Source organism: Cottoperca gobio, chromosome 3, assembly GCF_900634415.1.
Source record: "Cottoperca gobio chromosome 3, fCotGob3.1, whole genome shotgun sequence".
NCBI lineage: Eukaryota > Metazoa > Chordata > Actinopteri > Perciformes > Bovichtidae > Cottoperca > Cottoperca gobio.
In genome coordinates, this window is record NC_041357.1 from 11,648,399 (window position 1) to 11,792,577 (window position 144,179).

Sequence of the window (144,179 nt, forward strand, 5' to 3'; positions counted from 1 at the left end):
ATGTTGTATTGTTTGCCACTTTCATGTTATGCAGCTGCTTATGCCCTTTGGTTGACTTTTACCCAGTGATGGAAGAACTACTCAGATATTTTATTATATTAAGGCTCTTAATCTACAAAGTAACTAAAAACTAAAGCTTTAAAGTAGATATAGTAAAAAGTATACCGTGAAGCCTTTTTGACATTATCCTGAATTCATCCATACTTTCTTTTTTGATCACAACATAATGTCAAATGTTGTATTTGTACTATGTTGTCTGTCCGTCCTGGGAGAGGGATCCCTCCTCAGTTGCTCTCCCTGAGGTTTCTTCCATTTTTCTTTCAGGAAGTTTTTCCTTGTGCGGTGCGAGGGTCTAAGGACAGAGGGTGTCGTATGCTGTACGCAGTCTGTAAAGCACACTGAGACAAATGTATAATTTGTGATATTGGGCTATATAAATAAACTTGATTTGATTTATACATTTTTACAAGTGTAGTGGAGTGAAGTATAAAGTACCATAAAAGGGAAATACTTAAGTAAAGTACACATGTAAAAATGTACTTAAGCACACTACTTGAGGAAATGTACTGAGTTGCCATGTATCTCTGTAAAGTAGTTTCTGTCTCTTGCTTGCTCTATAAATAAACATTTATATTTGACTAACCAATCTGCCAGCTGATACATGTTTAGATAGCACACATGACCTAAAAAACATAGTAGATGAGGGTAATAACAATACAAAAGGGCTGCATTACACTTAAAGCTATTTAAAACATCTTGAGTATCTTGTCTTCTTCATTAGGACACTGTAGCACAGAGACTACATTTCGGTTGGATTTGTTATAACTCTTCACAAAATTAAATTTAGAAACTGGTAGAGAAACTGATGTTTTACTGATCCCCTTTAAGGTTTTACACCTTGTTACATTACATTTCATGATTATACCCCTTTTAGCTGTTGCACATGCCTCTTAACTGCTTATGTTTATTTATGACTGTGATATCCAAAGGTGATGAAACAAATGAAGATTGCAAAATGTGAATGAAAACAAAATGAGGAAATGGTCTTCTCTCTTTAGGCTACACACGAGGTAAGCAGTAGCTGTTTTATCAGGAGCAGTTTAATATAGGTTTATAATTGCAAAGCCAAGTTCTGTTTATACCACAGGGTAAAAAATGCCCCCCAATCATAGATATTTTCTGTGACGATAAGAATGCACAAGACATGACCTGCTCCTCCTCTTCTAAATTTAAGAGTTAAATTACTTTCCAGGACAGAAGCAGCACCTGAAGGTTGAACAACATGTAGAAAAACATCCTGTATTACCAGGAAGAAGCTTAAACTTAGGTCTAATTTCATTTCTTTGAAGGAGAAGACACTTCATCCTCTTCCTTAAGGTGAGCCCATTTAATTTTGACTGAACCGTGGCCTCTCTGGGGACCATTACAGGATAATGGTAAATGCTGAAATGTAGTGTAGTACGAGAGTCACAAGTCAGCATGTAAACATGTTCTACTGTAGTAGAAACCCAAAATACAAGTATGAACCTGAAAATGAGCGTGATAACTCCCATTAAGTGTTTTGATGTGTCTTTTTTACGGAAGACATTTTGACATGTCACAGTAGGAGGGCAAAGGTATAAATAATAAAATGATGGCCGAGTTAAATTTAGCTGCTTCAATTTCAGGGTCCTGGTATTGTGCAGGCTGCTCACTGTCATGACTAACTGGGAATGAAACGGAGCAGTCTTTAATGTTATTAGTAACACCTGTGCTTTTCCATAATGTGAAAAAGGCTAATATTTTATCTACAGTACTCTGACATTGCTGCAAAATGTCAATATGGGAAAAAAAACATACACATTCTCAATAATAAAGACAAAAGACATATTGATTTTATGTTTTTTCTTGGTTGCTATTAAGCAAACACTTTAGAGACAGGGGGTAGGGATGGGTTTGGGAGTGGAGGGGTAACAATAAGTTTCAAGAATAGAATGGCATTTGTCCTCTATACTGTACAAATGAACTGTACAATTATAATTGTTGTATGGCTGTTAAGCAGTGAATGAAGGGATTTTATACACATCCGACATTCTTTACAGAGCTGGGATCCCCTTTGGCTGGAATACGCACCAGCTAATTGGTCCCTTTGATGGCGGTATTTCCCTTGCAAGGGGAATAAAAAGCAGCACAAACTCAGAACACATGAAGTGGTTTACACACACACACACACACACACACACACACACACACACACACACACACACACACACACACACACACACACACACACACACACACACACACACACACACACACACACACACACACACACACACACACACACACACACACACACCTCTGCCCTCAATCCTTTCAAGATACTCTAAAAAAGATATTAGAAAAAAAAGGATAAATATTTGACTTCAACTACCCAGCAGAGGCTGGTGTTCCGGCTTTGTACAGTATTTATACCTGTATATTATATGCTATAAAGAATTTCTGTGACATAAAAATTTATTAAATAAGGAAAAATAAATTTGTAGTAACAGAGGAACCACTGCTTACATTGATTGTTATGAACCATACACTCATAAAGCAGCTAATAATTGTGAGCTTTAAGTTCACTGTAACATCTGTGACGCGTGATGTTGCCCGATTTCTTCTCATTTACTTTTAATATCAGCTTTCCAGCTCCGTAACATTCCCTGATGCCGAGTGGTCTTCCGCATATTCCAACATTCCCTTTTCTCTGTCCTCCTGCTCAGTGCATCTCCTCTCGGCGCCCGTAATGAGTAACCGAGGCACTGTGAGAGCATGGGTGGCAGTTTAGTCCACAGAAGAGGAGCCTTTTCACTAGTTCCTGTCCCTCTGCCAAATGTGAAAACACTGTACACAGCACTTGGGGACACTTTTTCGCAGACTTCAAGAAAGGCTACACAAGAGTGCTTTGAGGAGTAGATATCAGTCACCATTGCGTTACCTCCCACTGAGAACATATACGCCTGTCAGGGAGTTGGATAGGGAGTGCTTTGGTGTCCCAGTGTCCTTCATACCATGAACTCATTACTGCCATACAACACCAGCTGCTGTGGTATATCTGGAGGGTCCCTGCCATGACTACTGCCGCCTTCTCTGGAGTTCCTCAGGGTTGAAGGTTTGGCCCCTCTAAGTTTTTGTTTGCCTTTCTCTGGATTGAAGGTGCCTCGGCTGGTAAACTGGGGCCTTTCGTCATGTCCTTCCTGATCTCCTGTTGGGCTACTGTCTATGCAGTCGGATCGGGAGGCTTGAGATGCATTCAGAGCCAGAGCCTGAGCCTGTGCCTGGGCTGGACCTGAGCCTATAGGGGGAGACTTGGAGTGGAAACGAAAGTGCCGGCTGGTTGCAGAGGAGGAGGAGGACGATGGGTGGTAGTGTGATGAGGAAGTGTAGGAGGAAACACTGGAGTCCACAGAGTCCAGGGAGTCGGGCTGCCGGCGAAGAGCACGACGTCGGGGGCTCGTCATGTCAGATCTCCGAGGCCAGGGAGAAGTCAACACTGGACCCCTCTCTGCAACGAAAGGCAAAGACAAGGTGAGGTTAAAAACATATTTTTATAACATAAAAAAATTGAATTACCACCTCACTGTTGTATGCCTTCCCCAACCAGGCAAGTTGGAGTTTACTTCCATGTCTGTCCAAAATGTCATCACTTTATAGTTTTATCCTATTTAGACATTTGTGTTAAATTGTCATACAGTAATTAGAATATGAATTCTTGAGTTATGGCCAAAATGTGTACCTTTGTCTACCAAATTCTAAACAATTCATTCTTGAGTCCAAGTGGATGTTTGTGCCATATTTGAATAAATACCCTCTTCAGCTATTCCTGAGATATCACATTCACAACAATGGGACACGCGGGCGGACGGACAACCCGAAAACATAATGCCTCCAGACATAGCTGTCCCCGGCGTTGAGGCATTAAAACATAGCAAACAGAAAGATGAGTTCCAGCACAGTGACATACCAGAGAAGTCAGAGATGGTTCCCTCTGAGTCCACATTGAGGTTTTCAGAGCTGTCAGCTGTACCGATAGAAGCCTCTGACTCCAGGGTCTCATCATCTGATGCTCGTGGCTCCAGAGACAGCATCTCAAAAGTCAACTCCTCTCTGCAGAGGCAAACATTATCCAGATTAACAAATAAACTGAACACACATGAGACACATTTCTAACACGTGCAGATTGGAAATATTATCTTTGTAAATGTACAGTCCTTGTTCTGATACACTGTTGTGTGGTCTTCTAATTTAGAGTTAATTACAGATGATGTTACTCTTTCAGAACATTTTGAGTGCAGTGACGGTGTTTACTTCTCTTTCTGCAGGCTTTCAATTTGCTCTGTCAACACTCTCTCTTCCTGCTGCATGGCTGCCTGCTGATGCTCTGAGATTTCGCCAATCGAGTCCTCTCCCTCCTCACCTCCACTCTCCTCTATCACGGGGTCAACCACAGATGGCAGCCGCGGACTAACTGGAGGCGAGGGCGTGTGGTAGCTTAGTCGCTGTACATGGCCTTTTCCCTGAGAAACAAATCAAGGGCAGATGTTGTTTTCTCACTGATGTGAATATTACATTTGTGTTTCATAAACAAGTAAATGAAAACAGTCATGTAGTGACAGACAGTGCATTACACCACTCACTAGCACAGGCAGTGACTGCAGTTTAAAACAGCAGCACTGAAAGACTGATCAAACACAAAAGGTAGATACAGCACAAAGATGCACAAACTTTACCTTTTTAGCTGCATGTGTCTGCTTAGAGCAAAAGTGAGAAGCAAACAAAGAGGAATCAGTAACGCCAGGTTCATAAAGGTCAGTTTTAATGTGCAGTCTGATTTGCTGCCTTTCTAGCTGAGAGGCAGATGATGTGTACATCTCAGTAGGAATCCTTTCTCAGTTCTTAAAAGTGAAGCTAATAGTAACAATATCAGTTACGTGATAGGGGATATGATATTTGCTCTGGAAATGTACCATTAGATCCCTGCAACATTTACTGAGAACTTAATTCTGTCCACAATGTACACAGAGAAAGTAATGACACAAATAAAATCACATTTAGCAATTTCTTATGAAGAGGGATTATAAAAAAAGAGTTTTTAAGTCATAGAATATGTCCCATACTGCGCATTGCATAATGTAAATCTAATTAGAAGCGTTTGCATGATTGCATTATCTGCTGACTTTCATCCACAGTCACAGAATACAGAAGCAGAGACTAAGTGTAGTGATGAGTCATGCTTTAGGGATGAGAAGAGAGATGTTAATATTCAAAGAGATGGAACTATGCACCACAACAACATCATCACAGGATGATCATTTGGGGATGTAATCCATGGTGTGTGTATACATACCATAGTGTGCGCTATGATCATAAATCTAACAGCTATTAGTACGGGTTTCTGGGTAAAGGAAAGGACAGGTTAGGGAGGAGAAGATACTTTACAGAGGAGGAATCAGGGAAGGTACAGCACTGAAGGATGGCTCAGCCAGGTAGAGTTACTGCAGACACGGGATTCAACTGATAATAGTGTGATTATATTATATTATAATATTCGACATATTATCCGATCTTACCATCGACCGTCGAATGAGGGTCAGTCTGCACTTGGCCTTATTCTCAGCAAACTCCAGGCTGTTGATGTCCTTTAGTCGAACTTTGTACTTATTCATCTGTTCACAAATGATAAGTTCTACACACCTGTGGAGTGAAACAAAACCACGTCAGAAGGACTAGAAATACTACTTATATTAAGTTAAATCAAAAAGCAATCCCTTTTCTACACACTTATTGGTACAGTACATCATTGGCCTCGTATATTCCCTCAGGCCAGTGGTTCTCAAATTGTTGGAAACAATTCAGTTTATTAGGTTGTCGAGTTTTTAGACACGAACAACACAAGGCTGATCTGCTACAATGGCAGTAAACCTCACAATAACTTTAGTTTACTTTAGATTTGACTGACATGTTTGCTTGTCAATCAACACCGTCTACATTTATCAAATATCTGTTTAAATTGTACTTTCTCTGTCGGTATACATATTGCTAAATTGGATGTTGGTAGCCTTGAATAGAGTTTTGTTAATTTCTGGCACATGAAACCGATTCATTAAGATCCTCTCCCGTTCCAAACGTTGTGAACCACTGCCTCAGGCAAGGGCAGAGCATTTACTTGATAAACGTGTCATGAAGTATATTCTTACGCTGTCGTCTTGCCGATGTCCTGGACACTCTGCAGTGGATCAATGGTGTCAGGACAGCGCAGGATACAGGGAGCAAAAACTATAGCCAAGGCGTTAGCCGACATACGATTTGTATCCTCTTGCAAGGCAACCCTAAAAGCATGAATTTAGTATTAGAACAGTCTATCAGGGAGGAAATAAAGCAGGTTCATGTATAAATCCTACTCTAGGATTACCATAAGAACAGTCTTTACCTGACAAGATGAAATATGAGGCGCTCCAGAGAGTTTAGGTGAGTTCTGCTTAGCTGGTCAATAACTGAATACACTCCTCTGATCGTTTCCTTTTTATCCTGCAAAGCTGGAGAGGCATTTCCACAAGACAAATTACAATTTACTGTTACAGCAAAGAAATATATCTTCTGCTGTTTATAATAACACATTGTTATTGTGGACAGATGTTCCAGTGTGATGCATTTGAAAACACAATGGAGTTGGACACCTGATGTTGGTCACTTACCCATGCCACGTACAAACTCCTCATACAGCTCAAACGACATCAGAGGATTAGGCAGGTCTCTCAGCCACTGCTTGAAAACACTAGCGATAACGTGGATGTTGTAGTCGTCCAGATTCATGCTGTCCACATCTGCGTGGTCACAGGGAGAATGCACACAAACCAAATCAACACTTAGTAATCACATTTATTTATCCCACCCGCGTTTCTCAGCTTTAAGGCGAGACGCTTATTCATGCACTGGTCAATTTTAAACGTTTGGGCTATTTTGCTTCCAACCTATAACAAGCTCTCGGACTATTGGAAAGACATTCCAATATAATGTACACATTCAGTTGTTTATTTTCACAACATGCGCCTGTAGACTTTCTGTTGAATGCACAGAAGGTTAGCACGAGAAAATGCCTCATTTGCATCATAACATTTCAGAAACTCTTAAATCAACGGAGGAGGTTTTATGGTGTATTAGTTTTAGTAGTTTAGTACCCTACTCACTTGTGGTGTCTGGATTTTTATGGAATTTGACGATTCATATCTTTAAAGGCCATTTTCTCATAATGACTTTTTTCTCATACTCTGAGCCAGAAATCTCCACTTCAGCAGCGCTTACACAAACCGAACAGTTTCATTCATATATATTCTGAAGGTTTGGTTGAGGTGGTTGTATATCATTCATAGCCTGATTTAAGAAACATATTATTCCTATTACATTTTAATTTTCTGATTTGAAGAGATTTCCAAAGTCCCCTCTGTAAAAACCTTTGTGTTTAAATTGCTTTATCCAATGGTGTTTGATCTTTATTTAATAAGATAATGTGTCATTTCTGCACTTTTGAACATACCGTAACATTTTAGAAAACTAGTCACACAAAAGAAAATGCCTTAATGTAATCCACTGTGGAAGTTTCATGGTGATTTCTATTAGTTAGTTAAAGAGTTTAGTGTCTCTCCTTTAAGGCCAGTATTATTCACCTGTGTCGAGTCCCTGCTTGAGTTCCTTAATTTTGTTGGTGGAGCCAGATTTTCTGTATATTCCTTCAGTGTAGAGGCCATGCATCTCAATGTAGTTGATAAGTTTCTCCACTACCAGGGGCACCGTCCTCTCGTCATTCATCAGACGAGAAACCTCCACTCCGAACTGTCTGGAGGAAAGCTCTGGATCAAACTGTTCCACACACAAACACAATATGCTCTGTTAGACACATAGCTATGTGTATATACATGCAGACAGCAACAAAGACCAATATTTTTCAAATGTTTACAAGAATTGGTAACGTTTGAAAAGAACTATCACTGCCAGTGTATTAGATTGCAGAAATAACACTAGCTGCTGTACATAAACCCACAGTAAAACGATTAGCGTCATGGGACATTGTTGTGCGGCTGCACAATATGGCCGACTCACCTTCTTGCTGCATTTGGTGGTCGTCTTCTGGCAGCACTTTCTGTGGCAGGCGTACCGGCACACTGGATAAACACAGCCAGAGAAATCAAACAGGTCATTTCCATTATCCACAGAAAGGCAGTGCCTCCTCATTATTCAGCAAAAGTAGTTGGGACAAAAGAAAAAATAATTTATCGCTTGAGAGACCAAAGCAGCATTGGCTGGCGTGAGGAAAACATCCTGTGTGAATAAAGGACAAACTGTGTGGGGAAATCTCAGGAGAGACGGCGCCGCAGACCCCATGAGTCCAGTTGAAAACAATCTGATTATGGTGAAGGAGAGAGGGTGGTGCTCGCTTTTGAGGCCAGAGCAACAGACGTGGTGTGTGTGTGTGTGTGTGTGTGTGTGTGTGTGTGTGTGTGTGTGTGTGTGTGTGTGTGTCATGGTTCCAGCACTCACTGACATCTATTTTAAGGACATTTTGATTATTTGGACTTTTCACCACCAAGATCTGGTTTTGTAAAATTAAAAGACTAAAACTGTGTGTTTAGAAGTCAGAGATTAGTTTTACTCATGTTCTTGTCAAGTAGAGAAATCGTAATATAATATAATATAATATAATTCTCAGGGTTTCACCTCCGTATATGAGCTGTTGATGTTGGGAATATTTCTTTGATAAATGACAAACAAAACAGTTACTTTATTAAAATTGCTGATGATTAATTTTCTCTTTAATTATTGATTTATTATTTCAGCACTAACATATTAAAATAACATAGAAAACATACCTCTACAGCCACATATGGTCCTCAAAACAGTTCATTTAAAAAAAGGGTTCATAACTTTGCCACGTTTTTCTCAGATCTACTGTGTAACATTTAGGGGTTCTCAAGGTGTCCTGAATCCCTGATGTGATATTTTGCGTGTACACTCACATTTGCACACACAGGCACGGTCCATCATCCAGATGAGTGATGAGCAGTATTCACAGTATGTGGGGATGCTGTACTGGGTGGACTTGAAGATGTGGCCGTTATGCTCCTCCACCTGGAGAGAACAGCAGAGCACAGGTTCACTTGGAGTTCACGTGCACATTTACCTTCACATTTACACTGTGTGTGTGTTTTTCATTTTTCTATAGCTAATGTATTTATATCTTATTATTCCAAAAGAGTAAATGGGGGGTTAAAGGAGTGGCTGCTGGAGCAACGTTTTTCTTATGGTTTAATAAGATCATGCACTTAGTAATGATGAGAATGAAGAGAGACTTACAATGTCTGTGTCCTTTTTCCTCCGTTTTTTGCGTTCAGGTTTAGGTACCTGCTGTAGTAAAAATAAAACAGAAACAGAACAACATATACATTTTAGTATTTATGAAGTTATGTCATGTAAGCTTTTGTAAGACATATTAACATGTGTAAACCATAGATACAATCTCTAAAAAACTAACAACCCAGAGTACATAACATTTAACTGCTTGTAAAGATACTTTCCTTACACATAAAAAAATGTTACACATTCAAATTAGATCCACACAAACGAATGTATTTCTTTCATTTTACCCCAAACAGAATAAATTCAAAACAGTTTAGACATCTTTTCCAGGAGGCTGTTGCGTGTCTTTACCCTGACGAGTGAGCTGTCCATAGGTTTGTACTCAGTCATGAACTCATCCAGGAAAACTTTAAAGGTGTTGACCCACACTGTGACAGGAGACTCTCTCCAGTCCCTCTGTTCCTGTCGCATGGTCTTCTCCAAGATGTGCTCGAACAGAGCGTAGAGGTCTTTGTAGCGGATACTCTTACCATCGTCCATCTGGGGAGGAAGACGGCGGGAAGAGCACAGAATTGAACTACTTTGCAAAAGAAGTTCCAGTAAAAAAGCTCCAGTCCTTTATGTGCCATCATTTGTTTTGCTCATAATAACTTTGTTAGAGGAAGTATATCACCAATGACATTGATACAGGGTGGCTATCATTTTAAAGAATATGTTTTCAATGATTGAAATGATCACGTAAACAGTGTTGACAGCACTTACAGCAAGCGCTGTGGAGTAAGAGTTAAAGATGTTCAGACGGAATTCCTTCAAAGCCTTTTTAAACACCACGTCTACCATGGTGTCCTTCTTACTGTCCTCCGTGTCCAAGTCGTTGATCTAAAATATGACACCACAATCATCTCAGCATGAATACGGACTGCCTGTGAGTGCAGTGTTGAAACATGAATGAAGTTCAAAACTGCATTGTGTTCTTCGAGAGTTCCTCTCCGTGTGAGGCCTTTTAGATGTTGATATGCACGTGCACCATATCATATAATCATCTTCACTCGTCTGTATGGACAGCATGTTTGTCTGTACCTTCTTCATAAGGAAGTCGTTCATGCTCCTGTAGTCGTTGGTGCAGGTGAGGATCTGCAGCGCGTCGTTCTGCCACTGAGCAGGTTCCAGAGCCGCGCTGCTGATCTTAACGCTGCGCCGTCGCTTCACCTTGGGAGACGGCTCCTTGTTCTCCTTCAAGTCTCTGAACCCTTGATCTAATGTGATATCAGGACTGCAGGGGGGCGACATGTTCTCCTGACCTGCTGTGTGCAAGAAAGTCAAATGAACTTCAGGTGCATTCAAAGACAGTGTTTTAGCTCACGATGTGAAAGTCCTTGAAATATATGCAATTGCTTTTGGATAACGCACCCTCTCCCAGCAATGGCCCAGTGTCTCCATAGTCTCCATCCAGAGAATCAGAGCCACAGATCAGCTTTTCTCTGGACGTCTTCTTATCCCCATACTTTGTCTTGCCCCAGAAACGCATCTTACGAACCCTGTTCAAAATTAAAACAGAATTGATAAACATTCTGCAATGCAATGCTAAATTCTGCTATGCAATGCTAAGTTGAGAAACAAACCTTCCATCTTGCGAGTTCTTGCGCAGCGAGTCCACTTTGCCCAAATCTCCTGACGACATGGCTTTGTGTATCTTCTTTTGCTCCTCAGAGCTTGCAGGCTGGAACAACATCAGGTTGGAGAATAAGTTAAAGACGTGCCAAAACCCAAGAAAAGCCTCTTTTTGTGTATTTACATGCAGCCCATGAGTGTATTATGAGCTGAGAACAAGTTGAAGCCAGTAGATGGCAGCATCACATCACTGGAGCTGCACCAGCTACATTTACCAGAGCTCTAACTTCTTAAAAGTATCTGTAAAAGTGCAAATGTTATTTATAGTATTCATGATATTACAAAGCAAAAACACAACAAATAATACCTTTGAAATATATACAATAACACAATAGAAATACATCAAACTAAAACATACGACACAAGGAACAATTCAGCTTTCCCAGTAAAAGAGCCGTTTAAAAACAGTAGGAGTTTAAGTGATGAAGAAAGTCAAGAGTGAGTGATGACCTTTTTCAAGGATTCCCAAGGTCTGAGTTGTGACTAGTGCTACTTCTTAAGATAGGAAATATAACCAAGTGGCATGCAAACATTGTTAATAAACAAGAAATAATAAAATCAAGGGAACAAGTCAGTGTTACAGCTGTGAGAGAAAGAGAAGCCAAAGCACGTTAGAAAAGCAACTATGTTAAAAGGGAGAACACATTTCATAAATGTATACAAATCAGCATTCACTGTAGATAATGGTTTCTGGAGGAGTTTTAAAACCAACAAGTATTGAATTTATGGTTGTTTCAACGCCTTAGTTCAATGTCTTTAAAAAGACATTTGTATTAAAAGAAGTCCTTATTACACAGATATTTCAAAATGTCTTTGAAACATCTGTCTTGAAATACATTTGAAATGTCTTCCACTTCTTATTGAAAGTTAGTGTACAGTTTTCGGAAACAGAAGTTTGTTGAAGCTCAGTTTGAGTCAGTCTACGCTCTTTCTGCTGAGGGGGTTAGAAATGTCAAAGAGAAGTCACGCTTTAAGAACGCAGAGAGGGCCACTAATGGCTTGGATGGCGCCCGTTACCATGTCTGAGTCACTGAAACAGGACTCTCTTAAGCCCGCCTCCGTGGAGCTCGGTTTGGAGAGGGGTAGAGAGTAATGACGAGAGGAGTCGCCATCATAGTCATCCTCGTCTGAATCGCCCCCAACTGAGAGGATGGGGGCGCGGGTGAGGAAGTCGGAGCGAGTCCGTGCCATTCTGGCTTTCTTTTTTTGACCCGCTCTGCCAACCTGGAGTTTTATCAGAGGTGATAACAGCAGGTTTTAAAAAGGAGCCTTTGATAACCTGCAGAAGAGCTTCAGGTCATATTGTTCTTCATGTAGGTCAGCTGTGGCGTTTTTAGTGTCAGAGTAAGAGCTGCCAAGATTCATTAATTCATTCACAACACAAAAGGCAATCCTGCAAACACATGCTATTTGTTTATATATATTTTTCTTTTAATAAAAAAAGGAGAGATTGCTTACATCCCGCACTTTAGCTCCTTTAGAGGGCTTGGAGACTGGCGACGGTCCTTCTATGGGAATGGCTGCAGGTGTTTCTTTAGTGACAGCATCCCTGTCAAACCTGGCAGACAAAAAGAAGAAAACATAAATACAAGATGTTATTGATGGAAAGAAATGTGGCCACCAAGAATGTAAATGAAAATGTCACTAAATACACACTTAAACATCTTCACATAGTGTCTTTATGTTGTTAGAGCAGCTATTTAATTAGTCTGATGGTATCATTTTCAGAACAGTCTTCTTAGTAATGCATTGTTATTACTCCTACAAGGATTTGTATCATGTCAAAAAAGTTCATTAGATATATTTTCCATACTTTTTACACATTTTTTAATACTTTTGAATACTGCAGTACCTGTTTCATATTTTTATTTTCTCTTACTAAGTGCATATTGTTATGCACTAAAAATACAAGGCAAATTCCTTGTATGTTAAAACCTATTAAGGAATAAATTCTGATTTCAAAATCAAAAACATATATAGCACAAGCAAAGAAACTACAATGTATTACTTGATGACTCACTTTGTAAATGTCACTTTGTCCTTCGGAGAGAAGAAGATGTTTGGCTTGTCCGTCATACTAACTGCGGGGCCTTGACTACTTGGAGACTTCTTGGCTGCTGTTCTTGCTCTGGTTCCTCCATCTTTAGACTCCAGCGTGAGTTTTGGTGCCCAGCCCTCAGCAACGGGCCTGCTCTCCCTGCGTCTTTCTCTGGGAACAGAAGCAGGTGGAGGGGGCAGCTGGGGGTGACGGTCCACAACCGGGGGTGTGGGCACTGATGGGGCAGTGGAGACTGACTGTGCTCTGGCATGAGGAGCTAACGCTGCTGTTCTGTCAATCAGCAGGGAGCTGGGTCTAATGAGCTTTACGGAGGTTGCAGCTCCACCAACATCTTGTCCTCCCAGTCGACTCTGCTGTATCCTGTGCAGAGCTTCTCCTCTGTGCTTCTCAAACTTGTCTCTCTCATACTGAGCGAAGAAAAGACGCTGGCGCTCCAGCACTTCTTTCTGCTGTCTAATCTGCTCCATCATCTCCTTTTCATTCTGCTGCCGCTGATTACGCTGCCTCACCTCTTTCTCCTCATTCAGTCGCACCAGTTTCTCTATGATGGCCTGGTTGACCGGAGGGATAGCGTTAGGAAGCGGGACGGGGTCGAGTTTCTCCCCCGTCTGGGATGCAGAATCTCGTACCTCTATGGGGAGACGTACAATATCACTCAGCTCTTGGGTTATCGGAGTTTCTTTCTGCATGCTGATGACCACCACAACTGGTCGACGTGATGACTCCCGCCTTTCTTTGAGAGGCTTGGTAACAGTGGTGGTGGTGGTGGAGACGGCTGCCTCTTTGTTTTGTTTGGGCTCTTCAGCAGGACGATGATAGGTGACAATGCTGCCCTCACTAGCAGGGACGTAAAAGGTTGGGAGGTAGTTCTCGATTTTGGGCGGATGTGTGGGTGCAGAGGGGGCGTCCAAATCCATTTTGGTCTGGCTGCCTGGGTGTGCAACAGCATCAGAAACCCTGGTCCTATGTGGTTCAACTGGCTTCGGGCTTGTTGAAACAATGTCCACAATAAGCTCAGGTTCTGGAGCTACTGGAGGAACAGGGGAGCAGAGGTCCTCGCTGTCTGTAATCTCTTCTGTAGCCTTGGGTGGCTCGTCGTCCATGCTGAGAAGCTCAAAGCTGCCCTTGGAGCTCTGGCTGTCGGGCGTGCCCTGCGGTGAACGAAGAGGCGGGGTTGCAGGAGGCACCAGCTCCACAGACCAGCGGCGTTCCTCAGAGGGGGACGAGGCTCCACCGCTAGTCGCCCGGACCTTGAGGAGCTCCAGGCTGAACTTGGCCTGCTCTAACTCTCTCATCCGCCGGCTCTCCCTCTTGGCCCGAGTGGTTTTCTGGCTGGGCTCATCTATAGTTCTGGACCTCTCTCGCACCACCACAGTGGATGTCTGCATCGAATCCGATGCTTCAGTTTGAGCTTTAGAGGGGCTCTCACTTGTCCTAGCTTGTTCTCGTCCTTCTTCCTCCTTAACTTCGCCCTCGTGGCTGCTGAGGACTTGCAGGCTCCTTTCTCGCTGCTCGTAAGAGCGATCCTCCCACGTGCTGAGGTCCAACCCCATGATCCTCTCAGGCGGCTCCTCCTCTTCCTCTGGTGAGTGACTCACCTGGCCATTCTGTAGTTGAAGCAGCTTCTCCTGCTGCTCCTTCTCCCTCAGTCTCTGTTCTCTCAGTTTTTTGAAGCTGTCGATCAAGAGGGCATGGTTACATGGATGGTTGGGCATGGTTAGTTTAACTGATGTCAAACTACCTCCTACTCCTATTATAGATACATCTTAAACAGTTGAAGTTATTCATAACAAATTATAAGTACCTCACCAAACAAAAGAGTCTGATATGATAAGTCTTGCTCTCAGCCGCTCAGCTGGTTGTAGAGCTGCTTTGGGTTGCTTGCATAATGGCATGCTTTTACCAAGCAAGTACACTGAACAATGACCAAACACACTGCAGGAGCTGTGTGCAAAGAGTAATCTGGCTTTTCACTAGCTTCAGAAAAGATCATGTAGTCACCTACCCTTAGAAGCTATTCTCAGAGTATTGAGCCTTTATAAAAGGGCTAAAAAGTTGGGAACGTTTTACAGTATGGCTTACCTCTGTCTGGCGAGGAAGCCTCTGCTTAGTGCCTGTAGCTGAACCACTGCAGCATACAGACGCAGGTAGGATTCTTGGGCTTGATGACAGCGCCAGGCCGTCTGGATAACCAGAGCTGCTGTGCAGCGCCGGTAAAGCCATAACCTCCATGCCCTCTGCAGCACCAGAGCAGCCTCCTTCCACAGCCTGAACCTCTGACGCTCCCTGTAACCTCGCCACTGTGTCTGCAGACACAAAGCTGCCCCCTCCTGGACGTTAGGGTCATAATCCTCCTCTTCTATAGACCGGTACATACGCCACCATTTCTGTGAAGAGATGATGATACTGGTTTATTATTTTTATGATACTGTGTTTTTTTCCCCTTATTGGGACTTAAAAGCAAATAAAATCCTAACTAGACTGGACATGTGTGTGTGTGTGTGTGACAAGTTGATATGGACTGAATTTGAGTTGGACTTTCACAAGAATCTCACATTAAAGTTAAAATTATTTCCAGTTTATAAAAAATAAAACAACAACCTTTCATTTCATATTTATAGCTGCACTGAGCTAGGTCTGGGCAGTATACGTGAAGTCAATCCCATAATACCAATATCCTTTCTGATAATGATTAATATCATAATATTGCAAATGTATACAAATTAATATATAATATGATGACTGATGCAATGAACTATGTCCCATAGTTATGCATTACATCATACAAACCTTTTCACCTCAGCAAAACAAAAACTTAAATAACAATTTTTGTTAAAAATAGCTTGGATTCTTTCATTTCTACAAAATCATTTTGTAAAACTATAATATATGATCATATTATTAATTATATTTCCACTGAAAGCAATAATACCGAATTAACGCTCAGACATAAAAACAACTCTCAGGAGTATATTCCAAAAAAACTAACAATAAAAAGTAATTTAAAACACAAAACAGAAATGTAGTCGATGGAGATGAGCGCAGTGAGGATGGAAAGCGCTGTACTCTACCTGGATGCAGATTGCTGCTTCTCTCATTCTGACAAATTGCATCCTCTCCAGCCGGGCTCTGAACCGCTGCTGCAGGGTGACGATGCGTCTGAATACTTCAGTGTGGAGTACGGCCTGCAGCCGCTGACGCTCAGCCTCCCGCAGAAACACCTGAGGGGAGGGACCCGGATGGAGTCAGCACGGGGCAATACGCACACTTAATGAAGAACGGGGGTCGTCTGGCCACGCACAAAGAAATACACACAAACTCTTTCAAAAGGCTCACAGGCTCGAACACAAACCGCAGATATCCCTGGCCAGATACTTGGCCAAAAGTATGCCAGGTATGATCCTTTAATTATATAGACAGCATCCCAAAGGAATGGACCCCTCCATCATGACTCATTCATACAACTTACCCACACCAAGTATGGGACACTGTCTACATTACATCCTTATTTCCAGAGGGAGGATGCTTTCAGGTAATAAGAGGTTATCGCCCACACTACCCTTTCCCTTTGTCTATGACTCCATTTGTAGTTTCTGTAATTCAACGGTTTAATAAACGAACAGTTTGAGTAATTTCAAACCACAACATCATTTTGAGTAATTCTGGGTCTTGGAGTGGGGTTTTCAGATTCCTGACTGCCTCCACATGCAATTTAACACAACATAAAACACATAATAACACACAGTGTAATGAGCCTAAACATTTCCTTTTTGCCAAGGTCACCAAATAGTGACATAACCACTAAACTACGGTTTTGCGCAACCTTTTTATTTAACATCTGGACTATACATTGCGACTGTATTTAACTTATTGAACCCTGATATTCCTCTTTAATTCCTGCTGAAGAAGAAGTAGTAAAACATATTAATGTCATTTTTTCCTTACTATATGTTTTATTTTCAGCTTGATCAAAACTTACCTGAAGCTCAAACTTATGTGAACAATATTTAAAGCAAGATACCAATTGTTTGCATTTCATGGCTACACCACTCGATCACATGAACTATTATCAGATATTATATCAGTGTAGACAGAATTAGCTGTCACTCTGCATGGTGGTTTTTGTATTGATGGAAACTTTGGGACCATCAATACAATCTAAACATAACTTCTGAGAGCTGAACAAAGCACAACTGTGTAACATTCATTTGTAATGACAAGAACTTTTTTACATGTTGTTTTGCACGGTAGAAGATGCTCATTCAGACAGGGATAATGTGCGATATCAGAAACAGATGCCACACCAAGTTCTTTTTACTCCATTTGTTAACCAATCAATTTAAAACAAAACTAGAAAAAGAGAAGGAGAGGTCAGGGTGAATACCATTGTCTTTCCCACTTGGTACCCATCTGGTTCTAGGTCTAGCTGGTCCAGGCTGTGCTGGATGCTGTCTCTGGTGGCGCTGGTGCCCTCTGGGAGCAGCACACAGAAGTGATGGACAAAATCCTATCAAGAGAACAAGAAAAGGTGTTAATGTTTGCGTTATGTGCACATGATTCCTGTCCAGTTTGTGTCTAACAAAAGTTTTACTTTCTGCCAAAGCCATCTGTTTTTCTAACACTGACTGCAGTACAGGATTAATTGGTTGGGGAAGTAAAACACTTTGGCCCTGAATTTGTAATACAAGTGTTTGACCACCAGCCGAAACTGAAGCGGCCTCGTGCAGCATCTCTTGAGCAAAATAAATAAATAAAAAGCTGTCAAGGCACATGTGGTTTCAGGGGTTCAAACATCATGGCGTAAATATGCTGAACTCCCACTCTTCAAACTGAGGCCCATTGTCTGAATTCAATACACTCTGGGCTGCAGGGGGTGGTTAGGGAAACAGATGCTGTGTTTATACAATTACAAGCATGGGGAGTGTTTTAGAGACCCGAGGACAATGGAGAGGCTCTGTTCTGAAGAGTCGGGAAACAGCAGAGTCCTCCGAAGTGATGCGATGTCCAAGATATTTCTCATTAGTGCTGACCGCAGCACTAAATATGTTTGGGGGGAATTTCTGATAAATGAAGATGTCTGATGCTAAAATCATCCGAGTGAGCTCATCAAAGTAGTTACTGTTTTATGAGTTTTGCACTCAGTTCAGTCCAGACAAATATATAATATATAAATGTATAGTGCACCACTGCAATGTTCTAGCCGAGACAAAATATAGTTCACAGCGGGTTCTGTGTATTAGCCTGAGAAACTGGGACGGTTTCTGGATGAAGTCGATGTTGTTAAAATGACTCTGAAATGACTCATTTCTAGTGCTTTGAGTGCCATAAATGAAATTCCCTTTCTGCTTTGGAGGCAGCAGGAATCTCAGAGCCCCAGCAAATAAAAGCTTAACTATCTACTACAGTAGATGCCACTATGGTAACATGGATTGAAAAAATATTCGATTAGTTGAAGTGACTCCTTAATAAACTAGCAAAGTGACTTAATCTTTGCCGAAACCTTGACGTCACACGAGTGGCACAAATGAGCATTCAAAACCACACAATGGAAACTAACGTAAGAGAAAACTGGAGTGGGAGTGAGCCACTCCCAAACGTTTTCTGTCCAAAGACTCACTTCCAATCAGCTTTAAAACAAGATCGGCTTTCTTAGTCATACAGTATTTCTCACAGGGTTGACATCATTCTTACAAGAGCCAGTGTGGTTAAGATGGCTGCCACCTCACGCCCCCCATAATTCCCTCTTGACACAACGAATCGCAGCTCAAACAGCATAAGCGACATGATTCCAGGAGATGAATCCATCGCTGGCACCTAAACTCGGTGAGATCTGAGTGTCGTTTAAGATTTGGGACGTGAGCAGCGAGCCTGATAGTGCGTCAGTGTTCTGGCCTGCACAGAGGCAACATGTTAATGCGTTCTGCTCCTGAACCCTTTTTACCATTTGGCTTAGAGTGTTTGCTCCCTGGATAACATGATACTTTGAATTTCTAGGCAAAGAATAGTGGATGGAGTGGGTATGTAATAACTCTCAGGAAACTAATATCATTTAAAGGGGGAAATGCATCATTTTTACACATAAGGTCATGTTTAGTATTTCTCAGCCTATGAAAACTGTTGGATGATGTCTTCTGTCTCTGGAGGAGCTCTGTCATGTCTGATAAAATAATTATCTGGCTGGGCTCGGAGACATCTATTTTTTATATTTAATTTAGTGTCGCAAATCGGGGCTGTGGAGTATAAAATGTGTCCGTTTACCAGCTGTGGAGAATCTAACGGACATATGCTTTTAGTTTAATTATGGGAAAACATTTCCTTTTTTTTCATAATTATTTATGTCTTATACTTTATTTATTATGTATTAATACTTTCTCCACTATATGTGCTGGAAGAAGTGTTCAAATGCTGAAGGAAAAGTAGCAATAGCGCAATTTAAATATACTCCATTACAAGTCCTGCAGTTAAAATGTTACTTAGTAATATGGAATTGTTATTTTTAAATGTTATTACAAATGCATTTACATGTAAGTAGTATTCTAATGTTTGAAGACGAGCAGGAGCAAGAGCACATTTTAAGCACTTTAGATTCTTTTGGGTAGTTGTATAGTTTCTATGTTTGTAAAATATTAATCTGCAAGTGTATCTTGTGACTATAGCCTTCAAATAAATGTAATGGAGTTAAAAGTGCAACATTCCCTTCTGAAATGTAGTGGAAGTACTTTTTTGTCTTGAAGATAAAAGAATGTAAGTGACAGTTAAGACAATCTGGACTGAGATGTTTAAAGAGTGCATACAGGGTGCAAATGTATGTGTGTGTTACCTTGAAGCTGTACTTGATGTTGTAGCCCGACTGGCGGATGCGCACAGTCTCCAGCATACCTGTGTAGCGCAGCTGCCTCAGCACCAGGTTATCATTAAACCTTAAGGGCAGCTGAGAAAGAGAAAAAAGGATAATCAAGGAGAGGAGAAAATGACCGAAAAAGGAAAAGTAACAGGCGGCAGAGGTTACAGAGGAGGAGAGGGGGAAATGATAAACAGCTTTAGAAAACTTCAAACTTCAAAAGGGCAGAAAAAATGCTTTGAAAACTGAACCAAAACAGTCAAAGTGGCCGCAGTCTGGAGTGAGCACACTGTACCTTCTCAGCATTGGAACGGATGCACTTGACAAAATAAGGCTCAGACTGACCCAGAGTCTCCATTAGCTTATTGAGGGAGGCCTGCAGAAAGAGACAAAAAACTAATAAATCAGATTCAACACAAAGCGAGAACATAAGGGACATGTGGAGGCATAGTGCTTGTGTTGCTCCACAGTTGTTTGACAGGCAGAAGTCAAAATCATGCGTCTCCATGCCAGGGATCATAAATACAAGCAGCATGTAGTATTTCAATGTGCAGTTATTGTGTGCATGTGTGTAAACAAATGCACATGTGTGTGAGCATATGTGTGCGATAATTCAGGGGCAGGAGGAATTCAGTCTCCTCCTCCTCCATGGGAGATTAAAGCAATCAGCGCAGCACAGGATGTGGGAAGTGAAGTCATCCACACACTGGGGCCAGAGGGGCCTCAGCACTCATCTCTACTGTACCTCCAACAGCCAGAGCACAGAGTTCACGTTCAAAGAAATCAAGAAGAAAATAAACTGATTTTCGTTTGTTGAAAGTTTTTCTAAGCTGGTTTGTGTTACCGGCTGCATGCGAGAGACATTTTTGACCTTAAGATAACCAAATGATTCTGAATGTTAACAGTAGTTGTCAGAGTAATTTATCTTACGTTCAGGAAAGTCTTTTAAAAGAAAATGATCTGATGTAAAACGCAAAGACAAAGAGCAGAGCACCTACAGTTGAACTGTCTAAAATAGAAGGAATAAGCTCATTCTTGGTTCTTGGGAATACTTTCTACTTTCCCACCAAATCAAAAGTATTTTTTATGAGAGATTTATTTAGCTTTCTGTCTTAAATTCCCAGACATGAAGTCATAAATGTAATACTTTTGGGTGTGTGTGTGAACTACGTAATAGACTTAACATGCATTATGGCCAAATACAGGAATGAGACAGAGGACAGTGAAGGCCATGGGGCAGCCAGAACAAATGGAGGGATGTTTTCACCCACAGCCAGTTCTAAAAGGACACACCTTGTTTTTATCATAGTCACAGCTGGAGGGAGATTCCTCACTGCAGCTCAGGCTAATCGTGTTATTTTTACGGTGAGAGCACTGAGGGGCGAATCATTGAGCGCCGCAGTTTGCTACTGGCTCTGTGTGTGTGTGTGTGTGTGTGTGTGTGTGTGTGTGTGAGAGACCTGGAACTGAGCGCTGATACTGGGTGGTTTCTTCTTCTTGTGGAGGTGAAGCAGCGACTTGGTGATGCGGTCGTGAAGCGTCAGGTTGCTGAGGTACTTCAGGGACTTGACGTTCAGTAAATGCTGCAGATGTGAAGCGAGAGTCAGTTGATGATGTTGACAATGTAACACTACATTAGAATCTATAAAACATATCCTGGACTGTACCTTGGGAAGAACTGGCTTAGATTTGTAGTTTTTGTTCCTCCTGTTTATAAAAAACAAAAACAGAAGACTTCAACAGGTGAGAAGGATCCATTTTTTTACTGTCAAATAAAAAAGGTCAACAGAGCATTGAATTGATTTCATAAATTCTTCCAAACTGGGTCATATTCCTGTCAATAAAGTGAAACTTTATTCATCCCTGTGGGGAAATTCTGTGTTCACTTGCTCCCCTCCAGAGGGAGATGAGAGGTCAGGGTCAGCTGCAGAAAAGCACCCTTGGAGCTGGTAGGAATGTAGTGAAGGACACAAGGCAGGGCAGATGTTTTCTGACACCCAGTTTGAACTCGGGTCTTTCAGTTTTAAGGATATCTCGAGGTCAAACAGCTGACCAACATAACAGGTAACAGTAGAACAAAATGATGCTGAAAATAGTTTTTACATTTTACAATTAAATGGTGTCTTATTTTAAATAAAACAATACAATTAGTCGTGTTAAAGTAGAGTTTAAAGTTACTGACATGAGGATGTCGTGAGCTCTCTCGAGGAGTTTGCTGCTGGCAGAGTTGACAAAGATGCCGTCTTCTTCTGTGGTGGCGCTGCCAGAGGACAAGCGGCTCATTCGACCCACACGCCCGTTCCAGCCGAGGCCCGGAGAACTCCTTTAGACGAAACACACACAAAGTCCAATTAAAGAGATTCATTTGTGAAAATCCAAACTTACATAGTTTGACATTAATGTATTAGTGGAAAGCAATAAAAAATGTGTTTAAAGAAATTAAACCTCATACTAGAAGTTCAGCACTCTGGGGCACAACACATTTCTGACTTGCAGTGTAACTATTTATAACCTATTTATAATTTAAAAGCCTCAAACAGGGCCTTGCATTTTGTATCCGTGAAGGGGATGTTTTTCCCCAGAAGAAAAGTCACCAGCAGGGGCAGTGCGTTTCCATTTCTTTTTCATCTCACAAATGATTCAACAGTTTACTGAAGCCTCAAAGGTTTTAAACCTCAGGCCTCAAGGTGAAACCTAACCACCTGCCCAGAAGACAAACAAAAACATGTGCGGTCAGATCATGGTTAAAACCATTAAACAGTCTGAACTTTGTCAGCCCATAGGAGAGGAGGAGGGACGAGAAAAAGAAACGCAGGTACCAACAATGTCCAACCTTATTGTTCAGTATAGCTGTGGCAGTAGCAACCTATCATTAATTCAGCTCCACTGCAGCACTTTATTTTGTTTCCAGTCTTATAATTTATAGGTTTACAAGAATGTCTCTTGATGAGTTACATACCACACACCATGACACATAGACTACAGTAGCGAGAAGCGTTTGGTAACTCATACCATGTTATTAGAAGAGGGTTGAATCATTCCTAAAGAGAAAACACGGTGCTACAGGAGCGTGTAGGGAGGGTTTTTAATGGCTAATGAAAATGAAAGTCAACACAAACACAGAACAGCAGATGAGAAGGTTGAACACCTTTTGGTGCATGTGACAGCTCTTTGGGTTGAAGTGATTTTCCCCTGCTGAAATATGTAAACATGCTTATTAAAATGTAGCTTATGCCCAAAACACTTCAGTGATGGCATTAAAAATAAACCACAGCTCTCTGTGCTCCTTGTGTCGAGCTTCTTCTGTGCACAAGAAGCAGCCCATTTAGTTTTCCTTAATTAAAAGTGCCAAGAGTACATTTGCTCTTGGAACGGTTTGTTAGCCTCAAGTGACGACAATGTCGGTCGCACCACTTTGGTCCAGACTAAATATGTCGACAAATACCGGATGGATTGCCATGACCTTTTGTATGGCCATTCATGATCATTAGAGGATCAATCCTCCTCCCTTTGGTGATCTCCTGACTTTTCATGTATCGACACCATTGGGTCAAAATTGTATTTAGTCAAAAGATTTAGCTTATTACCAAATACCTGCAACACTAATGACACATCAGCCTTGGCTGTACTTTGTGTTGTTATGCTAATTAGCAAATGTTAGCATCCTGAACTAACAAATACATGCTAACATCAGTATGTTAGTAGGGTCACGGTGAGCAATGAGCATTAGCATGTTGAAGATAGCACAGCCTCACATGGCTGTATTTCTGTTCAGTACATAGAGAGCCACTGGAAACCAGAGTCTTTGTATGTCTAAGTATACTTGGCCAATAAAGCTGATTCAAAGAAACAAATAATAATTTGTCTTAATCTCGCCAAAATGTCATCACTTCACTTTATTCTGTTAGACATTTGTGTGAAATTGTTGTTTAGTGAGTTCAGTGACCTTTGACCACCAAAATAAAATCAGTTCATCCTCGATTCCAACTGGAAGTGTGTAACAAATTTTAAAAATATTCCCTTAAGGCGTTCCTAAGATATCGCGTTCAAGAGAATGGACATGGACGGACAACCTGAAAACATAAACTGGCGGAGGCATAAAGACACACAACAGAGGTGTGACTGGCTTTTACATTAGTGTTCTCTCTATGGAGGCAGAGACCCAGAGGTTGCTTCTCTAACACTGCTCCACTATCCTCATCTCAGTCTGGAGTACATCTCCACAGTCCCAGAGGAGTCGTACAGATTTAAATGATTTGTGCTACTAGCCTGCATTACATTACAATACTATAAATGATGGCAGCAGTTCCACAAAGCTCCAGCATGTAAATGTAAATCAAAGTCTTTGCATTTACCTTTATTTCTGGATTTATACTCAATCTTTATACGATCGCCTGACGAGTGTTTAAGGATTTATTGTGAATGAAAAAATCACAAATCGCCACAATGTTTGCTAAAGAATAAGCATTAATCCTCAGTTTGCATCTGGCCTAACATATAAAGAAAACGAGATAGAATATCTCCCCAGTTGATCCTTGATCTCAGTAAATAGTGATTGTACACTATGCTTCTTGTAGTGACTGTTTATCTCCATAGTCTGAGAGTCCCATAAAGCACTGCACTGTCCGGTGGTCTGTCCAGCAGACAAGGACCCGGCAGGGACCTAATATTTATCACTCTCCGGGCACTCCTCTCATGCATAGCTCTGACTTTACATCACAGAGGAAGCAGCTGCACGGGGTTTAGTGCTCTCCTAGTATGTAGAGGACGAGTGTGTGAGTGTCAGAAAGAGACAGAGAGGGAGGGCAGAGGTTACAAATCACATTAAGGAGAGGGGGTTTTAACAGCCCCAGACTGAGCTCCTGTGTAACAAAAGCTGTCTTGTGTGAGCTGCTCTGTGCCACCACCAGTCGCTGTCGGGGTCTGCTAATCTCACTGTCCACAGCTAATTAGAAGAGGTGGTGGACCGGGGTCTCAGCGGGGAGGTATGAGGGCAATGCTCGGGGTCACAGAACAGTTATCACTCTTTTTTTTCTTTTTTCTAAAGGCATGCCACGTCTGTCTCAAAGCCCAGTGGTTAATATCCTTGCATTAATGATATAATAAATATATATATAAGCATGACAGCAAATCAGCAGGGAAATAAAGGGTTTTTTGACTAGTTCCAGAGCTCTTTGTACCATGTATGTAAGATCAAATACTAAGTTTACGAGACGCCCTGGAGGCCGAGGGGAGAGGACTCTGACAATATGAAGCACGTCGTCACCGGTTTGAGTCCAACTGGAAACCTTTATTGCTGGTCGTTACCTATTTCTCTCTCCCCTCATTTCCTCTTTTTTACTGTGGACTCACTAATAAAAAGCAGAAAAATCAAACAAACAAAAGGTTTAATAGAGGTTAACTGAATATTGATATTGAAAAGACTATATAAATATAAAGAATCTGTATCTGTATTTTTTACTTAAATCATATCAATACACAAATCTTGTTTTTTGTTAAATAAAAGCAATATGAAGAGTAAATTATACAAAGAATCAAAAGACACAAATACAAATAAAAAGCAAATATATGAACAAATACTGTGGAGATAAATATGTACGTAATTAATAATCTTTCATATTATGTTTATGTATTAAGTGTGCATATCTGTATTACCGGTAGTTTAGTCATAGCATGCAGGAGGACCTGGCTTTTAATTGTGCATCTATTTTCACACATAAGTAATGACATAGCAGGGATTTATTGATTCAGATATATCCACTTCCTCTCTACCGACTTCATCTGACAAGTGATGGGAAGCTTTCTAAAGAGCTTGAAACACAACAACAGTTACAACAAATGTCAAAACACAGCACACACTCTTACCGTGGTGATTTCTCGTTGATGGTGTTGCTTCCCTGTAGGTCTGACAGCGGGGTACGAGGACTCTTTCTGGTCACACCTGATCATGAGCAAACAGGTTGGTATCTTGTGAAAGAACACACAAATGCACTCTCTCTCTCTCTCACACACACACCACACACACACACACACACACACACACACACACACACACACACACACACAAAACAGACATGAAGACATACCCTTCCCAAGCAAAAATCACCATGTGACACTCCAGTGTTATTGCAGTGAGTGTTATGTGCCTTTTTATTGGAAATATAATTTACTGCAGATGATTTCATATTGACGCAAAGAGCTGTGAGGTTAACAGTAAGGTGCTCGTGTTAGCTTTAAATGATGGAAGACAGTTTAGTCTGGACTGTAGGTTTGCTTAAAACCTTGATTCGATGTTTAAAATACCAATATTCAGAACACATATTGTCCCGTAATCAATTATCTAACAAAGTAAAGCAGGCGGTCGCCATATAGGTCAAACTAAGAGAAAAATTCTGAGCAAAATGGGTTTAATTAAGGCTACTTATGGTGGCTGTGTTTTGGCAGTGATAATCCTCCAGTACAGTTGCTGGCATACACAAGCATTCCCTGTGAACCAATCAATCATAGTGATGACAAATCAGAGCACTCTACTGTGTGTGTGTGTGTGTTAGCCTAGCCTACTTAAAAAATCTGGGAGAGCATTTTATCAGTATGCCATTTTCAGTATCATCACTTTGTACAACATTTTCACTCATCAGGAGCTGCAGGGTTGCACAAAACAAAAAGACACAAACACATCTGAGTGAAATAAAATGTCTGTAGAGGAAAAGTGACCCGTGAGAGAAGTGTGTGAGGTCGGCTGTGTGTCCTGCACCACATGTTAAGCTGCTTGTGAGCAAATTAGTGACGTCCTAAGCCTCCTCAGTCTTTCTCCCACCATCACCAGTCTATGTGGCATTAGTGAGAGGTGAAGTCTGTTGTGCCTGTGTGTTGTGGTGGACAAGCAACTACACCCACTGCCCAAAAGACACGACTGGACATAAAGGAGTAGCTGTGTGACAAAAGAAAGAGTGATGGACACCTAGAGGTGTTACTGTGTTGTTTCCCCACACCAAAATAGAGCAGTACAACCATGCATTCCTCTGCTAGTGATTTACTAGCACAGTGTAAGAGACAGAATGGTTGAAGCATGCTAGACAAGAATAACATGCAAGACGAGACCTAAGAACAAATGCATGCAGGTGCATAAGAAAGAGGGAAGAGGGAGACAGAGGGAGCGGAGACCAACAAGCATCTAGTCTAATGATAGAAAATAAGAGTTGCAAATCAAATCACAAAGCAGAAAATAAAAACTTTGTCAAACTGTCTCTTTAAAGTTTGAGTATTCTTATGATTTTTTTATGTCTTTTGGCTCGACTTTGGGTGCAGTACAGTGCAGTGGAGTTGATGATGTTGGTCAGTCTCGTCCCTACAGTTTCCCGTCTAACATGAAAGTAGGGAGGAGTTGTTATTATTGTATTGGCAGCCTTACTGTACTTCTCCTCTTTGCATCTCTGCAGGATCTCTAAGCTTCTCTGATGCACAGGGTGCTGCAGAAAGCTAAAACTATCCACACTTTTCAAAACTGCACAGGGAGCAGCGTCATCATGCCCTTGGAGAAGCGAAACAAAAGTAAAACAAGAGAGAAAAAAATACACAAGGAAAGAGAAAGGGGGGGAAGAGAGAGAGAGAAATGACAGATTAGACAGCGAAGAAGAAGAGATGCAGTCGTCTACTGGAGAGATACCTGTGCAAGACTTCTGGAGAGAAGATGATTGACATTCAAAACTGCAGTTGGTGGCAGCAGTAGGATGTTTGTCATTGTAGTTCTGTGAGTAGGTGTTCGCCCCCCAAAGGCACTTCCATACAATGTCTTCTAGAAGTATTTCTGATTCTACAGTCTTTGTCCTCTTAGATAGAGCGAGGGTAATTAAAAGTAATGTAACTTACAACTTATCCCATTTTTATTCATGAGAAATAAATCAAAGTCTTGGCAAATTAAAACCTTTAAGTTAAAAACCCCACTGTCATTTTGCAGAAATGTTTTAGAAGACATCGTCACAGGTTCCCTTGGGTGACTCGGATACATTTAGAATTCAGTTGGAAGGATTTCTAAAAGATATCTAAGGACTGGTAGAGGATACAAGACTAGATCTGTTTTCACACAACAACATCTACATGTAAAACTTAATGTGCAGGAAGGATCAAGAGGGTGCAGAGCGCAAGTCTGATTCATTAGACGGCAGTGCTGAAGGAACATCTGATGGTAAGATCTACTGCATATCAAGTCTATCGTTGGGAAAAGAAGGCATTCGTAGAAAGGCAAAGCTGAGACAAAGAGCAAGAGCTACTGTAAATACATTGCAGTACTATGCACACATACTACGGAACAGTGACTACCGAAACACAAAATATAGCGGCGATAAAGCAAACTACAGTGAAGAGGACTAAATCGTAGCTGCTTGGCATGTGAGCACACAGTACTGTGCATTGCGGGAAAACTGAACAAAGATCATGTTAGCATGTCTGCAATTCATGCAGTTTATTGGCTAAACTGAGTTCATTTGTTTTTCGTTCATGCTCGTAAGCCGTCTTCATATGAGCTGCTTTAGTGGTGGCAGCCAATAAACTGCTCACTAAAAACATAGTAAGAGGAGGCAAATAATCAAAGAACCATTATTCCCTTCTCGAGGTTTGGTAGTTTGCTAGTTCACCACTATTCTTGCTGCACTAAAAATGACCTGTGATGCTCACATTCACTAAAGCCATTAATGTTGATACAGCGAGCGGAGGTTTTCATCATTGTTAATATTTATTGTTAAAAGATTGTGCGGCTGAAAAACGACTTAAACATGAGAAGCTGCCTTAATACAATAAAACATGATATGGACAAACATTGTATAAGCTTTCTTTGACTTTTTAAGGACAGATGAGATTTCCTCGTCTATCTGCGACATCAGAGCGTACTCTGCCTCAGCGCTATAATGTGCATATTAATAGAGTTTCCGTCTATGTGAGAGCTCACCAGTCTTCTTCTGCGTGTGTCTCTTCCCAGCCTCTCTGAAAGCCACCAGGGCCCTGAAGTAGGCTCGGAGTACCGCCCAGCGGAAAGTGGCTGACGGGTCGATGCCCATCAGCCCACAGATGAAGGCGTTCTTGCTGCTCTTCAGTAAAGCTACGATGTCCGGACGCATGTGGTCCGTGTTCTTCTCCCTGAAATCCTGTGTGTGTGACAGAGATAAAATGTCAATGGTATTATTTTTATTGGATCCCCGTCTAATCAGTGACTCTGTGTGGAAGTGGGGATTACACTGACCTTGACCCCGTACTTGACCTTGCCGGCATAGTGTCGTATAATGAAGGCGGGCTCCATGACAGCAGGGAACTCGATGTAGCGGTTCCCCTCATGCTGCCGCTTGAACTTATCCAACAGAGTCTGGTTGGTGGCTTGAGGGAAACTAAAATAAAAAAGGGTTTGAGTTGAAGAAGAAAGAGGTTTCACATTGTTTAATATCAAAGCACGTCATGAAAGGAGATTTGCTGGGGAAGTCTCACTGTTGATACACTTTTTTAAAGCTCTCAACTACGTCATGAATGATGCAGTATAAATCACAGTCCTCATCTAATCATCAACATGGAGCATAATGAATTAAAGACTTTTTTCCCACCAGTCTCTAATCCACAACAACAGTTACTACAACAGCACTCATTGTGAAAAACTGGAAACGTGGCAGGTTATCTGATCTGTAACCAGTTTTGACATTTTATCCTGTGACGCCACAGGGTGAGGATTATCGCTTTTAACTGATCTCGGCTCAGATTTCCCCTCAGTCCTTTAATATCAAGAGCATAGAAAATCTACAGTTTACAGGAAGAGAAGAGGGGAAGAATGAGACACCAGGGGTTTTTGGAACGAGCTGAAACCTGAGCTATGAAGACAGCACAGCCATAGACTCTTTCCAGCTTTTCCAAGTGGGAGGAATTTAGTTCAGTGTCCAAATGGAGACGAGGGGGAAATACAGAAGGAATTACTGTCTGTAGAAACAGTCACATTACAGTCACGAAACTGAAAGGATTACATTTACTCTGCAGTTTAGAGGGTTTACATTGGAGGCTACTCCATCTCACACTATAGTGATTGGATTATATTAGCAGGAATACATGGACATTTAACACGATTCAAAGGTATTTATTGTTTGGAACGTGACAATGTTTCCATAACGTGCAGAACTGTTATTGCACACTTAATATGTTCATTAGTTGCCTTCCCGAGTGAGCCGTGCTCTGGATCATCTGATATTTCCCTCGCCAGCGTCCAAATAGAAATAAGACTAGATTAAAAATAATGTTTAATCATATTGATAGTTACAGCTTTATTATTGGAAATGTGTTTTGTGATAAGCAAACAAAGCAAAACGATTATTTAAGATTATTTGATGTCCTATACATATTTGTTTCTTAACTAAATGATATGATAATGATATGTTTTGGTGCCATTTTAGGAGCATATTTTGACATTTATCAAGATAATATCGTGAATTGCAATTATTTTGGCCAGGATAATCGTGACATGAAACTTTCATATCGTCCAATGCCTACTTCCGATAAACTCCAATTATCACACAATCGCATCAGGTTATGGTTATAATGCGCATTCATTATATTTTGGCCACTAGGGGGCATAAGAACTCTGAAACAAGCTGACAGAGCAAAGGAGGTCAATTCATAAATCCAGCAGACATGGAGCATTTAGCGCAGTGTTTCAGGCCACTTGACAAATGAAAGTAAAATATGCATTCTCACTTCACGCACATCTCCATCTTTATCTTTAAATACTAAATGTTCATCTTTCTTCATCTGCAATTTGGTTCTGTGCCATAATATCAAAACAATGTGCTGAAAGCAGCAGAGTTGTCCACACACTCTTTAGGCTGCCAATTTGGAGTTTTTAAATTAAAAAACCAACTGTTTTGGCTTTATCTAACCGTTTAACCGCCAAGTGTGCTTGAACCTGCTGGAAGCACTTATAAAATGAATGTCCTAAGAAACAAACTAGTCCAACAGAAAGGCAGACAGGCTGGACGACTCACTTGCACTCTTCATCCAGGAGGTGGAACAGCGCTGTGGGCTTCTTGCTGATCAGGTTGATGCAGCCCGTGTTGTCGATGTAGTCGATGTTGTGCCAGCTGATGCCCTCTGCCCTGTATTCCTCCTGCAGGGACACACAACACAGACAGAAGGCTCAGCGGCAGTCATTTTCTTTGGTTGCCTTTATTATGTTGTCATGTCGGCAGCCCCTACTGTATTAATAACATTATTGAGCGCCTTTTTTAATCACATTAATATGCAAAACATTGTTTAAATGTTTTCAAGCAGTTGGAAAACAGAAGATGTGGAGAAATAGTCTTAATAAGTAAGGTCTATTTCAGTTTTAGGTCAGAAGGCGTACAGTGCATGTGGCATCAAAGGCTTAAGTCAATCATAAAAAAAATATTATCTACGTGCCATCAAAAACAAACAAGCGGTCCAATGTGGGACAGGCCGTTTAAAATCTTTCAATCAAAGCAACAGTGTTGTTTGTATGTCGTCTCCCCGTGCTATAAAACACTCTTCAGATCTTTTCCTGGCCTCTTGGCGGTTTAATGAGAGAAGCATTCAAAGCATTTATCATTTATTCTTCCTCATATTTCTGTTCCTGGGAAAGAGATTTAACCAATAAAAACCTTAATCCAGGGGAGGTTTAATAAATATCACTGCAATCTCCTCGTCTCTTCGCTTGTTACCTAAAGTCAGAAGGATGTTAATTACTGTTGCTTACTCCACAACTGAAGACAATAAAGCTGACCGGGTCGAATAAGGGAAGATGATCCTCTTCCTTGTTATTTGGTAAAAATAATAATAACTGAGTACTGATATGGCCAGAGGAGTTTTGCTTGCTGCAGTCAAATTGAGCACATGGTGTCTGCAACACTTCTGCTGCTGGCAGCTCTTTGTAGAAAAATGTGGACATTTCATTGAGAGTCCAAGCGTTTGAGAGAATCATTCTGCAACACATTTGTCTTCTTTTGCAGTGATTTGTAGTTTGTGTCTTTCCACACAAACAATCCAACTGATTCCATTCGACTCTTATCAACAAGAGATTTATTTAACTGTTTTTAACTAAATGTAGCCTTCAACACTGGCGGTTACTCCCCAACTGAAAAGTGCAGCTGGTTCGTCCTTTTAGGTACATAACAAAATCAGAAAAGAGCCGTTTTATTTCAAAACACAAGACAAGGAAGTGTTTAGTCCGTGGAAAAGTAATCATTCGACCTCAACTTCTTTAGAAACATTTAAAGCAGCCATTTACGGGATGATTGCTATGAAAAGGAATGTTATCATCTCTTCTTTCCAAAGAAATCGTCTCACTTTAAAATCAATGATCCTGGAAACTGGACAAAAATGATCAGTGGTGGTATTTAAGTATTAAGTATTAAGTATTTAAGTACATTTACTCAAGTACTGTACTTAAGTACACATTTGTACTTTACTTGAGTATTTCCATTTTATGCTACTTTCCATTTCAGAGGGAAATATTTGACATTTATTGGACACTTAGTTACTTTTCCCATAAATGATGTGCTTATATGATATGATGCAGTCTATACTACTCATTTACCCAGTAGTATACAGAGTACCTAAAGTTGACACTACAACATTAAAAAGCTCTTATATGAAGTCATGAGTGATGACAACAGAATAATATAATATTGTATAATAATAATACAACAATGTTAAAAGAGTCAATTTGCAAAATGAGCACATTTGCTTTTTATACTTTAAGTACATTTTGCTGGAAATACTTCTGTACTTTCACTGAATACAATTTTGAATTCAAGACTTTTACGTGTAATGAAGTACTTTTTATACTATGTTCTTTCTACTTTTAGATAATTAAAGGATCTGAGTACTTCTTCTTTTCCTTGAAATATTGAAGATGCATGTCTTCACTTTTACTTTTAATGAGAAAACTGATCATCAGTCATTTATTTAAATTCCCCGCACTGTTTAATGTTCTGCTTTTTAGAGAAACACCAAATTTCTTTGCAGACAATCGTGAAGTTAAAGCTGTAGAACACGTCCATCCTCTCATCCTTTCACAATATCAACCTCTCAGGATGTGATCGTCGTCTTTGATGAGTCACTTACTAATTTCAGGTTTTTACTCGCGTGTCTTTTAATAACACTTGAGACACACACGGGCTGGAAACTATAAAAGGAACACCTGTGCAATACAATCTAATACAACAGCCCTGGAATAAACGTTTGTGAAGCTTATAACATCCTATTTGTGTGTCAGATGGGCGCTGACTCAAGAGTTTGGTAATCACTACGCTGCGGTTTGTGCTGGTGTTGTATTGGATTGCACTAAACTGCACAGGATTCTGTATCCGCCCCCTGGACATGCCTTTAAATCATCTTCCAACAACTGCTGTGACTCACTCTCATTTTCACTGAACAATAACATGTCTCAAAATGTGCAGAATCAGCTTCTGCACAACTTCACCACAGATTCTTTTCATACTGTGTTTACAGTTTGTTCTAATAGTGTTTCAGCCCAATAATTACATTAGACATGATATCCTGCTGCTTTACATGCCTGTCTATCATCACAACTTTCATCTTTTTGTGCGTCTGTTTGGGATTGGATGACATTTACCATCGTCGCTGCTGCACATTATTTTCATCATCTAACATTATCAGAGTAGGAATTCTGCTTCCTATTTTCTAATATCTGTGTTCAGAAAATAACAGTGCACAAGCATCACATGACAGGACAATGTTGGGACTCTCATTTAATTCCCATTTCTCACATGCTTTACGTAAAGCATTGTGCTTGATATTTGTTAATGTGTTCATGCAGTTGGTATGAATGAAAATCCAAACTATAGTGAGACTTAATAAATAAATAAATAATGTTTTACCTCTTCGGCTGTTCGTCTAATTTCATGATTTTGTGAAGTTTATTGAACTGATTTTTTTCTTTGTGCATAAGGAGATATATTAATTAGTGGTGGATGAAGTACTCAGTTCTAACAATACCACAGTGTACAAATACTCACTCACTATTTACAGGTAAAAGTCCTGCATTCAAAATCTTACAAGTAAAAGATCATTTGTATCTTTGCATCAAAATATATTTAAAGTACCAAAAGTAAAAGTAATACTTATGCAGAACGGTCCATTTCAGAAAAATGTACATTATTTCACTGCCAGGTAGTTTAATGCGTAATAAATCCTTTCTATCATTGACATCTTACGTCACACCATCAGAGTAACACATTTAAAAGATGGATAATAGTTGCTGACTGTTGAACTGGCTTAGATCAATTCATAAATGTGAGTAGTGCAAAACTTCTAACTGACCAAGTTAACTCGTGATTATACTGTAGTATTAGAAGTATTATAACAAAAAAATTATCCTCTTCCATGTCAAGTCTTTCAACAATGTGAGTGCTGGCAGAGAGATTGTAGGAAAAGGTTGAAAAATAGAGGCAAAAAACATTCTCCATTAACATGGTTATCAATGTGGCCTTAAGCAAACCGTTTAGCCCCTAAAGGCTCCCAACAGAGTGACTCACTGGTCTACAGATGAATGGAAATATGCTGCATGCAACTGTAGACGAGGGTGTGAAGTTGGCTTCAGCGGAAATATGAAGCATGCCAGCTCTTGGTCCACTTATCCTGGTTGAACCATTTTCGGGGGCTTTCAGGCAGCCTCAGTGGTGCACATTGATTTTTCCACACACAACTAATGCTATACTGTACCTACTGTAGGCCAGTAATGATTTATAAGCTCCCCAGTTCTTCTGAAGTCTTTAGTGAAGTTTTACTCTAATTGTATAATACCACAACTTTAAAACCACGTTAATCTTGTTGTATAAATTACGAACATTTGAACAAAAATGTGGATTTTATTCTGTCATTGGCCTGATGAGATCCATCATGTCTGATATAAACCGTAACTGTAGAGGCAGTTTGATCCATGGAAAACACACATTTACTGTTTACATGCAGAGTAACTGGGTGTTGTGGGGGTCAATATATTGTAATTTGGGTCATTATCTGATCAAATGGTTGTTTACTGCAGAGTTTCCACCTTCTGACAAAACGCTCAATAACAATGCATCAGCTCAAAGTGCACACACTGTATGGGAGCCTGTGATACACAATATGTACAAGCAGACATACTCGTAGTAAAGTAAGGTAAGACTAATCCAGTAGTAATTATAGAACGGCCACTTCTGGGCAGCCTGGATGTTTTGTTCATCTTCCAGTTGAAAGAGGTAAACACAACCGCTGTAGGGATAAAACCTGAACATGCATCTCTTTAAATTTGAATCACTTTATCACACTATCAATTGTTCCTGGTCCTATTATATAGTGTTCATTACAACAAAATATATTTTAGAGAAAATGCAGTAATTCTGTCCCATAGAGGCTGAACATTTTTAGTGGAAAATCTACGAGGTTCTCTGGGACACCATGCTCCCAAACTACGTGGTCACGCTCAACCTCAGGTTGAATTCTTTTGTCTGTGCGTTCAAGAAAAATAGGGTGTTGAGTTGCTTTTTAATAAATGGAAGTAATTGGGAAGGTAAAGCTTCAAGACAAAATGTGCAGCAGCAAGGAAATCCTGTAGACCCGCTGGGGAAATGGTCTTCTCATTACAAAATACTACATTTTCAGTTCACAACATTAACACAAAAATGAAGACGCAACACAGAGGGGGGGAAAAACCAGGCTGCATTTAAAGAAAACAACACTGTGGCCAACAGTCGAGGCTGGATCTATTATGTCCTGTGTTAGTGCACAGACCAGTAGCACAGGAAGTTCTGTGGGAATCGAATAAATATCAACAAATACTGGCAGCTGAAGTCTCACAGTCAGTGAGAAAATCAAAACAAGTAAGATAGTACAAGATTGAGATTCATGAGAACCATGAACTACTTAAAGAGTCTTAATGAGAAGAAGTAAATAGGGGCGGCGTTTAACAACAGCAAAACTATAGCAAAGAATCAGTTTACAAACTCGTGCAGTATAAAAAAAGTGCTTACTATTCAAAACACTTCTTCAGAAACAGTCACCAGAATCCAAAGTGTTTTTGAAGAAGTAGGGTTTTAATGAAAATGCATGTGTTTGGAAAGAAATGAGCATAAAACTGGATCAATGAGACTTGGATTATACTGCACGAGAGCTTGTAAACAGATGTTTTGAGATATTTTTACACTTATAACGCTGCATCCATTTACTTCAATTCATCAAGATTATTTCTCAGATTTTGGACCCTTCGTTCACCGGGGAGGCATGCGAGAAAAACTAAGTTTTCCTGGCAAATTCAAGGTAACGCAGGGTGAGTAATTATCATTCACCTTAACCTCCAAAAACAAAGAGGTCTTTAAAGTCTCTTGTCATGACACACATCTACAGTATAAGTCTTGACATATTTAGGACATTGGGGTTAGACAGGGTTTGTAAACAACTGCCTTTGTACAAAACCGGAAAAACAGTCTATCATGTCATTATGTAATTCATGAACAGCATGGAATCCCATCAAACATGTCGGGGCAGGTCCGCTGATTCAGTCAATCTCAAGGTAAACACAATGTTCAACTTACAGGCAAATCTTACAGATCATGACTTTAAAAAGCCCTTTGAAGTCAATCAGCTCACTTAAGAGAACATACATCTTCAGTCGGGGTGGTCACAAGGAGTGGTCAGCAACCCTGTTGCAAAATGTGATTAAGAATTCCTCCATTGTTTTAGGGTCATTGTAATGTACGTGCACTGCGTGGTGTGATAAGCATGAGGGATTTCCTTGTAAATGGTCGCAGCCAAAGAACTTAAGCTAGTAGATCTACAATATGTTAAAATAACCTCAGTAATACAGCGGCTCAGAAGCTCAGCTCCCAGTCAAAACCTCAAACCGGAAGCCAGCCACTAAGAATTATCGACCTTGAGAAAGAAACATTTTTAAGAGATGTCTTACTTGTTCAAGCTTGAAGATGTGCTGGTTGAAGTAGTGCTGGAGACGTTCGTTTGCAAAGTTGATGCAGAACTGTTCGAAGCTGTTGTTCTCGTAATCCTCAAACCCAAAAATGTCGAGCACACCGATGGACAAGATCTGAGGAAGACAAACAAACAAAACTTGAAACATGTCTTTCATCCAAACAAATGCATCACCATCAGTATTTTCAAAAGCTCAGACACTGCGTTGTCAGTAAGGGTATAAGTCTCTGAGTAAAGGAGATTGCATTTCCAACCAGAATGTGATACACAATACTAAAATTAATTTGTTAATTTCCCGCGCTTGAGTATCTCAGACTACAACTTGAAGCGTTAGTTTCGTCCCACCTTGGTGGTCTCCTCCAGGTCCTTGATGTTGAGCAGAGCGTGGTTGATCCTGAAGACAATCCAGTCAAACAGAGCACTGTAGAGGGACTTCGCCATGGAGTCTCGCACCGTACCAGCCTGCAGGTAGACACGTACAGTATTCCTTTAATATTACTCCCACTGGTAATATCTCCACACTTGATTAAGAAGGGACACATGAGGGATACAACTGTTCCCATGTACAGTATCATAGGAGAGAAACTCACTTATTGTATAATGTCCTTTCACTGCAGGCCTATATGCTTTTTCTTTGTGACTTTGTCTCATTTCCATTTTAAATTTGTTTCCTTGTTATCTATGTATCTATATTTTTGGAAATATGCTCATTCTCTTTCTTGCCAAGAGTCAGATGAGAAGATTGTTGCATTGTTTTATGTATCAATTAAACAAATAAGATACAGTATGGTAACTAGTTACCTTTAGAGCTGCTGGAGGTTGGATTGTGTTACTTTTGCAGAGAGCCAGGCCGGCGGTTTCTCCCTCGCTTCCCGGTCTTTATGCTAAGCTAAGCTAACCGGCTGGTGGCCTCATATTCACTGTACAAACGTGAGAGTGGTGTCGATCTCCTGATCTAACGCTCAGCAAGACAGCAAATAAGAGTAATTTCCAAAATGTCGAATTATTCCTATAAGTTAGTGACACTTATTTGAGCTGAATTTGAAGAGTTTGAACATTCCTGTTTCACAACGCTCCACACATCTGTATTAAACATTACAGTTTAGCCTTGTTACGATGCACTTTTGTACAGGTCCAGCATAAACAAAAAACGCATTGAATGAAAATAAAATTGATTTATAATAAGGTCAACATTTGAAACTCAGACATGATATCCCAGACAACACTGGCCCAGTTTAAAAGGTTTTTAAAAAAAGGAGTCAAGATGTGCAGACAGTCGTATTTCTCCTTTATGACCAAATATTTATAGTTTGAGTGTAAATCACATCCTTGCTGTACTGGCAGACGCCATTGCACTCAGAACTCTTACTGGAAAATGTATAATGGGTCCTAAAAAGGTAAAAAATCAGATTGACAGGAGAAACCAGACAACGCTACAACCCAAACACATCTCAACATTCTTTACTGAAACTTTGGCACAGAAGGAACAGACATGCTGGCAGACTGCACTGCATCACAGCAGGACGCCACTGGGCCATTATTAATGTCGTTACTACATCAGGTTGACTCATTAAATCTGCAAAACCGGTCAAATGTAGCACAGACAGTATGATCTGCCAAGTTCTGATGCACAAGGCTGCAGAATGGTTAAATTTCAGTCATAGCCTGATAGAAATATTAGCTTTAATAGGCTAAACATAAGACTTTATACACTGTACTAACTATAAAACCTATGAGGTTCTGCTGGGAAGACCAGCATGATATTCAGATGACACACGTATAGAAAGAATAGTGTGCTGGATCGATGTTGTTTGTTCTTTTAATAAACAGGGAGATTATTTGACAAAAGCTTCCTTGTCAAATTGTTGAAAAAATATTTTTCTAATTCCTGTATCTGCTGGAAAGACTTGACCTTGCAGCGACAAAGGTGAGCTGTGGTCTTCAGAAACAAAACAAACCATGAAGTGTCTACTCAAAGTTAAAATTCTTTAGTATCTAAATAATTAATTATATTTTTACCGACCTCAGACCAAATACGCCTTCCATGAGTCAAGACGGATATTATTTTGTACCCCATAGATACGGGTCTACATCTAATGACCCATAAGCTTTTCAGTAGAGGAAGCTGGACTTAAAACATTTGGAGGGAAACAGGCTCATAAGTCTGACCAAATGGAGAAAACAAATTACCGAAACTCAGATTTCTTTGAGGTTTATAAGTGTATGATTTCAGTTAACAGGGAATGAGATTGTTGTGACTGTTAAAGCAATATTAACACAGAGACCACCCAGTGAGCTACCAAAACAAACACTGCTTGTTCATATAAAATGGCTCCGAAATATCCAACAGGCCATTATGGGGTTGTGTGTGTAACACACCACCATCTTCTGGGAGAGTTTGTGGTAAAATACTGATTATCTGAGACTTATTTGTACGGGAAAATAAGAAGATCATTTAACATAACTCACTATGTGTGTGCAAGAAAAATATTTAACATTGGACTGGAATATGAAATGTTTAGGAATCATGACAAGTTTAAAAGTTAACAAAACCTGTGTGCATTACAGTACTTGTGTAAAAACCACCTCATTCAAACTGGCACTGTATCCATGTTGTTCCCTCTTCTCTTACAGATGGATCTCGTCTGCAGACCGTGACGTGTGTTTGTTTTCAACGAAATCTGTAGAGGGACTTGAAATCCCTTCTCGTCTATCTAAACACGCTGAAGGACTCTGTGCATGTGTGTGTTGGTGTGACTGTGTGTGTACATGTGTGTGTACATGTGTGGCCACAGACAAAGAGCTGCAGAGAGCGCGGAGGAGGAGATCCGGTCCTGGTGCACGCCGCCCTGTAAACATGTCTGGGTCAGACTGAAGAGACGAGGCTGCAGCGACGTGATCGAGTTCTCAAAATGCTTTCAGTCGCACTACTGAGTATGATACTTTATTTAAACTTTACATAAAAAAATGTACATGTCTTTCTCTTTACCCTAACCCTACGACACAGTAATCCTCATATACCATCTTTGAATGTAACTGTATTATGCTAACAGGAAGTTATACAATTCTTACACTATTGGATATCAATACTGTGATGTTCAAATGTGACTGCCAATGAAACTTCACAAGGACACAGCTAAATATATTTTCAAAATGTATATTTTGTTTTCTGAATTGTTCTTTAAGCCGTTTTAAGATTAGTTTTCAGTTATTTATACTTTATGGAAGTGATGTTTCATGATCATAAAATAGGCAATAAACACCTGGGAGAACTTGAAAAATGCAGCACTGCACAACCAATGACAGAGGGAATATCAGGATGTATAAATGAATTGATCATTAAAGTGCAGACTGCATACAGCATTCTCTGATTTGACCTCCTGTTCCCTAAAGAGCAGACTGAAGCATGTTAGCATAGAGACAGAGAGGAGAACATTTAATAGAGAAGGTTTTCAACTAGGTCTCACAACCAATTAAACTGAATCTTAGCTACTTATCTATAGTTACAGGATGCTGCACACTTGAAAAGTTAGAGAGTGAATCTAGCTCAGCTTCTGCTGCAGCACTTTGTTTTAACCCACAAGTCCAGTTCTGTCTATAAACCTGCCAAACTATTTCTGCAGAAAGTAAGACCAGAGACAATCTTGTGTGGTCTAATTCTACTTGACAGCAGGAAAGTAGAATACCACCTGTAAGGGCTTTCATGTGGGACCTTTTGTGGCTTTTCTGCATCTACAAGACTAAATTCACCATGATTAAAATGATATAATGTTAGCGCTACTGCTAAAAGAGTAGCCTCACCTCGGAAAGTTTGTAAGGAACAATCAGCTTCTCTCCGACAGTGACCGTCTTCCGTGTTGTCAGAGCTTCAAACAGCATCTCTTCTTTGACCTGATGATCAGCGATAGAGAGAGAAAGGGAAAACAGATTACTGTCCACTGATGATCAACCAATCATTCACATTATAATTTTTCAAAATAATATCAACAATCTACAGTAGCAACAAAATGGTCTCCTCATACGTCTACACAAGTTAAACTAACCGAACTGTCACTTGTAATGTAAACATTAGGGCCCCATGTGTATTCATTAACTACTTCAGGCGCCAAAGGAAATCTAAGTCAAGCAAACTTTAGCTGGAGATGCATAGTATGTCCTCTATCTTTTACACGAGGCACCCACATGACTGTTTTATTTCTATCTTAATTTATGTCATATTTCGTAACTGCAAAAAGTAAATGAGTGTTTTTTGTAATACCAAAGGCAGACATATCATGTTAGACTTTGACACCATCCATCTTTGTTTTTTATTATCTTAACACACTTTTAGAGAATATGGAGGAATAGAAAAACTCCCAGCAGAAGTATATTGCAGTACCTCCAGCAGTTCTGAGACGACAGGCAGCACCTCTAGGTTACAGATGTCGATCGAGTCGTCCCTGTAGGTTTTCTTCTTGTAACGGATGTTTCCCAGGTGAAGGATGGCCGATAGCAGGCAGAAGATCCTAAACAACAGTTCAGTAAAACGTTTTAGAGATACCGCACTGGAAAAATACTGTTGAGTTGTATGTAGCCAGAATCCTTTGACTTAATTACAGCAGACTTGATTGAAATAATAATAAAATAGAAATTTACATTATGGTACTGGTGGGGAGCTAAAAATGTGTCGGCCAACAAGGCTGAGGTGTTTGTTCTGTAACAATATGTTCTTTTACACACTACAAATGTGTCACTGTGAACTATTACAGAGAAGTTGATCTGATCTCAACACACTTATTGTGTTCGTGTGTGTGTCACTCACTGTCTGCGCGTGGAAGGAAGAAAGCCCACCATCTCCATGGCCAGCTGAAGCCTCTCAAAGTCATGCTTTAGATCTTCTCCTTCAACATTGAAGCAGTCCTAACAAAAAAATTAAAAGCAGCAACCGAGTGTCATCAGGTTTATAGCAGCTGTTACGACACAGCAACCTGGAAGCCAAAAGAGCTAATGACAAGTCACAATGAAGGACTCACTAAAGACTGTTGACGTATACAGTGCCCAAATCTTTTTAATGTTTACAGAGTGTCCAGCAAAGATGCTTAAAATAGTTTTTTAGTTTACTTTGCAGCCGAAACAAAAAAAAAAGCAAAGTGACCTGAAGCAGACAGAATGAATGACTCATGCTAAAATAAGCTATCATTAGGAAGCTCGGGGGTCAAACACTCGAGTCTGACGTGCAGAGCGTCTAGCGAACAGCAGCGTGCGCAGGTTCTGCTCATGGAGTGGAAAATCTGGACCGGCTTCCTCTTTTAAAACAACCCACAGAAAATTGGCAAGCTGGGGAAAAGAGCTGATAAGAGCAGTTTATGGGTTGTTCTGTTTGAGTGATGGATGACGAGCTAAACTAGCAGAGAGGAGACACAGGAGGAGTTTGAAGTGCAGGTTTATCCCCAAAAATATACAAAGTAAAAGTTGTTAACCAGCAGGAGAGAGCCCGATTAGCCCAAGCTGCAACGATAAATCGAATAATTGATTAGTTGATCGTTAGTTGCAGCCCTACTTTACACTGAACATTTCCTACACGTGATGTGCAGATCTCATTGACAAGACTAGAATCAAAAAGTCATTACATAAAAAAAACAAGGCATTAAAATATTGTGTATGAAAAAGCATTAATCAAATAGTATTGAGCAACTTAATGTATGAAGGGGTAGTCGTAAGAGATAAATCTGGATCTGGCTTAGTTGTTTATGAAAAGCGGAAGAGCATTTCCCAGACTAGGACCACATGCTTTGAAGTTACTATACAACTACACAGTGCTTCACTGCATATACACCCACCGTAATGTGAGCTCTGCTCTTTGCTTTATGGGCCCATTCCACTATGGCTGCCATAATTATCACATACCGAGGCCTCAGAAAGACAAACACTCCAAACATGAGACTTACACTCCAACGTGCCTCCTTTCTTGCCGCCCTTGCGCTCTGCTTTCATGGCAGAATCTCACATTGATCTAATAGTGACTCTGGTGTTGCATTTCTATAGCAGGCAGGAAAAATCTACATTTAATATAAAAGAGTTACTCTAACCTTTTCTTCTTTTAATCTGTCAATGTAGTAAAAATGTATTTGAGGATTCCAGATGTGTTAAAAGTTTAACAAAATTACATTTAAAAGAATCATGTGTGTAATAATATAGTTATTTTCCTTGCTGTATTAAAAGAAAAGTCCAATTATAGTGACTGCATACGTTTCTAGTGTTTTCACAGATTTCAGATTTCAAATGAATTACATTATGCATCTCACAATATTACCAGTATTCAGAAATGCACAAACTTACTGGGCTAGAAAGGAGTTGAAAATGAACAAGTTAATCAAATGTAACCCGAGAATCAGAGAGCACTGTTGCATACACGAGTTAATAAACACAAACATCATTACCCAACACAAACCAAAACAATTCCCAACACAAATCACAAAAGCCTTTTTTGATCATTGACATCATTCAATCGAAGTATTTCTACAACAGATTGTGATTTGAATCCGATACAGTGATTAAGTGGTGCGTCTTTGTGCAAATAACTTGTGGCAACGCAGAGCTATGAGCATGTAGATAAATACTGCAGCTCAGCAGCTAGTGAACAATGGGGCACGTCTGGGACTAAAACAAAGCCCGTTGCTAAAACACTCACATGACTTGTGGCAATAATACATTATTTTCTAATAAGGGAACTTATATTAGAAATACTTTTAAGTCTTTTGGACCTTAGTCTAAGTCCTGAGAGGGTTAGTCCGAGTCTTTAAAGGGCAAGTCCAACTCCAGTCTCAAGAGTCGCGGAGTAAATGTCGAATACGATGCTAGAGATACTCTTAATTCGATATTACCCACATTTTGTTCTGTAACTTAGTGAGGACTTCATCTTCAGCAGAAAGGACTTCACTATCGGTACTAGAAAACACTGCGCTGTCAATGATCAAACAGGTTACAGCAACACAGGCAGCTACAGTGGCCAGGATATGACTAGACATACCAACATAACTCAGAGAAGCAGATCAACAGGGTGAAAATGCAAAAGCAAAAGCAAAAAATAAAAATAAACACCCAAACCAAACCAAACAAGGAAATGGAGGGAGGGGAGAGGAGGGAAGGGAGTATGCAACTGTGCAGGGAAAACGTGGCTTGAGCTGCAAGTGCTCGGGTGACCGAAAGATCTACTCGTTGAGGTTTCTCCGACACGTACAGACACACGGACAGCACGCACACAGATACTGACCGGTTCACTCTCACAGTAACTGTCCCAGTGCAGTTGATGGGTTGACTTTGGCATCTGGAAATGTTAAGGCAGAGTTCACAGGGGGAGCGAGGTTAGGGTTAGACAGCAGCATTCAAATGAAGACACATACTAAACACTAAACACAAATGTATGTGCAACTAACAGCGATGGAAGGACGTGCTGTTAAGACTCAAGCATTGGCTGAAATGTACAGCTCTGATCATTACATACAGACAAACAGACATAACATAACATTCAAAAGCAAATAGACACTAATGAAGAGATGTATGCACATATAAAGCATTCACTAAACAATAAGCACAGGTGATGATTAAATACATCAAGTCATTAACGCAAGATGAGAAGGTGGAGAAGCTGCAGATTTGTAACACACATGAACATTAAGGATTCAGAATGAATGATAATCTTTAATTCACATTACAGCTGATCATTATTTTAAGAGTTTTTATGATTGATTTGACTTCCAAGGTTAAACTTGCTTGAAATATCAAAGCTACCACAGCGTACAACCTCCGTTTTATGTTAAAGTAAGTATTGCATTTCATGGTGTTCCAGTTTGTAAGCAGGGACGGTTTTAAAATCATTTCCCAGGCCTGTTCAGAAAGGCAGCCCCATCTGAGATTTCAGAATCTGCTGTTGAAATGGGACATTTGTAATAAAGATTCACAAATTCATGAATCGACTATGTCTTTCTGAATTCTTTCATCATCATATCTTGCAAATGCAAAGCATTATCAGCAAGCAAGACATGTCAGGGTGTCCTTAAATGCACCATCTTGAGTTTTTCTAACAACATATAACTGCAGTACCACAATATTAATGCAACTTTTGAAAAATGTAATGAATTATTCACTGTAATTGATGGATTTCATATTTCAAGCATAGAGAGTTTCAAATCTCTTCAAGATAAGTTTAATTCACTATTTCACTGAACTAGATCAATGGTTGCTATAAAATGAGAAAATCAATCAATCAGATCTACGGCTAGCTTTGGACATTGGTCAGTCAAACGTACATTTGGGGTTAATGGGCTGGTTAACAGATGCCAAACCACAAGTGTGGCTGTGAAAGCAAAATTCGAAATGAGGATAATTATAATTAGGAGCAAGGTGTGAAAAATGAAAAACTGGGGGGAAAACCACCATGACTGAAACTTGTTTATGTGGCTTGTAAACAAGTCAACTTGTTTGTGTGGACAGGGAGCGTCGTGAAATCCATGCAAGAACTCTAGCTGGTGCAAGAGTGTGGTGTTCTTTATGTAAACTGCACAGGTTTACACAGAACGAGGAAGAGAGAATACAAGAGAAGGGTAGAATAAGAACAGAGTGCAAGAATATGTGCAACTGTGCATGCATTTATGTATGCAAGTGTGTTTGTTTGTTTGCATGTGTCAGTGGCAGGGAGGAATGGAAGGAATTCCCTTCACTCTTCTGCGTAGGCATAAAGGATTTAGGAGGAGAGGGCGGGTCCCTGGTTGTCATGGCATGACTGCCAAAGCTTGGAGGAAGAGACGCAACAAGTTTTACACAACATCCACATTCCATACATGTAACGTGTGTTTTTATCGTGGCAAATGAGGCCGTGGAGGATAAGGATGTGTGAGTGCATTTGTCAAAGGTGAATGGATACCATGTGTATGCAAAACCCACACAAATGCAGTAACACCTACAAAATGCAAATGAATACACTTCTAAATAAACACAAACACAAACAGATGTTTAAAATAAAACACCTCTCTCTGAAACAAGTGTGGAAATTAGACTGTGACAGGTTTTATTTATAGTTTGTTTATAGTGTTTAAAGCCACCACCAGAGAATGTGTTTCATTCGTGTCCTGATTTCTCTCTTTTTCCTGTTAGCAGAGACACAGAGCGTCTATACGCAGCTTGCTGGGGTCTATCGACTGGTAGATGGCACCAATTCAGACACACATAACTCTACAAATGAATGAACACAACTTCAAACGCATAACTCAACGCAAAACTCATAACGACATAAAAACGCAAACAGAAAGTGAAGGAGTAAGTGTAAGACATAACTTGTTAATTTTATATTTTTCACAAATAAACAATTTATCAATGTCTTATTGTGAAGGTCCCACCTGACTGAGGTAATGGTATTCTTCAGGCTTCATGAGGTGAAATGATTTCCTGTCTTCTTCACTTGCTCCTGCCAGCAGGTAGTAAAACACATGGTAGTTTCTAAACAAACAGGCAAAAACAAAAATAAATAAAAGTTATATCCACATAACACAAAACAGCAAATGGAGATACAAGTGTCTTAGATTCTCACTACTTATAATAATCTTGTTACCTTTAATTAGCATGTTAACTTACTAATGTCAGCAAGTGAACAAGCTCACAGTTAGCAAATCAATGCTACAATAATAGTTAGGCCTACATAGCACATAGCCTACATGTATAACTTATTTATATTTAGCCAGCACCCTGAACATACTAAAATGTGTACAGCTAGCTTGACAGTCTGATAATGTTTAGCATGTTATTATATCATACAAATAGTTAGCTTACAGGCTTACATTTAGGCTATTCAGGTAACAACTAATATTTAGCATGTCAGAATGTCAGTAAGGTAATGTTAGCATGTTAGCTTGCAATGTTAGTATTATTTTCCACTAGAAGTATTAATTTTAGAGGATACCTCTCATTACTTGTTTTATAGATAAAAATAAACTTTGAACTGTTGGTGGCCCTAAATGAAATGTCAATTGACGAACCGGTATCCAGCTAATTCCCTACAGCCACAAAGCTAACATGGCTAAAACAAAAGCTGACAGCTCCTGTATCTGTTAGTTTGTGAGTATGTATGTGTGGTGAACTTTTTCTGTGACAGCATCTAGTTGCAGAATAAAGGTTAAAGGTCAGAAGTGTGCAGCAGCTGTTACACACACACACACACACACACACACACACACACACACACACACACACACACACACACACACACACACACACACACACACACACACACACACACACACACACACACACACACACACACACACACACACACACACCTAGAGTCAGCAATCCATCTCAATAAGAGGTGGCTAACGCAGGGGGCCCACTGTGAGCCCCCCATCGTGAGGTTAACCCTCGCCACACCGTCCTGCCAGTCCAACACATTAGTGTCAGCTCCACTTAGAGCGCAAAACACTTCATGAAACACACTTTGGCAAACTCAAACAACAAGCTTTCTGAGTTGAATTCCCTCAGATGTACTTTTATTGGGTTGCCAAAATTCACACTCCATTTATTTCATAATTGGTGATAGCACCATTTATTCTTAGTAAGTGAATACAGTTTTAAGTGCACTTCAAATATCACGTAAGATTAATTCAACATACAAGGTTGAAACAACCAAGTTTGTGGACATATTGTCCATATTTGAGACCTTAGTCATTGTCCATATTTACAACAGTGTTGATATAAGTATAATACAGTGATGGAATGTAACTAACTACTTTGAAGATTCAGATTATTAATAAAATCATACAATCAACTCATAAATTATGATGATGCATTATTTTGGATTAAGCTACCCCCCAGTATATAAAGAAGTTGGAATTTGCCCCACTTTTACCAGTTGCAACATTAAAGTGATGAACACATTAATGCATCAATACCTACAATCCAATAATATAATTTTATTCTGAGAATGAACCTGAATAATGAGTACTTTTACTGTTTGTACTTTGAATATATGTTGATGCTCATGTACTTTTACTTAAGTAAGATTTGAGTATTTTTACTTTTGGTATTGCAACTTTTAGGTAAGTAAGAGATCTGAGTACTTCTTCCACCACTGGTCGGTTTATTATTATTATTATTACTGAAATACACACAGTGAAACTTAATTTCACACAACCAGTACATAGATCATGTTAGATCAATGCATACTCAAGAGCAGCAGTGTGAATCTTGATAAGTAAAGTTTTGAGGAAGTTGAGTGTTAAAAATATTTGTCTTTATATTCTTAGTATCTATTTACCTCAACATCTTTGTTGCAGCACTTATTTAAATGTCATTGCTCAGACCTGAAGCAGTCACTTCAGAACTTCAGTCGTTTCAGAATTCTAAGATTATGATTATAATGTGCTTTTCTCAGTGCTCACCGCTCATTGTGCTCCTGATAGACCAGCCTCGACTTCTCCAGCAAGTATTTCTCCACATATGCTCTGAAAAAAGTTAATACATTAAAATCATTAACTTTAAAACTATTTAAAAAAAAAAATGTTTTAAGAACATGAAAAGCATTCGTCTCTGGTTCCTTACCCTCTTACAGTCCCGCTCTCCTGGTAGTTCACCTGAATGAACTTGCCAAAGCGACTTGAGTTGTTATTGTGAGCCGTCTTTGCGTTCCCAAATGCCTGAAGGGGAAAGAAAGGAGGATATGGTAACACATAATACATGGGCCACGTATTACATATCTTACACACAGGTTGGCGTCAGACATTGGAGGTCCACTTTAGGTGTGGATCATTTGTTTGTGGGTCAAGCTCACAGAGACTTTGGCCCAGTGCCGAACATTGTCTTAAAACACTATCAGTCTGGACGGCGTGGAGAAAGCTTTTCCTCTTACATAGTTATAAACTGCATCAGTCCGAGACACATTAATAACATGGTTTTAGGATCTATTCAAGTCAGAGTCAGACAAATTGCCAGAGTGGGGATGAAGGAGCTGGAGCCAGCAGGCCTGATGGAAAAAAAAAAAAGCTCCTCAGTAAGTAATGGGATCCATGTGGCCGTGTGGAACATGTGTAGTGGTTGTGCTTTAATAACACGGTCCAGTATTTCCCCTCGCAGCTCTGTTTATGTTGTATGGCTGCCTGGAGGGGAAGTCGTTTTTCGCCCTACACAAACCCTGCAGTTATTTGTAGCTTCACCACAAGTAAACAAATTCCTCAGTGAATCACTTAGAGAAGCCCCGAGACCTGCGTCTGTGGAATGGGAAACACCCCTCTCTGACCCTACCTTTCACCAACGCCACTTACTAACATACAACCATGCTAATGCCAAGCTAATAGTCTACGTTGTAGGGCTTCAGACTAATCCTAGTACGCAAATTTGCAGCTGAAACTGCAAGTAGTCAAGAAGCATTCAAAAACACAAAGTAATGAGCTCGCCCTTCAGTTACGACTCACGGAGCTGAACAAATCACTAAACAGATCCTGTGGAAAAAACATATTTAACTTTGTTGTCTGGACAAAGAAAGACCACACATGGTCAAACAGAGGAACAGAGAGGATATCATTATATATCCAGAAATGTGGGTTTTAAAATCAATTCATAAATGGACAGCCAATAAAAAGCAAGCACTCATAACAACAACCTGCTCGCAGACATGTTGAGGAACTCGGGTCAGACGAGTCAGATTTTAGACCTTTCAGTGTTTGCTTGACATTAAACATGTTTTGTTATGTTAACAGGAAGCAGGATGTGGAAAATCTAAAATACTGAGAGCTGATTTATATTCAGGCACCGTGTATTCGTCCACCTGGTCTGTGTAAAAAAAGATGCATAGTTAAGGAAGACATTTTTACAGCCGACAGTTTGTATTCTTTCGACACTTGGCTTTCTCCATATCAACGGTAATAAAACACAACAGAAGGGGTGATATGTCATATCTGACCTCTGGGGGGCCCAGGGGATGGAGTTTCTTACCAACATGCAAGAAAAACATATAATTGTGTTAAATGTAAATAAATGGACATAAGGGACTAGAAAGAGCCTGCTGTCATGAGGACACTGAACTAGAACTAGATATTCTAGGAAACCTAAGTCCCCACCGTGAAGCTCAGTAGACAGGGCACGTTTAGGTAAAGAGGATTTCTAACATGAAAAGTGGAAGAGTATCTGAGGGTGGATTTAATTTCCCCTTGAATGATGACAAAGACTGAAAGGGATAGCAGAGCTAAAACTGTTTGTACAGACATGATTCACACCACTTCAGTCACTCCAGCAGGTCAAAAACATTATTCTTGGCTCCAGACCACAGACCCGGGCCAAAGGCAGACCAATGACAGACTTGAGACGGTGCCAGTGTGTTCTGGGCGTAATGCGTCTACAGGCTCGGTCAAAGTCGTTCAGAGAAGTACTTTCTGTAGGAGGATGCCACAAGGCTGATGTGATGTTTTCATAAGTAATAGCACTCTGTTGATCCTCATGTCACCAACTGTACAGTTGTGTTGAATACTGCGGGCGCTGTGGGAAAACTTTTATTTAGATCACTTTCCGATGGATTTCATCTTGCAGGAAAGTCTCTCCTGATACTATTTCTGATACTCAGGGTGGTGATCAATCCCAATCGTGATCAAGTTCTTTCATTCCAGTTTAAGATCCTCAGATAGTCGGCCCCTACCTCTGTATCTGATGTACTACCAGAGCCCTGCCAGATGTTATGTCCTAAATGGATTATAGTTTCTAAGTGGGAGTGTATCCTCCCATTCTTTATTTCCCATTTCATCTCTTTCTTTAAGTTATTTCCTAAATGTTATTTAACACAGAAACATTGGACTGTCCCAAGCCTCTGCTTCCATTGCTATGGAGAAGATGCCAGCCACAGCAGTAACACATTTAAAACACTTTGTCGGTGCAGTTGGTTACAAAACACAACGCCATATTTCCTCCAAACTTGACACAAAATTTAAAATAAAATTGATTTAATATGTAGATTGGGGTTTTTTTTTCAACACTGCCATCTTAAGCTTTCTCCCACCGTTAGCACCTTGGGAGTTGTACCGGTAGTTGAAGGCAGGATTCATCTTTTATACTGATTTTGATTTCTTTAAATTAGTTGAACCACTGCAGAAGATGCAGAAAGCTTGTTGAAGAAGGCTTATAAAAGTGAACTCTTACAAGTTTGTGACGTAGAACAAGATGAGTACATCACTAGTTTTGCCAAAAGGTTTATGTTTGCATGAGGAACACATAACGTACAGGGTCATATATCTCTAACAGGGGAATTGCGAAATGAAACGGAAGTTTCTTTTCTGGGAAATCAATTAGACGTCCAGCGCTGCCTCACACAGAGGCAATCAGTTCAGATTCTATTAATGCTTCTGTCTGTAGTGAGATAATTAGGTCTTTATCTGCCTTCGTATGCTCTGACTCATGCAGTGTGGAGCACATACACGTGGCTTTTAATCACATGTGTATCACTTCATTAGCAGCTACTTGAGGAGAGGAGAGTGAAAACAGGAAAACATACTGTTGTCTTGTCTCGAGTCTGCAGGGAGTGTTTCAAACGGATGAAGGGGTCACGCTCGGCGCTCAGATACAAAGTGAAGACAAAAAGTTGCTTGATTTAACTCACAAAAGGGATTTATCTTTCTGTATGTCATCTATTGCTTGGGGGGGGGGGGGGGGGGGGGGGGGGTTACAAACACATTTCCATGCTGGGGTGTGTTTAGAGGTCATGTGACGGCATGGTCCCAAACTGCACAGAGAAATGCTTTGTCTGAATTTCAAAGTCACTTAAGTGAAATGAGCCATGAGATATAAAAAACAGCATTCTTCTGACTGCAAATTGATTTAGGAAATTGCCACCAAATGTTTTGCATTCCTTTCCTCACAGTAGCTACGGAGCATCTGTGTGATTCAGTGGTTGCTCATTTGACCTCCGTAGATTCACATCCTTTTTAGAGCCTGTTACCAGACTGACTCATCCACCACAGTATAGAGGACAGGATGTCAACAATGGAGTGAAAAGGCAAGTGAGTCGGCCCAACATGTTTCATGGTTATGTCACAGCGTGTGTGGGCAGATAACCTTCTCCAGATGCTAATTCGTGACCAAGCCCCTTGTAATCTCACACCTAGGGTCGTGCTGACCAGAGTGGACTGTGGTCACGGTGGTTGTTTAATCACAGGGGGGTGTGCAGTCATGGTTCACAGACGAGTTAAAGCACAGTGGGATGTGGGTTCAGGCAGTGGCTGCTTCTGTCAAACAGTGTTTGAGGTAGGATGCTTGCAGGTTTAACCAAAAAATTGAAGAGGCTTTTCTCCTCCATAAAATAGGAGGAATGAACATATGTGAACTTCTTTTTGTGATTCAGCCATTTTTTGTAAGCTTGGTTTAAAATATCAAGCTTTTTATTAACACAGCACTAGATCCTCTCTTCAGAAAAGCTGTTTTCCTTCATTCTCAGTAAACTCATCGCCACTCTGCCTCAAACACCCCTGGGCGCCGATCTGATGGTCCAATGAAATTAGCAATATAGACGTTAAGCTTGACTGGTCGTGCAACTCTGGTGAGAGGCTTCACGCTTGAATGAAGTGCCATAAACCTCAGGGCTTGTATGTTTCAGGTTTTTGACAACCGTTGTACCGTTGTGTCCAAGAGAATTTCAGCTTCAACTTTTAATAAAACTGTAGTCACTACCGTTTACACTGCATATTTCTGTGTGTGCACACACACACACACACACACACACACACACACACACACACACGCACACACACACGCACACACACACACACACACACACACACGTAAGAACATACACTCTGTATCAAAAGTTGAAATGTCTCACACTACAGCCTGAAGAAGAAAGAAATAAACAGGCTAAAACTTTGGCCCACGTACATCTCATGACCGAAAACTTAAGCAAACCATGAAAAACAGCCATTTTTGTGATGCATTGCTGCATCGACCGGATCCTAACAAATTATCAAAATTTCTTTACCAAATAATCATGTTATAACATATATCACATAACACATTCAAACTGTTGTTTGTCCGTCATTACAACAAGAAATGTTTCTTGTAACGAGATATGTTTGTTTTGTGTAACAAAGGTAAAGTTGACAGAGACATATCAAAGGTGATATGTTGTTGTAACAGGAACAATTCTTGAATTAAATGAAATTGAGTTATTAGGTATGCTAAAATAACAAGAAAATATGTCATAATACCATGTAAAATATCAAGTTAAAATGAGAAAAGCATCTTTACAGGTTAGTCGTTTCCCCGTTTACAGTGCTTATGCTAAACTAAGCATTATATTTACCAGACAGATATGAGAATGGTTTTCTTTTCTCATAATGCCAAACGATTCCTTAAAAAGGTTTGTGAATCACTGGACTACAGCTATGTGTGTATGTGTGTGACAGAGAGACCAACAGAGAGAACGAAAACAAGAACAACCTAATGAGAAAAAGCAGTGGCCTTTTGATCAGGCCAATGGCTGACTAAAGTATTTGGCTCAATCAGAAAGTGCTCCTGAGTTTGGAAGAAGGAAGTGAACATCAGTCACAGGGATGGAGATGAAAGCCAGGCGTAATAGAAAAATAATCACAGATCTCCAGTACTCCTCAGCTATCAGAGACATCTCTCATATAACCTAAACCTCTCAGAGTCAGAGAAGATGAGAGGGGGGGAAAGCCACATTCCTAAGTTACAAAAGCCCCTCAGACAGAAGCAAACTTTCATCAAAAACCTCAAAATTAGTGAATTCATTTCCCATGCTATTCCACAAATGGCAGACCCGTGTGAATGAATCCTGAAAGAGGACCGCTCTCTTTTCCATTGTCCTGTGTTTGAAAAGTAAGACGATATAAGCAAAGGAAATTATGTAGACCATGTACAAAACGGAATAAATCCATTTCCCATGTTGACTGATACTTATCTGAAAGGTAAAGACAGACATAAGAGAGTCGTATCTTAAGAAAGCCTAAAGAGATGTTACTATTTGCAGTAATTACTGCTAGGAACTACGTAATGTTGAGTACCAGACACAATTCTAACAAAAACACTTATATTTTCAGTGTTTGGTCCTAAGCTGGGGAATAGATTGTCCACCATGTTAAAGCTCCCCCTCCCGTCTAAACACACATCTCTTATCTTTAGCCTCTTCATTTTCATCATGAAGACATTTGTGCAACACTGTTGTGCGACGATATCGTCAAGATATTCTATGCTTTCATTAATTTGCTTCTATTCTCTTATTCATTCCTGTCTTTTATTTAATCTCTTTGTAAAGCACTTTGGTCAAAGTTTGTTATTTTTAAATGCGCTCTATAAATAAACTTGACTTGACCCGACTAAAGAGTCGAGAACACGGAAAGCAAATAGAGCACTTTCCAGGAACACAGGAACCTTAGTCCTCGTTTGTTTTATGGATTTTGCAAAGAATTTATAAACCCGGGGGTAGAAAACTGTTCTCAATCCGTACTGAAACACTAACTGAAAACATAACTCTGAACGTCCATGTAGCAACAATAGGCAGCAATGAGAGGAATGTTGCATCACTGTTCATCATCCACAGCAAATCGTCCTAAATGGCAGTCAGTCAGATCAGGACTGAAGGACTGGTGATTTGGCCAAAGACTCCCTGCACTGTTGGTGGGTGGCAGCAAGTGAGTCTGCGCTGCCCAGTCATTCTTAATCTGCAATAAAAATGTTGTGTGCGTGTGTGTGTGGTCAACTTCCTGTGACTGCCTCCCTCTGGCATCTGATCCCTGCTTTATTTGTGTTTCCTGATTTCACTCTCTCCCCCTCACTTTCTCTCACACATCACAGATACCATCTGACCAACAGACTGCAGCAGATATCACTGGTACTGTAACTAAAACATCTTTAAATCATGACTTATTAAACCTTTTAGTAGTTAGAGGGTGAAATCCTTCAAAACACACATGAGATTACAGTATCTCTATGGTGGAGTGATCAACAGGAACCGAGAACAGAACAAGCAGAACAAACATAATAGAAAGGTTCACTGCACACTAAACAGGAAGAGATTGAGACGTACGCCTCAGATCAGCTTATTGAAAACAATAACAGCATTATTCATTTTATGCCATTTCAAACCTATCGATGCACATGGATGACTAACTACACAAAGTGCAGTGGAAATAATCAACTGGTTTTAGTAATCATTGATAGATATGAAGCTTAACAAAGCTGCCGTTTCTGCTGCACGTTAATGTCAGTTATATGAATAGCTTCTATTAGACACAGCAAATGTTTCTATATTGCACAAGACATACATGTGGCAGTTTCAAAGTGCTTAACAGCCTTTCAATCTTTTCAAAAAAGTGTGAAAATATATACATATTTAGAGCCCGCCCGTATTGTGCAGTTTTACTCATTCATTTACAGTTTTGACTAATCACTGAACTGAACGAAGGTTTCCAAAATGTAATAGGAAAAGAACAATTATAATAGTTATTAAATCATATTTCTTGTTTGACTAATCAAACTGGATTGAATATATTTTAAGAAATCCACACCTGTTGTTGCTGTGGCAGGTAAACGTTTCTGTCTTTTCACTCTCAGTCTTGCAAAGGGTTATTGGTGTACATGGCAGCAAAGTGTACTAAAGATCATGTCTCAAAAATCATGTCTGTCTGTCAAAGATTTATCAAAGAGACATTCACATACTCAACTCTCTTATTGCTTCTTTCCAGTCTAACTCAGTCTGGATTGTTTGTATGCCGGAGCACTGGGGAGATATGAGGCTCAGCTAAATTGAAGGTTAGACCTTCTTGTTTTGAAGTTCCCATCGGCACTGAAAGTGCGTACAAAACACTCGACAACAGCAGAGATACAATTCAAACAGAATCAAAAGCGTGTGTGTGCGTGTGTGTGCGTGTGTGTGTGCGTGTGCGTGTGCTCTGTAAAACACAGCTAAAATTAGAGAGGTTGATGACTGGGCTCAGCTGTACGTGTGGCCACAAGCAGGGAGGTGACATTTAGACAAAACTGGAAACTGAAAGCTCAGGATCCTCGGACAATAAAAGTTGATACATAGATGTTTGTGTTTGCACCCTAAGAAGATGAGCAAATTAGACAGATAGGTAATAAAATGAAAATAAAAATGGCTTCATCTGTGATTCGATTATCGATTTACTCGATCTTTATCAATCAAAGTGAAAAATATTCACTTAATCTGACCTTTCTGAAAACAAGGTGGTTTTTAAAGGTCTCCATGACAACAGGTTTAATACCTTTTGGTTTTGGACTATGGTCATTAATAACTTTATTTTTCCCAAAGGTCAATTGGTTGCACACATCAGTGAAACATAAAAAGAGCAACACAGACAATAAAAATAGGTCTTTATTTCAATATACAAGAACACTGATAAGATCACATTATAAGAACTTCTTAAAAAACAAAACCGATGTTAATAAATAATAACAAGACTCAAAGATTAGACTCAAAGCAGTTGAGAAGGCAGATCCTGCACCTGCAACTTCTTTGAGAAATATCTTCAAGCTTCAGTGCAGACCAAAAAGGCTCAACAACTGTCGGCCATTATATTAAAAAGAAAGTCCTAACATTATGATGGCAGGTCAGCCTTTCTGCATACTTCCAAAAAGAAGTTAAGCCACATTGTTCCTGAGTGTCACCAGATGACTGCACTTACTGTCCTTTGCTGTGTGACTATTTGTAGCCAAGGCCCCTTCCTTTTCTGTAAAGCACAGCTGCCTTACAGGATTTATTTCAAACATTGTCAAGATGCCTTTGACGCAATGTCATTTCTCACACTGGCGCACAGAGTGTGCTCTGTTCTTCAGTCATTCACCTCATTATTCCTGCAATTTCTGCCATGTGACAATTTCAAACAAACAAAACTTTTCCTCGGCTGAACTTTTGACCCAGTGTTACATAAGAGTGCTCGGTTTTATAAGTGTGAGAAAGAAGTTAATGTGGTCCAAAGACGTAAGATCCACACTTTTCTCAAAACCTAAAGAAAAAGGAGCCGAACAAACAAGACCCGGTTCTTGTTTCAGCATCAACGTTACCGGGTCAAAACAATAGTGCAGTGTTTCCATAAGATGAGTCAAACGAGAGGCAGAGACAGAAAGGAAGTGAAAAGAAGAAGAAATAGTTTGTAAAGGAATGTAAATTTATTCTATCTGTACATGAACGGTTTGATAATAATTGAGGCTTTATCGTACGTGCTTTGTCCTGTACGCAGTATCTGAGCTTCACATTTAATCTCTGGATGCGGTATGTAGTTCAGGAATCCACAAAAGAACGTAGAAAAGGGTTTCCCAAACTCATCAGTGATAATACAAAAGAAAAAAAGAGGAGAGCCGAATGAGGAAAAGTGAGAAAATGTAATATGTTATATGTTATATGTGCGCACAAATACCGGCTTTTACTTGGCATTAATATCACTGAAAAGGCCTGGATCTGCAGCTACTCTTACACAAATAATTCTTCTTCTTTGTGATAGTGTATTACCATATTTCACAGTAATTTGTTACTGCAATTAAACGTGAACACTGATTCAAGTGAGCTTCTGTGTCTTTATCAGATCAGCTCTCTGCAGTTCTTTTGGTATTTACCGAAACAGAAGGAGGATCTGATGGCTGATAGTCATGAAATGCTGCCATTCCTTCCACTCGGCCCACAGGCTCGAGCTGTGAGTCACTCCACCAACATATAGAGACACAAGACCTGATTGTTGCGTCAAATATCAAACTGACCAGCTCACCCACAACAATATTGAGCCACATGAAGATTTCAAGGGGAGCTGTGATACACATTTGGAACAGAAACCACAATTTAAGATTATTTTAGGAGTTTGTTTAAGTAAAAATGTTACGAAGTTCCAGTTTTCAAAAAGGTTTTGCTGGTTTATTTTGTCTTAAAATAGTAAACTGAATATCTTTGAGTCTGTTGGTTAGACAAAACAAGACATTTGAAGATGTGGGAAATTATTATGGCCATTTTCTCTATTGTCTGACATTTCATAGAAAACACAATCATCGACTTCTCTAGAAAGTAACCTGCAGATTAATCAATAATGAAAAGAAGCCTTAGTTGCAGCCCTTATTGTTAGGGCGCATTTAAAAAACATAAGTACACTAGTAGTTTATTTTAAGTCCTTGTTAGACCATAATATTATGGTCACTTCACTTGAGACGGTGCTGCACTGTTAGTCTAAGAGCAACACTGGCCTCAGGTACTTATTGTGCACCGTTTGTCTTGTAATTCTGAGTTTAATTTCTCTCGTATAGTTTATTTTTTAATTTGATATACATTATGTTTCGCTTTTCTCTATTAATCTGCATTTGTTTCTGCCGCAACATCTGAATTCCCTCTCTGGCTTATTTTATATTAATATGACAACATGATCACAAAACCCCCAGAACAAGATGTATAGAGATATTATAAATATAACAAATGTGCTCATCTTCTCAAGCTGGCATCGACTTAACCCAGAGGCTAACCTGAGCTGAGTGCCTGCCACACACAGTTACACAGACACACAGACACACAGACAGTCACACACACACACACACATACACACACACACACACGGCTTGAATCTCTGCCAGCACTGCAGACATGGGTGTGGCTGCCTTCATCGATAACTCAAAATCTGACGCTGCTGTGAAAACTCTAAAGGTTTAGTACACACTCACTGGTAACTACAATGTTTGACTGATTGTTAATTGGACAATACTCACATATTTGATAATATGATCTGCTTAGTCATGAATAAGGACCAACTACTCCATGAACCCAGTTAGAAACAGAAGTGCTAATGCCGTCATGCTGAATGATCATCGAGGCAGCTGGAGAAGCTTCTGACCTTCACACCACATACATCTCTTATGTTTGAGAAGCTTCAACAAGATAATTCTTTGCATTTCTGCTTAAAAAAAACAGCTAACTAATATCTGATAATCGATTTAGCTCAACAAGACACACCAACAAAGAAGAAAAGGGTGTGTTTACACGTTAAATATGATGTCTGTGTTGATATTTCACGCCGCAAAGAGAAAACAACAAGGGAGGGGAGATTTTTCTTGTCAGTTTTGATTAACACGGTGACTATGTGGTATTAAAATAGATTTTATTGGCTAGCACCAACATTTACAAGCCTACACACTCTGATGATGTAATAACTTCCACAGTGAAATCCCTTTACATGCCACTCTCACACATGCATGCCCTCCACACTCAAAATGTTTATTTTAATAGCTGGGTGGGGATCATGTCGAGTCACACTCAAGTGTGGCTGTGGACTAAGAAAGAGGATGAATTACATCAGTGAGTGAGTCACTGTCACACGAGTGTTCGTTCCTGGTCACCATGTTTGATTTCTTCACATCATTAAATGTACATTATAATGCTATTCCTCTGAAATGTACATGTTAAGTCTCACAAAAAGAAATACACAAGTACTAATGATTCAAAGTTGCACTAAATTACACTCAACTCGCTTTGTTAAAAAACAGAGAAAATCAAAGTAGTCAGTGTCGGAGCAGATTTGGTGGCATTCCAGTCGGCGCTGTGCTTTGACGATGACCGAGTGACCCGAGTCAATTTGCCTCCCTGTATAGGATGTGTTTGACAAGCACTGAGTAAATGTACTCAGCCATTAGGAAAACAGGCCTATCTTTAAGAGCAAACACTAAACCCACTCACTCCAGAAGCCTGTGTCAATATGCAATTTCTCAGTGCCAGCGAGTTGCTTATAACCTGCTGCAGCTTCAGAGGGAAGATCTACCACCTCTTACTTCTTTTAATAACAGTGGTGGAAGAAGTACATGAAAAATGCTCCATTACAAGTAAAAGTACTTCATTCAAAATCCTACTGAAGTATCATCTGCTAAATATACCCAAGTATCAAAAGTAATAGTACTTAGCAATCAAATGAAATATTATTAGCTTTTATTTTTATTAGATTGTTGTTATTACTGATGCAACAATTAGGTAAGCAGTTGTAGTTGAGGTGGAGATAGTTTCACAGTAAACATAGTTTAGCCCTGTGGTTCCCAACCTAAGGGTTAGAACATACCTGTCAACCCTTCGGTTTATCCCGCTGTCCTCCCGCTTAAATATTTCCCCGTAATTATCCCGTATTTTTAACCCTTCAAAAATACATACTTTAGATAAACATGTATTTCCTGAATGTATATACCCGTCCCTTATGTGTTTACGTTTACATGATATGGGTAGGGGCTGGGTGGCTCAGAGCTGTTAAGGTATGGGCGGAGTCCGCCAGAGAATGACCCTTATTTTGAAATTCCAATGTTGGCAGGTATGGGTTAGACTCCTCCAAAAGGGTCACAAGATAAATCTGAGGAGACGTGAGATGATTAATGGGGTAGGAAAGAAGAAATAACTAAATCCTGCTACACAAATTTTAAATGTATTTTTTGGCCTTTTTTGTGGAATATTAGATAACTCACAGTTATTGACATGAAACTTGTGCGAGGTTTAGGAAACGTCTCTTTAGTGTAACTGCTAACAGCTCACAGATGTCTGAAACATGAAAAGGAGCCTCAACCAGACACTGTATTTTTGGTAAGAGGTCACAAACCAGAAAGGTTGGGAACGACTGGTTTAACTTTTAACAAGGCATATTAGCTTCTTATAAGTTTTCTATGTAAAGTCTTTATCTCAAAAGTACCTTAATGGTTTCAAAACATCTCACCAAAGGACTGCAGTTTAAAACTGCTGAGCATTTACAAAATGTCGATGTGCGCTGTCCTTATAAATAAATGTAATTAAATGAAACTACAGCTCTGAAATAATTGTAGTGGAGTAAAAATCTTATCCTCTAAAACATGGACATATAAAGCTGCATGAAATAGAAACAGTCAAGTACAAGTACCCCAGGCTTGTACCAAAGTATAGTACTTAAGTAAATGTACTTAACTTACTCTTACTAACTTCACAGTATGAGCAAACTTATCGTGTCGTATTAAAAAAAACATTCCCTTTTCTAGACTTAAGCCTGAACTCTTTTCAACTGCAAACTGTCTCGGACGTATTTGTTCCACGTCAGGAGTGTGACCAAACGTTAGTGAAGTTTATTCTCTGGTTTCCAACACAGACGAAGTGAAATGCACAGCTGAGCACAAACATAAATCAAGAATTGACTGCAGGAGAGGTTGAACGAGATAACTCAGGACAATTGTAGGTTTCAAAGAAGAGGCATCCCCATATAAAACCTCCGACGCTTTGTGCTGCACACACATAGTTGTGTGATTTGTGTGCGTCTCTTGGCGAGTGTGGAGGTGTGCCATGAGGGATCACAGGGTGGATTTATGAAGTGGTGACAGATTTCAGAAACCTTAATCCAGCTTTGAATTCTGACTGTGTGCACGTGAGTATCTGTACGAGTACAGGTACATCAGCAGTTATAGCAGCTCAACATACTGCAAAGTGAGCAAAGAATTGTCCGTCTGTGAGCATCAACGCCTGTTTTGAGAAATCCTACATAAACCACTCAGGAAATTATGACATATATCATTATATTATGTGCAAGATTGGGGTCTTAGCTGCATGCAGCTACAGAGAAATAAAAGTTCCTCTCAACACTCGCTCGTTTAATGTAAATCGAGACAAGCAAAAACCGTCCAGACATCAGCAGAAAGAGCGGAAATGCGGGAGGCGCAGAGAGAAGCTTCCCAAATCTGGCCACCATACAGTCAACTGGAATGTAACAGTGAGGGGGAGTCCGGGGTGGAAACATAGAGTCACGTCCCAATTCAGTGTTCAGACAAAAGGAAAGTCAGGACAGAAAGAGAACTAGAAAACTGTTGTGTCCAACTATAACTGAATACCTAAAGTGTTCTCACACAGTACAGTCCAGTCCTTTATGACTTGCTTCTTTCTTACTCTAAGAGTGAAAGAGCTGAAAACGATAAGTCAATTAATCGATTAGTCATCCATTAATCGTCATTTCTCAAGTAGAAATGCCAAAAATTCCCTCGTTCCAGGCCAGCTTCACGCTTGTAACTATTTGCTGCTTTTCTTTGTCTTATAGATAGAGCAACAATATTCGCTTCATTTGCAATTATTTTCTATTAAAAGGCCAAACGATGGACAAATTCTGGCATGCGTTTCCTGTTTTCGCTGCAATCTCCAGCCGACTCTGGTGTTCTCACAGGACAGAGTCCACCTTTGTTCAACTTCAACTGTGCTCGTTCGTGCAGCGGAAACACTGATGACACTCTGTTTGGAATTGAAAAAGCGTGCTTCATCGCTATATTTTGTACCATTAAATACCAACAGACTGGAGCAGCAATCCCAAACAATGTTTATAGTTTGTGATCACTTTACTTTACAATATCGACAGCGTGTCCTTTTTCATGGCTGCATGCGTGTAATGTTACCAAACCTTTATTCGACAGAAAACTTCATTGGCACTGCAACTCTATTTTAATTATAGATTTATTTTCTTGATTAATTGTTAACATATCAGATAGTCAAATAGTGAAAATGATCAAAAGCGGCGACTTCAAATGTCTTGTTTTGTACAAAGAACACTTCAAACCCCAAAAATCTTAAATGTATTCTCACATTAGACAAAGAAAAGCATCTTAAACTGGGTAATGTTTGGTCTTTTTACTTAAACAATTAATCAATTATCAAGATAGTTGCCAATTAATTGGTTGATTAATCAACTAATGGTTTTAGGTTCAAACTTAATATTTTTAAGCTTAGTTTTAGTTTTGTTGGAGAGAAGCAATCGATTTAAATGACATTACCTTGGGCTTTAGGAAACTGTCCACTGTTTTCTGAAGTGTTATAGACTAAATGATTCCTGTGCATCAGAAACTAGTTGAATTACATGTTCTTGAAATGGGTCACAAAAAGGTAAACATGTTTTCCTTTCTCACACTGCAGTTATGGGCGGTAACATAACCCCAGTGTCCTTTTCAATGATGAATCTGAATATTAAACAGTGGAAACACTGATAAAAACTCACATGGTAAAAACTGCGTACTGACGATATAAAAATGGCTACAGGCATTACACTGTAGGTCAGAGAGGATTACTCAGCCACAGAAACATAAACCTCACTCACTTCAAGTATTTATAATCTCAACAGTCTCCTCGCACTAACAGTGCAAAGCTGTTGCTAATTGTTATTACAGATCAGTCACTGCTGGGCTGGGCCTCAGCTTTCCCAGTTTCTCAAGTTATCACAGCGAGCTGAATGCACGCAGGGTGATTACAGCACAAGTGAAACATGAGAAGGATCGATTACATGTTATGATAGTAGAACCGGTTCTGCTGAAGTTATGTGGGAAATTAGGAACAAACATGATCCTCAAAACAGGTTTGGGTTGTTATGCATATTTATGATCCCGGTGTTTATGTAAAAGGCATGTAAAGTATATTTCACACGGCTGAGAGGTCACAGTAGGTTTTAAAGTTACAAAACATGAGCAGACTTGACAGATGAAAGCATCCGGTCCGGTAACATTCCTAATCTGTCATCTTCCATACGATCTTACTACATCTTCAAATATATTCATGTTAGCTCTAAAATGTATTTATTTGAGGTTGACAGCTACTATTAAATGTGTCAAGATAGGTTTGTAAATATTTGCCTTTGAGGTCTTGGCTTGCTGTCGAGTATCACTACACCTAGAAACTTTCTATCGGTAAATCCGAGCTGTGTACCGGACACTGTCAGCACTGTTTGAGTTTTAGCTGCCTGTGCACTCTGTAATGGAGATCATACATTTATCTGTTCATCGAGGAATACCAGAGAGCAACAGCTGTGAGGCTAAAGCAGGAGACAGACCTTGGAATGAAACTGTGATTCCGTGATAACGGCTGTATTTGCCTCATTTGTGTTGTGATTTGTACATTTTTCCAAACTTAAACGTGCATTAACTACTTTTTTTGGCCACCTGGCGGCAGCAGAAACAAATTGTGAACACAGCATTGGCCTAGCGTCACCTTTTAAGTTCATAAGCTAAACAACGAGCTGAAACTGAAGCAGATTCAGGTGATAATTCTGTGTAACTGCATCACTATGAGCGACCCGCCGACACATCTCCCCTTTATGTCCCCCAATCACGACTAAAAACCAATGGGTGCCTTTGGAGTTGCTGCTCCGCAACTGTGAAACAAGTTGCCATTAGATATCAGATGTGCTCCCTCCATCTCCGTTTTTAAACCTAGGCTAAAGACATGTTTTTAGTGACTGCCCTTTTTGGCACACTTCAATCTGTTAGCATGTCTATAATTCTGCATTTGTATATCGCGGTTTATTGTTGTCGTTGGTATGTTTGTCGTGTTTTTTCTATCTTCTACTTTTCATTTTGATGTTCTTTAGTCAACTTAAGCTGTGTTTAAATGGACTTTAGAAATAAACTGTATTTACTGTATTATGTGTAAGTTGTTAGCAAACAGTTTCTTCTTTTACACATCCAGTAGTTACAGAGCAACATTATCGTTCATTTGGAGTCCTGTTTCTGTCCATTTGAAGAATGTAAGTCAAATATTCACTATCCTTTTAGCTCTGTTGTTGGGCTGAGGGAAATGTGTCTTTATTAACTAAATGCTCCATAATGTTCACCAGTTAGCTGCTAACTGTGTCTGTCTACGGTTTGGTGCTGAGCAGGTAGTGTAGTGAGTTTTTAGAACTTTTCCACTGAAAACAGCGGCCTGCTGAAAGCGTCACTCTGAGACACGAGCGGCGAGAGTGAACCAAAAAAGTAAAGTTTTAAGCCGGACAGTTAAACAATGAGCAGAAAGTCACTATAGAGCTCCATAAAGCCAAAGGGCGCTGCATATTTAGGTCATAATTCTCTCTAACCTCATCAAAACGAGCGATCCCCTTTCACAATTTTATTAAAAATATCGATTGGACCCAAAACAGCCACGTTTGGCTTCATGACAATGTGTTTTTCAGATAACAAAATCGGTTTACAAAGTGTTTTAATGGCTTATTTTGGCATTTAATCTTCAGATTTAAAAACTCACTAAATTTAGAGGTTCAGAGCTAAACCAAGATGGTTTGTCATTGTTCTCTTTCCTTTTTCAACTGTATCGCATCATTATATTCTTCTGTCCTTCACACGCAGGTTTACATATACATTCCCCTTGTATCCCCAAGTATTTACCTGATGAACTGCTTTAAAGAAGTGCAGCTCATCAAACTGACTGCAAGCTGTATTGAATACAGTTTAGGTAATATCAGTGTAGAAAGCCCTCTCTTGTTATGAAAAATACTATACATGCATACAGTAAGGTATATAAGCTCCAGTTAACCTCTAACTTCAGCTGACAGAGGAATCTGTGCGTGTGCGTGCGCGTGTAAGGTCATGTTCGTAAAGCTCTGGCGTCCACACAGTGAGCCATGCTGGAGCAAAGTCGGAACAGGTGGTCTCATCAGCGACACGCCCATATGGAGGCCATGTCGAGCATTAGCTGACCAGCGCTAGGCTAACACTGAGGCAAAACAATGCAGGCAGGTGAGGGGAGTGACTTAGCACAATCAATACACTAAAGCTAAGACACGTGGTCCGAGGAGAAAGGAGGTCAATCCAATTAGTTAGACCTGAGAGACAAACATTGGCGCTCTGTCCAATCCGGTGCTAGTCCTAGAATATACGTACAATACACACAGATGTGTTAAACTAACTAAGTCACACACAAAAATACATTTTTATCAGACGCAGTTAAAGAGTCACAAAAACCTAAATAAGACGAACAGGAAATTGCTATGTTATACATTGCCTGGAATTAAGTGGTTGATTATCTAATCCAATCCAAAACTGGCTTGTCCCATTCTTTGACCTCAGCTCACTTCAATGTAGTGCGAAGTAAGCTACTGGCAAATGACATTACTGCACTTAGTCTCACATAGCCAGACCTATCTCCACAGCACTGCGTCAGTTGTTGCTGGATAAAGATCTGGCTCCAGTATAGGGGGAAAACACTCTGGCTTGTTTGAATTTCTTTAAACCAATCACAATCGTCTTGGGCAGCGCCAAGCATAGGATGCAGCGACGGTGCCCTTGCAAAACAGCCACATGCAAGAGCGGAAGGGGAGGAGACTGCCGGCTGAAATATGCGGCCGATAGCTTATGCTTATTCTACATCCGGATAGTCAGACTACACTGCACTCATCACAGAGTCGTACTCTGAAGGTACACTGTTGAGTTTTCTTGTAAACAAACAGTCAAGTTTGCATTCAGTGTCTTGAGGCTGAACAAGCATGTTGAATTCATTTCCTCCCTCATAAAACAGTTGCAAAGTAAAACACTTTAATATTTTGAAACTTTGTTCCCATCGGCTGCCAGTTTTCTTCTTGTGTTGGTGCGTTACCACCAGCAACTTGCGATCAGTGGAAAAGTGTGAAACTGTGGATTTCATGTAACATTTGGACTGCTGCAATCGACATGGGTCGTCTCTCACTGACTTACATGCTAGAGGAGCACAAGATCATCTAAACATTGATCCATCGTTGCACTCTGTCAAAAACGCTGTGTGAACGTTTGTCCATTTCATGATTTCTGCTATTGACAAGAAGAAAATTGAAAGAGAAAGGCAATTGAAGAGATCACCATCATGTTAAAGCCCTTTTATTAGCCAGGTGAAGGTCCGTTAGCCACTTAATACGACGCTTCTGACAGTCTGAACCAGTCTGTTAGTGTGTGTGTGTGTGTGTTCCCATTCATCAGTTTCTGTGCGCGTGTGTGTGTTTCCAGTCACAAGAGGTGCAACGTTGTGTCCATGACGAGTTGTCACTATGAGTCAGTGACGTGGACGTTATCCATAATCTCAAAGTTTGAAAAGAAAAGATTATCAAAACAGACAATTCAAACAGGAATATAGTTTAAAATGTGTGTAATAAATTTGTGCGCTCATATTACAGCTGATCGGCCTGGGAACACTTAAATATAAGTTTTAAAACATTTAGGGGGAGAGTTTTACCTTATCTGAATGGAGACCTCAAAGAGCCTGAGAAGGTTTAACATTATTTACATTATGATGAGTTAACATCAAAGGGAAATGGCGCCGTATGTAGAACATAATCCTGACATGGTCCTTTAATGATTGAACCCTGAAGTCAGTGTTTATTGGGCATAAGCGGTGATGTCTTGAAGTCCCTGGCTGTTTTATGATAGAAGGAAAAAACATCTCCACACTTACTAAAACGCACCACAACGCCTCTTCAGAGTCCGTGTTCAGGACAGTTAATGAGTCATTCACACTACAACAGGCAACAGAGCACAAAGATGTATTCTTAGCCACTTCTCACTGGGATGGGCCAGTGAGAAGCCAAACGTTATCTTCGCTAAAACATCCATCTCGGGAAGAGATGACCACCTGTAATCTAACTTCCCTCAACTTGGCACCAACAAATCCAAGACAAACTACCGGAAAATATACAGAGCAGCACGTGGCCTGGCTGGAATGATTTTTCCATGAGCGACTTCTTGCTCCGGGGGTGACATCCCTCATGTCTTCTGCTCTCTTCCAGATGTGTGCTCGTTTCACACTCTGCTTTATTACTGCACATCTGGGAAGCACAAGATGACCACTTACACACACACACACACACCCCCCCCCCACACCCACACACACACTAGCACCAGCAGCAGCAGCAGCAGCAGAGAGGTCACCTGTGAGGATTTATGTAACTTGAGTGAGGAGTGGAGAGCGTGCTTTACGCATTTATGTAACAGAGTTTATTGATACTCAAAATCATGAGGATGGAAAATCTGCTGGGGGAACAGACTGAGCTCTGAAGGAGGGCGAGAAGAGGCTTCAGATTGTAACTGTTGTCAGAGTCTAAAGGTTTTTTATAATTACCTTTGGGGCTTTAGAAGACATAGATTACATATATAAATAATCAAAAACTTTACTTCAGATCTTTTCCTGAATTTGAAAATGTCTGAATTTGAGACCGTTTCTGTAAAACAGCATCAAAAGAAGACTTTGTGGACAGTTTTTGCTCTTTCTGTTGTTGCCACTCCTACAGGAGAGAGCTGAGGGGAGGGTTTTTAAAACAAGTCCCAAACATCCGCTCTTTCACAGATTCAGAGGAGAGTTTCTAAGGAAGGACGACAGGGGGAAGGCAACATGTGGCCAGCTGCAGATGAACAAAGTCACAGCAACAGAAGGGAGGACAGAGAGAGAGAGAGAGAGAGAGAGAGAGAGAGAGAGAGAGAGAGAGAGAGAGAGAGAGAGAGAGAGAGAGAGAGAGAGAGAGAGAGAGAGAGAGAACAGAACAGAATTCACTTCAAAATGTACATATTTTATAGTTTTCTTGTGTCCAACCGACAGTCCAAAACCAAAACTTATTCAGTGTAATTACTGATGACAAAGATATAGAAAATATTTCACATTTGAGAAGCTGGAACTTATTAAATGTGGCATTTTTACTAAGACAAATGAATAAAAGGTGAATCGATTATTAAAATAGTTGCCGATTCGTTTTCTGTTAACAACTTATCAAGTAATCAACTATATGTGAATGAATATAAACTAGTGAGACTTTAAGTTAGAAAGACATCAGATATGAACAGCCACAGCTGAAGGCATTAACGACACAGATGTTCCCCACAGTAATTTAGTTTTAAGACGACAAAGAAAAGAGCTTGTCCACTGTGATTGAACTTTACGTCACACAGAATAAAGACATTTCTGTCCGTCTCATTATGACACACTGGTGCAGGTGTAGTCAGGGAAGTGGGGCAGCTGGTCAAGTCTGACAGTGCGTGAGTGTGAGTGTGAGTGTTCTGCTGACGAGGCACCTGCAAACTCTGGCGTACCCCAGCATAAATAAAGTGCTTGTGAGGGGACACAAACAGGCACATTGTCGGGCTGCTGCAGACATCTGTTGCCAACTAGTTGGCTCAAAAAGTGTAATGAGAGATAAAACAGAGAAGCTTATACATCATGTAAGAAATGTTACTGTTTGGCCATAAAGTTCTGCCGTTAAAGTATATCTGCACAGAGCTGGGGCTGTAACTAACGATTATTTTTATAATCATCATAGTGTATGCAACGTCAAAGAATGTGCATCACGTTTCTTATTTTCTGCGACCAAAAGTCCAAAACCTAAATATGTTGCGTTTACAATCGTGATGAAGAAAAACAGAAAATCCTCTCATGTGAGAAGCTGGAACCAGACAATGTTTTATTATTTTGCTGGGAAAATGACAAACAATTATTTGATTATCAAAGTAGTTGCAGATAATTTTTCTGTCAATCGACCAATATAATATTAATGAATCATTTCCGCTGTATTAGAGCACTGTAACGGAGGGAGGACTGTGACAAGTTTAGTGATGTGCAATGAATGTATTTTACAAAAATAACTTCTATCCCCACTTTACCTGCAGAGTTCAAAAGATCCAAGTTTAATAAAGGTTAGTTTGAGCGGCTACACAACACAAACTACGGTCAGCTAAGAAGGCAAACAAATCACTCTGACCCCTTTGAGACTGATGAAGCTCCACCAAATCTTTCTGTAACCTTCGACCTCAAGCTGTTACAGTCAGAGCGAGAAGCTGCATCAACACTAGGCTCTGCTCGATAGTTGACAAAGCAGGAACAGTATGTACTCCTCTTTTCAGCCAGTGGTGCCAGTCTTCATGTAGATAGTTTCAGAGGAAAATAAGAGCTTGGCACCGGGATGGAGAGATAAACAATTGGGGAAAAGTAACAGCTGGAGCATTTGTCTTCTTTCAGCTTAGCAAAATGCTAGTAATTGTAACACTGGTGATACAAGTCTGCAGTTGTTGCTAGTGGGTTATCATTTCTTAAACATTTGACCAGATGAAAGTAGCTAACCTAAGATTTGATCAACATGAACTGAAAGAGTAACTGCTTTAAAGAAAGTAAGTCACTGCTTGAATGTGACAGTAAGATTCCCATCAAAGTTGTGGGAAAAATGCCAAATATTGTTGGCATCTCAAGTCTAGACAAGTGCAGTGAGCATCTGTAGTTGTAGAATAGTAAGAAACCTCGTCAAAAATCCCTTTGACATTTTTAATAATGCAAATAACCACAATTTGAGCCTTGGGAAAGAGCCTCTCAACTGTATGCTCTGAGCTTCACTCTATATGTTTAGATAAGAAAGGTGTTTCTCTCAGAATTTCTGTTTTAACAAACACATTTTCCCATAAACCCTGGGTTAAATGCCCCAGCCTGACAAATGAGTGAACGGTGAAGCAGTTTTTAGAAAACAGATTACAGCTAAAATAAAATATGGATATATGTGATGACACAAGTCTGTGTTTTCATGAGAGTAGCCATTTATTTCCTCACAAAATAATCTTTGTTTAACTTGGTTTAAAAACGAGGGTTTTATCTTCTAATACTGGAGTGGAAGCCAATGTGTCTGAATATGGAAAGTAAACCCAAGGAACACAGGAGCTTCATTTTTTCAGAAAGGCCAATAAAAGAAATAGTGAATGAGAGAGTGCATCGACTCTGACAGAAGACGGATGAATAGCCGGGATGTGAGTGTCGAGGCTTCTGCTCCCTACTGGCTGAGTTCATTTAAACAACAAATAAAGTGGAAGATAATGGACAGATTAATAATAAAACGGTAATAAAAGTTAAATTAAGCACTCTGATCATTATTTACCACTAGTGACAGATCAGCCTTTCCTCGATCATCTCGGACAACCCTGAGCAAACAACTCTAAACATATGGCTTGATGTTACATAATCCTCATGACAAGGAGACTAGTTGCTCAAAAACTAATGCAACTCTATTCTGCAACAACCGTCTCTCTCTCTCTCATCTCGTCTTTTTATTCCACCGCAGCCTGAGGAAAACAACATTTTCAGGGCTCTGTAAATCTCGCTCGACCCCGCCCAGTTGGGAGAGATCCCAGTAATACACACTAATCCTACTCAGTGTTTGTAGTATCTCTGGGGAGATGGTATTAGATGTGCAAATGTATGTGTACGTTTCTGTGTCTGGGAAGGCTGAGAGGCGAAACTGTAGACCTGGGCTGACTCACACTAAGAGTGTTTCTGTTGGCTGGGGAAAGACGGAGGAGCACCAGAGGAGCTCCCCGGGTCAACAGTAGGTGAGATTAATTCTGCAGATATGTTGCACTTTAACAAAGAACTACAAGAGTTACTTTACCAAAGGGCATGTGATGTCTCACATGTTGCCATAAAGCTGAATCCTAAAGAAAACAAACCTCAAACTTTTAATAGATCTCTGGCCATCACAGGGAAACAAGCTGACGTATACACAACCACAATATATGGCTTATAAAGTTGTTACTGCAGACGCAAAATTAAGTTTCTGGTGATGAATGAAAGTCCAACATTAACACTTCTTAAAGCGGTGTTTTGGTCTTCACCAACTCCTGAGAAAAATATCTGTTTATTCATCTGCTGGATATTTTGTCTTTCTTCACCAACTTTGTCCCTCTGGTGTTTGGTGCTGGGCTAAAGGTTGGCGTACAAATAGGTCAATTACAGCTTTTTAATTGGAAACAACTGCCGACTGGTTGATGAGAACTTCTAAAGACACAGCTACATGGATACAGGCAATTTGTAAGAAAAACAATGAGCTAAAAGAAGCCTAAAATGTATGTTGTGTGTTAATTCTAGAGCTGTAACTAAAAATTATTTTATAATCAGTTAAGTCTTGATGAATTCTGTTAAAAATGTATAAAATGGTAAAGAATTGATGAGATGTCCTCTGATTCTGTTCACTATGGTATAAGAAAAGCAGCAGATCCTTATATTTCATTAATTAATTAGATGATTATCAAAATATATGTAATTTATAGTTGATTCGTTTTCTGTCAACTGTTTAGTTCATTGGATCAGCCTCACGTTCCATTTTTGCATAGAAATCTGTATTTACTAATGATTCCGTATTCAGGCCGCCATAAAATAAGGGTAATGATTGAGAGCTTTTATGTCTCTGTGCCCGACTGAATTTATGTGTGTGCACATGAAAGTGTGTCCATCCTTTGATGGCAGCAGCGACGATGCTTTGCAGCTCAGGCATTGAAGTGTGACACACACACACACACACACACACACACACACACACACACACACACACACACACACACACACACACACACACACACACACACACACACACACACACACACACACACACACACACACACACACACACACACACACACACACACACACACACACACACCCTGGGCTTGGAAAGCAGATTGTGATGATGCACAGTCAGAGTGCGCAGCGTGACGTAACCCCAAACTCTGCCTCTTGACCCAGGGGGAGAACAGAAGACAGCTGAGCTCATATTAAGCTGTCACTTGGCTCACATGTAAAAACAAATGACCGCACTTCCTGTGAGCGGTCTATATTTTCAACATAAACTGGCCTGAATCCAAATTCTTATTTATTATATTCCATAAAGACATCAGTGTTAAATTTGGTTGGTGCAGTATTCTTTTTTACGTATAGTTTTTGCCGATCTTTCCTTTATTTTTTTATAGAAAAGTCTGTAGAGATGTCCAGGAAACGGTAAAGGGTACGACGTTGCGGTTATGTTAACCATTTGGCTACCAGGACGCCCCAGTCGGTAGCATTTTAAGCACATCTCTCTTTATTATACCTACTTAGGAAATTTTTAAATGTCAGGTAGCCACCTGAAAACCCAAAGACACGACAGGCTGACCTATGGATTTAAAGCCTGGGTGGTAGTTAAACACTAGATGATGTCTAGCTAGTACAAGAAAAACTGTAAATAAAAAAAAGAAATACACCAACGGATCCATCTCTAAACTATCCAAAAATACATGTTTTTATCTATAAATCTTTAATCTAACAGTTATTTGTCTTTGTAGAGGTCACAAATACCTTTTTAAAAATGGACAAGGTTAACTATTAAGTAGCGAACTCAGAAAAGACGAGACATCTGCACTAACCTATCGTTAAGAGCTAATTTCAGTGTTTGTCGTTAGTATACACGTTTATGCAGCTTTAAAATATGATCACACCAAGTTGTGGATTGGAAAGAGCTTTAAAGTTTCTATTCTATAAAGTAACTGCGTTATTGAGAAAGAGTCAAAACATCCTGTGTATCATGTTCAATGTTGGCATGGAGACAAAAGAGACGCAAACTATTGCACACAATAAATTCCAGTGTGCAAATATGTAGTCACAAGCTTAATGTCAATTTGAGTCATAGCTGGCGCAAGAAGGAAAACAACGTCAAGAATGACAGACAGCAGATAAGCCCTCAACCAGCATCAGGTGAAGTATCTGTTGTATTTCACGTATGCTTGTATTTGTCTTCATTCTGCAAGTCCAAAGGTGTTGAAGGTAGGATCAGTAAAATCTGTCCAATCCCTTCAAACTAACTCACGAAAGTCTGTCACATCTCAAATTGCCTTATTTTAGAATAATAACCATGTTCAACCAAAACACTGTAACTCGCTGTGTTTTTCCAACCAGCAAAACATGGTTTATGTTTTCATCTCCTTTAAGTTGAGTTTTATTAATTGGAGCATTTGAGAGACGGGGCTTGTCAGGATCTTAACACATAACTGCAGCTGTTGGCTGGTTTCCCAAAAGACCAAAACCTCTTGTAAGTGATATCCTCTATCAGGAGTTTAAAAAAATAAAAACTCTCTCTCTCTGTAAGCTTTAGGCTTCGGGTGAGTTTGCCCTGCGCCTGACAGTCAACAGGAAACGTCTGTCTGATGGCTTAACACTGTCCTGGTTTTGGATATCCGACTGATGAACTGGTCACTCATTTCTGGAAGTGGGAAGGAAAGGTAATATTCTCTACATCTCTTAAACTAAATTAAACCCAAAAGCCGATTACATTAAGCAAGAAACTAAACATTTTTAACCTTTAAAATAAGCCTGAATTCTCCTCAAACCTTTGATGGAAATTAAGTGTCATGTTTTAGTAAAGTCTAATATTAGCTATTATTTATTTCTTCCTACACATTACTTTCCATAGTGATTTTATAAAACTCAACTCACTTTTTCCTGCTTAATATGTGAACCTAAATTCTGGCATGACATGATGTAATACTGGATTTGTAGAACCTACACCCTAAACCAATTTCCTAAAACTTAAAAACACTACTAGAAATACCCGACACACAACCCAAGCATTATCCACAAAAGCCTGTGCTGACACAAAGATGACAACATTTACAGTGTAGTATCTGTAGTTGGTGTTTCACTAGTACCTTCTCTCTCTTCTTCAAAAGAGTAATCTAGCATTGCACTCTTTTAACACTGTTGGACTAACATTGGATATATTTTTTTATAAATGATCAAGATTGATGCAGCAGAACCAGAGATAGCATCTTTTTTAATCGTTTACATATTCTTCTTTCTTGTCAAAACCTTGAGCCTACACACATTACCCACAATGCAACTTGGCTGCTCACAGCTTGGTCAGAGATTCAGTTGTGTTTTACTAGTAGTGGCTAAGCCGCGAGTCTCAAGCAGAGATAAGGAGCAGTCTACAGCGCTACATACTTCTTTCTTACTTCACACCAGATTCCTTTCATTTTTAAACTTTAGACACAACTGACACTGGCTCAAGTGACATCACTTGAGGACATTCATCAGACTGTGTGCAGCTCCTTCTGGAGCCACAAATGGCTTTAAAAAGGGGACATTATGCTAATTTCCAGGTTCGTACTTGTATTTTGTGTTTCTACATGAAGATGTTTACATGCTTTAATGTTCAAAAAACTAATTATCAATCTGTATACAAGCATCCCAAAAAGAACTGGCTGCGTTGTCTTATTTCACAGTTTGTGGGTTGGTATGCTCTTCAGATACCCAAATCTATTTGTACAAGCACTGAAACTGTGTTTTTCCTTGATATGTCCCCTTTAAACAACTTTTTTCACATACTATAAGTACTCCCAAACACCTGCAAACAGTTCCTCTTCAACCCAAATGAGTTACAACTCTTGAAAACCAATCGTGCATGTCAGAGGTCAAGGTTAAATTCAATTCAATTCCTTTACATTTAGGAAAACATTAAGTACAGTAGAGGTCTGCACTTTGTTACTGTAACCCAGACATCAAACTTCCTATTAGGTAATGTTGGCTGCTGTTCCCCCCCCTCCTCTCCTCTATCTCTTTCTGCAGTAGCACCACAGCTCCAGTATTGGCATCAATCACCCCGCGGGCAGATACGCAATCTTACTGTGCAAACAATTAAAGGGTGCTCCTCTGCACTCAAAACTACTCACTCGTGTTGCTGCGTTAAGGATTAACCCAATATGCTTACACATTAACTCCAGCATCACAGCATTCCTGAGAACTGTGGTTGCTAAACTGAAAGCAATAAAAAAAAAAACGCAGTGTAGAGCTACCTGTTGCAAAGATTGTTCTCTTGTCTGTTAACTTTGAACGTGGCTTCTAATCTGACACTTTCAACTTGACATTAATACTGAGAACACTGGCAGAATTTGTATTTTATTACATGGGGAGGAACTGAAACAGATGAATTATCTTAACTGCAATATTAACTATTCAAAACTGACATCACCTCCAGTAGAGAAGCCATTGAGTCAAAATATAATCAATTATTTGGCTGGTAGATAATGAACATGTTTGTTATGGCTGACTATACCCAGATGAAGAAATACCAGAAGGTATGTATGCATTTCTCTTTGTAAGAGAATCAAGTGCAAACAGCAGGTGGTCAGGTGACGTGACAGTGAGCGATACAACCTCTTATAAACCTGTGTTTGCCTTCCTGACTGGCAGCGTTGTCCATACAGTTAAAAGGTGTTATGCAACCATTAGGAATTCAGTTGATGTTGAAGACAAATGAGAAAACAATGTGTGGTTGTGAACTTGTCAAAGAATCTTGACTGCCTTGCATTAAAGTGACAGGTCCCTGAAGAGGAAATGGAATAAGAGAGGAATGTCTTGAGTGATATGAAAACAACCAGTTTCCTTCACAACCTTTGACTGGGCCTCTACAAGGTCGTCCTTCAGACAATCTTTCCACTGTGCAGAATAAAGTGTCCATAATGACAAAAATAAAAATCTACAACTGTAACCACTGATAGGCCACTGACTGCTTAGAGATAGAGAGATCCCCTAATAAACCTCTGTATGGGGACACTCGGGGCCAACCATAGAGACAGTTGTGGCTAAGCAGTGTTGTGTAACTGATGTTAAAAGCTACACAGAAACTCACATTCACAGTGAGTCATGTTGTGTATGGTGGCATAAATCAATCCATTTACAGGCAAACATCATACCACACATATTGATATAACCTAAATATCTACAGATGATATCCTCTTCCTCCTCTTATGTAGTAATTCAAACATAAAACAATGTGAACCAAGAAGCATTATTAGCAGGAGCTATCAGTCTTTTGGGGCAAATCCAAGTCAAGTCTCAAATCAATTCAAAACAAGCCAACTTTAAGCTAAAAGCCTTAAGAGACATCTGAGATAGGATCTGTGTAATGAGGTCTGACGCAGAATTATTTTTAATACAATGAGAGCTTTTTAATAAGGTGCAGCAACTAACGCTTCAACATAAAGATCGTCTTCTAAATAAATCAATTATAACCATGTGCTCCCGACTTTATCACTCCAGATGAAGTCCCAAATCAAGTCAACGTTATTCATCCCAATATCAGAAATAGAAAATGTGCCTTAAAAGGGCTCTACAATCTGTACAGCATACGACACCCTCTGTTCTTAGACCCTCGGTTCAGATAAGGAAAAACATCCCACAAGAAAACTTTTAACGTGGGAAAAAATGGAAGAAACCTCAAGAAGAGCAAAAGAGAAAGGATCCTTCTCCCAGTACAGAATAGACCAACATAGTCCAGTGTTTCCCCTACCATTGTTACATTACAGGTCATTTAGCAGACGCTCTTATCCAGAGCGACTTACATTGAACTAAGTACAGGGACAGTCTCCCTGGAGCAACTCAGGGTTAAGTACCTTGCTCAGGGGCACAATGGTGGTAGCCTGGTATTTTGTTTGGAAGGCGTACCACTAGACCACTAGGCCATCACCACCCTATATAACACACCCCATTGTCTTGGCAGGGCGCTGCGCCCGGCCAACGGAGCCCCGCGCCCCGTCTGAAATTCAAGGTGTTTTTTTATTTTTTTCTCAAAATATATAAAAAAAATAATAATAATAATTCACAACTCACTTTTCACATTGACAGGTCTCTTTTATTAAATAAACTAAACGCTTATGCTATTGATCCAATTTATGTGCACGTTTAAGTTTGTACTGTCTACTTTGCGCATTCATATTCTCTCCTTCGCTCTGTTTTGCGAAGGGCGGGACATCGCACCTGACGCACACACACGTGCGCACACCCTACAGAGCGGAGGAAAGGAGAGGGGAGGGGAGAGCTAAAGAGAAACCGCGCGGAGAGAACTAAAGAGAAACCGTGCCACGCACGCACGCACGCACATCTCCCATTTGTATTGAACATTCATGTTTGTGCTTACCTCTAATACTGGCCCGGCCCCCAAGATGATCTGCTCCACTCCACTGGCAAAACCCTTCTGGCTTAGAGCAGTCAGATGATGAATGAGAAAGTTTGTGCTCTGCGTCTTCCCAGAGCCGCTCTCCCCAGATATAACAATGCACTGATTTCTCTCTCTCTGCAGCATGGCGTGGTACGCCACATCCGCCACGGCGTAAATATGTGGCTCCAAATCTCCCAGTGTATGATTATCATACATCTTCACATACTTGGGGTTGTATATGGGCAGGAACTTGAAGGGGTTAATGACAATGAGGATGCTTCCAACATACGTGTAGATCTTTTCCTGGCGGAAGCGCGAGCGCAGGTTGTCCAGCAGCGAGCGCTCGTTGAGCTCCGGCAGGCAGCAAAGATCTGCGTGGTCACCCTGAGACTCAGGCTGTGGCAGCAGTCCACGTTCCTGCATGCGTCTGCGCTCCTCTGTGACCTGCAGCCACATCTGGAGGCTGCCGCCATAGTGAATTGAACCGTCCAGGTTCTTCTGCCTGAGGAGGAAGCGGTAATCCTCGCCGCCAGACAGTGGCCGCTGCTCTAGTGCCACGCGGGGCCAGAGCATCATCCTCTGCACGGGACAGTCGCCGGGGTTCAGAATCCATTCTTCCCCACCGAATTCCTTCACTTCAGCCAGAACATAACACTTGGTGCGGTCTAGCTGCAGGCGTTCAATGACGCGTTCGATGGCCTCCGCGGCTGTGGTGGTCTTGCGGGCACTGATCGGGCAGTAGATGGTGCCCTCGGCCAGGGCACCTGGGTAGATGCGCATAGTGAACTCAGAGTTCTCAAAGCGCGGCCGCCGGCCCAGGGTGCCCATGCCACCGACACCACCTCCGCCATCACGAGCACTCATGGCAAAGCAGGAGTTCCCATTAGCAGCAGCCCGGCACTGGCACGTCCTTTACTGGGCTGGAGAGACCAACGGTTCAAGACATTACCACTGTGAAGCAGAAGAAAAACGAGTAATTAATACCCTAAAAAATGTCACTCGTTTCAAGATTAACACAAAGATTTCACACAAAATAGATTAAACATCCAACATAATGAAAACAGCAAAGTAACAGCAGGAATGATCCGACACTGCAATAAAAACTGATTCTACCAACTGTTGAATTAATCTAAAACCAGAGCACAGCCAGTCAACCAGATTACAAAACGTGTCAGATTATGACAGACTCCATGTGCTATTATGTAATCTATGGAAGGGCCAAATTATTTTGCAGGAGCCCCGACATGCATTCTCATGAAGGATAAAGGATAAGTCATCGGGATCTACAGGATTACCATTAACACACATACACACACCCAAACACACACATAAGCCCTCGCCAACGCCGAGACCAGCAGCTGCCACACTCTTTACTGAAGACACAATCACGCCATTCACAAGTTCCCTCTTTAATACACAGCAGAGGGGCATCACGGGGTGAGAAGAGGCCAAAGAGGAAGAGACGAGTGACTGAGCTGCTGATAAAAAACTCTGCTGCTCTGTGATTCCTTTGGTACCATCAGGATTTAGACAGTTCTGTAGCATACATATGTATAAAACTACATCTGAACAAAATCAATTAAAGTTATTTTTGAATGGTCAATTCAACATTGCTCGGGATAGAAGTGGAGGTTAGTGGGCCATATGCTCTACGTCTGCAAAACTGCAAATTAATAAGCCTTTAAACCAAACATATATCCATGTGATGTCCCACAAAAAGCCTCAGTGGAGCCCCGCAGGTGGGTTTTTTCCCCTGTGTGGACCATTGTGCAGGCTTTGGCTATCAGTGAATGAAGCCCAATGTTGCTTTTAGAGGATAATGATTTTTTGTCACATTTGATGCTTTGAATGCTGATGAGGCAGAAATATAAAAGGCAAAAAGAGTCCGTCGACCACAGATGAAGCCTGCATTTCAATAGCTTAAGTATTCCTTCTTTCGTCTAACCCAGATGGCATTACAGTCTTGTGTATCATCAGTCTGAAATGTTCAATGCATTCCGGGAGTTATTATGTGACGTGCTATAATTTGTCTTAATGTTGTACACACTTTCCTTCACTCGTCTCGTCGACTTCTACTTTAAATACTGATTTTTCAACGCAGAGGAATGGCCTTCAACTTGTTGCCATCAGCTGTGGCTTTTTTTTCGTGCAGGTAGAGAGAGACGATGTACTGTGTTACTTAAGTCGCCCCTATTAAACATAGAGTATGTGTTGTAGCAGCCAACATTTGTTTAGAAGTTAGTATCCCTGCCTCTTCTAAAATGGACTTTTAATGCTGAGCTTCTGCTCCAAACTGAGTATCTAAAGAAGCATTAGATCGCAGAGTCGGACTTTAAATGTATCGATAACTGAAAAGTTGTTTAATAAATACAATGTAAGAAAAAGGTGAATAATAAGTGGTTTCATTTCCCACAGCCCAAAGTAGTGTCTTCATAAGTACTGAACAACAGTCCAAACCCCAAAGATAATCAGGTTACTAGCATGTGTGTAAATGAAAAAGGTTTAAATGCTCACATTTGAAAAGCTGGAACTAGCAAATATTTGGCAATTTTACCTTCTAATTCACCTCTTAGGCCTTTAAAAGTCTAATTGAATCAGTCTGTCTTCTTTAACAACATCTTTTTATATTAATAAAACATAGGCAGCCTGCTGAGTCTTTTGCTTTCTCAATTTGAGTAGAAGATTGATGAGCAACGTAATACAGTATACTCAATAAACATCCCAGCTACACATCGATGAGGTGAACATTGGCCAACATACCAACCTGTACGTTTAAAGATTGTAGCTAAACCTTTATTTCCACGTATTTTATTTGGCAAACAATTCATATTTGAGTGATCGGTTGTGACTTCACCTTGCAGCTCGTACATTACATGCAGTTGTATAAATATGGATTATCATATTATTTATAGCTGTAGCAACCCTTTGTCTTTACAGGCATCATTATATCCATCTTTAATACCACAATGCATGAATAACAAAAAGGATCATACACTCCTCCTACATCCAAAGTATGAGCAGCATGAACACAGCAGATGAAAAAGTGAAAACAGGAAATGGTTCAGGGACACATGTAGTTGGTGCTCAGAGTGAAGTACAAATGGCTCCTGCACCCTTGGTCATTTCCTGTCGCCCCATATCCAACCTCTCATGCCATGTGTCGCCTTAGCAACTTTGATATGACCATGAGGTGCACAAACACAGGCACAACCAGTCCTCTCCTCTTTCCAAATACAGACACACACTCATATGAGACAAAAACACACAAATCACCTCTTGTAACCAAAGCATTCAATCTAACTGCATTTAGCAGGAGCCATACACACACAGCCAATGACAGGTATTAACCGACTGTGATTAATGTATGCGTGTGTGTTACAATCACACGAGGACAAACAACTTACGGATGTCTCCTCCAGGAAAACACCGGCAAAACTTTCCAATCACAGAACTTCTCACATCATCACATCATCTGGCTCGAAGAGCCAGATGATGTGATGGAGAGGTAGATGGGTTGGGACGAGGGGTCATATTTGAAGCCTTTTGCCTAATTTGATTGTCAGACAGCATCAAAGTTAAATAATGAATTAACAATTGAAAAAAAGTAAATTATTTGAATAATAAAGTGAACTTGAAAATGTCCAACCCTGCATAAATGACAGGCTTTTTTTGAAAGACACATTAGATGAAACATTCAGGGAGCTAAAAGCCTCACCAATTCTGGTATCAACAACAACTGGTCATTTATCTGGTAGAACAATTAAATGGGCTGCTCTGGTCTTTTGACAAAAGACAAACAGACGAGTCTTACAGGTTTTTATTTAAGCCTTGTCGACACATATTTGGCGGATCAGTTTTAAAAGGGATAATATTACAAGGATGTTGGTTAGCTGCCGGGATAGAAGCAGCGGCCACAGTGAACTGGTTAGATAACGCCTTTATTGTATTGTATTAAGTAATTGTATTGTAGTAAGCAAAACCCTCTACACACACACACACACACACACACACACACACACACACACACACACACACACACACACACACACACACACACACACACACACACACACACACACACACACACACACACACACACACACACACACACACACACACACACACACACACACACACAAGCCAGAGAGTGAGCAAAGATGAAGAAGAGAACATGTTTGAGGCATGATGTCATTTCACCTGAGAGCTGTGCATGCACGGTAACTTTAAAAGAAAAAGGCCTGATGTAGATAAGCTCGAGGTTTGTGACAAAGCAGAACGGGGGGAACAGCTGGAGGAAACCTGCAGTGGCCTCTTCTTCATCTTGGTCTTCCTCGCATAACTGAACCAGAAACAGATATGGTTCCATCACCTGAATGCTCATAGATTAGGAATTGCAGTCAAGTAATCTGACCTGGAATCTGTCAGAGTGTACTTTTTCCAAGATACAGCAGATCAGGACAAACTCAACCTCAACTAAGATATCGACAAACAACTACGCTGGAATTCCTACAACGCAAATACTTGATTTGTAAAACAAACACAGGTAATCTGGTTGAGTTAAACTTAGTTCACTAAAGTATGTTTGAACTTATCTGTACTTGGATCAGTGCTTTACAACAACCTGACGCCTGAGCAAAACATGGAAACAATGGTGTGTTGTATTTGGAAATACAATTTTTCTTTTCAAATGCAGTGGATTTAATCAAATGTATTTAACAAGGGGACAGACTTTTAAACTGTATTACATCAAAAATACTGGGTGGAGTCCTGGTTTTTTAACCAACAACAACAACAACCGCATATGTATTGTTTTTGTATGTTGAAAATGGGATTTATGGAAGACTTACGTCCCCAAGATCCTGGCACATGTATTTATAGATATACAATAATTAAGACAATTATGCTCTTTGCATTATTCCTGCAATCTGAACATAGTCAGTTTGGAAACCATGGATGCGAGTCAGACTCTTCAATGGCTGCCATTGTTGCAGAGGAGAGAAGGATCAAGTTTGGTCAGTTTATTTACGATGTGAAGTCATCTTTCTGAAAAGCCGTACGTGTTTGTGTGTCACTGTCAATCAGGGCTAAGCTTTTGTTTTCAAGGCTCATACTGTTGTGGTGGCTCTTTATTGTACCTTCAGCCACTAGGAATGTGTATGTGTTACACCAAGGCGTGTGAGTTGGTACTGAACTGTGAACTCTCACGTCTAGTCTACACATTTTTTATGGGATCATTTGTGAATATGACAGCTATGTGGTGCCATATTTAGCTACTATGTTTATTAGCTACATGTCAATGAGGGTTTCCTACTGTTGTAAATGAGGTTTCTATCAGTTATAGGAATGAGTTTGCAATCAAGTGTTGCTAAGAGCTGTAGCTCTGATCTGACCTTATTGGGGCCAGGGTAAAAGCTGATAATAATAATCTTCTTTTGACACCATCTGCACACAGTTTAACATTCATGGTAAATTCACAAGTGACTGGACAAACCCTTGTTGTAAAGTTGCAAATAAGAAAATACTGTATTCTTTATCAATGGGAAGATTATTTATTAAAGACCAATATTGTGGCGACTAAACTTGTCTTGTAAAAGCAGATACTGACAATAATTTAATATGTTAATGTTATAAACTAGGAATGTGTTTTGGATGCTCCATTTATTAAACCTTGAATTTAGGGAAGTTAGAATCAATGCAACCTTCACCTGCCAGTCAGCAGGGCTTCAGGCCACTGGGTGTGTTCATAATTGCAAAGAAGTGACATGCGCTATGCTGGATGAACTACATAAAGACAGGTGTGTCATTTTGTATTTAATACTTTTATTATCCTTTTAAGACTTGTTGTTTTCATATTAACTGAACTCATTTATAATTATTATGTAATGTAACACTCTTTTGTTTGTCTGACAGCAAGACAGCTCAAAAATGGGAAAAGTATGTCTAAGACAGACAATTATAATAATTTGTTCCATTTAGTTTGTTGCGAACACCATAAGCACTATAAGAACTATGAGTGAATGACATGATTTATAACCCTCCAGGTAACTTTGCAGTCATGAAATCTATTTGACATATTTCACATGATGGGAATGTTTTTGGATTCGTTAGAAGTTTGTAGTTGTTTGTATTGCTGTCTGAGTAAGTTGTTCCCTGAATACGTTTTTAATTTGGAAAGTTCTTTGGAATACTCCGTAACAAAAGGGTGTGCTTAGTTTATTGGTGTCTTCCTGTATCACATGTGTGAAATGAGGAGCTAATTATGGCAGTGCATTACAGCACAGATAAGACCCAGATAAGGCACACAGAGGCAGACTATGTTATGCAGTAGACATACCACACAGAAAATAATTTCCCTGCTCTTAATAGAGCAACACTGCCTTCAAAAACAGGCCCAACCCCACTCACTGATACAGGCAGCGGAAATTGCACTTCAGACATAAAACACATACAGCAGTCATAAAAACAACTGTAAAGAAAAAAGGGATGGGCATGAGGTGTTGAAAATTAGATTGTGCTTTGATTGTTATATGGAAGATATACTGGAAGTGTTACAAAGAAAAGAAAACAACGCCTGCAGCATTTCCTATAAAATAACTTCCACATAGTGTAGTTTAAGTGTTGTATACGAAGACTAAGAAGACATGTTGAGAGCAGACGTTTAAAGCTGGGCAGACACTGTACGGATTGAGCCCGATTACTGCCCCAAATTGGTCGCCCCCAATTTATTTTAGAATCAGGGTGAATTTCTGCAACACAGAAGTCAACAGCAACAAAAAATATTTAAAAAAATATGAATACCAACAACTTAATTGTGTGTTGCAATATATTTAAGCATGATAGAAGTGACCATGAAGATCAGGAGTTAAGTTTAACTGGGGGAATGCAGCATTGGCCTTGTTGGAGGTGTGCGCTCTCCAAGTGCCATTCTAGTTTTCACATGTTAACAGCATTTTCAGATGTATCCCCTCTATAGTGTGGACATTGTTTTAGAATACACATGCAGCTATATTATGAAAGGAACGGAGAGGTCAACTGATTGATGAGTGGCAGTGGACGTGCCATACGAGCACCAACATGTCCAACAAACCCACACACGCACACATAATTACAGGTCACCATTCCCCACAACCCAAATGTATCAATGTGTAACACAACGCTGCCTCTGCAGTGTCCCACAGAAATAGTTCACCTTCAGCCTAGAGGCAACGCTGTAGCTCACAGAGTGGCCTTGACCTTGTCAAGCAAGGAGCAACAATTCTCCGGCTTCTTGGGATTCTGAGTGTAGTCACTTGATGGCAGTGGAAACTGAAACCTGCATAGTCAATTTAGATAATTAGTTCTAATTAATCATCAACAATTGTGATAGTTAAAGTCACACAAGCATTTACCAACAAAATCAATTAATTCGAGTGGAATGCCAGGGGGGAGAATACGTCAAATAGAAAATAACTTGGGGACATTTTGTGACCTGTGAGCCTTAGCATGGTCCAGCTTGCTAGCGTGTTTGCAGTTAGCTCCCATCTTCTGACATTTTATACAAATAATTAATTAGGTGTAGAAAATATTCAACAACTTATTTCATAATGAATAATTGCAGCCCCAAAGTCAACATAACCTGGAAAAACAACGTGCTGTTTTTACACCATTTCCTTTGGAGAAATGTAAAAACCAATATTGGACCATACCAATATAACGGCTTCAAAGTGAATGGTTGACAGAGGTTAACTTTTTTTCTAGACTATGTGGTAAATTGACTGTAACATGAGGATATAGCACAGCAGCCAACTGTAACCTCTCCCTGTATTTAACTCACTGGTGAATGACCATGTTTGACGCTAATTTAGGTCAATGGAAAACGGGGAGCGCAGGATGCCAGCACTGGAGTCAGCGTCTTTAACGTTTTGGTTTCAGGGTCTTGTTAAAATTACAGTTAATGCTTCCTTAAAGCTCAAATGTGTAGACTGTACTCACTGCTCTAGAACCTGGGCTTTTTTTCAGCACCAGTAGATTTGCCAACATAGGAAATATCTTTCTCAGAGCAGCTTATTAGTGCTTACAGTGTCTGAATGCAGCTCTACTTCGTCAGAGGATTTTTTTAAAGTGACGATGACAACTGATTCGTAACTTCTCTCAGAGGAACCCATTATGTTCTTTTTAAATAATTATGAAATAACTTTCCCTGATATTTAACGACAAAACTAGAGATGTCCCTAGCCAATCCTAATGCTCAGTGTCCGGGCACATTTTTGGATGGATTAGTATTGTAAAAATAACCAGATCAAAATCTGATCCTTTCTTAACTGTACTTTGTTTTGTCCAGCTCAGCCTTCTAGTGTTGCAGGAAGTGTCTACACAGCGAGCAGTTCACTGCATATGTGAGTGAGTAAATGTGAGTGATAAAAACAGCTTCTTAAGACAAGCCTAAAACAATTAGAGCAGTATTACCTGAAAACAAATACATCAATAAACCCTTAATATGTAGCTCAGCTTGATTTACCGCTCTGATGAACCATGAGAGAAGAATGAGTCACGGTGGCTTTAAGGGAGTGGAAGTGAACGTGAGTATCACTCCTGGATTCGCTTGTCAATTAAAACCCAAAAGTAAGAGGTTTTTTTTTTGTTTTTTTATAATGCACTGACAGTAACATGGTTTCAGGGCATACATACATACATGCTTTACTACCTCTGTGTTGTGCACTCACTCACACGGCTCTCAAGTCTCTCTGTAACTACCAAGGAGTTGGAAGTGGTGGCCGGGGTGTGGAACATGAGCTCTGACCGAGGTAGCAAAAAGTGAGAAAAGAGACTGAGACTGGAAGTCTGAAGAGAGAGAAGACATTGGTTTCTTGAGAACTGATCTGTAGGAAAGTGAGAAATTCAAAGAGCCCACCTGGCTTCAGCATGCTGAGACATTACTGTATAATATTGAGACAGTTCAACAGCTTGTCTAACATCCAGTTTATTCCACTATTTCAGCAACAATACGTGCCCTCAGACCAGCAATGTCCAGGAACCTCAGCAGATGCTAACCTGACCTCTCCATTCATTTCTTCCAGTGTACGCAGAAATCGCCTTAATGCAAACAAAAGTGTATGTACTTGACATTTTGATCATCGATTATTTGTTATTTATCAAGCAAATATGCTTAACATTTGCTACTACCAGCCTCTCAAAAGGTGAGGGATTTCTGCTTTTCTCTTTTTTTATACATCATATTATATAAATGTAATTTCTTTGGGTTTTGGACTGTTGGTCAGACAAAAAAAGGAATTTGAAGATGTCACCTTAGGCTGTTTGTACTTGTGATGGGCATTTGTTACTATTTTCTAAAAATGTTTTAGACTAAACAATTAACTAGTCAATTGTGTTGACGATGAATCTATTAACGGATAATGAAAAGAATATCTGGTTGTAGCCCTAATAACATGTACTTTACACGTTCAATGTCACATAACCGTTGTATGGAAACACGGTTTAAACTTGACGTTTACGGTGATGGATTAACCAACTCAAGAAGGTTCAAAAGTCTACTCATTGGTTTTCTTCATTTCACCAAAATGTAAAGCATACAGGATTTGGAGCTAAAACTTTCAAAAGACACTTGTATGGTCCTTTAAATTCCGTATTATATTACTTTATTTAGCTCTGGATTAAATTCATTATTCAAGATCACTGTGGCATTTGAGATATAGGCAAGTCCTACATAGGGGAACATAATGATGTGGAGAGCTTGACAGCTCATTTAACAAACTACTACTAGTACTCACCAGAATGAAGCAGGAAATCATTAATGTGATGAAAGTTAAAAGAATGAAAACCAATTAATAAACTACATTGTGTTCGCCTTTATTCTACAGGTATTGTAGGGTTACAGGAAGTGTGTTACCAAGACACCTGAATCAGTGAGGCCGGAGCCGGGCTGGAACAAGTCCATGCTGGAATCACTGTCCACACCGTAATTAAAAATGACTGAAGGCCTCTTAGGCCCGCCTGTGCACTCAGCAGAGGATAACTGTGGCTGGTCATTCTGAATGAAGCGCTGGGCCTACACCAACTCCCTCCACATTCCAACCACACGAAAATATGACACTGGACGAAGTGCCATGTGTGTGTTTGCTGTGCAGAACCTATTATTGTTGTTGCCTGAGGTGGACTGGAGAGAGTGGCGGGACAAAGCAGAGGAAGGAAATTAATACAGAGTACAGCAGCAGTTCCAAGGACAACATTGTTAAAAAAAAAAAAAAGAAATTGGAAAATATTGCATGCTACTGTGTGCTCTGATATCTGCAGTGTTTGTAACATCTGTACCTAGAACTTGTGTCCTTTTTTTTTTCTGACTCAGTATTTTAACATTGCAGGCTTTCACTGAAAAAGAATATTGCAACAAATGTTGTTAATCCAACGAGTGCAAGGTTAAGTCAAAAGCTCCTAAATGACTCGTGGATTGGTTCTAATGGACCCTCATAAAAAAGGGAAAGAGGCTGGATGAAATTGGAACATGTTAAAAATGTATTTATCTTACGATTCAATCTGGTTAATCCATTTAGGTTAATGGTGATCATGTAATGCAACTGGGGGGCTTCTACGAAAAAGATCCCTAGAAACTGTGGGAGTAAACTGCTGCACCACTCCTCTGTTGTTGCCATGGAGAATTCCACTTCCTGTGTCCACTCCCAGGACAATGACAGCAGCTTTGGGTGAGACAGGAAGTGTAGCTGAGGGGGCTTCAACACAACCACACCATCATGGTGTTGTTAATACATTTATTAGATAGGTTTTTCTAAGAGTAACACCAGGCGTACACCAACTGTGCAATATGTACTGTACATATAATATTTATTAATAAATATTATTTTTATTTATAAATAACTATTATATACCCATATTCCCTGTTAGGAGTAATCACACTGAGTGAAGTATAAACACATTTTTTTCTAATATTTTTATGTTTTCTTCTGAACAATAAATAATAAATATAATTTTGAAAATAAATGTTATTTTGAAAAAATAAACCATGGGAAGTGACGCATCTAACGTTCATTTTCTATACGATGCGCGCGCTACCAGGACGCTGAGCTGATCCAGGGTCGGTCTGTAACAAAAGAGGGCAGGCACTTTCTTATCAAGTTGACACTCATTGGCTCATGAAGGTTGTAAAAAACCCATCGAAGCTCCGATTGGCTCAAATGAAGTGTCAATCTAATGCTGAGAGCCCGAGTTAAAACCAGGACGTGTCTGAACCGTGATGAGCGCACGAGATATTCGTTATGACTGTTTATGATCACACAATGTAAAAATCGATCAGCTGATTTCACAGATTGCAACACCTGTTCATGGACTTTTATCGATGTGACGATGTTCACAGTGGATATCTTTTTACTGGAAAAGAACGTGTGGACCTCTGGCAATGGCTTGGGAGCTTCTTTTTCAAAATATTGCTGAAAAGAGGATATTTATGAGGCTTTATAGGTAAGTGGGCTCAAAGTTAGGATTTTGATTTTGAGTGTACTTGCTAGTTTGAGGAGCTGATTGTACCGCTGTTGTGATTTTCACCTCCATATTAAAATAGATGAAATTCTAAGCTTTCCAAAAATATAATATATATTTTTTTCTTTTTCAGAATTAAAAAATGTCCATGTACAGGCGCAATAAAACTCCGTCGCGGGCCGTCCACCCGTTAGGAGGTATTAAGTAGGTAAGATGTTTTGTTTTTTGACTTCTTGATGGAAAAAGTATATTAGGAGCTTGGATTCTAAACTCTCAGTCAGACACAGAAATCATGACAAAGGAGTTGTGGATAAAATTGGCATTCAGGACTTCACATGCAGTGAACAATGGAGTTAAACTTTAGCCACAATCGAAACACAGTTGAATATGGCACCACATACAAAATTTCATTACGCTTATTTCTGAACGTAAGCATTAAGGAACCGTAACCCCAAATAACACAAACAATATGGGCTGTGGTGAAAAAAGTGACAAAGCCAGTTTTACACCATGTAGAGCAGGAAAAAAAGTGTTAACGGAGAGGGTTTTCAGCAATGCAACACAAGACATGTGACATTTAGGACACAGTGGGGACTGGTGTGACAAGGGTGAAGACGCCATAGTGTGCACAACACCTTGCTTTTACAATGCTGATGATATAATTCCTGCAATTAGTACACAAAATCCACAAAGACCAACACATCCGGCTGCAATTTGTTCTTTTTGGACAACTGTTTTTGCTGTTCCTCCGACCCAGATGTAGCAGAGGAGACGTCCATGTCAGCTGATACTGATGCACCTGCTTCTAAACCCGTTGCCTGTCTCCAACTCTGTCTCGACTGCGGGTCTCTTAACAACATTTTTGTCTTTGAGAACTCAAACCACCTCTGACTGGCTTTACTCTGGCTTATGCACATGTAAATGAACTTCACTTTGTGGGCTAAATCTCTTGGAGAGCATTTTATTTATCCAACCATGTTAGTTTTCTTGTTTCTTAACAAAGGAAAGCATCTACCCTACATATGTACAGCTTGATTGTGTCCGAGTCAACCAGAGAGTGGTTTAGTGTAAGTCAAAGCTATAAAACTAAAAAAGATGTGAGCTAATGCTTTAATGGTGTTATCAGAAGCCTTTGTGTGGAGGGTTCTTCAAGGAAACAGCTTGTGATTGTAATGAAAGGCCTCAGCACGTAAAGAAACTACTACATGAATACTTACAGAAATCAACGTGTTTCCCAATTAAATCTGATGAGCATCAAAGACGACCATTTCTAATTTTCCTACATACTCCATACATTTATTTGTATTCCATGTGTGTGAGCAGATTTCCTGTGTCCCTGGAGAAATTGGTAAACCATGTATTGTATGACTGTTAATCATCGGTATAAGCTGTTGAGTCTGAAACAAGGCCCTTGCTGTCGGACTGACCTCACATTTAAATTTTATTGTTTTAGAGTGGAAAAATGTGTTTTTCCTTTCAGACTCTGGAAATATCAATATGACGCTGCACAGTCTACATTTGGCCGGTGGAATAGGAAAAGTACACCACACCGCAATAAAGAAGGCACATCATCAACAGCCGTTTTAAAAAAGGCATTAAATGTTTAGGTTTAATGGTTATCTGGGATTTAATTTTAAAAAATGTAAATATTGACTCTTATTTTCCTAAAATATAACAAAGAAATTTCATTAAAGCCATATGGGTGGTTTTTACTGCCTGTTTTCAGTGTTAGAAGTAGAAACATTGAAACAGTAGAGAGGCCTTTGAAAAAGGCATTTAAAAGTCCCACTGATATTTTGGCCAATTTTAGCTTATTGCACAAGTCAGCCAATAAATAAAGCACAATACTAAAGATGCTAAAGATATGTTTTCTAGAGTTTGTCCACCAAAGAGAAGAGAAATGTCCTGCTTGATACATTTCTTGGTCGCAACGGCCGGGCTATACTAAAGGTTTAGTAACAATTAACACAACTGTTCAAAAGGTAGGCAGCAGTTGGAGAGGTGGAGGGGAGATGAAAAAAGAGGACGGTGAGGGACTGGCAGGTATCATTGACCTGGATTATGCACACTCCATTTCCCCCTAAGAAAGGAAGTCTGTTGGGGAAAACTGACCCATTCAGCCGCCCCTGAGGGAAAACAGCACTGAGGAGCAGCAAGGACACTGGCAAGTTTCCTCCAGAAAACATTCAACACGTAAAAGACCAACCAGCAGGAAAGCCGTGCGTACAGCAAAGTATGTACAGTATATGAAATAGTGTATATAAGCACGGACATACACACAATGAAATGTGTAACAGGGATTGGGAGCTTGTCTGCAAACACAAACTCAGACTATGAGAGGCTGCAAGTGCCAAAAGGACTCATCTCCTCTTTCATAGCTGAGTGGAGATGAGCAGTAATGACTGTAGCTGCTCACACAGCAGAGGGCCAAGATGCCTCCAACCTCACAGTGATGAACGCACATGTCCTCTAATGTGCACCGAGAGATCAACACTGTTTCTTATTTTGAATACCTACAACGAGATCAAGCATGCATAGAGACGGACAAAAGACAATACAATAGTTTCCTTTTCAACCTTAGGGTACGTACATGGACTCATCCTCTTCATGGTCAATTAGCTGCCGTGAATTTGATAAAATTAGCTGCCAAATGGTTTCTATTGTGAAGCATTGCATAACGATACAGAGAGAAGATCTCTGCCTTGAGGCCATTCGACACCTACATCCAGAGCAGCTATTTCAAAGGCATCACTATGAATCACGTTATACATGAGTGGGCACCAGTGATCAAAGGAAAATGTTATAATGCCATAAATCAGATTTTGGCAATGCAAAAGTACACTCGTGTCGTGACTCGTGGACATGATTGCTAGTCAGTATGCATTAGGTGTTGTCATACTCACGGCAAGTTAAACAAACCCAGCACACAAAATCTGACATCCTCCTGATGCAGTGCAGTCAGCTGTCTAATCCGGTCAACTTCATTTCAAAGGCCTCAAAGGGCAATTATTATTATTGTTTTTTTTTTTTTATTATTATTCTTTTTCTTTTATTATAAAGAAAAAGGCACTAAGAGAAAAAGTCTTCCCAATTGAAATGTCCATGGGAAAAAATAAAATTACTTTAAAAAATGATATGTCTTCTGTGTGCAATTTCGTTACCAGGTCAGTTGTTTCCCTGCAATGATACCTTGACATTAAATATATTCACTTGTATATATACACTACATGTCATTTTATTTAAAAATATATTTTTATAACTTGAATTTTGTGCATTTTTATTTTATTTTGTTGGCTTTTTCTGTAAAGATCTGACTTTTTCTGTCCAACAAATCCAGTAATTTATCAATTAGAAGATCAATTAAAAGTAACTTGAGAATCTCAAATCCAAATTATGTATGCAGCAGAAACAGTGTGCGTCTCCGCCAGCTGATAGTAATGACATGTCATCATGCCTAACTCAGGCTCTGAATGTTAAGCATCATTTTAAGCACATCTGTTTAGCGTATTAGGAAAAAAAACATGACCTGTAATTACAGGGCAGCGTTACGGTGGCTCTCGCTGAGGATGGGGGACGACTGCTGTCTTTCAGCCTTCAGCAGACCGCAGGCTTTTTGAAATCTGAGCCTGGTGGTGCAGTCAAAGCCGCAGCCGACAGAGACAGTGAGACAGTGAGAGCTGCAGCGTGATGATAACGCAAGTTTGGTTTTCAGGCTTCAAAGAGATGATGGAAGATGTTGGCGGGAATCTCTGGAGAGGCTTCATATAATGTTATGAGCTCATGGTTTGCTGCACACCCAAAGCTTGTGGAGGGATTTTGTGGAGTTGCATTTGGTAAACTGTGGTCAAAAAAGAAATAAACTAGACTTTCTATGTTATAGGAAACTTCCATCCTCAGATACCCTTTCACTTTGTATCATGTGATCTTCATGTGTTATTCTGTGAGGAAATATGTCTGACCTATTGCTCCCCTCAGTCTGAGACTTCCTTCATTTCCTACAATGCCCTCTGACAACCTCAGAAAACAATGACAATAGTGATAGAAAACAAGGACCAAGAGTTTGTGGACAAGAAAAGACAAGCAAAACGCAATGTGTTTTGTGTTGACTTTGTATTATTGTCTACTAAGGAAACAAACATTGATATCTCTTCATATTCTAAAATTTCTTCCTCTGTGATCGCGGTGCAAAATGACGAGTCAAAAAAGAAGCTGTCACAATTTGATTCTTCCGGAAAACTTACATTCATCGTTGTTTTAGGTAGCTTAAATTGTATCTCCAACATGACATCAGGCGGACTACATTTGACAAATCTTCTGCAAGAATAACAAACAACATGAACCCAGGATTTAAAAGCTAGATTCAGGTGTTGAACTAATTATCTTAATTGTTGCTTATTAATTGATGAAAAATAGTGTAAAATGCCAATCCCAATTTCAAATGTCTTGCTTTATCCATAAACACTCCAAAACCCAAAGATAATCAATGATGAGGAAAAGCAGCAAATGTCCATACTTTAGAATCTAAAGCCGTGGTCTTCACAATGTTTTACATGAGAGCCACATTGATAGGACAAAGTCAATAGGAGAGCCACTTTTACTGCAAAGTATGAAAAGCTACATCCAGTCATAAAAAGCATGTATACTTATTAAATTGTCATCTCACCCAGAACATACAATATGCAATGCAGCCAACCAATACAAGCAAGATTACCTTAATACTGGGAAGATGTTGTCAAATTCTGCAAACAATATTTCTGCTGAAGACAAAAAGCAGTCTAGAGGCTAAATACTGTGGACTAATATCCTCAATTAATTAAGTAACTGCTTGATAATAAAGTACGTAGATTTCTCTCAAAGGTCTACAGTAACTGACAACATGCACATAAATACACTTATTTCACCGGAAGAGACCATGTAGTATGCAAAGAGAATAAGCATCAAGAACCGTAATACTAAACTCTCAGAACAATACTTCATTCTCTCAGATGAGAAGGTCATATCGGTCCAACCCTCAGTCTGAACCCTTATTAAGCTCCTACTGGCTCGGACTCTCCATCCCAAAAAAGCCGGATTTTGGGGGAAAACTCATTACGGTTGGCATTTGAGTCTCTTCTCAAAGCTCACCTGCTCTGTAGTGCAGCTCAGCCAGTGCGACATGCAAGTCGAGACAGCTTCACTGTTAAGTGGGCCGTTTTCAGGCTGAGTGGGGGGCTCGGACCTTGTGGAGACAATAGGGACCTAATCGTCTCTAGGGTGTCTGACCATAATCGTTCAACCAGCCTACTAAGTCCAGTGCAGTGAATGTCCGCTCTGAAATGAATTAGTGGGTAATCAGGTGGGTGCCAAAGGAAAAGGACAGGGGCATTAAACTGAACGTGGTGGCACAACAAGGCTCAGCAGAGTTTAGTGTTCAGGGCGTATGAATCATTCGGTCATGATGAATATTAAGACATGATGTTGCAAAAATAAAATGCATACCTCCTCCACCAAAGCTGAACAATCCTCTTATTAGTTGTTATTTTAATACATTTATGACTATCATAGGGTGCATGAGTTCAAAAGTATTATTGTTTTAATCCAAGTAAAGGCATGAGTAGAAGGTCATGTGAAAATGTTTTAAAATCTTTCAATGTTAAGTAATTCTTTCAAAAATACCAGGATCTGTACCTGGAGCCAGATCGTCAAAAACATATAAATTATATAAAAAAATATGAAATCTGGTCTCAAAATGTTGTGATATTCTGAATGTGCAGCATTTCACAGGGTAAAAAAACTCAAATGAATTCCAGTCCATTAGTTAGATATTTGACTCATTCAGCCTCTAAAACAAATATAAAAGATATTTGCTTATGATTGACATTAGGTTACTTTTACAGATAGAGAACTGCTGCAACCATATGCATTTTCTTTAATAAAACCTAAATATTTGACTCCACCACACTTAAGAGGCTTCACTTTTACAGATTTAAGAATAATCTCAAAGTCACCTATATCATCTGCTCATTTACTACACTGATAACTACAGTGCAGATTAGACAGGAGAAGCATTCCAGCCATTAGTGAGCATGTCTCGAGCTGCATTTAAAAATGCCGTTTATCACAGCCTGTTTGTTGTCAGTTAGCCACAACTATCTTCGCTCTTCCTCCCCTCTTGCCTCATTCTGACAGAGCACAGACTTCTGTAAACTGACAGAATTCCTCACAGATAAGAGCAGCAGCGTACTGTAGAGACACAACTCTAAACGTTCTGTTATTCTTCCTGGATGGAGAAGAATACAAGGTCTTTACATGATACAGGCAATCTTATGTCTTTAGAGAACTTCTGTTTTAAATATAATTTTTACTGCAATAAAAAAGTATTGGTCACGGTATAGAAAGCAATTCAAACTGCACTCCTAATGGCAAGGCATCTTTTTTCAGGCACATCCCGTCCGTTGGCTCCACACCTCACTTTTTTTAATCAATGGTCTTAACCTCGATGAAAGTTAACTTCCACATAAAGCTGCTTCACCTCAAATATATTTCCTGGCCTTTCAAATCAAATGTATATTATCTTGACATTCAATAAATCACCATCACAAACGTGAAGGAAGAAAGTGCATTTTAAAACTGATTAATGCTGTTAACCCCTGCAATGAATGTCATATCATATATCGCACTGAGTGGGTGGTAACAAGAAACATAAACACAAAAGCACTGCACTGATTAAATCCAAATGAATATTTCCTGATGCTATGACACAGACTATAAGGTCAACGCTGCCTTCAACAAGATACTCACACTTTTCACTGATAGTTAAAGTGGTTTCATGGCAGCACTGCCCTGCAGGACAGTATTGTGTATATTACACAACAGCACATGCCTGGGGATTAACCATAGGCCCTGTCCTGTCTGTACCATAAGACCGCAGGGGGCCAGGACCTATTGTCACAGCTGTGTCACGTCACACACACACACACACACACACACACACACACACACACACACACACACACACACACACACACACACACACACACACACACACACACACACACACACCTTTAGTTTCCAGTGCTCCCCTGCAAAAACCCTGCAGTAACGTCACCACCGGTATCTGGAGGCTTCGGTACTTTAACCTGGTAATACCTCTGTACCTCAGGACTTTATGAGTACTTTGTGGTGTATTGTGTTGTCACAATTTGTTAAAAATATGAAACATTCCTCCTCCACTGATAAGCTGATATCACATCCAACTTAATGATTTAATTAACAAAGTCCTTTACAATCATGGCATCACATAATTATTCAGAAACGGAGGGTCTTAAAGCTCAGCAAACTGCTTTCTTTGCACGACATTCCACTTGTCTGTGATTTCATAGGCTTTGACTAAACTACCACGGGGGTTTCTCAACAAAACAAGACTTTGAAGGCTTGCTTCTCTGTCCAAAAACAAACTCTCTGAGGATGGAATTTAATTTAAGGGAACACAAATTGAGCGTCCAAACAGATCACTATTGTTTGTTGACTCAATTTCCAATTTTAAGGGATTAATTTAAAAAAAAGTAAAAAACGAACAAGTTAAGCTCACTTCACATAAACAAAATTGCAAAGAGCAACACAATGCACTTTCTTCTCTCCATCTCACTCCAGCTACTGTGAGCACCAGTGAGTTAATGAGGGGAAATGCAAAACGCGGGGAAGCTGAGCCTTTGAGGCCAAAGCCTGCCTTGTATAATGGCCTACTAAAGAAAGGGGAGCTTTGTTCAGTGCAACACAAGCAGGTTCCTCTTTAATGACTTCATGTGCATGCCAATCACTTACGCCACACAATCCTATCATGCGGCTGCAACACTTTTTTAGGACATCCAGATCATGTGAGCCTGCAGCACGTGACTCCTGTTCTCCCCCCCAAAACACAAGCTGCAATTCGGTTGAGCAGGTAACACCTTAGGGGCAGATGATGGGGGTCATTCCTATTTTCAGATTGCGTTAGAGTCTCTATGCTCACAGGAGCTCACATGAGCTGCTGTAGATGTACAAAGAAGAAGTCACAGCACAGAGCGGGTTGTTACCTCAATTATAAAGAGAACAAAACAGCATGTTTGAAGAGCCACTTCATTTTTCAAACACTGTATTTATGTTTTTAAAGAACAAAAAAAATCAATTTGAGGATATAGGCCCAGGTTACTGTTGGAGCCTTCTTCTGAAGGCTGCGATTTTACAGAGACCCATACCATGAAACAATGGTAATATGTTGTATGAAGGCTTATTTTAGAACAGTTAGTCATTGGGTATTAGGGTCAGTGTGGTGAACTTTGAGCAGGAAATGAGGCAAAAAAAATGAATACTTTCCTTTATCCTCGCGTCCTGTTAGAAATGCATTATAGAATAATGGTTTACAATAATAGTTCTTTGTTAAAACAGTAAAATAGCAGCAGAAAATCCCATCATGATGATAAATTCCCCAAAAAAACATCAAATGTAAGCTGATATTCTGATTATTAAGAATAGAAATGTACTGCTGTAGCCAGCGCAGCAGCAATGACTCTCTTACCCTCATTCTAATTCTGATATCTGTACAATATTCACAGAGCTATTTTCTAAAACCACAGACATATTTCACTGTCAAAAGAATGTGAGGTTATATATAAAGACAGAGTTATTCTACTGCAGATAAATATCTTATGACAGGAGGGTTTAAAACTGCAGAGTGGTGGTTTTACTCTTGCTGCCATCGTGATGCCTCAGCTGGTCTGCATCTAAAATGTGCTGCAGTATATTTATGACACACTAACACAGAGGAGGCGTCTTCTTTTTCACAGATGTACGAGGACATACAACTGAAAAAAAGCCTATGATGACTTATGATCAATGATAACCATGCATCCACCCCCCCACCCACCATCTTTACTGGTGACTGATTAACAGGAAGTTCAGCCAATGGTCACAGTTGCAATGTGACAGACATATGAATTTGTATGAACTTGAGTTAAACTTAAGGAACAAGACAAGCCAAGAAGTGAGGACACACCCCGAGACAGAACGTGATCTACAAGGTGACAAAACCTGAAGTAATTCATTTATTGACTGACTGAAGTAAAGGTTAGTGCACCTTCGTCAAACTCGTCTTAGAAGGTTATCCGCTTTCGTAAAGATCTTTCAAGTATTCGAAAGTAGAATTAGAAAGGCAGATTGTCTTATTCCAATGCTTCAAAATGTTCATATAACCACAAAATCTCCTACAGCTGAGCAGATTAGCTCCTGCAAAGCTTCCAAACTGAGCTTTCAACCTTTCGAACCACAGCTTCAGCCTTTCAGGTGGTGTCGGAGATATCGCCCGACACACACACGGCCCGATGTGATACAAACTGAAGCCGGTCTTTTAGAAATAGCAGACAGAGGGGGCCTGTGGGGTGTCAGATGTCGACAGGGACCAGTTGCCGGAGTCTCGGCCTGGTCTGCCTCTCATGCTCACGGCAGCTGTGTCTTCTCAGACCTCACATTCCTGCAGGACAGGCCCACTTTACCCTCATCACCTGTGCTGATCTGAGGGCACGACAAGCTCTCTGGCGAACTTCACAGCTACTTGAATAAAAGTAATTTTCTTTAGCGTTTCGCAGATATGAAAAGATACAGCGATACTGATCCGAGGCAACAACCACAAATGGTTTTATAAAATGCTAAAACGTTGACAAAGAAAAGAAAAACAATCATGTTGATAGGAAGATGTTTAGCCCCAATAATCACAGAAATCCTGTTCTGAATCTAAACTATAATAGGGATGTGCCGGTCCAATACTCAGTATCGGTCGGATACAGGCCAAAATCACTGTAACGGACATCGGAGGGGAAAAAAGTATAGTCTGATCCCTTAGCCTAAACTATCTGTCAACAACTGTCATTGATGGATAGGCTACATTAAGTGTTGAGTTACATCCAGTATTTTACACTGGAATTATAATTCCTTTGTTATTGCAAATACTCAGACTCATTGCTCAGTTGCATTTTCTATTTCATTTTGAATGTTTGAATGGTGCTGACCAATCAAAAAGGCTGATAAACGTATCAGGGCTGCCCCCTCTAATAAATGGGTGTTAATAAAACTAATGGGTCGTTTGTTTAGTTAACTAAGCTAAACTAGTTGAGCTCTCTGGCGAACTTCACAGCTCCTTGAATAAAAGTCATTTTCTTTAGCGTTTCGCAGATATGAAAAGATACAGGGATACTGATCCGAGGCAACTGCGAAGCTAAACTAAGATTTCTTTAGCCAATTAGTCATTTTTTTAAAGCTTTTTTCATGCTGAATGATGATGAAAGATTTAAAATGGTGCTTTTGCATGATTCTTAGTGGAGAGACTCAGTGTCACACATCTGTTGATTAAATAATAACTAATCACATCAATAAATTGATTTAATGGTATGAGAATCTTTTTAGTCGAGGACAGCCTTAAAAAGTTATGCGGCTGAAAAGGTTCAAATGTTAAGCAAAATGTATCAAGACAAATGTATTATTAACATTTTAGTTGTCGTAGAGAAGGTAAAAGACGTATCGGATAGGTATCGTATCGGTAGATACTCAAAGGTGATGTATCTGACATGCAAAAGTGGTATTGTTGCCATCCCTACGTTATATAATGTTCAAGTCCAGCCGCAGAGATCTGTTGCATGTAACTCCCCTCATTTTCCTGTCGTCACTCACACACAACTCTATAATAAAAAAGGCATAAAATACCCAAAAGGATCCTCAGAAGGTACTGTAAGTATACACTCACCATTGAGCAGCAGAGACACCATGTAGGCCAAAGCCTCAAAGTAATACTGAAGTGACTAAATATCTTAAAAAAGGTATGTTAAAGGAATCTTACACTGAATGTTATCTGGTGTTGCGAGTTTGCAGCCATGAAGTCGACTCACTGTCCACTGAACAGACTGAGACATACTCCCATGATTCAGCAACTTCCTCACCCCATTAGACCTCCCTGTACTATTACAGCTGCTTTGCAGTCATTATTGCCTCCACTGCATTATAAGCTGTACTGTCTGACCTCCACTAAATACATGTAAACATGTACCCCACCCTACTGCAGCCAAACACTCAAAGCAGCACACAAATTCATCCTAATATGTACATGAATTCAAAATACTGTAAGGTTTTCTTTCATTTATGCTGTATCATCCTATATGCATTGATGGGTTTTTTGTATATGAATCAAGCTGCACAGGCCCTGCAGATGAAAATGAGCAGTTTGGCTAAATCTGACACATATACATCATATTAATGCTGACTGATGTATTGTCCTTGGCAAATAAACAAATAGCATTAACCATGATTCATCATTTTTACATGGCGTCACATTTCATAAGGACAACAGTGGTGGTTTTAGATGCAGATCAAGAAGCAGTCTGTAGATGACGTGACACTGAGCTGCAACTCAAACTTTTCATAAGCTTTCACGCCACATTCTACACACCTCTGTTTGTGACTATTCATTCAACAAAAGCACCATCTGAGCCCATACACACCTTAACAGCGTAGACAACAACCATCCCATCCCACCACACACACACACACACACACACACACACACACACACACACACACACACACACACACACACACACACACACACAATCACACAATAACTACTAAACATCACACTCTTACCTCCAGACGTGAACGCTGAAGTCAGTTGTAAGTGGGACTCAAGTTTTCCGTCTGCTCTCAGGATGAGCTGCAGAGCCACACACACTTGTAGTCACACAAAATGCCTAAGTCTATTTAATTCCCTGCATTCCCACTGAATTAATTTGTTTCCTTCTCTCTCCCGCTGCTCGCCTCCGAACAACTCCTCGGAATTCACCTCCGCGCTGAATACTTGCGCTTTATTTTATCCGTGCGTGTTCGCTGTTGTAAAATGTAATTAAAAAGCAGTCCTTCTTAGCTCGGTGACGGTCGCTGAAAACTACACTTTGCCTTGCTAATCAGTGCGGCCGCTCTGGGGACGCGCGGCAGTGCGCGGTCACGCTGCTCCTGGGCGGGGAGAAAATAGAGAGGGAGGATGGAGGGACGGAGCCAAACCTCCGGGACCAGAGCCAAAGAGTTTACCGGAGCCGGGGTTGTGAGGAGATTTCAACGTAGTGGCCGCACGGGGGAATTACAACTTCCTTGTTAATCATAACGACCCACAACGTTTCACAAACACAATCATTGAAAAAGGAGCGGCTGGAAAGTGATTAATACATGCTCTGAACTCTCAAACAGCTACCTAAAGTGTGAGGAAGCGTATGCCCACTTGAAGCAATTCTCATAGGAATGAATGGGGCGCCATCTTTGAAAGCTTATCCAGTTCTTTCTTTCTTTCCTTTCATATTGTTTTCTTGAAAACACATTAAAGAACATACAAGATCTCGCAGAGAAAACATACACGATCAAATAAAATATAAACATTATCAAAATAAATTAAATAAAGGGCATTAATATTCAATTATATATGCTGTATAGCCTATATAGGACTACCATTTCATAATGTATAATAATAATAATAAGAAGAAGAAGAAGAAGAAGAAGAAGAAGAAGAAGAAGAAGAAGAAGAAGAAGAAGAAGAAGAAGAAGAAGAAGAAGACGACATAAGAACAATGAGAACCGGGACATTTCCCCACAAATATTTCTTGCTATTTTACAAGAGTAAATTTATTTTAGGCCCTAACTGATGAGACAATTATTTGAAATAATTTATACACCAAACAAAGGAGGACTTACTTGCGACAATGAATATGCTATTTACCCATAAGAATGATCATATTAATAATTTCAGAAACAGATAAGTTTAAATCATTCTTATATAGCCATGTCATGTCAAAAGTCAGAATGTCTTTCACCTTATGTGATAACCAATGTTTATATGTTCCCCAAATGTGTTTGACACAGGGCATGAGAAAATATGTTTTCAAATGTTTCGTCTGTCACAAAGGGTAAAAGGGTCCACTTCAAAATGTCACCTTTCTTTCCTTTTTAGATATCTAGTTCTCCTTCCAAAAGAAAATTAGGTTTTTGATATATTTGTGAAAGATTGAACACATGACTTAATAATTAACATAAATATTTTTATTGGAAAAAGGAGCTGTCAGTATTTCTTATCACTAAAATAATGGAGAAGAAGAATGCTTTGAAAAGCTGTAATTTAAACTAGCAGAGACCCCGAGGACTCCTCTCAATTAGTTTTCTTTTCCCCCTTTATTTTATTTTATTTCACCTCTTGAAAATTATTGTTCGTACCATGTCATTTATGTTTGTAAAAACCTTTTTCCAAATTTCAATAAAGGTTCTATTTATTAAAATAAAAAGTTCAGTCATTCCATGGACGGAGCGTAACAACCGGAAGTAGGCACAAAATAACACGGTAGCGATGTTTACGCATTACACCACTCAATTCTAAATGATGTCTTAAACAAATCTGAGCGTGTATTTTGAGTTTATATAAGATTTTTAAGACGAGAGATATGCTTATTTATACATATGTGGCTATCTTTTGGATGATATAACTGTAAAATGTAAACACAGATAACTTTTAAATCACTGGAAGCAACAAAACAGACTGGCAGCCTTCCAGTAAATATGCTGCGCCTGTCGCAAACCTTAAAGTCTTTCTGCAGCGGTTTACGATAGTAACTGCTATGAGGGGCAAGACCGCAGTTTTCGTAGTACTTTTTATTTAAGTGTGTCTTTTACAGGTATGGACATTGTATCAGTTGCACGTATTTATATTAACACTACACTGTGTGTGTTCTACAGGCTATAAGTGCTGTTTTTCTGAGTTGTTTAGCTTCGTGTGTTGGAGGAAGCGGCGGTTAGCTAACTAGCTCATGCTAACGTTTCATCAGTGGGCTGCCTGTTGTCCATGGTAAAAACTAAACGCACTGCAGTAATGTGATACCGTGACTCCGCAGTGGCATCACCGGACACCGGCAGCCTGTAACGTTCGTGTGTCAGCGATAAAACGCTATTGTAAATACTTTTGCATATCTCTTAAGAGGAGCCAGTTAACGTGTTTCAGTTAGTAACGTTAACGGTTCATACCAACGAACCAAGATGAAAACATAACTGCATCATTCTGTGTTTAACGCCAGTAAGTTTAACGGTTTATGTACGGCTTGTTTTTTACGTTGACATTACATGGGACAACTTCATCCCTGTGCAGTAAATTAGTAATTGACAATCCAATGAAGATATAGTAATGGGGTTTTGTGTCATTTTGAAAACGACAACTAATTTCACAAAGGTTTCTGTTTTCTGCTAATTACTTAAAAACTCCAAAATATTTAGTTTAAAATCACATAAGACAAAGAAAAGCAGGCAATAATCACAACTAAGAAGAGAAATGTTCGGCGGATTTTGGATAATTTGATCTGAAGATAATGAATTAATCTGCCAAACCTTCAGGACTAAAAATCTTGTGTATTTTCAGACTAGACACTCTGACTGGAGGATGGATCCTGTAGTAGTAAGCTATCAAGACAGCCTGTTGCGGCGCTCTGATGTGTCTTTACTGGAAGGGCCTTACTGGCTCAATGACCAAGTCATCGGTTTTGCCTTTGAATACTTTGCTGCCGAGCGCTTTAGAGTCCTGGGGGAGACCCTCACCTTCATCAGCCCGGAGGTCACCCAATTCATCAAGTGTGCTTCCTGCCCGACTGAGTTAGCAATTTTCCTGGAGCCGCTGGATCTGGCTTCTCGTCACTGGGTCTTCCTAGCTGTCAACGACAACTCCAACCAGACCGCCGGTGGATCCCACTGGAGCCTTTTGGTCTACCATCACATCTCCAACCACTTTGCACACTATGACTCTCAAAACGGCAGCAATTCACTGCACGCACGACGCATCGCCCGCAATTTAGAGCCTTTTTTGGGTTCGGGGAGGAAAGCACTGTTTGTGGAGGAGCCCTGCCCATCGCAGAAGAACAGCTATGACTGCGGTATGTATGTTATCTGTATCGCAGAGGCCTTGTGTGAGAAGGCCAGGGTGGAGAGCTCCCCACGCCTTCCTGTGCAAATCATCACCCCGGCCTACATCACTCAGAAGAGGGCTGAGTGGTGCAGACTGATCCAGAGTCTAGCTCAGAATGACCTCTGCTGCGCTCTGTCCTTTCCTTAGCACGTCGGTTGGCCCTCACTATATGCAGAACAGCCTCTACATATCTACTGCTGGAGCATCTGAATGCATTCCTTCAAAACCGTATATAACTCCATGTGAAATATATTTATGTTACAGTCTCTATCATACTCCATAATAGAACAAGATAACTCAAGGTTACAAATCTTTAATTGAACACTTGGTGTCATGTTTATGCCTTGTATATGCACAGCAACATACAATATGTAAACCTGAACACCAGCATGCCTATAAAGGAATGTACTCCCATGTACATATTAAGTGAGGATGGAGAATATGTCAAAGACGTGGCACAGACTTTTATTTTTTCCGTTGTATTAGTTTCGGCGAATGTAGAAATGTTTACACAGATTATTGCTCAGGGTCATTTTAAATGTAACTAGAATTGACAATAAGAATGTGAATCTGAACTTCATGTGACATGTTCATTCTGTTTCTCAGTTTGAACATCAGGCGTTATGTCTACAACTGCAGACTTTTAGTTTTGAAACATTTTTAAGAAGATTGCTGTAAGAGGGTAAGACATGCGTTGTGTGTTGTGACTGTTCATGGTACAAAGGGCAATGTTGAGTGGGGGAATCTTTGATCTGTTCTCATGAAAAGCAACTCAAACTCATTGTCTGTCTGTTCTAATAAATTTTATGGTACAAAATGGTACATTTGCTCCCATCTGTCTTCCTGCCATCGAGTTCCAAGTTTTATTCATGTACATATGTTGACATTTATAATTATTTTCCATCAGCAAAGTTCATTTCTTGTTATTGAGTAAAAAAATTGCTTCACTGAAGAAATCAATTGGCAGGTTTGTTAATGCAGTTATTATTCAGACAACTGAAACAGCCTTTCACTTTAGTTTTTTAAATAACTTTATGTTCATCTATAAAAAGCAACAGCTTTCATTTTTAGAAAAGCAATCCGTCAATTTCCATAAGTGTCCCAAAGTAGAATTTGGGTAACAGTACAAGCTGTCATCAAGCATTGTACTTTAAATTTGGAAAGCACACAGGAAGGCCAAACTATACTTACAACTGTACTATTCAGAGTCAGACTGTGGCCTTTGACATATTTATGAGGAAGCCTTACTATAGCAGTTGAAAAAGGATTTAGGGTTTCATCATCGACAGACATGCAGCGAAGTACTAACCCCATCCTGACGTAGGGAGGAGCAAAGATGATTCACAGAAATGTCTCAGGTGATTGCAGAAGAGGGAGTGTGAAAGAATAAAAGATGATTGTCCTGTATTATGTAATTAAGCAAATGCGAGTGTTTGAAAAGTCCAGATTAATCACAATTTAAATCTCTTGTTGAAGAGTTAGATGCAATTAAAAGGCAATTTAAATCATCTGAAGGATAATTTTCAGAAGGGGTGTTTAAAAGATTCTGACTGCTTGAAGTCAATTGACCACATGCAGTATAATCAGCAATACTCATCAGTAATTGTGCTGCAGGAGGAAAATAAACGGCAGAATCTCCTGATCTGGCTCGCTGCCCTGCTCTTAAATTCACACTGCTTGGACTGTTTCCACCCTCTGCTCTCCTTCCTCTGGCATCCTGTGCACATCTACGTCCCAGAGGCGTATTTTACCCGGAGTAACCAGTCAGACGAGCCATCAAGGTTTACTATTGTCCTAATAAAATGCCACAACGCCGTGGTATTCACCACCCTGGCAGTACATTGCATTAGTGAGACAGAGAGAGAGCCTGGGGAAAGGCACATTCATTTAGACAGATTTGCTTCTAAATGGCCAATTTACCAAGTCCACTCAACGAGTGCTTACAAGGAAATCGAACTTGACTTTCTGTCTATTGTCACCTCAGGTCTTGGAACTCTAAACCTACAGCACTGCTCCAGGGTTTGGTGTCGTAACTTGAAGGAATATTACAAATGTGCTGGATAACCTACACTGAGATGGATAAACTTAAATCCTACAAAATCCTGTGCCATGCTCTTTTGGCAAATGACGCACAGCTTTCTGTTGAATAAAACAAAGCTTCTTAGCATTGGTGCTTTTGTTCTGCTGTAAATCAACAGAGGGCTTAATCACTGTCGTAATGACTAAAGAAGGCCATTCTTCAGCTTCAGGGCTCAGGTTTGAGTCTCTTCTGCCTCACTATGCATGCAGGTGCACAGCCATAAAGGTTTAGCAACATATTAACCTCAAACAGCTAGCGCATAGTCACTGAAGAATTACATACTTGAATTAAGGAATGGACCACAACAAAAACAAAAAAAAAAAAATATATATATATATATATGGCAGTGATTACCAATTAATTGTAAAGTGGGTGTATTTGCGTTGACCATATCAAAACTTAGAATTTAGAGATGATCTCTTCATTCAGCTGGACAAATAGACCATAAACCTTTACACTCAGATTGTTGAAAATGTTTAAATGCTGTAAAACACCACAGATTATGACGGACTTGCATCTTGGATATATGCTCCAACTTTGACCATAACAACATGTGTGCTACAACAGCTTTGAGCTCTCCCTTCATTAAAAATACACACATATAACTGACACTATTTAAGTATGTATTTGGTTTATATTTATGACCAAACATATACTTTGTGTTATAGACATAAACAAACACAGAGCTCCATTAGTGAACTCACTCACCGCTGTTCTTCATCAGTGTTGTGTGTAAATGATCTCAGCAGCAGCAGCCAAGGTTTCCCCTCCAGGATCTCCAGGTGGTTCATATTTTCTCGTCAGTAGAACCCCTCAGGCCTGGACCGGGTACATAATACCCAAATGCAAACATATACTTACACACAAATCCTACATTGAGCTCAGATCTGTCTCAGATCTCTGAAGTACATATGAAAATCTGTTTTGGGAGTGTTGGTTGTACATTACATTATATCCTGTCAAAACACATCTGCAACCGACTACAACAACTTGGAACCATTTTAGCTTCATTTACAGCAGCGTGCGTGAGAATCAGATTGATTAAAACAAGCAACATCCTATCAAGAGGCCCAGAGCCACACAGTTACATCCTGGACGGCACCATTTCCAGGTGTGCAACTGCAGAATAACACGTCTTGTTCAGGAGGTGCAAGTAGGTCAAGTTCATATCACAGTGTCACATCAGGACTGAGAGGAGTAGGCAAGGATTAGATGCTCCACTGCATGTGCAGCATGATTCGCCAGAGATAAGATTTCACCATTGTGCTCCATGTTTACAAACTATCTCCTTGGATCGGGTGTCAAACTGAATGTTATGTAGGTCACTCATTGTACGAGTAACTTCTTTAATATTCTGTTTTTACAAATCTAAAATCCAACAAAGACACAGCAGAGGGTAAAACAAACTTGAGGGACCAATATGCAAAATATTTTACATACTGATGTGAAACAGCAGAACAGGACTATTACAATCACATTTGGAGAAATATGTGAACAGTTAATAAATTGCAAGTAGCCTAATGCTTGACTTGTATCAACCTCTAGTGGCAACCAGGGAATTGGAACAACATCTCTTCTAAAGCACTGATTAAATTAGCTAATGACTCGTATACATAATCCCATAAATCCCATTTTGATTGTAGCATCAGGAAACCACCAGTGAATAATACAAATATTAAACCATGACAGATATTTTCTGATAATGAAATGCTGTCGTGCAGAGAGTTAACTACAGCCAGCAGCTGGTTAGCTTATCTTAGAATATATACTTGAAAGAAGGGGAAACAGCCCAGCTCTGTCCAAAGGTCACAAAATCCGCCTTACAGCACCTTTAAAGCACAACATTTAAGTTTTACACAGCGGTTTTTGTATGGAATACACAAATAGATAAGATATAATGTGTTCATTTGTAAGGTTTAGAGGTGCAGGTAGGCGGATTCTGTTACCTTTTGTTAAAGCTAGACTAAACTAAACTATCAGGCAATAACGAGTGGTATCAATCTTCTCATCTAATTCTCAGCAAGAAAGCATGAAGACATATTTCCCACAATTGCTTATATGTTTTCATTTACAATGTCTATTACTATCACAAGTATTTGAACTATCAAACTAGTAATTCTGTCTTTAAGGCTCAAACTACAAAAAGTGTAAAAAAAAGAAACCACACGTTTGTCTTCTCTAAACATGCTGTTTCACTTGGTGGATCCTTGTAACAAAAAAGCCACTGATTCTGTTATTCTGAGTTATGATGACAGACCGCAACTCTGTCAGCGATGGACTTGCTGCGTTGAATTGCTGGAAGAAAAAGTAAAGAAATCCAAAGAGCTGATGAAGTGCAGATGCACACGCAGAGAGAAAGACACAATATGAAGTAATAAGTACAGTAAATGTATTTCCATGGTAATGTTCATACAGTTAATTCAACCATGAAGATTCAGACCTTCACTGATGTTTTTCCTCCACATCAGGAGCTGCAGCTCAACTTATGAAACAATGAATAGTACCATGAAACTAGAGAGACTTTGAAACGTATACAATACATTTGATGTTCAGCTCATCCCAGGAGTTATGTGCTGAAATGTAACGTGTCATTTATTGAACTCTGTCCAAAACTTCCCAGAATGACTTGCAACAGCTCTCCAGAGAATGGGTGTGAACCTGATGCTCTCAGTCAATGTGGACACATATACATAATGAAGCTATTCAACCTGTTTGTGAACACCGGGGTGTGTCTGTGGTCACGGCAAACCTCCGATAATCAAAACACAGTTTAACATGTGGCTGCTTTGCATTGTGATCCTTTGAGATCGACTGGCAGCGGATACGTGAAACGTTTTGTCATTGAAACTTTGAGGTAGCCGACTACATTTGTGTACCATCAAACTTAGTTGTATCCGCCTAGAATGATGTAACGTCTTCTTGTTGGCTGGTTTTCCATGAACTGTAGAGGTCTGACTAATCAACCTGCTCACCGTACACATTTTCACATAATACTTAATCCTTAAAATAAACTTGTTTTCTTATACCATTTCTCAGGCTTTTTGTTTTATTTGCCCTCTTTCAATTCATCTTGTTTATGTGATTTCATAAACTTATGCACTTACATCTTTTTTAAAGCAAAGTGTAAAAAGAAAAGCTTTAATTGTATTGCCTCAGTGCAGAGTATTTCCAGAAGATGCTTTTGTAATTGTATTCTCTTTGGATATTTGGGTCCAAAACCCCCTCGGATAGGAAGAACTATTTGCACAGTGTACTGCAGTAAAACACAGCACCTCTCACTTCATAAATTGACATAAACTGTAATGCACTTGGATTGTGCTCTCAGCAGACGTGGACACATTTAAAGCACCGCTGAGGTAATGCGTTCCTGGAACACCTCCAGTAATGCGGCCTGCGTGTGATGATTTTACTACGTGTGATACGAACCATTACCGCAAAGTTACAGTCAGCATTCTCCTTCACACCAGAGAGGTCGAAGGTCACCTGGAGAGCATTCCAGGACAGACAATATGGCTCCCTGGAGGCATGGATGAGGCTGCAGCTTGTCTGGCCATCTGTTTCGACCTGCCCCCATTACTCTACAGCTAAATCCGACTCACACACACACAGAGTTACAGGGGTTGGCCTCTGCCCTTTGTGCTTCTTAAGGTCTCCAGAAGGCTCGATGTTCATCTGAGATTGATAAACTAGGTGCTGTATGAGCTAATAATTATAATTAACTTGTTTCTACAGCACTTTTATTACATGCTAGGTTACAAAGTGCTACATTTTATTTTTAAAGAATTGGCATGCATCTGAGCTGGAAGTATTTAGATCCTTAAGTAAAAGTAACCACCAAGACATTCCCCATCGTGAGGAAAAATACTGCCTTTAAAATGGAATTTAAGTAAACATATGGAAGTATCAAAAGTAGGAGTACTTATTATGCAGCTGAAGTTTATATAATCAGGTAGTTTAATATATAACAAGGCATACATTGTTTTATAAACTGATCATATGTATATTTTGTATGTAAAATATAAATCTGCAAAGTAACTACACTTGTTTAATAAATGTAGTGGACTAAAAGCTGCAATATTTCCCTCTGAAATGCAGTGAAATGGTAGTATTAAGTAGCATAACATTACAATACTGTAAATGTAACGCAGGAGAATTGAACAGTACTTGAGCTTATTGTTTTTACATTCCTCCATTGATGAACAGTAGTGATAAGATACAAATAAAATACTTTATAAGAATGCTAAACTGAATAAAAAGGTCTTAAGTTTGCTTTTAAGTGATATTACAGGTACCCCACTATTGTACTTAAGTACAGTACTTTTTTATTTATTCTTTATTAAGCCAGGAAGCTCACATTGAGATACAAGAGCTCTTCTTCCAGGGAGTCCTGGTATCAGCTGTGATATATCAACAGTCGCAGATTTCAACAACCTTTTCTTTCCTACATGGCTTTAAATCTTTCTCATAAAAAACCTTCAGTATCAGAAACATGGTGCACTTAAAGGGGATATTTTTAAATGCAGTTTTTTTGGTATTAAAGTGAGCAAATAATCACAATCTTCTTTTGTTTGACGGGACAATACTAATGTAATGAACCAAACCAAAAAGAGTTTTATATCCACTTCATCCCACTTTTCTTTCCTTAAGTTCAGTTGCTTCTTCTAATATATTTTGATCTTAAAATAGCGTTCTGCATGATTACTCCCAGGTACTGCATATTTTGTCAGTCGAAAAATAAAACCTTTGAACGTAATCAAATATTCTGTAAACATGCTGACTGCAATACATTTTTTAGATCGTCATACTTACACAAGACAACACAACATTATTTTCCTTTAACCAGAACTTTATTTTTGAGCTGTGTGTAGGTGTATGTTATGTATATCCATATGTATGCATTGTGTATTCATCTGCATCCATTATAGTGACTTACAGTAACTTATTATGTATGCTGTGTGTGGGTCTGTCATATTATTGTTACACCTTACTGACCAGTCCTTATGCATATAGCCTTTTATTTTATTTCCAATACTGCTGTATTGCAGTATTTTATGTCATCTCTTTCGGTCCAAATAATAATAAGAATTTGATCAAAGAAAAAAACAACCTTTATTTGAAATTGTAGAGTAGATCCCAAAGTTTCCAAAGATTTCAGGCTAATTTTGTGGGAAATCTGTATAATCTCTTGGGTGTAAATATCCCAAAGCATCAATACAGAGCTGATCCAGACTACACTAACGATACTGTCAGTGAGGAGCAATGTAATCCCTGTTCAAGATAGTAATGCTAAACAAAATGTGGAAACTTGATGTTATAAGGTTAAGAATTGTTCACAGCGCTTCCTCTTTTTATGATTTACTTGTTACTTGTCATTTGATGTTCAAAAGCACGGCAGTATGTTTACGTTGTAGTGTGAAAACAATGTGAACTAACTCTGTTTACCATCATGTAATCAATCTGAGCTGCAGATTTCATCTGTCAGGCAAAGGGACTGAAAGTGTGTACTGTACTGGATATTTTCTTTTATAAATGTGTCCAACCACAATCATCAATATCTTGCTCAGATAAACTATTTGCTTAGTTCATTAGTAACAGCAGTGCACGTCTTACACTCACAGTATAACGTATAACTGACTATCACTGTTGTCTTGTGAAAAGCTTGTAACTCCAGCTCCCTTCATATCAGTTTCTGGGTCACATGGTTTCTCTGTGGGTTTGGAAAACTCTGCAGCTTCTTGAGTTTTCAAAGTCCATCAGTCAGATAATGTCAAACATTTATCAGTATTCATGTATTTCTTGACTAAAGTCAAGGTTGGTTTTTGAAGCTTCTGAGCAGCTGATATTTGAGAAAATGCACATTTGTAACCCATGAAAGTGAGTAAAGTTATTCAATTTAAACGGAAACATGTGGAAGAAAACCAATGCCACTGGTATAGAGCCAGCGCGCCATGTGTAATGTATTAAGCATTAAGTGCTTCTGCCAACATTATGTTCCAGTTTCATAATTTAGGGCGAGTTGTAGAGGTTAGTGAAATGTGCTGTGCTGTCAGAGTGAAGCCTTTTCACGGTGGTCCTGTATGTAGTGCCAATATGACAGGATGGAAGGTCCAAGAAATAAACTAAAAGCCGCAAACATTTTTTGTTTATCTACATTTCTTTGCCATTTTAATTGACAGGGATTTCACAAACTAGTCTTGGACTACATTCCTGTAAAACCATTAAATATCTTCAGACAAAGTTTTAAACAGATTAACCTCAATGTGTCATTTTTTTGGTGACTTCATTTAAGATGTATAAAATACAATAAAACATTCTGGGAACTCCTTTTACACAGGAGACTAGAACAACTGACTATGCATGTCACCTAACCCTCTCAATCACATCATAACACCCAGCAGTAGTGTTGTCGCTTCGATATTTTACAGTTAAATGACAGGAAACTTCAGTCAGTCAAATGTCTGTTTTAAATCCGTTACATACATTTGAAATAATGTGGACGTATTTTTAAAAAGTGCTTTGTCGTAGCTTGTTTTATCCTTCGTACTGAGAGCTATGTCAAGATCTCACCAGAAAGAAAACATTTGGTTAAGATCATTTGTCAGTCAGAATATGTTGGATATTAACACCAAAACTCACCTGAAATACCTTTACTATCCGTCTTTTCAAGTAATTAATGTGTTGAATTATCTCTTACCTTTCCATCCTCCAACATCATCCTCACCTCCTAAACTTCATCAGCGTTACAAACAGCAGCTCCAACTGCTCACTATTTCAGTGTATGGAGGTTTACACTGCAGAGTCATGTGGTTAAAGTCTGTGAGAGGGAGAGGCCGCGGCAGACAATCACAATCTACAGTGAAACCTACTTTAAATTCAGAAATAAATACAAAGTCTTTTTGCATAGTCTGGAAGTGATCACTAAATAGGAAGTCGATGCTCCTTCATGTGTTGCGGCTGGTACAGGTGTTGATCTTTTCCGGGCTCTAAAGCTGGTCCTGGATCTGTGCAGGAGGGCATCATTAACTCAAACAGCCGCCAAGCCAGCGAGTCACAGCCGACAGCAGCGGTTACCTGGAAGAAGGCAGCCAGGTTAGTGGACTCTGGATTAAATGGTGGATAAATCAAAAATATAAATCTCCCCTTTTTTATTTGTTTCACCCTTTAGAAACACAGTATGTAATAACACTGCATCATGTAATAACTGCATCATGTAATAACACTGCATCATGTAATAACACTGCATCATGTAATAACACTGCATCATGTAATAACACTGCATCATGTAATGACACTGCATTATGTAATGACATTGGATCATGTAATAACACTGCATCATGTAATAACACTGCATTATGTAATAACACTGCATCATGTAATTACACTGCATTATGTAATAACACTGCATCATGTAATGACACTGCATCATGTAATGACACTGCATCATGTAATGACACTGCATTATGTAATAACACTGCATCATGTAATAACACTGCATCATGTAATAACACTGCATCATGTAATAACACTGCATCATGTAATAACACTGCATTATGTAATGACACTGCATCATGTAATAACACTGCATCATGTAATAACACTGCATCATGTAATAACACTGCATCATGTAATGACACTGCATTATGTAATGACACTGCATTATGTAATAACACTGCATCATGTAATAACACTGCATTATGTAATGACACTGCATTATGTAATAACACTGCATCATGTAATAACACTGCATCATATAATAACACTGCATCATATAATAACACTGCATCATGTAATAACACTGCATTATGTAATAACACTGCATTATGTAATAACACTGCATCATATAATAACACTGCATAATGTAATAACACTGCATCATGTAATAACACTGCATCATGTAATAACACTGCATTATGTAATGACACTGCATTATGTAATAACACTGCATTATGTAATAACACTGCATCATGTAATAACACTGCATCATGTAATAACACTGCATCATGTAATAACACTGCATCATGTAATAACACTGCATTATGTAATAACAGCCGTATTTTGTAATACATTTTCTTAATAAACAGCTTTAACGCATTTTATATTAAATAGTTATGTATTTCAATGGTTACAAAATGCAAATGCAATTTTGTTACATGAAAATGTAATAATACATGCATTATGTAAATTATCAACCAGAATGAATGTCTTTACGTGTACACGTTATATTTTTAGAAGCTAAGGAATATGACGACACTTGATGCGGTTTTGGCCAATGGAAGATAATCTGCTAATCTACTGAACAAATTGTATCTTTTTAAATACATTTGGAGTCAGTAGGATTCATGTTTGAATGCATAAAATAAACATTGTTGTTATAATGTTATAACGATTTTTATGAATAAGACATCCATATTGGTTGGTTATTACATAATGCATGAATTATTACAATGTTATGAAAAAAAAGAGCAAGACTCACTTCATCATCTAACAACACAACACTCTGCTAATTGTAATAAACAACTTTAACGCAATATGTAATACATTTCCCTGCATTTTGTAATATGTAATAGTTTATTACAAATTGCGGTTGTTGTTACACAATAAAGTGACACATACACTGATCCCAGCACACACACTCACACATACACTGATCCCAGCACACACACTCACACTGATCCCAGCACACACACTCACACTGATCCCAGCACACACACTCACACATACACTGATCCCAGCACACACACTCACACATACACTGATCCCAGTACACACACTCACACATACACTGATCCCAGCACACACTCACACATACACTGATCCCAGTACACACACTCACACATACACTGATCCCAGCACACACTCACACATACACTGATCCCAGCACACACTCACACATACACTGATCCCAGCACACACTCACACATACACTGATACTGTACATGAGCAAACAAGCAGAATATCTCAACCCGAACCTCATTTGTTTTACTTTATATAAATGCCGAAGCAGCTGCAGATTAGCTTCAGCTAGAAACCTCTGATACATTAACTTGTTTTGATGTGAAAGTATTTACCAGTACTGTTCCTGTTAAATATCAATGTCATAAAACACAATCTATCAAATAATAGTACAGTATAATAAACATAACTCTTCTTGTTACATAATTATCTAATACATTTGGTATAGTTTGTCTCCTATGATTAAATTTCAGGGACATTGAATGTCCTTTATCTTTGGCATATTAACATGTTTTTCCTTTCAATAAAAACATTTTATAAAGCACTGACGGTAGCTGATGCTGACGTTACCTCTCTCTCAGGGGCAGATTTGGGTTACTGAGGAAGGACAGCTGCTGCTCCAGACTGCACACACGAAAGGCCAGGTAGCATGATGACAGGAATGAGGAGAATAATACTGACGAAGAGGAGGAGACACACAGATTAGTTCAATTACAAGTTAAAGATGGTTATCTCTAGAGCTGTATTATTTTTGTTATTATTATTATTATTATTATATTATATTATACTATTTGTTATAATGTTATTATTTTTAACATTTGAAGCTTCTTTTGAGGTTTTCAAATGAAGTTTTGAATGTCTGTCGTCATATTTTATGACGTCATCACCCTGAAACATAATTTTTTTAATCCTTGAAACATAAAAACATATTGTGAATTTTAGCAATTATTACATCTATCTTGAACTTTTGGACTTTACAACGCTCTGAGTTTTTGAAAATGTTTGGATCACACAAGTCTGAAACAATCACCACTGGATTCTAATTCTACAAATATAATAATATTAGTATAGCCTAATCTTTATCTGCAACTGTGCAGAAATGCTAGGTTTAAACAGAATGAATAGATATGAAAAAGAAGAAAGATTACACAGCATTCATATGTTGATTAAGAGTTTGAAATTCAACGTTATGAATGAAGTTTCAAAGCTTCGCACTATTTGGTACAGTCCTAGTTATGGCATTAGACGCTGGATCCTCTGTTGATGTGGAGGAAGAGAGCTGTAATGTCTTTGGTTGAACACTGGGAGGCAACGTTTGACTTTATGTCAACATATCACATGCTTCACTGTCCTTGAACAACACAGCGCAACAAATCTGTTTTAAAGGGGCCATAGCAGTATTTTGAAAAAAGGTTGGATTTGAAATTACTGCTGAAGATTTTCCAAACACCAAAGTAGCATTTCAAAGTTTTGAATGTGTTTACTTCTCAAGCAGCCACTGGTTTCTAGTAATTTCTCTACAGAAAAATAAAATCAATAAACTGAAACTTGCATGTGTTGTAAAATCCTAACATCCCAAATATTTTTTTATTCATTTTAAATTACCATTACAACTATACATCTGCACTGTATCATCACGCAATGATGACATTTATTTATCTTTTAATACACTCAACATATTCATGTGTGTGTGTGGGCTTCATTATATTCTATTTTAAGTAAATTCATAAAGACTTTTCCTTGTAATTTATGTGGATTATAATCTGTGATATACCAGGAACAACATTTGCCCTGGACTGTGGGGTCAGAGGTCACCGTCAGTATAAAACATATGACCAGAAGCAGATAGGGATTTATTGCTCTCTCAAGGACAGTAAAGCTGAGCAGGCCCTCTGGGTGAAAGACAGTCTCCCTGGTCAATGTGTCACCCTACTGTGTTAGAGGGCAGGTGGAGTAAAGAGAGCATGAAACTTTGAAAAACTATTTGATGCATTGCTATGAATCTTAACAATTAAGTTAATCTGATAGGATACAACCTCTCTGCGGAACATTTCAAACTGAAAAGTGTTTTTAACACCTCTGAGCCCACTGTGTTCGCCCACTATTTATATCTCCGTCGCGTTAATGCTCACAGGGTGTGTGTGTAATGTGAGTCAGCTGTTGGAGGAGGTGAAGGTGGTGGTGTTGTTGGTGTCTGTGTGCCCCTCTCTATACTCACAGCAGGGTGAAGAACTTGAGCAGCTGGTACTCCATCTGGCCCAGCTCTGCCAGTGGCTCTGATAAAAGACCTCTGTCTGTTTGTAGGGCGCGCTCTGTAACACACACACACACACACACACACACATACACACACACACAACCATTAACAGTGCACTACATGTTTTACTTTAAATATTGATGGCCCACCTTTTAGTGTAATGGTGTGACAATGTGCATATTGGAGGTTGAAAATGAATCACAATATTAAGTCATTTCTGTTCATACGTGAGAAAAGTCAGAGGTTGCAAGTAAATGATTCGACATTAACAATGCGAGCTGTCAGAGATCTCTAAAAATAAAACCTTACTGTTGTCATAAAGCAAAAAATATCAACCAAGTTAAAGTTTGAAGAATGTTAGACCAACCAATTTGCTCTTAGTATTATCATCATATACTTGCATATATATATATATATATAAATATGTATACATAGCTAAGGCTCATGTAATTGTAAAAATAAATGCTTGTGTAAATTACTACATTATTTGCATTTTTAATTAAAACCTAAGAAAAACAATGGTAGAAATGGTAAAACCTGAAAAACACAGTTTCATCAAGTTATTATAAAGGAGGAATAAATAATATTACACTGTTTTTCATTCATTGTTCATTTAAAATATTGCAAACAGTGAACACTATACCGTCCATATCCCGAAAAACCATGAGCTGACTATTATACCTGACGTCTCTATAATTATTGTTTGCTGATGTGTATGCATTGCCTCTTATTGCACGCGTGTGTTTTTGTGTGTGACGTAACCTCATTATAATACAAGTGTTGACCCAGGTTATGTTATTGAGGGGGCATAATTACATTATTTCCCAGTTTTCCATTCCACATGTGAGTGTTGATGATATACACAAAAGCAAACGCTGATCAAATATTAAACGTGTAATAGAGAACGAATGAAGGTAAGGAGAAATGATATTTCAGCCAAAAGCTGTTTAACTGTCCTCAGACAAATTTGACAGCAGACATTGTTTGTGATAATCTCTCCTTAATCTGCATCCGCCCAAAGCTTTTTAATACAAAACCCCACATCATTTAATCTCCATTTGAAGCTTAATGTGTCGTTGCGTAAGAGAGATCCCATCCAAACGCAACCACTCTTTCACTCTCTCACACACAGACACAAGAAATTAAAATTTAAAAACACACACACACACACACACACACACACACACGCAGACACTTGAACTCTATATACATGTGTCACAGTATGAACATGACTTGACAACAACAAACATTCACACTGTTCTCCAATATAGGAAGTGACATTTTAAAGATGTAACACCGACTGACCTCAGTTCACTGACTCACTATTTCACCGAAGACTACAAACTGTTACTTATTACTATCCATAAAACGCTTCATGTATATGCAAATCATTACTTAACAGATCTGCTCCAAAACAAATAACACCTCACACCCATTAAACTTGTGCTGGTGGCACTGGGACAACGTAAACTGTTACTACATAATGCAAGCTCTCAGTATTCTTAAAATGAAAAAGCAATCTATTGTTGGCAAAGTATTTTCTTATCATGCTCCACTACTGTGGGACACTTTACCTTGACCAATCAGAGAGGACAACAATAGATATATTTTTTATTAATTGATTATTAATTATTTTCCCCTTTCCTAAAGTTCTATTGTACAATATCTATCTTGTTCTGGTTGTGTTGCTTATGTTCAGCCTAAATAAATAAATAAAACCAGTGCAAATAAGAAATAGAAATGTATTTTAGGTTGTATAATCTTCTTGCTTCTTTTTATTTAAGTGTATTAAGACATAACATGATTTTACACTCAAAATAAACGTACTTATTTGGACAAGAACTAAAATGTCCACAGGCTGATTTCTCTTTAAATTGGCTATTGATTAAAGTCCCGCTGATGTCCACAGAGTTAAAAACCTAAAGTATCAAAAGAATAACTGATTTAACTCTAAAATATTTCAAAGTGAAGTTTTCTCATCAAACAATGTAGGATTTTTGTCGCAATAGATGGAGTTGTACTATCATGATGCCACAGATTTCAGTTCAGTGTTAACCACAAGTAAAAAGCAGATTGAAACAACTTTGAGGTCCAGTTTGATTTACTTCACTATACGTAGACGGTAATAAACAATAATATTTCTCTCAATAGACATCAGCCATGCAAACCACTTTAGCAAACTGCTGTATGTCATAATGACACTGCACCCTCATTGCATGGATAGTTTTATCACCTTCCAGCGGCTGTTCTGATTTGAAGGGTGTGTCTGCGGTGTTCAGGCTGCTGGTGGAGTTCCCCAAGAGGTCAGGAAGGGAGGACGACACAGACACCACCGAGGGTTTCCTTCTCCACTTTAAAACTGATGGGAATTCGTCAACCGCCGGGAACTCGTCTGGAACCGGGAACTCGTTCTGTGGCACAGAGGAAAGAGGAGAATGCTTTAGAAAGATGGTCATCCAACCACAACAGATAAACTAAAGGTGTCTGAACACAGCACACAAGTGGCTCATTTATCTAAACCTGAGACGGCGAAACAAATCACCTGGACCTACAGTATAATTCTGTGGTTTTGTAGCTTGCTCTGTAACCACTATTAAAATCACTGGTTATAAACATTTAGCTTTACTAGCGGCTCCCAAACAGTTTGACCCCTGGAAATTATTTTTACATGTGACCTCAGATCCGCAGTTAACTGCCTAAGTGTTTAGATTTAAGCAGTTCAACCTAAAAGTGATTTTTACATCTCAGATCTTATTTATTTACGATTTAGAGTCCAGAAAATGCAAAAGTGTCCTGCATTAAGAAAATCACTTTTTCTTTCTTGACTTCAATTGTGACCCCTCCCTCCCAGAGACTGGGAACCGCTGAGCTACGTCAACACCACAAAAGTAATGCTATAGATCCGTTTAATGAGAACAACTATTGCTGCCCGGTTGTGAAAAGGATTTTTGTCTTGTGTTTATCCTTTCCATTTGGTAAAAAAGCAATTATAAATGGTAAACTATGAATAAATTCAGTTCTAATGCGTTGTTAATAAACACATTTTGTGGTCAAACAATACAACACATCATATTTTACAACCTGGCAGTCTAAAAAGTTGTTATACTTAATGGCTTATAACCATTAATAAATGTTGCCCATCTATTCCTTTTAAAACATTGAAGGCCTCTTTACTAAACCCTATGAACTGTATGTATCTACAGTTGTGGTCAAAAGTTTACATACACTTGTAAAGAACATGTATGTCATGGCAGTCTTGAGTTTCCAATCATTTCTAAAACTCTTATTTTTCTGTGATAGACTGATTGAAGCACATACTTCTTAGTCACAAAAAAGATTTTTGAAGTTTGGTTATTTTATGAATTTATGAGTCTACTGAAAATGTGACCAAATCTGTTGGGTCAAAAATATACATACAGCAACATGAATTATTAATTTTGGTAATGTAGAAAGTTGTGTCAATCAAAGTAGCTTTGTGGCATGGCCTCTTAACTTCTATGATTGACTTCAGCTGGTGAGCCTATTTAAATAGGGCTCATTGGATACAATCATTAGACTCAGCCACAAACGCTACAATGGGAAAGTCAAAGGAGCTCAGCATGGATCTGAAACAGTGGATCATTGACTTGAAAAAGTCAGGAAAGTCACTTGGAGCCATTTCAAAGCAGCTACAGGTCCCAATATCAACTGTGCAAACAATTGTTTGTAAGTATGAAGTGCATGGCCCAGTTGTGTCACTGCCATGACCAGGAAGAAAACGCAAGCCATCACCTGCTGCTGAGAGAACATTGGTCAGGATGGTCAAGATTCAACCGAGAACCACCAAAAAGCAGGTGCGCTATGAACTAGAAGCTGCTGGAACACAGGTGTCAGTGTCCACAGTCAAGCCTGCTTTACATCGGCATGGTCTGAGAGGCTGCCGTGTAAGAAGGAAGCCCTTGCTCCAGAAGCGGCACCTTAAGGCTCGACTGAAGTTGTGTTCCCATGAAATGTGTTTCTGCAAGTACACTGTAATGACACTTGCATGAAATGGAGAGGAAAGGAACTTAAAACAAATCCATCTTAACACATTTGCTAATGGCCTGAATCCTGATTAGCACTCCTATCTTTTACACATTTTGTACATTTACTTATTTGCTGCTGATCACATGGACAAAGAAAAGGCCTCCTGGAGGAAAGTTCTGTGGTCAGATGAAACAAAAATTGAGCTTTTTGTAATGACCAGAAATATGTTTTTGGTGGAGAGAAGGTGAGGCCTTTAACCCCAAGAGCACCATGCCTACCGTCAAGCATGGTGGTGGTAGTATTATGCTCTGGGCCTGTTGTGCTGCCAATGGAACTGGTGCTTTACAGAAAGTAAATGGAATAATGAAGGAGGAGGATTACCTCCAAATTCTTCAGGAGAACCTAAAATCATCAGCCAGAAGGTTGGGTCTTGGGTGCAGTTGTTTCAACAGGACAAAGACCCCAAACACATATCTAAAGTGGTAAGGGAAGGCTAAATCAAGCTAGAATTAAGGTTTTAGAATGGCTTAACAAAGTCCTGACTTAAACCCCATCGAGAACATGTGGACAGTGCTGAAGAAACAAGTCCATGTCAGAAAGCCAACAAATTTAGCTGAACTGCACCGATTCTGTCAAAAGGAGTGGTCAAAGATTCAACCAGAAGCTTGCCAGAAGCATAATGATAAATTCATAAAACAGGCCTATTCAATTAGCAGCCGGGTGGATACGGCCCTTCTGAACTTTTTTCTGGCCCGCAAGAGGTTGCCTGCAAATCGGGCTGGCATATATAGCTTAAATAAAACTAAAGCCTGATTCACACCAAATGCGGTGAAAACGCAGGTGTTTCCGTCCCACTCCGAGCTGCAGCGGCGTCCGGAGAAAACCGCACTCTGTCCGCACGTGCCATCGGCTCAGTCAAGCTCAGCTGCACGCTGGGTTTTGGCGGGACACAGAGAAAGTCACTCCTTTACTTTAGCTCGGCACGCTAACAACACGCTTCAAGGTGTCTCTCTCCAAGCCAAAGAAACCTAAAGTTGATTCTGAAAATCGTCACTTCCAGAGCGAATGGACGGACACGTATATATATACTTTGCAACAAGTAAAAATCTGGTGTGTTTATCGGACAACGAATGTATTTCTGTGGTGAAAAAATACAACGTGAAGAGGCACTACAAGTCAAGTCATGGCTCATTTTCTGCCAGATTTCCCGTGGGCTCAGAGGAACGGAGAAGGGAAGTACAGGGACCGTTAGCATCATTTAACGGCTTTTGGTCGCTTTTGCCCGGAACAAGAGAGCCACAATAGCAGCCCTGCTTTGTGTTAGTCCTCTCCTCTCCTCCGCTGTGTCTGACTGACTAAGCCCCGCGAAGCAGAGGACAGAATGTGAGCGTGCAAAGTAACGCAGTAAACACGGAAACGTGCACATAAACAAGATGCATATCATTTAATAAAAGAGCATCTGTTCAATGTGAAAACTGAGTTCTGAATATAAAAACCCCAAAAGTGTAATTTCTCTCACTGACTCAAACAGGCTCAACATGACAGAAGTGTGACATGTTTGTAGTTCTGTAGGAGTACATCACCTGACTTAATGTGATGCATTCTTAGTGTAATGCAAAGATACATCTGCTTTATGATTAAAATAAGCCTACTTACTGTTAAATTGTAAAAATGTGTAAGATATGTTTGTTATTGTGAGTCTGATGCTACTGTTTTACTTTGTTCTATTTGCATTTAGTATTTCATGTTATAGATATGGACTTGTTTTCAAAGCACCTTATATATGCTTGGAAGGGTTGAGGATATTATAAACAGGGCTACTTACTGGTAAAGTGGTGAATACTGTTTTATTATATTCATCTTTTGTTCTACATTAGTGGACATGGAGCCTGTTGGGAAAACAACTCTTGTCTCCTTGGCTTTAAAGATGCAACATTTTGCACTTTTGTGTGAAGCCTTGTAGCCAAAGCTTTCCTACTGTTCTGAATGGACTGGTTGCTTTCTGTAATTAATTAAGGTGATACAATTAAAGTGAAAAAAGGGGATGCACTGAGACTAGTTCATTTCATGTATTAGTAACTAGCAACACTACTGTAAGTAAGAGTTATTTGTAGTGATTCATTGACAAAGTATTGTGTGGCCCACAAACCCCCAGTGATTTTCCTGTTCGGCCCACGAATTGCATAATTGAATAGCCCTGTCATAAAAGAACCAAACTTCAAAAATCTTTTTTTGTGACAAAGAAGTATGTCCTTCAATCACTCCATCACAGAAAAATAAGAGTTTTAGAAATGATTGGAAACTCAAGACTGCCATGACATACATGTTCTTTACAAGTGTATGTAAACTTTTGACCACAACTGTATCTCTGCTACAATGTAAAGAGATATTCTGCAAGATGAGCAAATATTCTTGATTTCTGCACTTATGTCTTAACATGTTTATAAACTGTAAATATAAATCAGGCATCTTAACATTTTCTGTGTTTTCTACTAAAGCCTTCAATAGATACTACTACTGGCAACGTGAACAAACATCCTTCTTTCTTCTAATACTTTCAGTCTAGATTAGAGCGTGATCAAGGACGAGCATGTTAACAGAACTTAATTATACCTTAATACAAAAGCTGTTCTGTCACACAGTGGCCTGATAGTGCACACGCACAAGGTGACTTCACAGAGCTCTTTTGATAGCATTTTGCCTACTTGGGGGATTATTCAGAGGAAGAGCAGCTGCAACAGAATGATCTATTGATACGATCTGTGTGGGAAAGTAAATCAGCCTTATAAGTGAGCGTTGTCAGAGGCCTTTAGACCAACATGAAACATGACTACTAACATTTAAGTTCTTTCAATGCCTGCGGATTACCCGATGTTACAGTTTTACAGACTTTGATCTTTACAATTTTATGGTGGTTTATGAAAGACATGTCGGCACTGACCAGCGATAAGATCGGCTCCTCCATGAACTGCTTCAAGCTCAGGCTCTTCCCATTGACCTGGAGAATGAAGAGAAAATTGCCTCTTTAACGGACACGTACGCCGCACAGTATACTGAATGAATAGTGCGCGTGCGTGTGTGCATGCGTGCGTGTGTGCGTGTGTGTGTGCTTGTGCTCTGACCTGTAGGTGTGTGCAGATCCTACGGAGGACATCATAGACACTGTCTCTTGATAGCAGAGATACAAACACATACTGAGGAAATACAAAAGAGAAACAGTGATGTAAACATTATTTTGATATTCTGATTATAATTCTGGTAAAAAAAAAATGTAATCCCATGAATCTCATCTGAATTTATCCGACACATAAAATGTTTTATAGCGTACAATTTGAGCTCTCAAATGTGTATTCATACAGCTTTTCATTTATCACCAAAATGAGGTTAGATGAGAGATGTTATTAAACTTTGACGAGCCCTGTGGGGGAAACTGAATTAAGAAATAGATGGAGAAGATTTTCTATATGATGTCTCAGCCTGCCTTTGCAAATATCACAGACGTGTACCTTGGTCACTTTATCTGAAATATCAACAGCACGAACACTTCAGGGATTCATAATCTGGAGCACAAAGAGGATATTTTTCTAAACCCATTTTTGTTCCAGTTTAATCTTTCATGAATAGAATGACAGGTGAGTGACACTTTACCCAAATATCCCTCTGACCTGGATGAATGTCACTGCAATCTAAAAAGTACTTTTATTTATGAGCATTTGAAACGCTGTGTTATTGTGTGAGCACCATCAGCTGTTTTCGTCCTGTCGTATCTCTCCTCCTGACACAGGCATGTTGGTGAACGAGCAGAAGAATAACAAACAAGCCTGAACTCTGTCGTTACAGACACAAGATGTGAACCTTTTTACCGGGTAAACACAATCACAGACCTCTTTAGCAGTACTGTGCAGAGCCGTATATGTGCGCATGGTTATGTAATGCATATTACACAATCACGCAGACATATATGGTAAAGGATATTTGCCCTTGTGCAGTATGTTTCATGCAATCATGCTGCTGTGTTCGCCTATGGATCAAACTCTCTGCAGTTTGGGTTGGAATATCGTTGTGTAATATTTTTTTTCTATTTCCTTATTTTCTGCAAATGTGAGCAACTATTTGACACTGCTGGGTTGTGCTGAGTTAACATGTAACTTTAAATAGAGAAAAGAGAGAGGAGGCTTGTGACCAAATTTATCTGGTAAAAAATCAGCCCAGTCACTTTCTCTATTAATAAGTTATGATTTGTGTTATGAATAAATTATGTTTGCTGGACAAGGTGCAATACAAATACACATGTACTATAGTGTATAGTGGAGTATAGAAATGTCTGAAGACCACTGAACAACATGTGCTATTTCTGAACTCGACATAACTGTGACGACATAACTCTGAGGAGCCGGCTCCTCTGTGTGTCTGCATGTAGCTGATATGCGTGTCTGCCACTACTAGAAACATGCACAATATTCTGTAATCTATGTCCTTGTTTCAAGCAAGACGATCGATGGGGAAAGAAAAAACTTTCCTGACTAGCAAAGAAATAAAGACAAAACCCTTTCGGACCTTATAGCTACTAAAAATGTTTTTTAGTTTGATATAAAACTGAAAACTTCAGAAATCCAAACTAAATGTTTCTCCTTTAATTTAGCTCAATCCAGAAGCTAGTTTGTTAAAACGGGGTCACGCAGAAGGATCTTCATTCTTCTGATTCTGTTCATTCTGCCAATACTTCTAACATTTCTAATATTTTCCATGTCATTGTTAGTGTCCGACTACATTCCACCTTACAGATAGAACAGACATTATTGACAACACGCTATCTACGATAAATTAAACTGGACCTAAACTTTAATGATAAAGCTTCCCCGTGTTCGGCGTGATGACGCTCAGTGTCCTCGACAACGTCTTTAGAATCATTTAGCCTCTTGTTAGCAGGCACCTTTTTTAAGACGAAGCTTTAAAATTCAGTGGGGTATTTACTGACAAAATGTTAAAAAGCTTGCGTTAATCACAGAACTTACTTCAGGCGTCGAATCAAAAACAGATCGAATCAAATCCTAACTCATTTCTGGGTTTTAGGGTTAGGGTTCATTCCCTCAGTTTAGTCATTTGTGCCCTCAAATAACCAATCTTGCATTCAGATACCTTAACTTACTGTCTCGCAAGTGAAGAGCACTTTGCCAAAAATCCTACCGGGCTAACAATACATGGAGTTTCCTGTTTAAGGAGGTTGCTGTTTTTCTTTTTTACAATACTGACAGCTACTTGAAGATATAAAACCTAAGTGTCACCACATGCTAAAGTTAGCTCGCTGTCCATCATTATTAATGGGGTGTTGGGGCCTGAACAGAAGCTGAAAAGTACATTGTGTCTTTGAAAACACCGCTTAACGCAAGGCTGAGACTGATGTGACAGGAAGTTAAGAAGCCCCTCTAACGTTGCCGTAAAGGTGAAAAAACCCTTCACTCTCTTGTGCCACAAGGCCGGGACTCCACTCCACTGGAAAATACAGCCATGCTGCGCTTATCAGCATAAGTATTTTAATGAGTAGCGACTGTGATGGAAGTGTTCACCTTTTGGCCGGTGTCTGTGGTGATAGCCAAACCATTGGGCACAAGGCCCGCTGTTTTGTGCTTCTTCACCAGCCTCACAGAAACAACAGGGATAGCCACCTAAACAAGATGGAAAAAGGCATGAGAATCTTATATGTAAGATTAAAAAAACACCAGTGCGATTTGAGTAAACGGTGGCAGCAGGGAAGGCAGACACTGAAATATACTCAGGAAAAGCCTCTGGAGTAGTGGACATGAAACGTGTCTAATTTCAGTCAGAATGTGAGGAATGCAGTCTGAATAAGTAGCTTATTGTCACTCGGATGTCAGGAGAGGTTTGGTTTCAAGGAAATGAAGGAAAAGGAACAATGCACAACATCATAGGAGAAAATCACATAGCTGGTTAAGGTTAAAGGTTCAGTAAGTCTACCTGTTCTTGGTACATAATCTCACAGCGCAGACATGAAGAGAGAGACATTTTCTATGAGGGAGCATTAAAACTGTGACACTGAAAGTTGGCCCATAATCCTGAATGACTTTCAGTCAAATCATTTATCGAGCTGTCCAATCAGCTTGTCAGATTGTGACTGGGAGACAGTGGGTTCGTGTTCGTCAGTCAGTTTGAGTTTATTAAGCTGCCTGTCAGTCTTTCGTACCTTGATGTCCTTGCCGAAGAGGTTGGCATAGAAACACAGCCAGTTTCTGGAAATGTAGAGCCGTCCTTGTAGAAGAATATCTCTGAGCAGAGCACAGGAGTACACTGAGAACAAAAAAGACAGAAACACATTTTAATCTCCTTCAACAATTGATAACTGGATGAAGAAAAACATACAGGCCTTTAAAACAATATCTCCGATCCTCTTACTGTCTCTCCGTCATTTTGATAATCATCAACACGCAAAGTTTCATATCGTCGGTTACATTTTGATAGGTTGCACTTAGCCTTAGAGTTCCTCGTAAACCAGGCAGAACTGTGCACACAGAGCAGTTTGTACTGAAGTTAATCAACCTGAAAGTGTTCCTCTGATTAAACAGATGGAATAATTAAAGCTTGACACAGAGCCAAGACAGTCGCTTCAAGTGATAAAAAGATGGAAAGTGTTTGTTATATACGGCTTCTGGTATCAAAATACAGAAGATGCAGTAGCAGAACATTAAAACTGCTGATCACTTCTAATATGTTGTACAGATACTGAAAATCACAACATATTTTCATGCAAAAGTATGCATGTTTTTTCAGTGTTTCCACTGCAATGTCACTTTGTAAAAGAATAATTAAATGATTGAGTTTAGACCATCACTGGACACGTAAAGCACTTCTTTTTTTTTAAGATTCTGTAACATGAAAACTCCTTCATCCGCCTCCATGTTAAGTGAAAACATACTAGAAATCTAAATAGCAGTGGTGGAATGTAACTAAGTAAATTTAAGGTACTTGTACTTTACTTGAGTGTTTCCATTTTATGTAAATGTATACTTCTACTCCACTACATCTAGAGGGAATGTTTGTACTTTTTACTCTTGTCTGACCGCTTTAGTTACTTCTCAGATTGCAGTTTTTTTTTTATCTGCTTCCTGTCCAGCGAAAAGCTTGCATCTCCAGAAGTGTTGATTTTAAATGTTTGTGATAAACTGAAGGATGAAGTGTTCCTTTATGGGTTGAGCAAATTCTCCTACTTCCTATAGGCCCTGTCACACATATCCGTATGACAGAAACGTATGCTGGCGCATAAGAAAATTTGTCAGAGTCCAAATACATGCAACTTTTCATCGGATCGGAAAAGTGAACATATACAGATACGCATGTCTAACCTATTGATAGCGCATCACTTCCTAATACAAAATGTATCAGACGAATGCCCAACGAATGCATAACTTATACAAAAATATCGGCAATACGTTGGTTTACGTAGATATAAGGTAAGGTACAAGTAGTATTCGTTAAGAGCTCACTGTGTTACGCTGGGGTGCGTTGTTGAACGCTGATGTTTTGAGCATGTTCAAAATTACTGGACGTACCCGACGTGTGCTTCATAAGATATGCAGACGTTACGTGACGTTAGACATACGTGAATACGGAATACGTACGTGAATATTTACCTACGTAAATACCTACGTGAATACTTACGTGAATACGTTAGAGCTACGTTAGATATAGGCTACGTCGGCTGACGGTGAATCCTACAGCCAACTTATTGATAACGAGTGGATACCCTATTCCTACCCTATGTTAAGGTTATCCCTGACGACGGAGTAACTTATTAAACGTGTTTCTACAGTACAGCTAGCGTTCAGCATGTTAGCCGTTCTCCAGCATCAGCATGACGTGAACCAGACGGCACTCTTCCAGCTCCGTTGGCCAGACGCTCTGATACGTTTTAAATAGGTAAGTGATCGTTTGACATACGTATAATAATTTGTTATGTATTCATTATGTAGCTACAACACTGCTGTGGAAAAGTTGGACATTTTGAGCTACTTTTCATATACGGCATGTTTCTGCCATACGGAGCTGTGGGACAGGGCCGTATGTCTGGCGTGTTCGGCGTAACGTCTGCGTCCTTCAAACGATCACAACTTACCCTTAAATTTATATCAACCTATTGCCGATATTTCGTGTGCCCCGGCATACGTTTCTGTCATACGGATATGTGTGACAGGGCCTATAGCTAAATAAATTATTTAAAAAGCCTCTTGAATCAGCTGGAAAATGCATCGTGAAGCTGAAAGCTGGGCTGTTTTTCTCATGAAAAGTTGACCTTTTAGAGATACGTGGTTCTCACAGGACAGCGACGCTACACACACATGATGATCTTATAGAATATGATGCATTACTGTAGATTAAACTACCCAAAATCATATAAAGGAGTTAAAATGAGCACAACTTTAAACATCTACATCAGTAAAATGAAACATTAATGCAGTAAATTGAATCCAAAAACAGTTTTATATGAAATATAAAACACTGGGAACATTTTACTGCACAATGAATAACTTTACTTTTGATACTTTGAGAACATTTGATGTGGTGTTAGTACTTTTACTTCTTCCACCACTGCTAAATAGTAAGTTGCTACTAAAGATATTGCTGAACAATATGAATAAATCACGTGTGCAAGGACAGTTAAATTTAAGTGTAGACTTGACAGACTCTTGTTGATTATTTAACTTGTTATGGATTCATTTTTTTAAATAAGTAAATCATTTAGCAATGAGTGTCAGAAAATGTTAAAAAGCACAGATTCTTCAAGAGCTAAAGGTGATGTCTTAAAGTTTATTATTAGACTAATCATTAAAACTCTAGATCACTTTATCTGATATTTAATGTTTAAAATTACAAATGCAAAACAGTCCAATAATATTGAAACTGAGGTAAGTCCAAGAATAATAACAAGTTGATGAATACAAAATAAAGATTCCCTGGTGGTAAAAGGACAGTACCTTTCATGAGGATCTCATCCTTGGGCACACACTGGAACAGTTTGTGGTACTGCGAGTTGTACTTGCTGACAGTCTGTGCAGAGGGACAGGGCAGAGTCATGAGGAGCTCCTTGGCCGATCGGCCTGCCTGCACTGCACCACCAGCACCACCAGCCACTCCTCCACCACCAACGGCCACTCCAGCTCCGCTCGCTGCAGACACCACCCTCTCCCTCAAAGGACGCGAGCTCTGCACCAGGCTCAGCACGTTGGCGCCGTACACACACACACACTCGCGCACATCCAAGGCCTGGAGCAAGCCGCTGCAAGACACACACTGATCCCCTGTCGCCGGTCAGTACGGGGCCCAGATGGAGGGCTGTCTACCTCTACTCTACGGGCACCTACAGACACACACCAGGCTCTAATGTGTACACCTACACACACACACACACACACTACTACAGAGTTACAGCAGCAACGCCTCAGTTTACAGCCACTGAGCTCTTTCTCAGAAACTACAAGACTCTCTTTCTCTGTCTTAAATACACTTCCAGTGACTCCACACTTTGCAGAACCCAGCTGACACCCTCCCTCTCCTCCGGCCTCCTTCACACACATACAGACACTCTGCCCTTCATCACTCTGAGCTGAAAAAACCAACACACACTCTGGCACACACACAGGTACTCCTCACTACTCTCACTCGAAGCCCTTTCTTTCTCTGCCTTTGCCGTTCCGTCCCTCTATCTGTCACTTTGTCTGTCAGTCTTCGACACCTTAAAAAGTCCTCATTTTTTGGAGAAAGTCACACATTTTCCTCCCATCTGACAAACAAGAGGTCTCATTTATTCCACGTTCTCCTCCCTCACAGCTAAAACTCACTTCCAGCTGTAGATATCTCTGCCACCAGACTATACCTGTATCTCGTCTATCTTTCCTTCGACTCGTATCAGCTCAGTTTGCTGTTGTCTGCTGTTCCTGTTTTTGTCTTTCTATTAATAGCTCAGGCTAGAGCGCCTCCTGTCCTCAGGAATATGGTGCTTATAGTAGTGCAGAGGGCTCGACTATCACTGTGGGAAAGCCCAGACTTAAGGTAAGCTGTTGATGTTTTAGTTGACTGAATTCAAAGGTGAAATGGAAATAGATGACTGGTTTGTGGGCTGGTTGTTTTATTTCTCCTTGATGCCGTTACTGTACGTGACTCATATCAAGGCTGACATTTTGAGAAATGTCTCGAGGACACTGGTCAGGAAGGAAGTAACTCTACGTGGTAGTAATTTAGGACTATATAGTACTGAGCTTGCCAATAAAAATATAATCATTTGTTCTTTTCACATTAATGCGGGGTGAGCTGGAAACATTTGGTCATTTCTCACAAACGTATAATAGCAGCATGTTAGTTTTATAGTTTGTTAGCATGTCATCACATCTGATTCAGAAAAGAGAAGTAAATAAATACAATATGCATCAGATTGCAATCGGATTTTGTCATATTTGTGCCTTTTGTCAGCTTTTGCATTTAATTGTCATGAAACACATCTTTTTGAAACATGTTTTACACTGCATTATAAAAGTGAGAGGAATGCCTTTAAATCAAGAACTCATAAAATAAACAATTCCTCTAAGGGAAAGTTTTTACAGGGAGTGCCGCTTTTATTATAGACACAGTAATTATTTGGATCTAAAGAGAGAGCAGACTCACCGAGCCCCGGTAACATTTCTTCACATCTTCATAGGACAGATCTTCAATCAGCTGAAACCTGTGGTAAAAGGAAAAACACACTTAGAATTAAAATTATACTTCTTTATATGCATATTTACCTCTAAATAATGATAAAACCCCAACAATGTTCATCTTAACATGATTTAAAACAGAGAAAAGCAAGAAATCCCCAAATTGGAGAGGATGAAAACAGCAGTTTCTGGCGTTTTTTATAAAAATTACTTTAACGATTATTCGAATATCAAACAAATTGCAGATTATTTTTCTGTTGAGCGACTAATTGTTGCAGCTCTAACTACTATAGATGCAACATTTTAATAAATATAAACCATATATAACACATATGAAGGCAGAGTAATGCTTCCATCTGGCCTGAAGATAGCTTGACAAACGCTTGTTAGCTTATGTGTGTGTGTCCAGTACATTGTGTGTGTGTGTGTGTGTGTGTACATTGCATGAAAGTCCCAGCTGGGTAAAAGCTTCCACATGACGAGTTTATCATCAGTGGGTGCAGACGAAGGCTGTCACAAAACAACATAATCATAAAGATAAATATTGAGTTGTTGAAACACAAATAGTGACCATGCCAGCAGTAAATCCCTGTTGATCTTTTTATAGTCAGAATACATGAACACACAGAAACACACACATCACTGGCATCAAGCTCCCCTCAGGAGGAGAAGCCGGAGCAGTGCAGCAGATGTCACAGCAAGATACGCATTTCTATTGCTAATGCACACAGAACCATCAAGCACATAAAAGAACAGTATAATCAGCCCTTTGAGGAAGATGTCATTGAAATTAGCTGCTGTCCCAAGTCGGAAAGGCCAGGTGTTTTTGAGGGATTGTTTTCAGACAGGGACTTCCCTTTCTTCCTGTATCTTTCTATAGGTGCTAGGTGATTGACAGCCAGCACAGCCCGATTTAACGCAGCTCTGATATGAAAACACTTCAGGAGATGCTGATAAAACAGAAGCTCTGGCGAAACCGAATAGCTGCTTCATGTTTACTGTGATGGATTATCTGACGCTGTGGAAGCCATTTTTCATGCGGTGCAACAGAGAAAGGCATCAAATGAAGGAAGGAAAGTAAGCCTTCCTATCTTCAAGCCTACACAGACCAACGGGAATAATGTGACACAGGAAGACATTTGAGAAACATAGTGGTTAGTCCTCATACTCTTTTCTCTATATATAAATATTATTTTAAAATATGAACAGCCGGGGTTATGCTAGAAATAAATAACTATCAGATACATCTTTCCTTATCTTATAACCACAGGTGGACTGTTACTAAGTACTTTCACTTGAGCACAATTTTGAGGAACTTTACTGAGGTATTTCTATTTTTAAACTTCTACTTCACAATATTTCAAAGGGAAATATTTCACTTTTTAGTCCACTACATATGAGTTATATACGGTTTACTTCTCATATTAAGAAAACATATCATTGTTAGTTTACAAAATATGCATCGTTATAGAGAAAGAGTTGTTACAATTAGCTATACCTTAACAGCATTAAAATCATGCTTACATTTACACATTTATATATAAATATATACAAATATTTATATAATACTAAAACTAACTAGCTCTACTCTGCAATACAAGAACAATGCTATTCCTTAATTTCCATGTCCTCTACATAAATCATCAACAGTTTCAGCCTTTCTTTCAGCACAATATCATTAAAATTTAAAAACCTTTTTACAAACTTCTCCCTTTAAAATCTAGTAAATGAGAAGGCTGCTTTTGTTTGCCGTCTGAAATCGAGGGTCCATTGTTTTCAAAATATTTAAAACATTTTGATGGTAAATCCAAAACTGTTAACATTGTAAACTGAATATAAATATAAACTGTAATCTCCTAAATAATGTCTGATGAAAGTCTGTCCCTCAACATGGCTGCCCTATGATTCAGCAGGGACTTTATAACACCATAACATAACTGCACATTTGTATTCTCCTTGAACAGTGTCCTGTCCTATACAGCAAGGTGCCATTATGTTAAAATCCCCGTCTCTGTTGCCTTAATAGCAGGAGGACTGTCTGTGTCCCCGCTCTGAGGAGAGACTCTCCTCTGGGTAAGAAGAAGCATGACCTCTGTCCCCAAGCAACCCTCCCTGTTGCTCTCATGGTGGAGAGGAGAGGTAAACCGTCATGATGACACCAAGTATGACACCAAGTATGTCAAGGAAATGCTGATTTCTATGTCTCAGTACACAGCAAAAGGACCAATGTCTGTAAGCATTAGGTCATTCAATCGTATGTCTTTATTGTTACTCTACTATTCATCTCACAGAGTGAATCAGAGACAGGGATCCACAACTCAGGCTGCAAAAAGCAGGGTTACAGTGAGAGCAGAGGGGTTTGACAGATGCTGACTGTGTGTGTGTGCGCGTGTGCGTGTGTTCATGTGTAGGATGAGGCTGTTTACAGCAGAGCAGTACAGCTGTGACAGCGCTGCCTGCTCTCGGCTGGATGCCTTACAGACAATTAAAGTGATGCATCAATCACTTTGCATCACATAATATCTTCAAAGCAGCAGTAAGAAAATGCACCTTGCACCCATCCAAAACCTCCAACATGGCAAAAAAGTATCTTACCTGCTGTAAGAGTTCAAAGGGAAAAACATATTATTTTCATATTTAATACCTTTTGTTTTTACACTAGAGCATTATAGTGTGGGGCGAGCTGAGTGGCGAGTGCCCTTTCCACATGTTTCCTGTCTCTATTAAATAAAGGCATAAAATTCCACAAAAATAATCTTTATAAAAAGAACATCATATGATGAAAAAGTACATATCCTGTATGTTGAATAATTAAAAGTAGTGTCCAAAATACATTTTACATGAATACGTTTAAAGGTCAGAATTCCTAAATAATGTCAATGCTGTTAACTTGTTAAGAAAACAGGATCTTTAATAATTAATCCATAACCAAACTGCTTTACAGCAGGTCATTAAAGGAGTCAAAAGCTACCCTCTGTTTAACCTTACCAGCATTTAATTATTTGATGCAGCTTGTCCTAGATGTGCAAATTCATCGCTTTCCTCATTAAATCCTCCTCAAATAAAAGACATCCCATCATCTTGTGACCATGTTATGAACAATAGTGCATATGTGCTGCTCTCCCTGCCTGCTGGTTGCTGCCTATAAATAGGCTCCACCGTGGCTCTGCACTCCCAGGTGGAGAGTAGAGAGTGATTATTAAATACACGGGCAGCTCTGTGGGGACTTACCGGCTCTCCAGTCCTCACTCTCCATCTGTCTCTAGCTTTTACATAAGATCCAGGTCTTAATCAATACTGCTGGTACACCTATATGTGCTAGGTGAGTGTAAGAAGAAAACCGCTACAGGCAATTCCCGTCACGGCGTTATGTAGGGGAGCAGTGAACGCGGTGTGTCGAAGTAAAGCTTTTATTTATTTTTACAAATGGTATAAACAAGGTCATGCTGGGATGAATGTGGGGAAATTACAAACAGCTGTCAAAGATACATGTCAAAATGTCGCTTAAGGTTTATTTGGGACATTATTCAGAAGGTTTGAAATGAATTCATGGGCCCAGTAGGAACAATCACATTTTCCAGCTGAAGTAAAAACATGAAAATGACTAGAGCAGGATCTTGTGAGGCTTTCCCACTGCAGCCGCAGCAGCAGCAAAGATAAGTAGATTTTCAAGGTGCCAGGAGGCTCAGTGTATGTAGTGAACCGTCACATAAGGTATAATAAGGCGGAATAACCCACAAATTGATGGATGAAGCTGTGGTTTGGAAATTAAACTAAACCTGTGTGTCAGCCTATACCCCTGTGAGCAAAGCAAATGCTGCTTTCTGCGAATGTGTGTGTGTGTGTGTGTGTGTGTGTGTGTGTGTGTGTGTGTGTGTGTGTGTGTGTGTGTACGTGTACGCATGCGTCTTTGTCAGTGCATTTCAGTGCCCTTGGCTCTGAGGCTGAGTGGTGAAACTAATTACAAGCTCAAAGAATCCTAAATTGAATCCTAAATTAGAAAGCGAACACCTCCCATCGGTAGCTGGTGTAGGAGTGAACTCCCAGTCAATAATTTAACTGGAGGAAAATGAGACTTCAAAAGTTTCCACATGAAAAAGTTAGGAATGATGAGAGAAGCAGAGGAACTTTCAAATTGTCTCCTCGGTTTAAAATCAAAGTATCAGACTCATAGATCCGATTTATTATAAAGAAGCCGTTCATACAGATGTAAGAAGTCAGTTTTTTATCACCTGCACGTCAGCTGATATTTAGTTCGTACAGCAAACCGACACAAGTGAGCTTAATCTCATCATATCTTAATCAGCTTCGTATCTGAAGTAAAGCATATAATGTTTATCTTGTTATCTTACTGAATAATTATTAGTTTTTTTATAGGAAAATATTGGAACACGGTGTTCAAGAAGGTTCAGCAGTTATTGTTATATCTGATCATTTAGTGAGTGCAATCCAAACATCGTCAGTGAGACAACTGATTCTTGTGCACACTTTAATTATGTTGCATGAGCTGTTTAGGATATGGATATGATGATGGATATTTTAAAGCTTTTCTAAAATAAAATATATGGTTGTGATTTCAACTGTTTAGGAAATGGAAAAAGTAAGATTATAATAATTATAGTACACATTATCACTTTATGTTTCAATCACTGGAAAAAGCTTAAATGTGCAATAGTTTGGATTATTTTGAATTTAAGAAGATATATGTTAGAATAATATCCTTCAGATATTACACTGGATAATTAATGGTAATTAAAATGTCCATAGGAAGCCGTTTCTAATGAAATGGCTCTGATGAACCCACTGACAGCTACCTGCCCAACCCCAAAAGGCAAGACGGACAAAGTTAGTGACTAGCTGGTGAACATTGTGGAGGATCAGGCAGTTAAAGAGCTAGATGCTAAACGTAAGTTGGTGGAGACCAAACACAGAGCTGAAAGGAGAGTGAATATTAAAACATGATTCAAAATTAATGTAAATGTTGCTTTGTGTGCCTGGATGTAAAAAACAGTCCTGTTGTTTTCATTAATTAATGCCAATTTAAATACTTTAAACTGTATGTTAAAAAAAATGACAACGTGAAATACTGCACGCAGCAACAGAGGAATGTTGAGGTGAGTGAGGGGCTGGAAAGCGATAAAAGAAACATGCACTGCTTACTGAGTGCTACAAGTTCAAGACTGACAAGTGCATTAAGTCCCTCCCATTCCCTGAGTCTACTAACACAACATGCTTCAGCGCTAAATCCCATCCCAGAACAGATTCCCCAGGATTACACTGCTCCTTCAAATCCTTCTTATATAACGCACACATTCTGTCTGCAGACACACGCAGACATTGTGCATGCAAACACTTACAATATGTTTAAATGGATTAAAGCAATTTACACACATATCTTCTCTCCAGGACTTTGGGGGGAAAGAAAAAAACATCCTTTGTAAATCTCTGTTTGTGGTCTCTTTGTGTGCATGTGTGTGCGCGTTTGACCATTGTTTGACATCAAATACAGCTGAAATAAAAGCACAAAATAAGTGCTGTGAAAATAAATCTCCTGGGGTTGTAACCCATGACCATGCACAGGATCCAGATGGTGTGTGGGGAAAAAGACAGCAAGTGTTGCAGAGAAGTGTGTGTGTGTGTGTGTGTGTGTGTGTGTGTGTGTGTGTGTGTGTGTGTGTGTGTGTGTGTGTGTGTAGTGGCGTGTGTGTGTGTGTGTGTGTGTGTGTGTGTGTGTGTGTGTGTGTGAGAGATTTGCCTGAAGTGGCCGTGCGTGTCGTCGTCCTTGGAGTGGTCCAGGTCCTGTGTTGAGAGCAGGCCTGTTTCTTCGCTCTGCTCCTGCTGCTCAGTCATGCTCCTGGCCCGAAATACACAAACAGACAGTTCTGTGTTAACAGCAGGCACCTCTCCGCCGGTCATGTAAACTTGTAAAGAATTGTTTGTTTTTGTCCCCAGGTTTGACTTCAAAGAGAGCTCTTACCCCCAAAACGGTTTATGGGGCAAACAAGTGGACTCTTCAAAATCAACACAGCTGTGATGCAACATTCAAAGTCTGATTCTGCAGGTTTACTCTACATGAATAATCTCTACTCAGCCAAATGAAGCTGTGCTCTAGTGATTGTGCAAATGGGGTCAGTGTCTGCTCTCAACCAGATGTCTACAAAGAAATAAAGCACCTCAGAGGTTGTGCAGATGGCTGGTCTGATGTGCTGCTGTTTGCTGACATTTCTATTTCGAATACACTTTGAAACTTTTCAGCACCAAGTCTCTCCTGAAATGGACTATTACAGATACCAAAAGAAGAAGAAGAACTGTGTTAAGATCAGATGCTTTCAAACATAGACTTACATTTCTTCCCGTGGGCGGTGTTTGACAATAAGTATAGCAAAGCATGATACAAACACTAACGTGAAAACTGAAACTCTGAGGGAACCAAATCCCAGCTTCATGTTTACTCTGATGGATTATGTGGGTCAGGTCATGTTAAATCAGGGTCATGTTAAATCAGGGTCATAGGGTCCTTTTGTGTCCGATGGCATCACGTGTCGGACCCGGAAGCTTGGCCACTACGGAAATTGGCTTCAAAGCCTGCCGCTGTTCCAGGGCTTGGTTTTAATAAAGATGCTCTATAACCGTCTCTGGATTTTACTCAATATTTCAACTGCTATCCATTACTGTTAGTTAACTGTTTCAAATGCTCTATTTGCTTGCTCACTATTATTTCACTCACAGTGTTCATGTGTTACAACTGTCTCAGGATGGTGCATGTACTGTGCATTCAGCCTGTCATATGGCAGCTTAGTTATTCTTAATATACCAAGATCAGCATCACACCAACGTGTAATCCGATTTGGCTGTTTATTGTATTCCTGAACACAAATATACAGATTTTTTTGTTTTTAATCCAATCATAGATTACTTTTTCAAATTATCTGAGTAGTTATATTCTTCCAGGTACCCTTGGATACTGCAGAAATACCCCCTGCGGTACACATACCCCTGCTTGGAAATCTAGATGATAAGATCTCGTGTACTCCTTTAAATTCTTTGCAGTGTTGTCATATAACAGCACAGCTACTGGAAAGCTTTTAAACAATCTATTATGTTTCTTCCTCTCAACAGCGACCTGCCCTGTGTCATATTTTCCTCTGGGAGAGGGAAAGTCGTTACCACCTGCCCTGCTATAATAACAGGTGCTGATGGAAATAGGCTCCTGCATGCAGTTTCCAGTGTATTATCTCTAATTGGCCAGAAGCTTCACGTCAGCCACTGACCTGTTCAAACAACAAGGGCTTCCTGGTCCAAGAGGTTTTACATCTGACTGGTCACCTGTGATCACAGAAGGTTGACTAGCAGGTGAAGGGCCTGCTGTAATAGACGAGGAAAGGCCTAAAGCCTGAGGTTAAGGGATTCAGGAGGGTTATCTGATCCCAGATGTGGGCCTCAGGGTAAAATGGAGCCTTGAGGTGCCGATTCAGTTCACTTAAAATAATGTTCAAAGGGCTGCTTGTAGTTGTGCTCAGCTTTGTAAGGGAATAGTTGGAGTATTTCAAACAGATTCCCCAGATCAGTGGCTGAGGACATGAAGAATAGTTAAGCAAATGCTTTTCTAAGAAAAAAACAATTTGCGTAAAATCATTGATACATTTTTTTATATTTGAGTAAATACATTCTGTAAAATTGGTAAACCGTTGCAAATTAAAACACCCGTCACAACAGAAAATCTCGGTTGATTATAAGTAAATTGGATTTACTTTGTAAAATGTTTTTCTTGAGTAATAAATCAAAAATGTACCAAATTTAGTGAATTTTATATTCAGGGTGAAATCTGAAGTTTTGAGACTATTAATTCATTTTCATATTAAAGCCAGCGTGCAGGCATGTGAAACTTGGACAGTTAGGCACCTTATTATTTTAGTTTATAGTTACTTTCAGACTCTTTACCTGACAGCTGGGATTGTTTTGACACAACATTGTGTCCACTGAGTCTAACTGCACAGGAAACAGACTTTGGATGGCTCTGTGTTGACCTCATTCACAAATTGTTTGCTTGCAGTCTAAAAATCTTATGGAACACATACCGGCCGGTCACGCAGTCATTCTCTCTCGCATTCTCAGTGAGAGGAAAAACCTTTTTTGCCATGAATATGTTTCAGTCTTTGGCCATATTTTGTCCGTCTAAGTTTTCAGGAAATAACGGTCAAAAATAAACCATAATCTTTTGATCACGAGAAAACAGAAGTCATATTCCCGTGATAAATGATCTCGAGAAAACAAGCGTTGTGATCTCGAGATAATGGCATTAAAATTAAAATTTAAAATGCAAGCACGGCCGTTCTCGGCTTCAGTAGACTTCCTCTCTGTCAGTATATTATTGTCTCAACTTGAAACTGTTATTTAAGATTCATTGTTTATTTAGACCAGGAGAGAAAGGCAGATACAGAATATACCAGACTGACCAGTTCCTAAATAAGCAATAATTGTCATGTGCATTATACTGAATGCCATGCTGCTGCTGCTGCTGCTGCAATAAAGCCTGATGATCCCTCAGAGCACTAATGGACAAACACCTCAGTTGTAGGTGGATCGTATTTGAAACACTCACTAAGTTAATTGTTCAGCACAAAACACTGCTTCCTGACTGGCAATTTGATCTGAAAGTTACAAATGTAACCATGGTTCTGAGTCCGAACCGTTTTTAAAAGTCATTATGTCTTTTTAAAAGTCTTGCTTTTGACAATATGTAACCCACAGGGTCCCTGTACAAAAAGAATGTGTACGTGGCTGTACAGATAGATAGACTTATTAAGATTAATAAAGTAGAGATTAGCTAGATATATCATTTAGAAAACCAGGATAGACATTGTTTTTCATACAGATTTAGCCCTTGGATGTGCTCTACAGTGCAATACATTATGTCTGTTGTTTGTTTGTTTTAGGGAATTAGACACCAGTGAGTGCTATCGCGGAGAATTCTGGAAAATTGGTTTCATCGTGTTGCAGAACAGGATGTCACGATGAGGTCTAATCGGTAAAGACTATTCTCATTTCTGGTCCTTGTTCACATCGATAAATATTGTTCACTCAGAAATAAGGCTCTCCTGATTGAAATGAAGCTCTGCATAGATTTAATCAGGAAGACTTCATTCATTCTCAATTCTCTCCCTCACTCCTCCAGCTGCTTCTAATCAGCTGATGGGCGTTCACTCTTTTAGTTAACAAACTACATTTTGCCACAATCTCCATCAGCCATGTCGCTGACTTTAAATCGGTTCTCCTCTCCGCTGCTGTCAGCTGTCATTTTAGGCGACATCGTTAGATGAGCAACCACAGGGTATATGGAGTGACCGGACAAACAATGAGCTGATGGGCCCATGTTGAATCCCATTCCTCAGCATCTGCTGACTGTGTATAGAAATATGCACTCCTAAAGCACTGTTACAATTAATCAAATGACCACAAACCAATTAGATAGACAGATAGATACTTTACTCATCCCGAGGGAAATTGCCACATATGAACCCGTTTTGCCCGTTGGTAATATAGCCTTGCAGGACGCCAGTGGTTATTCTGTTGTTTAGGGTTTGAACTTAGCTGCAGCAGATACCTTCACTACTCTGTAGTACCAGAGAGCTGAAACAGGGAGCCAGTGTCGCGGGAGAAGTGAAGTGAAGAGGAACAACGTAGAGCCTTAATCTATCTAAATAAACAGGGATGTTACTTAATCTGTTTTTCAGCAGCAGCAGCTCAACTAACCAGTCCGAACACGGTTTTATATTTGCCTCATAAAAACACTGCATTTTCCCCAAGACAATACACCCATGTACTGTATAAATGACAACCAATGTCAGCACTGTCATTGTTCATTTAAAACAAACAAGTATACAATGGCTTCACATTAGAACACAGAGGTCAGTACATGTTAAACGACAAATGAACAGCTTTCAAACCTCCCTCCTACTCTTCTGCTGGATCTTTTAAACGCCTCTCCTCGTCCATTTTCTTTTTTTGTCTCAGGAGACAAACATTTTGTGCTGTCACAAGACATCCTCCAATCCAATAAACTATAATCTCGTTAAGGTTGCTAGCCACTGGGATTGTTGCTGAAGAATCAATGCACAAAAGGCTTTCCCAGGATTTGCCAAGAAGTACTGTGGCAAATAAATATATGTATTTACAGTGTCTTTAGCATCTTTGAGTTTCTAGAAAAGCGCTATACAAATCTAATGTATTATTATTATTATTATTATTATTATTATTATTATTATTATTATATACAGGACGTTTTTTTAATGTACAGGATTTCCAAGTGTACTAGTTTTAAGGAGACTCTCCAGCAAGAGGGGACACCAATTTGTAAGCAATGTGGTCTGCTTCCTTTACTGTGGGTGTGTAGAAGCAAAGGTTTCATTTGTCTGAAAAGATGGAAGTGTGTTTGTCTTATTAGAGAAAAGTCTGCGTTCTTAAGAGCAGGCCGCATGGGCATATTCTATTATGTGTGTAAAACTTAGGCAAACAAGTGTGCTTATAAAAAATAAAGAAATCCAGAATAAATGCGGAAAAGGAAAAGATGACTATGGCTCAGACTTTTTGCTAGAGCTTTGTCGCATCACTTGGTATCATCACGACTTTCTTTTTGCATGTAGTGCCATTTGTCCCTGAATTTTTTCCCCTATTGTTGTGTATTACCAAATAAGGTCTGCTGGTATTTCACAGACAGTCAGTCTATGAAAATGCAACAGAAGCACAGTCTCTGGACTCTGCACTGCTTGAGACCTCCTGAAATAACCTCCCCATTGTGCAAGCACCTCAAAACAGCCTTTGATGACAGAAATGTGTTTTTAAGACGGCACAAGGCTCCAAATGTTCTTCTTACTGAAGACTATATGGAGCGCAATAATTACTGTTAGAAGGAAAATCCCAAAAGGGATTTCATGGAGGTATAGTTTTGTAGAAAAAACTATTTCTTGTTGACTTTTTGTGTTGTCTCATTAAGAGACTGAGCAAACATTTATTTCAAGTATAACAACACTTCTATTTGTAAAAAGCAGGTCCCTGTAACACTTTTAGTTTAAAGTCCTTTCTTTCTGCAGCGGTCAGACTGTACAATCTCCACGGCCTCTGGGAGACCACCACACCAAAACAGACTATTCCAGCACTGTTATGACGTTTATACATTCACTACCTTTTAATGCTGCTTCTTACTTTTAACATACTACATGTGTACTTATATTATATTTTATTTTATTTTATTATCGTGTGCTCGCCACTTTACTTTATATGTTATTTTGCTGTAATAATGTAAATGTCCCCGTTGTGGGACTAATAAAGGATTTCTGATTCTGATTAAGTAACATTACACACTGATGTAAACTAGGCCTAGTAGCCTTCTGTCTTATAACTGTCAAAAAGCAACACTGGGAAAAGTCATCACATCTCATTCACATTTTCCACTTTAAATTGCTACTTTATATACGACTATATACATGTTATTACTGAAATGTATAGGCAGCTAAAGCACCTGGCTTTTTGAATAAACTGCCCTTTATCATTAAAAACAGAAACACTTGTCAAGATTGTCAAGAGCAGCCAGGTTAAGATGCCAAACAGAAGCGGTTCTTCAAAATAAAAGGATAATATGTTTCACTTTTGGAATAAATATAGTTTACAGGGCATAATGGGCAATACACGATGAATTATTTTAAAACATAATATTCATATCATATTGAAATGGTTATTGAGGGAAATCACACACTTCTGATCAGGTAAAATGAATTACAAGTATACTGCAGTACCCACTGTGATTAAGGCTTTCAGTATGAACCCACATCAGGCTAACATTTGGTTTGAATATAATACAAGACATCACTACACACTGATAAAAAATAACATTGTCATGCCTTGGTTAGCATTACCCTATTAGCATTTGGCATTTTATTTTAGAAATGTTTACCGGAAGTCCCACTCCACCGCCCGCTACCTTAACGTCGTCTTACGGCTCCTACCTGTAGCTTCACAAGCAACCGCGACTTTGTCCGCCGTATATTCGCCTTGTAGCTCCACGAAACTCCTCCGGTCTGTGCTTCATTTCTCGGTCAAATCATTTCATGTTCTTTAACTACGAAAAACGGACTATAAAACTCCAGTCTGGGCACGAAAAACCATGAAAGCTAGAGGACAGAGTCGCGTTGAGGGAGCTGTGACCTCCTCAGAAGTGTGTCCTGTGTGAGGTGGGTTGTGCTTACCTACAGCCCAGTCAGTGCGGGCTGTGTACACACTGCCAGGGGATTAAACGCTATGTTCTTCCCACAGACGCCCAGAATAATTTAACGACTGCTCATTAATTGAATCTGCCAGGGCTTCTGTAGTTTAATTTTTTTTATTTAAATCGTGAAGTAATGGCTACTGAGCTATTGTTCCATTAGGGCTTGTTTCATAAAAGGATTAAGGGTGGTGGAAGACATGCTATTTAAATCTGTTAATTCAGTTAAAGTCGAAAAAATACTCAATTACAAGTTAATGTTATTCATTGAAAATGT

The 144,179-nt window shown here is 39.5% G+C and overlaps 3 protein-coding genes across 13 annotated transcripts in view; 1 reads left to right on the forward strand and 2 right to left on the reverse strand.

Moving 5' to 3' along the window:
* Positions 1-983: 983 nt before the first annotated feature.
* myo9aa (myosin IXAa) lies at positions 984-100,871 on the reverse strand. Of its 10 annotated transcripts, none has more exons than XM_029457666.1 (44): positions 100,526-100,871; positions 77,372-78,343; positions 48,483-48,577; positions 48,323-48,385; positions 46,289-46,388; positions 44,167-44,220; positions 41,716-41,813; positions 41,293-41,419; positions 40,716-40,805; positions 37,260-37,376; positions 36,895-37,029; positions 30,956-31,077; positions 29,182-29,323; positions 28,891-29,086; positions 27,358-27,477; positions 25,812-25,887; positions 22,129-22,269; positions 21,614-21,653; positions 21,407-21,529; positions 20,242-20,322; positions 19,926-20,036; positions 17,490-17,612; positions 16,177-16,326; positions 15,188-15,492; positions 13,067-14,779; positions 12,505-12,604; positions 12,064-12,270; positions 10,998-11,095; positions 10,786-10,913; positions 10,456-10,676; positions 10,138-10,254; positions 9,727-9,915; positions 9,373-9,420; positions 9,036-9,147; positions 8,122-8,183; positions 7,689-7,881; positions 6,720-6,848; positions 6,455-6,560; positions 6,222-6,353; positions 5,595-5,718; positions 4,755-4,772; positions 4,333-4,541; positions 3,989-4,131; positions 984-3,529 (listed from the first exon to the last, which is right to left on the reverse strand). In XM_029457666.1, the coding sequence occupies exons 2-44, from the start codon at positions 78,254-78,256 to the stop codon at positions 3,030-3,032; spliced, it is 8,043 nt and encodes a 2,680-aa protein (XP_029313526.1). In that variant the 5' UTR covers positions 78,257-78,343; positions 100,526-100,871; the 3' UTR covers positions 984-3,029. The 10 variants fall into 10 exon arrangements, with proteins under 10 accessions (XP_029313526.1, XP_029313516.1, XP_029313552.1 ...); XM_029457656.1 differs by having other exon boundaries at positions 10,456-10,679; XM_029457639.1 differs by having other exon boundaries at positions 985-3,529; positions 9,373-9,423; positions 10,456-10,679.
* Positions 100,872-102,252: 1,381 nt separating this feature from the next.
* senp8 (SUMO peptidase family member, NEDD8 specific) lies at positions 102,253-104,687 on the forward strand. 2 transcript variants are annotated; one of them, XM_029455411.1, is made up of 2 exons: positions 102,253-102,591; positions 103,326-104,687. In XM_029455411.1, the coding sequence occupies exon 2, from the start codon at positions 103,347-103,349 to the stop codon at positions 104,010-104,012; it is 666 nt and encodes a 221-aa protein (XP_029311271.1). In that variant the 5' UTR covers positions 102,253-102,591; positions 103,326-103,346; the 3' UTR covers positions 104,013-104,687. The 2 variants fall into 2 exon arrangements, with proteins under 2 accessions (XP_029311271.1, XP_029311279.1); XM_029455419.1 differs by lacking the exon at positions 102,253-102,591 and adding an exon at positions 102,611-102,986.
* Positions 104,688-115,244: 10,557 nt separating this feature from the next.
* The window catches only part of gramd2aa (GRAM domain containing 2Aa), a 32,722-nt gene continuing 3,787 nt past the window's right edge, over positions 115,245-144,179 (reverse strand). Inside the window, 11 exon segments of the mRNA XM_029428538.1 lie at positions 115,245-115,337; positions 115,339-115,354; positions 116,897-116,990; positions 119,169-119,346; positions 123,882-123,938; positions 124,063-124,134; positions 126,508-126,606; positions 127,143-127,246; positions 129,928-130,000; positions 131,612-131,669; positions 137,399-137,497. Coding sequence (XP_029284398.1) covers positions 115,245-115,337; positions 115,339-115,354; positions 116,897-116,990; positions 119,169-119,346; positions 123,882-123,938; positions 124,063-124,134; positions 126,508-126,606; positions 127,143-127,246; positions 129,928-130,000; positions 131,612-131,669; positions 137,399-137,497 — 943 coding nt within the window.

Excerpts from the sequence above, each read along its gene's own strand:
- myo9aa (XM_029457639.1), bottom strand. The coding sequence starts at position 78,256 with ATGAGTGCTCGTGATGGCGGAGGTGGTGTCGGTGGCATGGGCACCCTG. Across the intron at positions 41,814-44,166 it reads GTTACTGTGAGAGTGAACCG|GACTGCTTCAATGTTGAAGG; the intron begins GTCAGTATCTGT and ends TTTTTTTGTTAG. Across the intron at positions 20,037-20,241 it reads TCCGTTCCAATGCTGAGAAG|CTGCCCTTAAGGTTTAATGA; the intron begins GTACAGTGTGCT and ends TCTCTTTCTCAG.
- senp8 (XM_029455411.1), top strand. The coding sequence starts at position 103,347 with ATGGATCCTGTAGTAGTAAGCTATCAAGACAGCCTGTTGCGGCGCTCT.